Below are 121,671 nucleotides of genomic sequence, written 5' to 3' on the forward strand. Positions count from 1 at the left end.
GTTTTGTGTTATTTGTTTTAAGTACTGATTTAGATCTTAGCTCCAGCGTTCGTCAATACAAACCACATGTATAACTCCTAAGTTTATGTGTATTGTTTTTTTTTGTTGTGTTGCTTATTGCTCCGTCTTTTCCTTTTTTTGTATGACGGGTTTTCCAATAAATAATAATAATAATAATATATATATATATATATATATATATATATATATATATATATATATATATATATATATATATATATATATATATATATTATATTTTAATTTAACCGGGCAATAATTGTGTGTATATATGTCTTTATTTCTTTTCAAAAAAAAACTTCAATGTTTTTTTTTGAAAACCGGTACACTGACGTTCTCTTGTCTGAAAAATCAATCTAGATAGGTGCTGACTTTAGGAAAATTCTTTTAGAGCCTTAATTCTAGAAGAAACTTGTTTCATGTGAATGACATCACACTCGTATGCATTTAAAGAGCAACTTACATAATTGTACTCGAGGGTGATTGTATCATTTTTGGTATCTATGACGTATGTGAAATTTTACAATAAGACGGTTGAACTTGACTAGCTGAAGCAAAAGGCATGGAAAAAATTTCTGAGGTAGTGATGAACAAAAATGTAGCGTGTACTTATAAGATAAGTGACAACGAGCATTACAACTGATCACAAATGACATTGCAAACAAAAGGATGTCCAAAACAAATCTGCGATTAGAAGACAAATCAAAACTGCAATGGAATGACGGAACACATAACTCTAGCACCACTTGAAAAAACAAGTAAAATTAATGACGAGATTGTCAATTACTCCCAGGAGAATACAAATCCTACAAAAGTTACGATTATTTGAAGGAAAAACAGGAAGGAGAATCATCAGTTGACGCTTGTCAGAAATATGTCGAAATTTTTAGACCTATGCGTAATTTTTTTTTAGGATTTTGGACCTAAGAAATTATTTTATAATTGTTGCTAAAGGAAACACAGTGTGTGGGTATCAGGGTTGCCACCGTCAGTAGGATTTTACTAGATCTAGCAAAAAAAAATCTAGTAAATTTAGAGGATCTAGTATATTTCCCGAAATCTAGTAAAAACTAGTAAAAAGTCATGATTTATAGTAAAACAAAACTTTTTTTTTTATTTTCCATGAATTCAAGGAAAAAAATTATCGTAAACATAGGGTTATGACAATTTACAATTTTTGCTTGCCTGTTTTACAATCTACAATTTTGCTTGTCTGTCTCAGAGACAGACAAGCAATCATCTATTTTCATAAACAGACACTTCACTTCCGGCACCTAAAGATCGACAAAATCAGAGTTCTGTGTATCAAATCTTACCAACTAAAAATGAAGCTATAATGACACTTGGATTTCTGATGATTGGGAATCAATTGGAATCAAAGCAAAAGCCAACCACCCAAGGTGATTAGGTGAATCTCCACAGTTTGAAAATTTTTATTGAGGAAAAAGGAGCCTGCTTAGAGAAATTAAAAGCAAGTAGAAATGTACTATTATATATATATATGATATATATATATATATATATATATATATATATATATATTATATATATATATATATATATATATATATATAATAGTACATTTCTACTTGGTTTCCTGAATTTTCAATCATACTATGAAAAGGAAAGGAAAGAGAAAAAAAGGAAAAAAGCTTGTGAAAATCGTTTTGATTATCCTTTTATAGTAAAAATCGATGCTTCATCGATACAAAATATTTTTTTTAGTATTTAGTAAAATCACATGCGATCCAGTAAAATTTTCCTCTCTGATTTAGTAAATTCTTCCAGGTCAGCACGGCAACTCTGGTGGGTATAGAAGAGTTTTCGAACTTCAAAAACATGTGGCTTTATATTAGATGTTATTACTATGTAAGGAATCAAGGATTGACCCTCAAACATGCAAATATAACCTAAATTATGTTTCCAATGCATTTTCTGTTTATTGATTTTGTCAAAATTGATTCAATTTTTGTCTAGCCTATTATGTTGAAGCAAAAGAGTATGGTATGGCAAAATGCATGCACAATAGGCTGATATAGGCTATATAGTTATGCATCAGCAGGAGGTAGGAGGTATTAGGTCTATGGGTAAAGTGACATGCTTTTAGCCTATGAGTGATATTAATAAGTAGGCTAGGTCTATTTTAAGATTTTTAAAGTTGTTCTCACAGCCCCAAATGGGTAAATATATACCAAATCATATTATTGAGATAGGAATAAAGTGAATACACCATTTTATGCCTTTTTTTTATGCTGATTACAAATATAATAATCATTTCTATTGGAAATGAATTTTAGACCCCCCCCCTTTATATGCCAATTCAGGGTATATATTTCTACATTAGGGGGTGGGGATAAAGTTTAAACTTACTTCCCATTTACATCAGAAACAAAATTTGCCCCCCCTCCTTTAATGTATAAATATATACCCTGAATTGGCATATATAGGGGGGGGAAATTCATTTCTGATAGAAATGATTATTATGTTCATAATCAGCATAAAAAAGGCATCAAATGGTGTATTCACTTTATTCCTAACTCAATAATATGATTTGGTATATATTTACCCCCATATGGAAGCTAATACCCAAGTTGAGTAATGAAATGTTGTGTGCAACTAACGCAAAGGGTAATGTCAGAAGGCAACAGCTCTATCAGATTGGGGAAAACATTGTCCAGTATATTTTGGGCTTGTTCCTCAAAGGATTTGGTTTATTTTTTGGTTCACAGCACAGATCTAATCTAAGGAATGGAAAATTTGTTAAATTTTTCATTGTTCATATTATTGACTTATGAATAAAGTAAAAATGGATATCCACTCTTTGACTATTAGAAAAAATTAGTTTATAAGCTTATATAGAATGGTACTATCCAATCTCCTTATAATTAAAAACATTTTAGTCATCTACTTAGAAAATTTGGTCCATCTGTATACCTAGGAAAAATCTAAATTTGCAAACTAGTTGACTAATATCGTCTCCCCTGCAAAACTTTCATTTTCCAACTAGTTGACTTATGACTTATCCCCAGCAACACTCAAATTTGCCAACTAGTTGTCAATAAATGTTGCCTCAGTAAAACTTACCTTTTCCAACTAGTTGACTTATAACTTCTCCCCAGCAACACTTAATTTTGCCAACTAGCTGGAAACAAACATTGCCCAAGAAAAAAATTCATTTTCCAACTAGTAGACTAATAATAGTTAGAATTTATTTTGAATAGCATAAAACATGTTAATAAAATAGTTTTTTTTTCAAATTTAATTATCACTATTGTTTCTATTGTTTTACAACTTCTGTCTCTCTCCCTGCCTCCCTCTTAATGGGAGATATAATTTGAGTTATATATTGGGCTTTGAAGCCAGAGATTTTTTTATTAATTCCCAGGATAATTAGTCTTATAATACCTGGTTGCAAAAGTGAGATTGAATTTGTCAAAGCTTGGAGGGTTATTCCTCCTGTCTGTTAAAGAAAACAGATGCACATTTGAAGTTTTGTTCATTTCTATCTTGCATTTAATGGACATAAATTGTGTATGTTCTGGTAAAATTCTACTTTAGCTACTTTTGACTATCTTGGAAAGGGGTTATGTTAGGAAAATGAAACTTTCAGTGATGGGTCTATGGGCTAAAGTATGTCCCGGGAAGGTATTTTGAAGTATTTATCTCCACTCCTTCTCCCTCTGGAGGGCCCTCGCCTTTGATGACCTTTAAAAATCTATGTGTTATAAAAGTGAAACCTTGCAAAATAGATCATCTGCTTAAATGAAGTACAACTGGGACAATGTTTTTTCCAGCTAGTTTGCAAAATTAAGTTTTGCTGGGGAGAAGTTATTAGTCAACTAGTTGGAAAATGAAAGTTTTGCTGGGGAGAAGTTAGTAGTCAACTAGTTGGAAAAGGAAAGTTTTGCTGGGGCAACATTTATTTTCAACTAGTTGGCAAATTTAAGTGTTGCTGGGGAGAAGTTATTAGTCAACTAGTTGAAAAATGAAAGTTTTGCTGGGGAGAAGTTATTAGTCAACTAGTTGGCAAATTTATGTTTTTTTTTCAAAATTTAGGAAATGTATTTACATATCTTTAAAACCTTATAAATTAGGTTTGAGCATAGTTATGAAGATGAAAACATTTATATTGTACTTCATTCAGGCAGAAGATCTATTTTGCAAGGTTTCACTTTGTAACACACAGATTGTTAAAGGTCAGGACCCTCCAGAAGGAGGAGTGGAGGTAGGTATTTCAAAATACCTTCCCAGGACATACTTTAGCCATTGACCCATCCCTGAAAGTTTCATTTTCATAACATAACCCCTTTCAAAGATAGTCAAAAGCAGCTAAAGTAGAATTTTACCAAAACAATAATTAAAAATTCTAAAAATGAGACATAAATATTCCTCCAGTAAAGAAACAAAGACAGATCAATGAAAGAACATACACAATTTATGTCCATTAAATGCAAGATAAAAATGAACAAAACTTCAAATATGCATCCATTTTCTTTAACAGACAGGAGGAATAACCCTCTAAGCTTTGACAAATTCAATCTCACTTTTGGGACCAGGTATGATAAGACTAATTATCCTGGGAATTAATATTAAAAATCTCTGGCTTCAAAGCCCAATATATAACTCAAATTATATCTCCCATTAAGAGGGAGACAGGGAGAGAGACAGAAGTTGTAACACAATACTAACAATAGTGATAATTAAATTTGAAAAAAAAACTTTCAAATATTTTATATTTTTAATTATAAGGAGATTGGATAGTACCATTCTATATAAGCTTATAAACTAAACTTTTCTAATAGTCAAAGGGTGGAGTCCCAGTAAAAATACCACTCAATGCCTTTTTATGCTCTTTCCAAATATAATAATCATTTTTGTCAGAAATGAACTTTACCCCCACCCCTATATATATACCAATTCAGCATATATATTTGCACGTTAGGGGGGGGGGAGGATAGTTTAAACTTGCCTCTCATTTACATCATAAATAAAATTACGCCCCCCCCCCTAATGTGCAAATATATACCCTGAATTAGTATATATAGGGTTGAGGATAAAATTCATTTCCAAAAAAATTATTATTATATTTGGAAAGAGCATAAAAGAAGGCATCAAGTGGTATGTTTACTTTATTCATAAGTCAATAATATGAACCACAAAAAATTTACCAAAAATTATATGGAAAGAAATAAATCAAAGTGGAGCAGTGATTAAGACCTTCCTCTGCTGGCTGTATTCCTGCATGAAGAAGACCAGAGGAAAAATAAAAAAATTAGAATGCAATAAGTTAGTCTATAGCATAGAGGATTCATTAAAGGCATTTTCATGGTGAAAAAATTGTTCATCAACTGTTGCATGAACATATTACGGTCAGTATATATGCTATTCTATAATTCAAATAGGAACAATATAAAGACACTTCTAAATTTTTTTTTATGTTCCTATTAATAAAGGAAAATACACTTGTAAAGAAAAATGTTTAAGGGTTTTTCCTTAACTAAACTATGCTGAAACTTCAGAATTCTTTTCTGTTTAGCCAGATATAGATCAGGAATACTTAACTTCACACTTAACATAGAATGATAAGTGTAAAGTAAAGTATAACTAGTACAATTTCTGCATATGTCTTCCTAGGCATTGTGAAATTCTCTTCTGCTGCAGTAAAAGACCAGCTTAAATTAAACATATCATCTATAAAATTCAAAACCAACACATCAACTCCTAGATACATAAAATTTGGCTCTATTACTCTTTAGGCCACAATTACGCAATTTTCATATAAAGGAGGTGAAGAAGGGGCTCCCTGGTAAATCTCCCTTTCTACAGAAATAACAAGATCAGAGGTTTTCCTTCCATGTAAGACAGAGGTTTTACTTTCAATTTCTCATACAAATTACAGAAATGTACCACAACATACTTATTTAGGCCATGGTTATGGTACGTAACCATGGCTTATTTAGGCCATGGTTATAGAACTCAGATGATTCAATCCAATCTTCCTCAGAGGACCTAAGCAGCAATGGGTTGCCAGACTTATCAGGCTACTTATTGCATACAAGATTCCAAATTTCACTAGGATTGTTTTCTGAGCAAGCACTTTTTCTTCTATAATATGTGACCTATGCGTTTGTGGACTCTGCAAATTTTCACTGAGCAAACAGACATATTTAATTAATAGCACCAGACCTTGGCTTGCCATTATCATACCACAGTTTATTCTGAAAGATAGAGACACAACTGACCTCAACAAGCTCAGTATTCTGATTCCATCTTGGAGCCTTGGTACCCATTCATACCTTTTGCCTAGGCATGGCAGTAGCCTCAGCAAGTGCCAGGACATGCACAATTTTGGTGCAATATATATATATTTAGTGAAATTTGCTTTTCTTTCTCATCTTGGTCAAATCCAGCCTGGAGAAGGTAATTAGGGACTTCTATTTTAGATTGTATTCCTATTCTACTTCCCCAAACAGCTTTTACTATTCATTAGAACACTACTAGGGCATTGCAGGATTTCAAGATTATTTGAGACAGAAAAGTGGTCAGGAGCACTGATGGAATAATCTACATGTAAGCAAGAGGAAGCTACAATCAATTTAGGTTTAAGTATGAAGGCAAGGTTTAGTTTTAAGCCACTATTATGTATATATGTTAAATTCATATAATTAAAGGTGGATTCAAGATCCCTTCCTTCAGTCAACATGGGTTCATTAAGCAAAGCTTAAAATTGGGACAGTTGATTTCAAATAGCCTAGGTTACTGTTCATATCACCTGCAACAATAGGAGTAAGACCCTGCTGCTGCAACTGCATAAGAGAGCTTGCTAGTTTACTACATGCAATGCTGAATCTACATTTGGGTCTTGTGTCATGATATGCCTTAATCAAAAGTGTCAAAGATGAAATCTCTGAAATTAGACAAGAACTGGCAGAGAGGGTAACACATTCCCAAATGCAAGAGTATGTTGACTCAGCCTACCTAGAGTTAAACAAGCACCTGCAAACAGTTGAGGCCAGAACCCAACCAACAGCAACAACTTGAATCTGTCATAAGTAAGTACCTGTTCATTAATACTGCAAAAGAGAAAAGAAAATTTAACATTGTAGTTCAAAACTTGGAGGAACCTGCATCACAGTCTACTGAAGAAAAAATTGCACCTTACCACAAAAATGTAGAACATATTATTGTGAATGATCTTGGATTGCCTAAACTGAAGATTGTAAAGGCTGTTAGGCTAAAGACCACCAGGCAACACAACCACATGCTGAACCCCTCTTCTCATCCAGGTTGATAATTCCCAACTCTTACTAAAAAAGCAGATAGTTCAGAAATCATACAAAAAGCATAAGCAGATTGAAGTATACTTTAGAAATGACATTCCCCAAAAGTTAAGAAAACGAAGCAGCAGAGACACTGTTGAAACAACTAGAAACCATATAGGCTCTGACAGGGTAAAAAACAGCAACCAAGCAAAAAACAGACAATCCCTGGCAGCAAGCCCAAGCAGGAGCAAACAAGAAACTTGAATAAACCCTTCCCTAGAGGTATTGACGGGGTTGGAAAAATTCTGCTTTGGAAAAATTTAACAGACAAAGCCTCAAGGCCACATGTAAATAGTAGTAACTTCAAGCTGTATTATTGTAATGCTGACCAGTTGCTTCCCAAAACGACAGAGCTTAAGCTAACCATAGCAAGATTGTGTCCTGACATAATTTCTATTATTGAAGTAAACCCCAAAAACCAATTGAGCAATGTGAGATCCAGATAGACAGCTACAACCTGATAAGTAATCCCAAAGCAACCAGCAGGGGTTTTGCCATATACACAGTCAAATATCTCTTTGTGGAATCATGCTCAGTACACCATCAACCATATCCAGTGCTGAATTTGTTACTGTCAACATAGTGATAGTTTTTCAGTGTGTTGTGTCTACCACTCACCATCTGGAAGGGCTGACAGAAAGAAACTTGCCATTGAGGAAATAAGAGCAGAATTGACCAGGCAAGCAGAAATCCTGGAACAAGCAGTGTACATTGTGGGTGACTTTAATCTGCCAGAATTAACATGGACTGCTGCAGATGTAGACACCCATCTTTTTAAAGATGTGCTAAATGAGTGCCACCTGTCCCAATTACTCCAAGAGCCAACACATTCAAGAGATGGCAAAAAGAAAATATTCTTGGTTTGTTCCTAGCCAACCAGCCTGAGACAATTATTGAAATAGTAGTCTCAGCACCCCTGGGAACCACTGCAGCATATCAGCAGAGATTAGACTAAACTCCACAAAGCCAAACAAATATACAAAGAAGACCATAACCAGGTTAGATGCAGCTAAGTATAAGAGCATGATGCAAAGTGTGGACTGGGAATGCATGAAGCTTGATGATGATGTAAACAATCAGCTACAACTAGTCAGTGACATCATCAAAAAAGCATCTACTTGCTGCTCAGTCACTAGTGAGAAAACAGTCCCCAAAACTCTACCAAAATTAGACCCCAATATGAAGCAACTGATTAACATTAAACAAAGGAAGTTAAAGAAGTTAAGAAAATTCAGGAGCAAGGAGAACGAAAAAGCATACCAACAAGCTAGCAATAAAGTCTGCAGTGAATCCAGAAAAGTTGAAAAGGAGCAGGAACAGTATGTTCCCGGCAAGGCAAAAACTGATCCAAAATTTTTTTGGAAACACATCAACAAAAAGCTCACTAGTAGAACTGGAATCCCTGACCTGAAGCAAGAGAATGGCAATGAAGCCACCACCCCAGCTGAAAAAGAAGAAGTACTGAGCCAGTTCTTCAGCTCAATATACACTACCAAATCCCCAGAAGCCAGCACTACTACTCGCAACCCTGTAAGTCAAACGAATCGACCCTAGATGGTGGATACCTAAGCTAGGCAAGGTGATGTGCTCAAACTACTCAGGAAAAAGGATCCCAATAAATCACCCAGACCCAACGGTATAGCAGCCAGGTGGCTGAAGATTGCTGCTGAGGAACTTGCAGAGCCACTTACTCAACAGTTTGATACATCCCTACAGCGTGGTATAGTCTCAGCTAAATGGAAACAAGCTAATGTTGTGCCCATACATAGGAAGGGGGACAAATGCAGTGCCTCCAACTACTAGCCAATAAGCCTAACTTCCCAGCTCTCCAAGATTATGGAAAAATTAGTATGCAACAAGATTATGAATTTTGTATTAGAGAATCAACTGATTAGTGCAGAAGAGTTTAGCTTCATGCCAAGAAGCAACTGCACTAGTCAGCTCTTGGAAGTTTTGGACGAGAGTGGACAGCAGCCCTGGAAAGTGGCTTGAGTGTACTGATGGTTCTGTTTGACATAGAAAAGGCTTTTGACAAGTCCTCCATAGCCCCCTGCTCTCATGACTTCATACCTTTGGTATAAGTGAGTAGATGATTTTGTGGTTATCTTCCTTTCTACTTGACCATAGCCAGATTGTTAAATTGGAAGACACATTGTCATCAGAAGCTAGTGTAGCAAGTGGCATTGTCCAGGGGAGCATAATAGGGCCACTACTATTCATCCTCTGCATAAATAACATAGCTGAAGGTATCACCAGCTGCATCAAGCTCTTTGCAGATGACACAAAGCTTTTCATGCCAGTGGCAAAACAATAAGATATAACCATCCTGCAGAGCAAAAAATGTTGAATAGCAAGCTTGAGAGCCTAGGATTAAGCTTCAATGCTACAAAGTGCAAGACATTATGGATTTGACCCAAGCCAATAAACAGTGATGACACCCTCACATTAGCAAGAACAAACACTGTCTCAGTCATATCACACACTGATTGTGAAAGAGACATGGGGATCTTTATAGACTTGGGGCTAAAATTCCACCAACACACAGATCTCATTGCAAATAAGGCAAGCAGGCTTGTTAGTCTAATCAGGCGGTCTTTCAGGCATTTAGACACTAAAACCTTCACCAGACTCTACAAAGCCCTTGTGCAACCAACCATTGAGTATGGAAACATAGTCTGGGCCCCTCATACATTGGTGATGCTATCAAAATCGAAAACGTGCAGAGATGTGCCGCCAAAAAACTCCCTGGACTAAAAGAAATGTCATATGAAGAGCGCCTGAAACAAATGAACATATTAATAGCGTTTGCATTGAGCTTATTCCCAGATTCGTCATATACACTTACACTTTGCCTTACAGATGAGCCAGTGAGAAGCCGTATTCCTTTATAGTAACCGGCTGGGTTTGTGGTCATGAGCTTGTTCGTTTTTGAACTGTAGGACTTCTCTGCAAATCTACATTCATAGACCACTTGATTTCTCAGCTTGGAAGCTTCACCTATCTTCCCCCTTTTGTGGAGCCTGTTGTGTTTGCGTATCAGCCTTTTCAGGCGTAAGTTAACCCAGGGCTTGTCAGCTGAATTTACTGTGACTCTTCTCTGGAAAATATACATCATAAGCTATCCATATTTCAGTGGAAAATATTCTATACATGTCATTGACATTGCAGTTTTTATACAAATTTTTCCAGTTTTTTGAAATGGCCCATTTAGTGAATAGCTCTTTTCCAGACTCAGTCAGAGGCTGGCTTAAAAAATTCGTTTGGTTCCCATTCTCTTTTCCTCCCTGGGACACCAGTGCACACAGAAATGTGTACTTTTACCAAGACTCAGCAACGTCACTGGATCACTATTGGAAATATCTGTGAAGATGAGATCAATGACAGACTTTTGAGTTGTCTTTTCACAAACAACTTGCTTCAAGCTTAGTGATTGTTCAATCCAGCTGGGTATTAGGTCATCGAAGTCACCCCTAAGAACCACAGAACTGTTTGGGTGTCTCAATTTAATCTCATCTAGACATGCTTGTAGATGGGCTATGAGCTCCTGCCTGTAACTCGACCGTGGCGGAAAATAGAGTACTCAAACTACAATCAAGGAAAACTTACAGGGAAGAATTTTTAGTCTCAGTATTACCCACAACAGCTCGTAGTCGGTAGTCCGAGAGCCTTCATGTATCTGATGCGGTATATTGTTTCGAATGTACATACCTACTCCTCATCCATGTGTGACGACAGCACCTTCCTTGTTTCACCTACTCTTGACGAGAAAATAATAATTATTTGTCTGGGCGTTAAATTCATTGGCAGACCACGTCTCTGTTATGCAGCAAATATCAATTCTATTGTCATTTAGTCTTGTTGAAAGTTCTGTCACTTTATTGCTTAGAGACCAAGGAGAAAAGAGGGGAGTTCGTAGGAATTAGCTATTTCTTTCTTTTTATCTACCTGGTGTAGATTGCCGAAAAATGCTGGAAGTTTGCCAAATTGTTAGAAGTTGTTGGGACAACAGGTGAGGGGGCTGCAGGGACCCCAAGAGATGGCTAGTGGCTCGCCATACTCCAGTTGGGAGGGAGAACTGGGCTGAACAACTTGGCCCTTACCTGAGAAGAAAGAAGGAGTAGCATTTCGGCTAGGACACATTAAATACAAAGGGGAAATACCTCTCTCGTTAGAAACCGGTCTTTTATGTTTATTCAGCGGGAAACGCCTAGGATAGTTGGTATTTGGAGACCTCGCTGGTTGCTGCTTTGGAGACAGTTCCTGTTGCGGGGTGTGGACAAAATTGCATTTCAATTTGTTAGGGCACTGGTATAACGAACCATGCTTGCACAGGTTTGGGTGATCAAACTTGCAGTTCTGACTCTTGCACTTATTAGCTGCATAAAACTTGCAAGGATGAACATAAGTACAAGCTTTAGCTTTGTTGCATTTTCCGTGACCAAAATATTTGCAAATCGTCCTTTTCTCTTTCTGTTCTGTGTGTGGTTGACTAGTAAACTGTGAGAGACTTCGTTTAGAAACGCTTTGTTGTTTAAGCTGGTTGGCAACATCCTCTTTCAGCTCAGGTCCCACAAGGTTAAGCAATAAATCTATTTGCTTTTGTTGAAGCTGAATGATTTTGTCCTTTTCGACCATAGCAAGGCGGAGCTGCATCAACTCTTACTTTAGACCTTAGATCCGCCTGTGCCTCCAGAGTCACTCAGGGCATCAAGAAGGAGCCACCAATCTTACCACAGGTTTGCTGCTGCAAGTATGTCCTCCCACTGAGGTTTGATTGATGTGTGCAGGTTATGGAGATCTGTCTGGTACTTTTGACGCAGGGTGCTTCTAGGTCTGCCCCTGCGGCATGGACCCGATGGCTGCCAATGGAGCGCTGCATTTGGTAGTCGGAGATTGTCCATATGTAGTACATGGCCTAGGTATCTCCATCGGTGGACTCTTATGATATACCGTATGTCACAAGAGGCTGGCCAGTCTTGTCACAGATGGATTGGTTTGTTATTCTCTGCTGCCAACGGATGTTGAGAATTCTTCTGAGACATATGTTTTCGAAAGCAAGTATTCTTCTCTCTTGTTCCTGGCTCAGGTGCCAGGTTTCAGCTGCATAAAGCAGCACTGGCATAACATTGCTATTGAAGAGTCGTAGCTTTAGCCATATAGAGAAGCTTTGGGACTGCCATACCTTCCGTAATCTATTGAAGGCCTCATTGGCTTGGTCGATTCTTGTGAAAACTTCTTTTGTGGTCGATCTGGTGCTTTCTATTTTGCTTCTCAAGTATTTGAAATGGACGACTTGCTCAATGTGTTGGTCTCCGCAAGTGATGCTCAGGGGTGAATCTGTGGTAGCCATGCATTTTGCTTTCTCATTATTTATTTTCAGGCCGACCTGGCCACCTCTCTCCCTCACTTTGTCAAGGAGTTCTTGGAGTCTTTGCTTGCATGATTCTAGGACGGCAATGTCGTCAGCGAGTCTACGTCACCGAGGCGTGTTTCTGGATTCAGCTGGATTCCCTGTTTGCTTGTACTTCGCAGTATGTAATCGATGACTATTACGAAAAGTAGCGGTGACAAGACGCAACCTTGCTTAACTCCTGACAGAATGCGGAAGAAACTTTTTTAGCCATCTGTTGTCTTTACACAGCACTCGCTATCTTCATAATACGCAACGATCAGCGAAACTATCTTTTCAGGGATTCCGTAATGCAGTAGGATCTTCCACATACTTTGGCGGTCTACTAAGTCAAATTTCTTCTCAAAATCGATAAATATCATATAGATTTTGGAGCGCCATTCTCTGCTTTCTTCCGTCAGTAGCCGTAGAGTAAATATCAGGTCTGCACATGAACGGTTCGACCTGAACGACATCAACTCTACCAGAGAAAAATCTGGATCTGTAGAGCAGTCGCCTCCGCCGTCTAAAAGTATTGGTTCGAGACTTTTCTTAGCTGCAGGTTCTTTCCGGGTAGATTTAGGGGATAAAAATAATTGTTTATCCGTCAAATTTCTGGGAGGAGTTGCCTGCCCTCTCCCATCGTCACCATCTGTTCGTAGCTTGGCAGCCAATAATTTCACTCGTGCTTCAAGGTCTGTCTTTTTCCCGGACGTATCTAGTCCATGTTTTTCGAGGTGGCCGGCGTTTACCTCCCTGGCGAACACCCCTCGCAAAATAACCCCCGGAAAATACCCTCCCCCCACAGAAAATACCCCCCCCCCCGTGGAAAATACCCCCCCCCCCCGGAAAATACTCCCCCGCTGAAAATACCCCGCCAGAATATACCCCCCCCTCCCCGCTGAAAATACTCCCCTAAGCTCAGCCTCACATTCTGAGAAAATTTCAATTTTTCACAGATTTTTGGGTCACTTGCCGGAGACTCTCGGCGGGTGGGCGCCCCCAAATTCCCAAATTCCATTCTCAATTTAGCACTTGTTCACGGATGCCCACTGTCTCCAATCCGCTGTCCCAATAGTATCTATTCATTGCCTCAGCTCGGTTCAGCAATTAAATAAAAAAAAAGTTTTTTTAACTGAAAGTAAGGAACGATGTTAAAACTTAAAACGAACAGAAATTATTCCGTTTATGAAAGGGGCTGCCCCCTCCGCAACGCCTCTCTATTTACTATAATGTTTTTTATTGTTTAAAAAAATAGAGTTGTGAGAAATTAAACCTTTAGCATAAAGAGCGAGGCGTTGAGGAGGGGATAACCCCTTTCACATACGGAATAATTTCTGTTCGTTTTAAGTTTTAATGTCGCTCCTTACTTTCAGTTAAAAAAGCTTTTTTTTATGTGAGTTTTGAACTTTTTTGAATTACGGCAGGTTTTGATATTGGCTCACTGTAAATGAATCGTTAGAATAAAATCTACATATAAATTTTACTTTTATTTGGCTAAATGGCTTTCTCGAAAGTTGTTTAATTTTATTTACGAACGTTTTTATTAGAAATAAATATACGTAACTTGTGAATTAACTTACACAACGAACTTCTATATTCATAGATTTTTAATACGTATATTAAAATACCTTGCTCTTTAAGCTAAGGTTCGAATTTTGTTCTAAGTCTTTAAAAATGACCTCTTAATCACAAAGGCCGTTAATTAGAATAAATAGCTCTTATGAAAGTACTAAAAAATCTTTGGCTTAAAGAGCGAGGTATTGACTAGGGGGTGAACCCAATCATATACGTAATATTTTCTGTTCGTTTTAAGTTTTGATGTTGCTCCTTACTTTCAGTTAAAGAACTTTTTTTATTTAATTGTAGGGAATCAGGTACCAGTCCGATCAGTACATAATTTATTCATGGATTATTGATCCACTAACGGGTCAATGACACCTCTTTCAAGGTCAATCACGGGATGTTTCTAAGTGTATTGATCCACGAAGGGGAACTAGATTTCTGAGAAATTGATTTGCATAAACGGCGGGGAATTCTATCATGAGGGGATTTCATTTTTAAATATGGCTTCTCAGGTCCTTAGGTCGGAGGGATAAATTGATATTTATTTTTAAATATGGCTTCTCTAGTCTTTAGGTCTGAGAGATAAATATTAATATTCTATCGAAGCCATAATAATGTAACTAGGAACAGCTTAGATTTTTCCAGAAATTCGTGCAAGATCAGGAAAGATTGAAACATTTTACGTTGGAAATCATTTTCAGTGAATTTAAAATCTTACAGCGCAAGGATGGTAAAATAAAGGAATATGCATAAATAAATTTTAGTGAATTTTGTGGGCGAAAAATATTAATTGACATTATGAGGGATTTTTGGGCAAAACAGTTTGAGACGTTTTAAAGGATGATTTGGGGTGAAAGCCTGTGGTCATTATAATACACAAGTTCCATTTGAACAGTGTTGTAAGGTCCACTACCCAAACCCCAAAGGCCCCCCTCCCCCCGAGCCCCCAAAGGGCCCACTCCCCCCGAGCCCCCAAAGGGCCCCCTCCCCCCATTTTTTCAATATTTTTTTAGCACTTGAGACACAGAAGGGCCCCCACATCTAAAAGGGCTTTATTATATCTTCTCAGAACAAGTTCTTTTCTTAATGTCCCTCCTAATTCAATTTTACACCCTGAAGTTCTCATTATTTTCATACACAGCGTTGCTTTACTGCTTTTTGAACACCCAACACCAAGCAATAATATTCAAAAGACTTTATTATATCTCTTCAGAACAATATCATTTCGTAATGCCCCTCCTATACCCATTTTACAACTTGATGTACTCGTCCTTTTTCACACAAAACTTTACCTTACGGCTTTTTGCATACCCCAACACCATGAAATACTTTTCAAAGGCTTTATTATATTTTTCAGAACAATTTCTTTTCTTAATATCCCTCTTAAACCCATTTTACAAGTTGAAGTGCTCCTCCTTTTCACACACAACTTTACCTTACGGCTTTTTGCATACCCGAACACCAAGCAATACTTTTCAACATTCTCTACATTCTCTTGATTTTTCAAAGTTCATCTTGGATGTTATTCATTGAAATGTAAGAGTTGGAATATTTCAGTAGTATTTTGTCGTGGTTTATCTTGTCACTGTTACATTCTCTTGATGTTTCAAAGTTCATTTTGGATTTTTTTTTCATTGAAAGAGTTCGAATATTTCAGTAGTGTTTTGTCGTGCTTTACATTGTCACTGTTACATTCTCTTGATGTTTCAAAGTTCATTTTGGATTTTTTTTCATTGAAATTTAAAAGTTGGAATATTTCAGTAGTGTTTCGTCGTGGTTAAAATTGTAAATGTTACATTTTCTTTATGTTTCAAAGTTCATTTTGGATTTTTTTATTGAAATGTAAAAGTTGGAATATTTCAGTAGGGTATTTTTGTGGTTTGCCTTGTCATTGTTACATTCTCTTGATGTTTCAAAGTTTATTTTGGATTTTTTTGTTGAAATGTAAGAGTTGGAATATTTCACTAGTGTTTTTTTGTGGTTCACCTTGTCACTGTTACATTCTGAAGAAGTTTCAAAGTTCATTTTGGATTTTTTTTTCGTTGAAGTGGAAGAGTTGGAATATTTCAGCAGTGTTTTGTCGTGGTTTACCAAGTCACTGTTACATTCTGAAGATATTTCAAACTTCATTTTGAAATGTAAGAGTTGGAATATTCCAATAGTGTTTTGTTGTGGTTTACCATGTCACTGTTACATTCTGAAGATTTTTCAAAGTTCATTTTGGATTTTTTTTTCGTTGTAATGTTTGAGTGGCGCGCCACTCTAAGTGAACCTAAATTAACCCAACTTTTGCATATCTCTCTCGCTATGACTTTGTGTCTGAGCAGGTGTCTTACATTTCAACGAAAAAAATCCAATATGAACTTTGAAATATCAAGAGAAGGTAACAGTGGCATGGTAAATCACTGCAAAATACTACTGAAATATTCCAACTCTTACATTTTAACAAAAAAAAAATCCAAAATGAACTTTGAAATATCATGAGAATGTAACAGTGACAAGGTAAACCACAATAAAACACTACTGAAATATTCCAACTCTTACATTTCAACGAAAAAAATCTGAAATGAACTTTGAAACATCAAGAGTATGTAACAGCGGCGTGGTAAGCCATTAAAAACACTGCTGAAATATTCCAACTTTTACATTTCAACGAAAAAAAAATCCAAAATGAACTTTGAAACATCAAGAGAATGTAACTGTGAGAATGTAAACCATGACAAAACACTACTGAAATATACCAACTCTTTTATTGCAATAAAGGAAATCCAGAATGAACTTTGAAACAACAAGAGAATGGAATAGTCAGAGACTAAACCATGACAAAACACTACTAAAATATTCCAACTCTTGCATTTTCAAAGAAAGAAATGCAAAATTAATTTTGAAACATCTTCAGAATGTAACAGTGATACGGTAAACCATGACTAAACACTACTGAAATATTCCAACTCATATATTTCAAAGAATGAAATCCAAAATGAACTTTGAAACATCAAGAGAATGTAATAGTAAGAAGGTAAACCACTACAAAACACTACTGAAATATTCCAGCTCTTATATTTCAACGAAAAAAAGTCCAGAATGAATTTTGAAACATTAAGAGAATGTAACAGTGACAAGGTAATCCACGACAAAACACTACTGAAATACTCCAACTCTTACATTTCAACGAAAAAAAGTCCAAAATGAACTTTGAAACATTAAGAGAATGTAAGAGTGACAAGGTAAACCACGACAAAACACTACTGAAATATTCCAACTCATACATTTCAACAAAAAATCCAAAATGAACTTTGAAACATCTTCAGATGTAACAGTGACAAGGTAAACCATGACGAAACACTACTGAAATATTCCAACTCTTACATTTCAATAAAAAAAAATCCAAAATGAACATTGAAACATCAAGAGAATGTAACAGTGATAATGTAAACCACGACAAAACACTACTGAAATATTCCAACTCTTACATTTCAATGAAAAAAAATCCAAAATGAACTTTGAAACATAAATATAATGTAACAGTGACAATGTAAACCAATACAAAAAACTACTGAAATATAACAACTCTTAAATTTCAAAGAAAAAAAAATCCAAAATGAACTTTGAAACATCAAGAAAATGTAAAAGTGACAAGGTAAACCACGACAAAACACATTTCAACAAGAACAAAGTCCAGAATGAACTTTGAAACATTAAGAGAATGTAAGAGTGACAAGTTAAACCGCGACAAAACACTACTGAAATATTCCAACTCTTACATTTCAACGAAGGATATCCAAAATTAACTTTGAAACATCTTCAGAATGTAACAGCGACAAGGTAAACCATGACAAAACACTACTGAGATATTCCAACTCTTACATTTCAACAAATGAAATCCAAAATGAACTTTGAAACATCAAGAGAATGTAATAGTGAGAAGGTAAACCATGACAAAACACTACTGAAATATTCCAACTCTTACATTTCAACGAATGAAATCCAAAATGAACTTTGAAACATCTTCAGAATGTAACAGTGACAAGGTAAACCATGAAAAAGCACTACTGAAATATTCCAACTCTTACATTTCAACGAATGAAATCCAAAATGAACTTTGAAACATCCAGAGAATGTAATAGTGAGAAGGTAAACCATGACAAAGCACTACTGAAATATTCCAAATCTTACATTTCAACGAAAGAAATCAAAATGAACTTTGAAACATCAAAAGAATGTAAAGGTGACAAGCTAAACCACTTCAAAACACTACTGAAATATTCCAACTCTTACATTTCAACGAAAAAAAGTCCAGAATGAATTTTGAAGCATTAAGAGAATGTAAGATTGACAAGGTAAACCACGACAAAACACTACTGAAATATTCCAACTCTTACATTTCAACAAAGGAAATCCAAAATGACCTTTGAAACATCAAGAGAATGTAATAGTAAGAAGGTAAACCATGACAAAACACTACTGAAATATTCCAACTCTTATATTTCAACGAATGAAATCCAAAATGAACTTTGAATCATCAAGAGAATGTAATAGTGTGAAGGTAAACCGTGACAAAATACTACTTAAATATTCCAAATCTTACATTTCAAGAAAAAATTTCCAAAATGAACTTTGAAACATCAAAAGAACGTAACAGGGACAAGGTAAACCATGACAAAACACTACTGAAATATTCCAATTCTTACATTTCAACAAAAGAAATCCAAAATGAGGTATGAAACATCTTCAGAGTGTAACAGTGACAAGTTAAACCATGACAAAACGCTACTGCAATATGCTAACTCTTACATTTTAACGAATGAAATCCAAAACGAACATTTAAATAACAAGAGAATGTAACAGTGACAGGGCAAACCACGAAAATACAATACTGAAATATTAAAAATTTTACTTTAAACGAAAAAAAAAAATCCAAAATGAACTTTGAAACATCAAGAGAATGTAACAGTGGCATGGTTATCCACGACAAAGCACTACTGAAATATTCTAACTCTTACATTTCAATGAAATAAAGTCCAAAATGAACTTTGAAACATTAAGAGAATGTAAGAGTGACAAGGTAAACCATGACAAAACACTACTGAAATATTCCAACTCTTACATCTCAACGAAGAAATCCAAAATGAACTTTGAAACATCTTCAGAATGTAACATTGACAAGGTAAACCATGACAAAACACTATTGAAATATTCCAACTCTTATATTTCAACGAAGGAAATCCAAAATGAACTTTGAAACATCAAGAGAATGTAATAGTGAGAAGGTAAACCACTACAAAACACTACTGAAATATTCCAACTCTTACATTTCAAAGAAAAAAAAAATCCAGAATGAACTTTGAAACATCAAGAAAATGTAACAGTGACAAGGTAAACCACGACAAAACACTACTGAAATATTCCAACTCTTACATTTCAACGAAAAAAAGTCCAGAATTAATTTTGAAACATTAAGAGAATGTAAGAGTGACAAGGTAAACCACGACAAAACACTACTGAAATATTCCAACTTACATTTCAACGAAGGAAATCCAAAATGAACTCTGAAACATCTTCAGAATGTAACAGTGGCACGGTGAACCATGACAAAACACTACTGAAATATTCCAACTCTTACGTTTCAACGAATGAAACCCAAAATGAACTTTGAAACATCAAGAGAATGGAATAGTGAGAAGGTAAACCATGACAAAACACTATTGAAATATTCCAATTCTTACATTCATGAATGAAATCCAGAATGAGCTTTGAAACATCAAGAGAATGTAAGAGTTACAAGGTAAACCATGACAAAACACTACTGAAATATTCCAACTCTTACATTTCAACAAAAAAAATCCAAAATAAAGTTTGAAACATCTTCAGAGTGTAACAGTGACAAGGTAAACCATGACAAAGCACTACTGAAATATTCCAACTCTTACATTTCAACGAATGAAATCCAAAATGAACTTTGAAGCATCAAGAAAATGTAACAGTGAGAAGGTAGACCATGACAAAACACTACTGAAATATTCCAACTCTTACATTTCAACGAAAAAAATCTAAAATGAACTTTGAAATATCATGAGAATGTAACAGTGACAATGTAAACCACGACGAAACACTACTGAAATATTCCAACTCTTACATTTCAAGTAAAAAAATCTAAAATGAACTTTGAAACATCAAGATAATGTAACAGCGACATGGTAAAACATTAAAAACACCACTGAAATATTCCAACTCTTACATTTCAACGAAAAAAAAATCCAAAATGAACTTTTAAACATCAAGAGAATGTACCAGTGACAAGGTGAACCATGAGAAAACACTACTGAAATATTCCAACTCCTACATTTCAACAAAAAATAAATCCAAAATTAACTTTGAAACATCAAGAGAATGTAACAGTGACAATGTAAACCACGACAAAACACTACTGAAATATTCCAACTCTTACATTTCAACGAAAAAAAAAAATCCAAAATGAACTTTGAAACATCAATAGAATGTAACAGTGACAAGGTAAACCACTACAAAACACTACTGAAATATTCCAACTCTTACATTAAAAGAAAAAAAAAATCCAAAATGAATTTTGAAACATCAAGAAAATGTAACAGTGACAAGGTAAACCACGACAAAACTCTACTGAAATATTCTAACTCTTACATTTCAACGAAAAAAAAAGTCCAGAATGAACTTTGAAACATTAAAAGAATGTAAGAGTGACTAGGTAAACCACGACAAAACACTACTGAAATATTCCAATTCATACATTTCAACTAATGAAATCCAAAATGAACTTTGGAACATCAAGAGAATGTAATAGTGAGAAGGTAAACCATGACAAAACACTACTGAAATATTCCAACTCTTACATTTCAACGAAGGAAATCCAAAATGAACTTTTGAAAAATCAAGAGAATGTAACAGTGACAATGTAAACCATGACGAAACACTACAGAAATATTCTCACTCTTACATTTCAACGAAAGAAATCCAAAATGAACTTTGAAACATCTTCAGAATGTAACAGTGACAAGGTAAACCACGACAAAACACTACTGAAATATTACAACTCTTACATTTCAACAAAGGAAATCCAAAATGAACTTTGAAACATCAAGAGAATGTAACAGTGACAAAGTAAACCATGACAAAAAACTACTGAAATATTCCAACTATTACATTTCAACTAAAGAAATCCAAAATTAACTTTGAAACATCTTCAGAATGTAATAGTAAGAAGGTAAACCACGAAAAAACACTACTGTAATATTCCAACTCTTACATTTCAACAAAGGAAATCCAAAATGAACTTTGAAACATCAAAAGAATGTAATAGTAAGAGTGACAAGGTAAACCATGACAAAATAATACTGAAATATTCCAACTCTTACACTTCAATGAAAAAACAACCCAAAATGAAATTCGAAACATCAAGAGAATGTAACAGTGACAATGTAAACCATGACAAAACACTACTGAAATATTCCAACTCTTACATTTCAATAAAAAAAAGTCCAGAATGAACTTTCAAACATTAAGAAAATGTAAGAGTGACTAGGTAAACCACAACAAAACACTACTGAAATATCCCAACTCTTACATTTCAACGAAAGAAATCCAATTTGAACTTTGAAACATCTTCAGAATGTAACAGTGACAAGGTAAACCATGACAAAACACTACTGAAATATTTCAACTCTTACATTTCAACGAATGAAATGCAAAATGAACTTTGAAACATCAAGAGAATGTAACAGTGACAAGGTAAACCATGACAAAACACTACTGAAATATTCCATCTCTTACATTTCAACGAAAGAAATCCAAAATGAACTTTGAAGCATCATGAGAATGTAACAGTGACAAGGTAAATCACGGCAAAACACTACTGAAATAATCCAACTCTTACATTTCAACGAAAAAAAATTCAAAATGAACTTTGAAGCATCAAGAGAATGTAACAGTGACAAGGTAAACCACTACAAAACACTACTGAAATATTCCAACTGAAAAATTACATTTCAACGACTGAAATCCAAAATGAACTTTGAAACATCAAGAGAATGTAACAGTGACAAGGTAAACCATGACAAAACACTAGTGAAATATTCCAACTCTTACATTTCAACGAAAGAAATCCAAAATGAACTTTGAAGCATCATTGGAATGTCACAGTGACAAGGTAAATCACGGCAAAACACTACTGAAATATTCCAACTCTGACATTTCAACGAAAAAAATCCAAAATGAACTTTGAAACATCAATAGAATGTAACAGTGACAAGGTAAACCACTACAAAACACTACTGAAATATTCCAACTGAAATATTACATCTCAATTTACATTGTAATGAAAAAGTTGGAATGTTTCAGTAGTGTTTTGTCGTGGTTTACATTGTCACTGTTACATTCTTTTGATGTTTCAAAGTTCATTTTTGATTTTTTTTTATTGAAATGTAAGAGTTGGAATATTTCAGTAGTGTTTTGTCGTGGTTTACATTGTCACTTTTACATTCTCTTGATGTTTCAAAGTTCATTTTGGATTTTTTTCGTTGAAATGTAAGAGTTGGAATATTTCAGTTGTGTTTTGTCGTGGTTTATCCTATCACTATTACATTCTGAAGATAAAAAAAAATCCAATATGAACTTTGAAATATCAAGAGAATGTAACAGTGACATGGTAAATCACTGCAAAATACTTGTGAAATATTCCAAATCTTACATTGTAACAAAAAAAGGTAAACCACTACAAAGCACTACTGAAATATTCCAACTCTTACATTTCAACAAAAGAAATCCAAAATGAACTTTGAAACTTTTTCAGAATGTAACAGTGACAAGGTAAACCATGACAAAACACTATTGAAATATTTCAACTCTTACATTTCAACTAATGAAATCCAAAATGAACTTTGAAACATCAAGAGAATGTAATAGTGAGAAGGTAAACCACTAAAAAACACTACTGAAATATTCAAACTCTTACATTTCAAAAAAAAATCCAAAATGAACTTTGAAACATCAAGAAAATGTAACAGTGACAAGGTAAACCACGACAAAACACTACTGAAATATTCCAACTCTTACATTTCAACGAAAAATAGTCCAGAATGAACTTTCAAACGTTAAGAGAATGTAAGAGTGACAAGGTAAACCATGACAAAACACTACTGAAATATTCCAAATCTTACATTTCAACGAAGAAATCCAAAATGAACTTTGAAACATCAAGAGAATGTAACTGTGACAAGGTAAACCATGACAAAACAGTACTGAAATATTCCAACTCTTACATTTCAACGAATGAAATCCAAAATGAACTTTGAAGTATCAAGAGAGTGTAACAGTGACTAGGTAAACCATGACAAAACACTACTGAAATATTCCAACTCTTACATTTCAACGAAAAATCTAAAATGAACTTTGAAACATCTTCAGAATGTAATAGTGATATGGTAAACCATGACTAAACACTACTGAAATATTCCAACTCATATATTTCAAAGAATGAAATCCAAAATGAACTTTGAAACATCAAGAGAATGTAATAGTAAGAAGGTAAACCACTACAAAACACTACTGAAATATTCCAGCTCTTATATTTCAACGAAAAAAAGTCCAGAATGAACTTTGAAACATCAAGAGAATGTAAAAGTGACAAGGTAAACCACGACAAAACACTACTGAAATATTCCAACTCTTAAATTTTAACAAAAAAAATCCGAAATGAACTTAGAAACATCAAGAGAATGTAAGAGTGACATGGTAAACCACGACTAAACACTACTGAAATATTCCAACTCTTACATTTCAAGAAAGGAAATCCAAAATGAACTTTGAAACATCTTCAGATGTAACAGTGACAAGGTAAACCATGACGAAACACTACTGAAATATTACAACTCTTACATTTCAATAAAAAAAAATCCAAAATGAACATTGAAACATCAAGAGAATGTAACAGTGATAATGTAAACCACGACTAAACACTACTGAAATATTCCAACTCTTACATTTCAATGAAAAAAAATTCCAATTGAACTTTTAAACATCAAAAGAATGTAACAATGACAAGTCAAACCACGAAAAAACACAACATAAAATATTCCAAGTTTTACTTTCAAAAAAAAAAAATCCCAAATGAACATTGAAACATCAAGAAAATGTAAAAGTGACAAGGTAAACCACGACAAAACACATTTCAACAAGAACAAAGTCCAGAATGAACTTTGAAACATTAAGAGAATGTAAGAGTGACAAGTTAAACCGCGACAAAACACTACTGAAATATTCCAACTCTTACATTTCAACGAAGGATATCCAAAATGAACTTTGAAACATCTTCAGAATGTAACAGTGACAAGGTAAACCATGAAAAAACGCTGCTGAAATATTCCAACCCTTGCATTTTGAAAAGTGAAATCTAAAATAACCCCTGAAGCACGCAGAGAACGGAATAGTGAGAAAGTAGACCACGACAAAGCACTACTGAAGTATTCCAAATGTTATACTTCTACGAAAGATATCCAAAATGAACTTTGAAACATCTTCAGAATTTAAAAGTGACAAGGTAAACCAAGACAAAACACTACTGAAATATTTCCAACCCTTGCATTTTAACGAATGAAATCCGAAATGAACTTTGAGATATCAATAGAACGTAATAGTGAGAAGGTAGACCACGACAAAACCCTACTGAAATATTCCAAATCTTATATTTCAACAAATGAAATTCAAAATGAACTTTGAAACATCAAGAAAATGTAAAGGTGACAAGCTAAACCACTTCAAAACACTACTGAAATATTCCAACTCTTACATTTCAACGAAAAAAAGTCCAGAATGAATTTTGAAGCATTAAGAGAATGTAAGAGTGACAAGGTAAACCACGACAAAACACTACTGAAATATTCCAACTCTTACATTTCAACAAAGGAAATCCAAAATGACCTTTGAAACATCAAGAGAATGTAATAGTAAGAAGGTAAACCATGACAAAACACTACTGAAATATTCCAACTCTTATATTTCAACGAATGAAATCCAAAATGAACTTTGAATCATCAAGAGAATGTAATAGTGTGAAGGTAAACAGTGACAAAATACTACTAAAATATTCCAACTCTTACATTTCAAGAAATGAAATCCAAAATGAACTTTTAAACATCAAGATAATGTAACAGTGACAAGGTAAACCATGACAAAACACTACTGAAATATTCCAACTCTTACATTTCAACGAATAAAATCCAAAATGAAGTTTGGAAAGTCTTCAGAGTGTAACAGTGACAAGGTAAACCATGACAAAACGCTACTGATATATTTCAACTCTTACATTTCAACGACTAAAATCCAAAATGACCTCTGAAACATCAAGAGAATGTAATAGTGAGAAGGCAAACCACGAAAATACACTACTTAAACATTCCAACTTTTGCTTACAACGAAAAAAAAAAATCCAAAATGAACTTTGAAACATCAAGAAATTATAACAGCGGCATGGTTAACCACGACAAAACACTACTTAAATATTCTAGCTCTTGCATTTCAATGAAATAAAGTCCAGAATGAACTTTCAAAAATTAAGAGAATGTAAGAGTGACAAGGTAAACCATGACAAAACACTACTGAAATATTCCAACTCTTACATCTCAACGAAGAAATCCAAAATGAACTTTGAAACATCTTCAGAATGTAACATTGACAAGGTAAACCATGACAAAACACTATTGAAATATTCCAACTCTTATATTTCAACGAAGGAAATCCAAAATGAACTTTGAAACATCAAGAGAATGTAATAGTGAGAAGGTAAACCACTACAAAACACTACTGAAATATTCCAACTCTTACATTTCAAAGAAAAAAAAAATCCAGAATGAACTTTGAAACATCAAGCAAATGTAACAGTGACAAGGTAAACCGCGACAAAACACTTCTGAAATATTCCAACTCTTACATTTCAACGAAAAAAAGTCCAGAATTAATTTTGAAACATTAAGAGAATGTAAGAGTGACAAGGTAAACCACGACAAAACACTACTGAAATATTCCAACTTACATTTCAACGAAGGAAATCCAAAATGAACTCTGAAACATCTTCAGAATGTAACAGTGGCAATGTGAACCATGACAAAACACTACTGAAATATTACAACTCTTACGTTTCAACGAATGAAACCCAAAATGAACTTTGAAACATCAAGAGAATGGAATAGTGAGAAGGTAAACCATGACAAAACTCTACTGAAATATTCCAACTCTTACATTCATGAATGAAATCCAGAATGAGCTTTGAAACATCAAGAGAATGTAAGAGTTACAAGGTAAACCATGACAAAACACTACTGAAATATTCCAACTCTTACATTTCAACAAAAGAAATCCAAAATGACGTTTGAAACATCTTCAGAGTGTAACAGTGACAAGGTAAACCATGACAAAACACTACTGCAATATTCCAACTCTTACATTTTAACGAATGAAATCCAAAAGGAACTTTGAAGCATCAAGAAAATGTAACAGTGAGAAGGTAGACCATGACAAAACACTACTGAAATATTCCAACTCTTACATTTGAAAGAAAAAATCGAAAATGAACTTTGAAATATCATGAGAATGTAACAGTGACAATGTAAACCACGACGAAACACTACTGAAATATTCCAACTCTTACATTTCAAGTAAAAAAATCTAAAATGAACTTTGAAAAATCAAGAGAATGTAACAGCGACTTGGTAAACCATGACAAAACACTACTGACATATTCCAACTCTTACATTTCAATGAAAAAAAAAATCCAAAATGAACTTTGAAACATCAAGATAATGTAACAGTGACAAGGTAAACCATGACAAACCCTACTGAAATATTCCAACTCTTACATTAAAAAAAAAAAATCCAAAATGAACTTTAAAACATAAAGAGAATGTAACAGTGACAATGTAAACCACGACAAAACACTACTGAAATATTCCAACTCTTACATTTCAACGAAAAAAAAAAATCCAAAATGAACTTTGAAACATCAATATAATGTAACAGTGACAAGGTAAACCACTACAAAACACTACTGAAATATTCCAACTCTTACATTCAAAGAAAAAAAAAATCCAAAATGAATTTTGAAACATCAAGAAAATGTAACAGTGACAAGGTAAACCACGACAAAACTCTACTGAAATATTCTAACTCTTACATTTCAACGAAAAAAAAGTCCAGAATGAACTTTGAAACATTAAAAGAATGTAAGAGTGACTAGGTAAACCACTACAAAACACTACTGAAATATGCCAACTCTTACATTTCAACAAATGAAATCCAAAATGAACTTTGAAACATCAAGAGAATGTAATAGTGAGAAGGGAAACCATGACAAAACACAACTGAAATATTCCAACTCTTACACTTCAACGAAGGAAATCCAAAATGAACTTTTGAAACATCAAGAGAATGTAACAGTGACAATGTAAACCATGACGAAACACTACAGAAATATTCTCACTCTTACATTTCAACGAAAGAAATCCAAAATGAACTTTGAAACATCTTCAGAATGTAACAGTGACAAGGTAAACCATGACAAAACACTACTGAAATATTCCAGCTCTTACATTTCAACAAAGGAAATCCAAAATGAACTTTGAAACATCAAGAGAATGTAACAGTGACAAGGTAAACCATGACGAAACACTACTGAAATATTCCAACTCTTACATTTCAACGAAAGAAATCCAAAATTAACTTTGAAACATCTTCAGAATGTAATAGTAAGAAGGTAAACCATGAAAAAACACTACTGTAATATTCCAACTCTTACATTTCAACAAAGGAAATCCAAAATGAACTTTGAAACATCAAAAGAATGTAATAGTAAGAGTGACAAGGTAAACCATGACAAAACAATACTGAAATATTCCAACTCTTACATTTCAAAGAAAAAAAAATCCAAAATGGACTTCGAAACATCAAGATAATGTAACAGTGACAATGTAAACCATGACAAAACACTACTGAAATATTCCAACTCTTACATTTCAACGAAAAAAAAGTCCAGAATGAACTTTCAAACATTAAGAAAATGTAAGAGTGACTAGGTAAACCACAACAAAACACTACTGAAATATCCCAACTCTTACATTTCAACGAAAGAAATCCAATTTGAACTTTGAAACATCTTCAGAATGTAACAGTGACAAGGTAAACCATGACAAAACACTACTGAAATATTCCAACTCTTAAATTTCAACGAATGAAATGCAAAATAAATTTGAAACAACAAAAGAATGTAACAGTGACAGGCTAAAACACGACAAAACACTACTGAAATATTCCCACTCTTACCTATTAACGCATAAAATGCAAAATGAACTTTTGAGCATCATGAGAATGTAAAAGTGACAAGGTAAACCACGACAAAACACTACTGAAATAATCCAACTCTTACATTTCAACGAAAAAAATTCGAAAATGAACTTTGAAACATCAATAGAATATAACAGTGACAAGGTAAACCACTACAAAACACTACTGAAATATTCCAACTGAAAAATTACATTTCAACGAATGAAATCCAAAATGAACTTTGAAACATCAAGAGAATTTAACAGTGACAAGGTAAACCATGACAAAACACTAGTGAAATATTCAAACTTTTACATTTCAACGAAAAAAATCCAAAATGAACTTTTAAACATCATTGGAATGTCACAGTGACAAGGTAAATCACGGCAAAACACTACTGAAATATTCCAACTCTGACATTTCAACGAAAAAAATCCAAAATGAACTTTGAAACATCAATAGAATGTAACAGTGACAAGGTAAACCACTACAAAACACTACTGAAATATTCCAACTGAAATATTACATCTCAATTTACATTGTAATGAAAAAGTTGGAATGTTTCAGTAGTGTTTTGTCGTGGTTTACATTGTCACTGTTACATTCTTTTGATGTTTCAAAGTTCATTTTTGATTTTTTTTATTGAAATGTAAAAGTTGGAATATTTCAGTAGTGTTTTGTCATGGTTTACATTGTCACTTTTACATTCTCTTGATGTTTCAAAGTTCATTTTGGATATTTTTCGTTGTAATTTAAGAGTTGGTATATTTCAGTTGTGTTTTGTGGTGGTTTATCCTATCACTATTACATTCTGAAGATAAAAAAAAATCCAATATGAACTTTTAAATATCAAGAGAATGTAACAGTGACATGGTAAATCACTGCAAAATACTTGTGAAATATTCCAAATCTTACATTGTAACAAAAAAAGTTAAACCACTACAAAGCACTACTGAAATATTCCAACTCTTACATTTCAACAAAAGAAATCCAAAATGAACTTTGAAACTTTTTCAGAATGTAACAGTGACAAGGTAAACCATGACAAAACACTATTGAAATATTCCAACTCTTACATTTCAACTAATGAAATCCAAAATGAACTTTGAAACATCAAGAGAATGTAATAGTGAGAAGGTAAACCACTAAAAAACACTACTGAAATATTCCAACTCTTACATTTCAAAAAAAAAATCCAAAATGAACTTTGAAACATCAAGAAAATGTAACAGTGACAAGGTAAACCACGACAAAACACTACTGAAATATTCCAACTCTTACATTTCAACGAAAAATAGTCCAGAATGAACTTTCAAACGTTAAGAGAATGTAAGAGTGACAAGGTAAACCATGACAAAACACTACTGAAATATTCCAAATCTTACATTTCAACGAAGAAATCCAAAATGAACTTTGAAACATCTTCAGAATGTAACATTGACAAGGTAAACCATGACAAAACACTATTGAAATATTCCAACTCTTACATTTCAACGAATGAAATCCTAAATGAACTTTGAAACATCAAGAGAATGTAATAGTGAGAAGGTAAACCATGACAAAACACTACTGAAATATTCCAACTCTTATATTTCAACGAACGAAACACTACTGAAATATTCCAGCTCTTACATTTCAAAGAAAAAATAATCCAAAATGAACTTTGAAACATCAAGAAAATGTAACAGTGACAAGGTAAACCACGACAAAACACTACTGAAATATTCCACCGCTTACATTTCAAGGAAAAAAAAGTCCAGAATGAATTTTGAAACATTAAGAGAATGTAAGAGTGACAAGGTAAACCACGACAAAACACTACTGAAATATTCCAATATTTTGAATGTAACCGTGACAATGTAAACTACGACAAAACAGTACTGAAATATTCCAACTCTTACATTTCAGCGAAAAAAATCTTAAAATAAATTTTGAAACATCAAGAGAATGTAACAGCGACATGGTAAACCATTAAAAACACTACTGAAATATTCAAACTCTTACATTTCAACTAAAAAAAAAATCCAAAATAAACTTTGAAACATCAAGAGAATGTAACAGTGAAAAGGTAAACCATGACAAAACACTACTGAAATATTCCAACTCTTACATTTGAACGAAAAAATCCAAAATGAACTTTGAAATATTATGAGAATGTAACAGTGACAATGTAAACCACGACGAAACACTACTGAAATATTCCAACTCTTACATTTCAACGAAAAAATCTAAAATGAACTTTTAAACATCAATATAATGTAACATCGACATGGTAAAACATTAAAAACACTACTTAAATATTAAAACTATTACATTTCACCGAAAAAAAAAATCTAAAATGAATTTTGAAACGTCAAGAGAATTTAACAGTGCCAAGGTAAATCATGACAAACACTACTGAAATATTCCAACTCTTACATTAAAAAAAATAATCCAAAATGAACTTTAAAACATCAAGAGAATATAACTGTGATAATGTAAACCAAGACTAAACACTACTTAAATATTCAAACTCTTACATTTAAACTAAAAAAATCCAAAATGAACTCTGAAACATCAATATAATGTAACAGTGACAAGATAAACCACTACAAAACACTACTGAAATATTCCAACTCTTACATTCAAAGAAAAAAAAATCCCAAAATGAATTTTGAAACATCAAGAAAATGTAACAGTGACAAGGTAAACCACAACAAAACTCTACTGAAATATTCCAACTCTTACATTTCAACGATAAAAAAGTCCAGAATGAACTTTAAAACATTAAGAGAATGTAAGAGTGACTAGGTAAACCACGACAAAACACTACTGAAATATTCCAATTCATACATTTCAACAAATGAAATCCAAAATGAACTTTGAAACATCAAGAGAATGGGATAGTGAGAAAGTAAACCATGACCAAGCACTACTGAAATATGCCAACTCTTACATTTCAACCAAAGAAATCCAAAATTAACTTCAAAACACCAAACGAATTTAATAATGGCAATGTGGGCCACGACGAAAAAATATTGAAATAATCCAACTCTTACATTGGAACAAAAAATTCCAGAATTAGCTTTGAACCATTAATAGAATCTAACAGTGAGATGGTAAACCATGACAAAACACTACTGAAATATTCCAACTCTTACATTTCAACAAAGGAAATCCAAAATGAACTTTGAAACATCAAGAGAATGTAATAGTAAGAAGGTAAACCATGAAAAAATACTACTGAAATATTCCAACTCTTATATTTCAACGAAAGAAATCCAAAATGAACTTTGAAACATCTTCAGAATGTAACAGTGACAAGGTAAACCATGACGAAACACTACTGAAATATTCCAACTCTTACATTTCAACGAATGAAACCCAAAATGAACTTTGAAACATCAAGAGAATGTAATAGTGAGAAGGTAAACCATGACAAAACACTACTGAAATATTCCAACTCTTACATTCATCGAATGAAATCCAGAATGAGCTTTGAAACATCAAGAGAATGTAACAGTGACAAAGTAAACCATCACAAAACACTACTGAAATATTCCAACTCTTACATTTCAACGAAAGAAATCCAAAATGACCTTTGAAACATCTTCAGAATGTAACAGTGACAAGGTAAACCACGACAAAACACTACTGAAATATTCCAACTCTTACATTTCAACGAGTGAAATCCAAAATGAACTTTGAAGCACCAAGAGAATATAACAGTGAGAAGGTAAACCATGACAAAACACTACTGAAATATTCCAACTCTTACATTTCAACGAAAAAAATCCAAAATGAACTTTGAAACATCATGAAAATGTAACAGTGACAAGGTAAATCACAATAAAACACTACTGAAATATTCCAACTCTTACATTTGAACGAAAAAATCCAAAATGAACTTTGAAATATCATGAGAATGTAACAGTGACAATGTAAACCACGACAAAACACTGCTGAAATATTCCAACTCTTACATTTAAGCGAAAAAAATCTGAAAATGAATTTTGAAACATCAAGAGATTGTAACAGTGACAAGGTAAACCATGACAAAACACTACTGAAATAATCCAACTCTTACATTTCAAAAAATAATCCAAAATGAACTTTAAAACATCAAGAGAATATAACAGTGATAATGTAAACCACGACTAAACACTACTGAAATATTCCAACTCTTACATTTCAACGAAAAAAATCCAAAATGAACTTTGAAACATCAATAGAATGTAATAGCGACAAGGTAAACCACGACAAATCACTACTTAAATATTCCAGCTCTTACTTTTCAATGAAAGAAATCCAAAATGAACTTTGAAACATCTTCAAAATGTAACAGTGACAAGTTAAACCATGACAAAACACTATTGAAACATCAACAGAATGTAATAGTGAGAAGGTAAACCACTACAAAACACTACTGAAATATTCCAACTCTTACATTTCAACGAAAGAAATCCAAAATGAACTTTGAAACATCAAGAGAATGTAACAGTGACAAGGTAAACCATGACGAAACACTACTGAAATATTCCAACTCTTACATTTCAAATCTGAAAAAGAAATCCATAAAACCTTGAACATCTTCATTGGAAATCAATGAACTTGAAACATAGAAATGTAATAGTAAGAAGGTAAACCATGAAAAAACACTACTGTAATATTCCAACTCTTACATTTCAACGAAAGAAATCCAAAATTACGTTTGAAACATCTTCAGAGTGTAACAGTGACAAGGTAAACCACGACGAAACACTACTGCAATATTCCAACTCTTACATTTTAACGAATGAAATCAAAAACGAACTTTGAAGCATCAAAAGAATGTAATAGTAAGAAGGTAAACCATGAAAAAATACTACTGTAATATTCCAACTCTTATATTTCAACGAAAGAAATCCAAAATAAACTTTTAAACATCAAGAGAATGTAACAGTGACAAGGTAAACCATGACGAAACACTACTGAAATATTCCAACTCTTACATTTCAACGAATGAAATCCAAAATGAACATTGAAACATCAAGAGAATATAACAGTGACAAGGTGAACCATGACAAAACACTACTGAAATATTCCAACTCTTACATTTCAACGAAAAAAAAATCCAAAATGAACTTTGAAAAATCAATATAATTTAACAGTTAAATGGTAAACCACTACAAAACACTACTGAAATATTCCAACTGAAAAATTACATTTCAATTTTCATTGAAATGTAAAAGTTGGAATGTTTCAGTAGTGTTTTGTCGTGGTTTACATTGTCACTGTTACATTCTTTTGATGTTTCAAAGTTCATTTTTGATTTTTTTTATTGAAATGTAATAGTTGGAATATTTCAGTAGTGTTTTAAAGTGGTTTAAATTGTCACTGTCACATTATCTTTATGTTTAAAATTTAATTTTGGATTTTTTTAGTTGACATGTAAGAGTTGGAATATTTCAGTAGTTTTTTATCGTGGTCTACAGTATCACTGTTACATTCTGAAGATGAAAAAAATCCAATATGAACTTTGAAATATCAAGAGAATGTAACAGTGACTTGGTAAATCACTTCAAAATACTACTGAAATATTCCAACTCTTACATTAAAAAAAAGAAAATCCAAAATGAACTTTGAAATATCATGAGAATGTAACAGTGACAAGGTAAATCACAATAAAACACTACTGAAATATTCCAACTCTTACATTTGAACTAAAAAATCCAAAATGAACTTTGAAATATCATGAGAATGTAACAGTGACAATGTAAACCACGACAAAACACTGCTGAAATATTCCAACTCTTACATTTAAGCGAAAAAAATCTTAAAATGAATTTTGAAACATCAAGTGAATGTAACAGTGACAAGGTAAACCATGACAAAACACTACTAAAATATTCCAACTCTTACATTTCAAAAAATAATCCAAAATGAACTTTAAAACATCAAGAGAATATAACAGTGATAATGTAAACCACGACTAAACACTACAGAAATATTCCAACTCTTACATTTCAACGAAAAAAATCCAAAATGAACTTTGAAACATCAATTGAATGTAACAGTGACAAAGTAAACCACTACAAAGCACTACTGAAATATTCCAACTCTTACGTTTCAACGAAAGAAATCCAAAATGAACTTTGAAACATCTTCAGAATGTAACAGTGACAAGGTAAACCACGACAAAACTCTACTGAAATATTCCAACTCTTACATTTCAACGAAAAAAAAAGTCCAGAATGAACTTTAAAACATTAAGAGAATGTAAGAGTGACTAGGTAAACCACGACAAAACACTACTGAAATATTCCAATTCATACATTTCAACAAATGAAATCCAAAATGAACTTTGAAACATCAAGAGAATGTAATAGTGAGAAGGTAAACCATGACAAAACACTACTGAAATATTTCAACTCTTACATTTCAACGAATGAAATCCAAAATGAACTTTTGAAACATCAAGAGAATGTAACAGTGACAATGTAAACCATGACGAAACACTACAGAAATATTCTCACTCTTACATTTCAACGAAAGAAATCCAAAATGAACTTTGAAACATCTTCAGAATGTAATAGTGAGAAGGTAAACCATGACATAACACTACTGAAATATTCCAACTCTTACATTTTAACGAAGGAAATCCAAAATGAACTTTGAAAAATCAAGAGAATATAAAAGTGGAAAGGTAAACCACGACAAGACACTATTGAAATATTCCGACTTTTACATTTCAAAGAAAAAAAAAATCCAAAATGAACTTTTAAAAACCGTCATAATTTAACAGTGACATGGTAAATCACGACAAAACACTACTGAAATATTCCAACTCTTACATTTCAACAAAGGAAATCCAAAATGAACTTTGAAACATCAAAAGAATGTAATAGTAAGAGTGACAAGGTAAACCATGACAAAACACTACTGAAATATTCCAACTCTTACATTTCAAATAAAAAAAAATCCAAAATGAACTTCGAAACATCAAGAAAATGTAACAGTGACAAGGTAAACCATGACAAAACACTACTGAAATATTACAACTCTTACATTTCAACGAAAAAAAAGTCCAGAATGAACTTTCAAACATTAAGAAAATGTAAGAGTGACTAGGTAAACCACAACAAAACACTACTGAAATATCCCAACTCTTACATTTCAACGAAAGAAATCCAATTTGAACTTTGAAACATCTTCAGAATGTAACAGTGACAAGGTAAACCATGACAAAACACTACTGAAATATTTCAACTCTTACATTTCAACGAATGAAATGCAAAATGAACTTTGAAACATCAAGAGAATGTAACAGTGACAAGGTAAACCATGACAAAACACTACTGAAATATTCCATCTCTTACATATCAACGAAAGAAATCCAAAATGAACTTTGAATCATCATGAGAATGTAACAGTGACAAGGTAAATCAAGGCAAAACACTATTGAAATAATCCAACTCTTACATTTCAACGAAAAAAAATCCAAAATGAACTTTGAAGCATCAAGATAATGTAACAGTGACAAGGTAAACCACTACAAAACACTACTGAAATATTCCAACTGAAAAATTACATTTCAACGAATGAAATCCAAAATGAACTTTGAAACATCAAGAGAATTTAACAGTGACAAGGTAAACCATGACAAAACACTAGTGAAATATTCCAACTCTTACAGTTCAACGAAAAAAATCCAAAATGAACTTTGAAGCATCATTGGAATGTCACAGTGACAAGGTAAATCACGGCAAAACACTACTGAAATATTCCAACTCTGACATTTCAACGAAAAAAATCCAAAATGAACTTTGAAACATCAATAGAATGTAACAGTGACAAGGTAAACCACTACAAAACACTACTGAAATATTCCAACTGAAATATTACATCTCAATTTACATTGTAATGAAAAAGTTGGAATGTTTCAGTAGTGTTTTGTCGTGGTTTACATTGCCATTGTTACATTCTCTTGATGTTTCAAAGTTCATTTTGGATTTTTTTTTATTGAAATGTAAAAGTTTGAATATTTCAGTAGTGTTTTTTCATGGTTTACATTGTCACTTTTACATTCTCTTGATGTTTCAAAGTTCATTTTGGATTTTTTTCGTTGAAATGTAAGAGTTGGAATATTTCAGTTGTGTTTTGTCGTGGTTTATCCTATCACTATTACATTCTGAAGATAAAAAAAAATCCAATATGAACTTTGAAATATCAAGAGAATGTAACAGTGACATGGTAAATCACTGCAAAATACTTGTGAAATATTCCAAATCTTACATTTTAACAAAAAAAGGTAAACCACTACAAAGCACTACTGAAATATTCCAACTCTTACATTTCAACGAAAGAAATCCAAAATGAACTTTGAAACTTTTTCAGAATGTAACAGTGACAAGGTAAACCATGACAAAACACTATTGAAATATTCCAACTCTTACATTTCAACTAATGAAATCCAAAATGAACTTTGAAACATCAAAAGAATGTAACAATGACAAGGCAAGCCACGAAAATACACTACTTAAATATTACAACTTTTACTTTCAAAAAAAAAATCCAAAATGAACTTTTAAACATCAAGAAAATGTAACAATGACAAGCTTAACCATCACAAAACACTACTGAAATATTCTAACTCTTAAATTTCAATGAAAAATAGTCCAGAATGAACTTTCAAACGTTAAGAGAATGTAAGAGTGACAAGGTAAACCATGACAAAACACTACTGAAATATTCCATATCTTACATTTCAACGAAGAAATCCAAAATGAACTTTGAAACATCTTCAGAATGTAACATTGACAAGGTAAACCATGACAAAACACTATTGAAATATTCCAACTCTTACATTTCAACGAATGAAATCCTAAATGAACTTTGAAACATCAAGAGAATGTAATAGTGAGAAGGTAAACCATGACAAAACACTACTGAAATATTCCAACTCTTATATTTCAACGAACGAAACACTACTGAAATATTCAAAATTTTACTTTAAACGAAAAAAAAAATCCAAAATGAACTTTGAAACATCAAGAAAATGTAACAATGACAAGTTTAACCACGACAAAACACTACTGAAATATTCTACCGCTTACATTTCAAGGAAAAAAAAGTCCAGAATGAATTTTGAAACATTAAGAGAATGTAAGAGTGACAAGGTAAACCACGACAAAACACTACTGAAATAGTCCAATATTTTGAATGTAACCGTGACAATGTAAACTACGACAAAACAGTACTGAAATATTCCAACTCTTACATTTCAGCGAAAAAAATCTTAAAATAAATTTTGAAACATCAAGAGAATGTAACAGCGACATGGTAAACCATTAAAAACACTACTGAAATATTCAAACTCTTACATTTCAACTAAAAAAAAAATCCAAAATAAACTTTGAAACATCAAGAGAATGTAACAGTGAAAAGGTAAACCACTAAAAAACACTACTGAAATATTCCAACTCTTACATTTGAACGAAAAAATCCAAAATGAACTTTGAAATATTATGAGAATGTAACAGTGACAATGTAAACCACGACGAAACACTACTGAAATATTCCAACTCTTACATTTCAACTAAAAAATCTAAAATGAACTTTGAAACATCAATATAATGTAACATCGACATGGTAAAACATTAAAAACACTACTGAAATATTCCAACTCTTACATTTCAATGAAAAAAAAAATCCAAAATGAACTTTGAAACATCAAGAGAATGTAACAGTGACAAGGTAAACCATGACAAAACACTACTGAAATATTCCAACTCTTACATTAAAAAAAATAATCCAAAATGAACTTTAAAACATCAAGAGAATATAACTGTGATAATGTAAACCACGACTAAACACTACTTAAATATTCCAATTCTTGCATTTAAACTAAAAAAATCAAAAATGAACTTTGAAACAGCAATATAATTTAACAGTGACAAGATAAACCACTACAAAACACTACTGAAATATTCCAACTCTTACATTCAAAGAAAAAAAAAATTCCAAAATGAATTTTGAAACATCAAGAAAATGTAACAGTGACAAGGTAAACCACGACAAAACTCTACTGAAATATTCCAACTCTTACATTTCAACGATAAAAAAGTCCAGAATGAACTTTAAAACATTAAGAGAATGTAACAGTGGCAAGGTGAACCACGACGAAACACTACTGAAATATTCCAACTCTTACATTTCAATGAATGAAATCCAAAATCAACTTTGAAGCATCCAGAGAATGGAATAGTGAGAAGGTAAACCATGACAAAGCTCTACTGAAATATTCCAATTCTTACATTTTAACGAAAGAAATCCAAAATGAACTTTGAAACATCAAGAGAATGTAACAGTGACAAGGTAAACCATGACGAAACACTACTGAAATATTCCAACTCTTACATTGTCACTGTTACATTCTTTTGATGTTTCAAAGTTCATTTTTGATTTTTTTTATTGAAATGTAAGAGTTGGAATATTTCAGTAGTTTTTTGTAGTGGTTTAAATTGTCACTGTTACATTCTCTTGATGTTTAAAAGTTCATTTTGGATTTTTTTCGTTGACATGTAAGAGTTGTAATATTTCAGTAGTGTTTTGTCGTGGTTTATAATATCACTGTTAAATTCTGAAGATGAAAAAAATCCAATATGAACTTTGAAATATCAAGAGAATGTAACAGTGACTTGGTAAATCACTTCAAAATACTACTGAAATATTCCAACTCTTACATTAAAAAAAAGAAAATCCAAAATGAACTTTGAAATATCATGAGAATGTAACAGTGACAAGGTAAATCACAATAAAACACTACTGAAATATTCCAACTCTTACATTTGAACGAAAAAATCCAAAATGAACTTTGAAATATCATGAGAATGTAACAGTGACAATGTAAACCACGACAAAACACTGCTGAAATATTCCAACTTTTACATTTCAGCGAAAAAAATCTTAAAATGAATTTTGAAACATCAAGTGAATGTAACAGTGACAAGGTAAACCATGACAAAACACTACTAAAATATTCCAACTCTTACATTTCAAAAAATAATCCAAAATGAACTTTAAAACATCAAGAGAATATAACAGTGATAATGTAAACCACGACTAAACACTACAGAAATATTCCAACTCTTACATTTCAACGAAAAAAAAATCCAAAATGAACTTTGAAACATCAATAGAATGTAACAGTGACAAGGTAAACCATGACAAAACACTATTGAAACATCAAGAGAATGTAATAGTGAGAAGGTAAACCACTAAAAAACACTACTGAAATATTCCAACTCTTACATTTCAAAGAAAAAAAAATCCAAACTGAACTTTGAAACACCAAGAAAATGTAACAGTGATAAGGTAAACCACGAAAAAACACTACTGAAATATTCCAACTCTTACATTTAAACGAAAAAAAAGTCCAGAATGAACTTTCAAACATTAAGAGAATGTAAGAGTGACAAGGTAAACCATGACAGAACACTACTGAAATATTCCAACTCATACATTTCAACGAAGAAATCCAAAATGAACTTTGAAACATCTTCAGAATGTAACATTGACAAGGTAAACCATGACAAAACACTATTGAAATATTCCAAATATTCTTACATTTCAACGAATGAAATCGAAAATGAACTTTGAAACTCCAAGAGAATGTAATAGTGAGAAGGTAAACCATGACAAAACATTACTGAAATATTCCAACTCTTATATTTCAGCGAATGAAATCCAAAATGAACTTTGAAACATCAAGAAAATGTAACAGTGACAAGGTAAACCACGACCAAACACTACTGAAATATTCCAACTCTTACATTTCAACGAAAAAAAGTCCAGAATGAATTTTGAAACACTAAGAGAATGTAAGAGTGACAAGGTAAACCACAACAAAACACTACTGAAATATTCCAACTCTTACATTTCAACGAAGGAAATCCAAAGTGAACTTTGAAACATCTTCAGAATGTAACAGTGACAAGGTAAACCATGACGAAACACTACTGAAATATTCCAACTCTTATATTTCAACGAATGAAATCCAAAATGAACTTAGAAATATCAAGAGATTGTAATAGTGAGAAGGTAAATCATGACAAAACACTACTGAAATATTCCAACTCTTATATTTCAACGAATGAAGTTCAAAATGAACTTTTAAACATCAAGAGAATGTAACAGTGACAAGGTAAACCATGACAAAACACTACTGAAATATTCCAACTCTTACATTTCAACAAAAGAAATCCAAAATGAAGTTTGAAACATCTTCAGAGTGTAACAGTGACAAGTTAAACCATGACAAAACACTACTGCAATATTCCAACTCTTACATTTTAACAAAAGAAATCCAAAATGAACTTTGAAACATCAAGAGAATGTAATAGTGAGAAGGTAAACCATGACAAAACACTACTGAAATATTCAAATTCTTAAACTTCAACGAAAGAAATCTAAAATGAACTTTGAAACATCAAGAGAATGTAACAGTGACATGGTAAACCATGACAAAACATTACTGAAATATTCCAACTCTTACATTTCAACGAATGAAATCCAAAATAAACTTTGAAACATCAAGAGAATGGAACAGGGACAAGGTAAACCACGTCAAAACACTAGTGAAATATTCCAACTCTTACAGTTCAACGAAATAAATCCAAATGAACTTTGAAGCATCATGAGAATGTAACAGTGACAATGTAAATCATGACAAAACACTACTGAAATATTCCAACTCTTACAGTTCAACGAAAAAAAAACAAAAATGAACTTTGAAACATCAAGAGAATGTAATAGTTCTGAAAAGATATAATAAAGCCCTTGAAAAGTATTGCTTGGTGCTGGGGTGTTCAAAAAGCTGTAAATTGAAGTTGTGGGTGAAAAGGATGAGTACTTCAACTTGTAAAATGGGTTTAAGAGGGATATTAAGAAAAGAACTTGTTCTGAAAAGATATAATAGGGGGCTCTTTGGGGGCCCGGGGTCCCTTTGGGGTTTGGGTAGGGGACCTTACAACACTATTCAAATGGAACTTTGTGTATTATAACGACCACAGAGTTTTGCCCCAAATCATCTTCTAAAATGTCTCAAACTGTTTCGCCCAAAAAGTCCCTAAAACGCCGATTAATTTGTTTTGCCCAAATAATCCCCTTAAATTAATTTCTGTGTGTTCCTTTGTTTTGGCATCCCTGCGCTGTCACATTTGAAATTCCCAGGAAACCATTTCCCGCGTAAAATATATTCAATCTGTCTTGATCACGTATGAATTTCTGAAAAAATCTAAGGTGTTCCTAGTTACATTATTATGGCTTCGATAGAATATTAATATTTATCTCTCAGGCCTTAGGACCTGAGAACTCATATTAAAAAATAGAATATTAATTTATCTCTTACATCTAAAGATCGGAGAAGCCATATTTAAAAAATGAAATCCCCTCATGATGGAATTCACCGCCGTTTATGCAAATCAATTTCCCAGGAAACTACTTCCCCTTCGTGGATCAATCCCCTTTCTTTCATTATAGCCCTAGAGAGCGGTATTGAACCACATTTTTGGTATAGCCTATTGTTTGAACACGGTCAGTCAGCCGTGTACCCAGGACAATCCTTAAGCAATTTCTCTGGAAAACATTTAACAAATCTTCATCCGCTTTTCGGAGCGTCCATGCTACAGAGCCATATTTGACCACTGTCATCACTGTAGCTTCTAATATTCTAATCTTGGTTTGCAGACTTATCTTCCTATTCTTCCAGACTTTTTTTAACTGTGAAAAAACACCCTGAGCCTTGGCTCTTCTATTTTTAACATATTCACTGCTCCCACCATCTTTACTAATAATACTACCAAGGTAAGTGAAGCTATCCACCTGATCAATCTTTTCATTACCCAACATCACCTTTTCATCTTCACTTATTCCTAGCCTTAGTGACTTAGTCTTCCTAACATTAATTTTCAAACTAATTCTAGCACCCTGAACTCGCAAACCCTCTGAAACTTCATTCATTTTGCTCACACTTTCATCTAGGATGCTTAAATCATCAGCATAATCCAAGTCCAGAAGACTTTTTCCTCCCCATTTGATTCCGTGGTCTCCTATTGCCTTTTCTGTGGTCCTTAAGACAAAGTCCATCAAAATAATCCATATAAAGGGGGATAGAACACAACCCTGCTTAACTCCTGATTTAACACAAAACCAGCTGCTAACCTTATTTCCTACCTTAACCGCAGCGGTGTCATTCTCGTACATAGAACTATCACTTTAATGTATTTGTCTGGTATACCATACAAGGATAAAACCTTTACTAAAGCTCTTCTATCAACAGAATTGAACGCTTGCTCATAATCTATAAAACTGAGGACCAAAGTCCACATTCCACATTATTGTAGATAGGTGCTTGAAACCTCTACAGTAGGGTTCTCTTATACGCTAAATATGATGGTGTGATTTTCATTAAGGTTCTATAACTTTTAGGGGTCTTTCCCCCTTTTTTCGAAAATCAGCCACATTTTCTCAGGCGCGTAACTTTTGATTAGTTATACTAAACTTGATGAAACTTATAAATTTGAAATCAGCATTAAAATATTATTCTTTTGATGTATCTATTGGTATCAAAATTCCGGTTTTTAGAGTTTCGGTTACCATTGAGCCGGGTCACTTACTTACAGTTCGTTACCACGAACTGTTTGATCTGAGCAAATTTCCACTTTTTCAAGTTTTGGGTCACTTGCCTGAGACTCTGGGCAGGCGGGCGCCTTCAAAAATTGCCCTAAATTCCTCTCTCGCCTTAGAACTTATTCACGGCTATAGAAACATATTTTTTTAAACCCCAATTTTGGGGCAGATATATGGATGATATTTTAGTTATTTAGAATTACGGGGAATCACAAATTGAAAGTTTTTTGGAACATTTAAATTATTTGGGGCAATAATTAATTTTAATAATTGAAGAGGAACAGAGAATAAGTTACCGTTTCTATATATTTTGAATCGTAGAAATATTAACGAACTAGCGTTTTCAATTTACCGTAAACCGACTAATAACAACCGTTACTTGTCTTTCGCATCAAATCATCCGATCCAGGTAAAAAGGGGTGTGGTTATCTCTTTAGTTGATTGGGTATTAAAATTAGTATCACCAGAATACATGAGTAATGAACTAATTTTTATTATAGATATTCTTGTAGATAATGGCTATCTGGAAAATATGATTTCTCAAATAATTGAACAAAGAAAAAAATGTTAATCGAACCTGGAATATTAGAAGAAAATGGGTCAAATCAAGAAACAAATTACGTAACTTTGCCTTTTATCCCAATATTGTCACAAAAATTAAGAAGAGATTTAAAAAAAACATAATATAAAAACAACATTTAAATCAGGACAAACTATAAGCTCTTTGTTAAATAAGGGGATAGACAAGGTACCGAGAAATATGCAAAAGTGAGTATACAAAATTCCATGCTCCTGTGGTAAATTTTATGTGGGAAGAACGCAACAGATTTTTTGAAAATAAGCTACAGCAACACAAGAATGCCATAGATTGCTCTCTAAAACAAAATAAAACACCGGAAACGTTTGAGTCAGCTGTAGCTGAACATGTTTATAATTTTCCTCATCACAGTATTTTATTTGATCAGACAAAAATAGTAGATATGTCTTTAAGACTTTTACGAAGCTTCGAAGTAATTATACAAATAAAAAAGATAATCTATGAGGATATTAGTATCAATAGAGACGAAGGGGAACTTAGGATCAATTCAGTTTATTATACTTTAATAAAAAAACTGATAAGATATTCAACTAGTACTGATTTTAATAATAGTTCTGAAACGAAAGATGACCTTGCGAACAAAGGTCAGAATGGGTTGAATGCTGGGAAAAGTAAACGAACTGCAGCTAAGCTTGAAATCCAACGAATCCGTTCAAGTTATAATTCAAAAATTAGTTAATGAACTTGTGAGATTTAATTAGGGGTTATGGGTTAGCTGACCTTTATTGTTTTGGTTTAAGTATAAATATATTCTTCATTTTTGATAGATTTCCATTTATATACTGATTTATATACTGTGAGGAGGCGAGTTGAATCATTATAGACTTTCTATTGTGTTCATACGCCAGTGCATGGAAGTGTTTATTTAATATGTGAGTTTTTTTTCCTATTTATTTATATTTTTTGTTTTGTTTTTTTTTCTTTCTCTTTATGTGTTTAGTATGTTCTATTTTGATATAAGTTAAGTTTTTTTAAAAGAACATTTTTTGTTTAATTTTCTCTTTTTTTCCGCTGAGAAAGGCTCTCGGACGTGGGGCCGAAGTATTCGGAGTATGTTTGTTTAATTAAATGTTTATTTTATTGTATTCACTGCTTTATAAAAATTAAAACCGGTTTTTCTTGCTTAATTTTTTGTAAATGGAAAAACAGTGTGGTCTAAGAAATTATTTATGAAAGTGATTGGAGAGGGTGGGCATCCGTGAACAAGTGCTAAATTTAGAGAGGAATTTGGGACAATATTGGGGGGCGCCCACCCGCCCAGAGTCTTCGGCAAGTGACCCAAAAATCTGTGAAAAATTGAAATTTTCTCAGAATGTGAGGCTGGGCTTAGGGGAGTATTTACCGCGGGGGGGGGGGGTATATTCTGGTGGGGTATTTTCCGCGGGGGAATATTTTCCGGGGGGGGGTGTATTCGTCTAGAACCGTTTTTCGAGAAGAACGCGCAAGAAAAGAATTTAGTAAAGAAGTCCTTTTTTGAGATATGTTTTAAGTGGATGTCCTTAGATTAAGATTGAGAATTATCTGTACAATGAAGAAGTTTTAAAAACTAGACTTAATGTCCTAGATTAATAGCTTTATAGAAGGCTATATGTTGATAAAATGGAAGCAGTACCATCATATCCTTTATTTTATGGTGTTTCAAATGTTGTATTTGTGTTTATGGCAATGCCTCTCTCCTCCCCCTTGATTGTCCAATTTATTTTGGTCCCCCTAAATAATATAATTTGGTATCAGTTTTTGGCTGACTATTTCTAAAGCATATTAATGATGCAAAAATAGTCTCATTATATTTTTTATTCCCAGATATCATTTTTTTTTTTTTGCAAATATACCCCCCTTTTTTGCAAATATACCAGATTTAGCCACAGGAATATATATATATATATATATATATATATATATATATATATATATATATATATATATATATATATATATATATATATATATATATAAGTAGAAGGGTCTTATTGAGTCGTGTCCCTCACCCCTGCTGCCACCTATAACTTTTTTGCACTCCATATATGGGCATAGAGTTCCTAGGGAGAACACGTGGTTTATGGTTTTCTCACTGATAATGAAAAAACAGGAATTTTCTCACTTGAAAAACAGGAACTTTGTCACATTTATGTCTGTTTTCATGGATGTTTTATGGATTTTGTCAGTGAGAATTTGAAAAACAGGAATTTTGTCACTTTCATGGATTATAGAGTCATTAATCGAATTGTTTCCGGGCAAAGTTAATGATACTTCCTTCCTGTTGTTGTTCAAGCCAAATGTTATGAGTTTCCGGGAAACACCTGTGCTGTCAATCATTAATCAAATTGTTTCCAGGAAACAGTTAATTAATGTCTGACAGATGACGCAAAGTTAATTAATGTCTTTGGATTTCGAACAGAAATGTTTCCGAGGCAAAGTTTAGATGACACATGACAGATGATGTCATGATTGATTGAATTGTCTCCGGCGCGAAGTTTATTAATGTCTGGAGTTCTTCCAGAAGAATCGTTTCCGAGGCAAATTTTAGATCTTAGCGATGAATTGTTTTAGCGCGGGAATCAGGTTTCCAAATAATTGAAATGCGCCAGCACAGAGATGCCAAACAAAAGGAACATGCTGAAATTCCGTTTAGGGATAATTTTGGCGAAACCGTTTTAGCTATTTTATGGAATTATTTCGGCGAAACAGTTAGAGACATTATAAAATATGATTTTTGAAGAGATTTTAGAAGAGAATTTAATCGTGAAACTCTGTGGTCGTTATAATACACAAGTTCCATTTGAACAGTGTTGTGAGGTCCTCTACCCCAACACCAAAGGGCTCCAACCCCCTACCCCAACCCCAAAGGGTTCCGATCCCCCTACCCCAACCACAAAGGGTTCCAATCCCCCTACCTCAACCCCGAAGGAAGCCCCCGGTCCTCAAGCGTCCCCCCAAGCTCCCAAAGGGCCCCCAGACCCCCAAAGGCTCTCCCCGGGCCTCCAAAGGCCCTCCCCGGTCCCCAAGGGTCCACCGGGCTCCCAAAGGACCATTCGACCCTCAAGGGCCCCCCAGACCCCCAAAGGCCCTCCCCCAGTCCCCAAAGGCCCCCCGGACCCCCAAAGGCCCTCCCCGATCCTCAAAGGCCCCCCAGGCTCCCAAAGGGCCCCCGAACCCCCAAAGACCCTCCCCCAGTCCCCAAAGGTCCACCGGGCTCCCAAAGGGCCCCCGGCGCCCCCAAAGACTCCTGAGCCCCACATTATAATACTTTTTAAGGCTTTATTATATCTTTTCAGAACAAATTATTATTTTAGGGAATTATTTCGGCGAAACAGTTAGACATTTTAAAATATGATTTTTGAAGAGATTTTAGAAGAGGATTTGAGAGTCAAACTCCGTGGTCGTTATAATACACAAGTTCCATTTGAACAGTGTTGTGAGGTCCTCTACCCCAACCCCAAAGGGTTCCGATCCCCCACCCCAACCCCGAAGGAAGCCCCGGTACTTAAAGGTCTCCCCAAGCTCCCAAAGAGCCCCAGCCCCCCAAACGCCCTACTCAGACCCTCAAAGGCCCTCCTCTGGTCCTCAAAGGGCCCCGGACCCCCAAAGGGAACCCCGGACCCCAGAGGCCCTCCCCCGGTCCTCAAAGGTCCCCCGGGCCCAAGACGTACCGCAGGCCAGGAATGCGACGCAGGGGGATGCGCCACAGGGGGATGTGTCACGGGTCGGGGGAAGCGCCGCAGGGATGCGCCGCAGGGATGCGCCGCTGTTTGTTAGAGTGCTAGTTTACTTTAATTTTATTTAAGAGTTTGATGTTTTACCATTGAGTTTCAGTTAGAGTTCTTGTTTAGTTTTAGTTAAGAGTTTAGAGTTTTTAGATTAGAGTTTTTGTAGAAGTTATAGTTTAGTTTAGTTTCAGTTAATAGTTTAGAGTTTTAGCTTAGAGTCTTAGCTTAGAGTTTTTGTTAGAGTTCTAGTTTAGTTTAATTTTAGTTAAGAGTTTGATGTTTTACTTTTGAGTTTCAGTTAGAGTTCTAGTTTAGTTTAGTTTTAGTTAAGAATTTAGAGTTTTTAGCTTAGAGTCTTATCTTAGAGTTTTTGTTGAAGTTCTAGTTTAGTTTAGTTTTAGTTAATAGTTTAGAGATTTAGCTTAGAGTCGTAGCTTAGAGTTTTTTTTAGAGTTCTAGTTTATTTTAATTTTATTTTAGAGTTTAGAGTTTTAGCTTAGTCTTAGCTTAGAGTTTTTTTGTTAGAGTTCTAGTTTAGTTTAATTTTAGTTAAGAGTTTGATTTTTTTACCTTTGAGTTTAAGTTAGATTTTTAGTTTATTTTTAGTTAATAGTTTGGTGTCTTACCTTAGAGTCTTAGCTTAGAGTTTTAATTTGAGTTCTAGTTTAGTTTAGTTTTAGTTAAGATTTTAGAATTTTAGCTTAGAGTTTTTTTGTTAGAGTTCTAGTTTAGTTTAATTTTAGCTAAGAGTTTGATTTTTTTACCTATGAGCTTCAGTTAGAGTTCTAGTTTAGTTTTAGTTAAGATTTTAGAGTTTTTAGCTTAGAGTTTTATTGAAGTTCTAGTTTAGTTTAGTTTTAGTTAATAGTTTAGAGTTTTAGCTTAGAGTCTTAGCTTAGAGTTTTTGTTAGAGTTCTAGTTTAGTTTAATTTTAGTTAAGAGTTTGATTTTTTACCTTTGAGTTTCAGTTAGAGTTATAGTTTAGTTTAGTTTTAGTTAAGAGTTTTGAGTTTTTAGCTTAGAGTCTTAGCTTAGAGTTTTTGTTTGTGTGTATTTTTTTGTGTGTGTGTAAGTTTTTGTGTGTGTGTAAGTTTTTGTGTGTGTGTAAGTTTTTGTGTGTGTGTAATTTTTTTTTTTTGTGTAAGAGTTTGTGTGTGTGTATGTTTTTTTTTGTGTGTGTATTCTTTTGTGTGTGTGTATTTGTTTGTGTGTGTGTGTATGTTTTTGTGTGTGTGTTTAATTGCTTGTGTGTGTGTATTTTTTTTTTTTCTTTTTTTTTTTTATGTGTGTGTAAGTTTTTGTGTGTATGTAAGTTTTTTTGTGTGTGTAAGTTTTTGTGTGTCTCTAAGTTTTTGTGTGTGTGTGTGCGTAAGTTTATGTTTGTGTTTAAGATTTTGTGTGTGTGTGTAATTTTTTTCGTGTGTGTGTATGTTTTTGTGTGTGATTGTAAGTTTATGTGTGTGTGTGTGTGTAAGTAATTGTGTGTGTGTTTTTTTATGTGTGTGTTATTTTTTGTGTGTGTGTAAGTTTTTGTGTGTGTGTAAGTTTTTTTGTGTGTGTGTAAGTTTTTGTGTGTGTAAGTTTTGTGTGTGTGTGTAAGTTTTTGTGTGTGTGTAAGTTTTTGTGTGTGTGTAAGTTTTTTTGGGTGTTTAAGTTTTTGTGTGTGTGTAAGTTTTTTTTTGTGTGTGTAATTTTTTGTGTGTGTATGTGTTTTTTTGTGTGTGTGTAATTTTTTTTTTGTGTGTAAGTTTTTTTTTGTGTTTATGTTTTTGTGTGTGTAAGTTTTGTGTGTGCGTTTCAGTTTTTGTGTGTGTGTATGTTTTTGTTTTAGTGTTATTTTTTTTGTGTGTGTAAGATTTTGTGTGTGTGTAAGTTTTTGTGTGTGTGTAAGTTTTTCTGTGTGTGCAATATTTTATTTGTGCGTAAGTTTTTTTGTGTGTGTAAGTTTTTTTGTGTGTGTAATTTTTTGTGTGTTTGTTTTTTTTTTTTTGTGTGTTTTATTTTTGGTTTGTGTGTAAGTTTTTGTGTGTTTGTAAGTTTTTTTGCGTGTGTTAGTTTTTTTGTGTGTGTGTAATCTTTTGTATGTGTTTAAGTTTTTGTGTGTGTGTAAGTTTTTGTGTGTGTGTAATATTTTGTGTGTGTTTGTATTTTTGTTTTGTTGTAAATGTTTGTGTGTGTGTGCAAGTTTTTTTGTGTGTGTATGTTTTTGTGTGTGTGTGTGTGTAAGTTTTTGTGTGTGTGTAAGTTTTTTTGTGTGTACCCATATCAATTCTATTTTCCTAAAATAATATAAAAATTTCCACTTCAATTCAGATTTTTCTCAAACAGATGAAAGAATTTAAAATACTGTTCTAAATTTTTCATAGAAGATAGAAAAGTTGAAGTTCTCTTCTGAATTTTACCAAAGAACATAATTCAATTCTAATTTCTCCAGAGAAAATAAAAAGCTTCCACTTCAGTTTTAAGTTCACCAAGACATGAAAAATTTCAAGTTCACTTCTAAATTTTTCCGTAGAAGATAGGAAAAGTTATACTATGATTCTGATTATTTTCCATGAAGATAAAAAGTTTCACTTTAATTCTAAATTTTCTTAAATTCAATTCCGACCTTTCTCAAAGAGATGAAAAAATTTAAACTTCTGTTCCAAATATTTTACCGGAAGAAGAAAAGTTCAACTTCGATTCTGAATTTTCTCATTGAAAATGAAATAAGTTATGGATCAATTTTATTTTCCCAAAATAATATAAAAAGTTTCCACTTCAGTTCAGATTTTCTCAAAGAGATGAAAAAATTTAAAATGCTCTTCAAAATTTTTCATAGAAGATAGAAAAGTTCAAGTTCTCTTCAGAATTTTACCAAAGAACACAATTCAATTCTAATTTCTCCAGAGAAAATAAAAAGCTTCCACTGATTATTTTCCATGAAGATAAAAAGTTTCACTTTAATTCTAAATTTTCTTAAATTCAATTCCGACCTTTCTTAAAGAGAGGAAAAAATTTAAAGTTCTATTACAAATATTTCCCCGGAAGAAGAAAAGTTCAACTTCGATTCTTAATTTTCTCAATTAAAATGAAATAAGTTATTGATCAATTCTATTTTCCTAAAATAAAATAAAATTTTACACTTCAATTCAGATTTTTCTCAAAGAGATGAAAAAATTTAAAATACTGTTCCAAATTTTTCTTACAAGATAGAAAAGTTCAAGTTCTCATCTGAATTTTACCAAAGAACATAATTCAATTCTAATTTCAAAATTTTACTTTAATTTTTTTTTTTAATTTCAAAATTCGAACTTTAAAAAATTTAAAGTTCAGTTCTAAATTTTTCCGTAGAAAAATTTAGAACTGAACTTTAAATTTTTTATGTCATGGTCAACTTAAAACTGAATTGGAAGCTTTTTATTTTCTCTGGAGAAATTAGAATTGAATTATGTTCTTTGGTAAAATTCAGAAGAGAACTTGAACTTTTCTATCTTGTAAGAAAAATTTGGAACAGTATTTTAAATTTTTTCATCTCTTTCAGAAAAATCTGAATTGAAGTGTAAAATTTTATATTATTTTAGGAAAATAGAATTGATCAATAACTTATTTCATTTTCATTGAGAAAATTCAGAATCGAAGTTGAACTTTTCTTCTTCTGGGAAAATATTTGGAACAGAACTTTAAATTTTTTCATCTCTTTGAGAAAGGTCGGAATTGAATTTAAGAAAATTTAGAATTAAAGTGAAACTTTTTATCTTCATGGAAAATAATCTGTGTAAGCTTTTTATTTTCTCTGGAGAAATTAGAATTGAATTGTGTTCTTTGGTAAAATTCAGAAGAGAAATTGAACTTTTCTGTCTTCTATGAAAAATTTGGAATAGTATTTTAAATTTTTTCATCTGTTTGAGAGAAATCTGAACTGAAGTGGAAACTTTTTATATTATTTTGGGAAAATAGAATTGATCAATAAATTATTTCATTTTCATTGAGAAAATTCAGAATCAAAGTTGAACTTTTCTTCTTCCGGGAAAATATTTGGAACAGAACTTTAAATTTTTTCATCTCTTTGAGAAAGGTCGGAATTGAATTTAAGAAAATTTAGGATTAAAGTGAAACTTTTTATCTTCATGGAAAATAATCACAATCAAAGTATAACTTTTCCTATCTTCTACAGAAAAATTTAGAAGTGAACTTTAAATTTTTTATGTCTTGGTGAACTTAAAACTGAAGTGGAAGCTTTTTATTTTCTCTGGAGAAATTAGAATTGAATTGTTCTTTGGTAAAATTCAGAAGAGAACTTGAACTTTTCTATCTTCTATGAAGAATTTAGAACAGTATTTTATATTCTTTCATCTGTTTGAGAAAAATCTGAATTGAAGTGGAAATTTTTATATTATTTTATTAAAATAGAATTGATATGGGTACACACACAAAAACTCATACACACACAAAACCTTACACACACACACAAAAACTAACAAACAAACTAAAACTTACACACACACAAAAACTAAAACACACACAAAAACTAACACGCAGGCACAAAATAACAAAAACACAAAAACTTACACACACACAAAAACTTACACACACACACAAAAAATTACACACACACAAAAACTTACACAAAAAAAAAATATTAAACAACCACATAAAAATACAAACACAAAAAAAACTAAAAAAAAAACATAAGCATAACCCAAATAACAAACATAAACACAAACAAAAACTTACACACACACAAAAAAACTTACACACACACAAAAACTTACACACACAAAAAAAAACTTTAACAAAAACTCTAGATTACACACACACAAAAACTTACACACACACAAAAAAATACACACACACACAAAATATTACACACACACACACAAAAACTTCCACACACACAAAAACTTACACACACACAAACTTACACACACACACAAAAACTTACACACACAAAAAAACTTACACACACACAAAAACTTACACACACAAAAAAACTTACACACAAAAAAAAACTTATACACAAAAAAACTTACACACACAAATAAAATTACACACACACAAAAACTTACATAAACACAAAAAACTTACACACACAAAAACTTACAAACACAAAAACTAACAAACAAAAAAAAACTTACACACACAAAAAAACTTACACACACACAAAAACTTACACACACACAAAAACTTAAAAACACACAAAAACTTACACACACACAAAAACTTACACACATACACAAAACTTACACACACAAAAACTTACACACACACAAAAAAACTTACACACACACAAAAACTTACACACACACAAAAACTTACACACACATAAACTAACACACACACACAATGACTTACACACACACACACACACACACATACTTACAAACACACACATAAACTTACACACACACAAAAACTTACGCACACACAAAAACTTACACACACATAAAAACTTACACACACACACAAAAACTTACACACACACAAAAACTTACACACACATAAAAACTTACACACACACTAAAACTAACACACACATAAAAAATTACACTCACACAAAAACTTACACAAACACAAAAACTTACACACACACACAAAAACTTAAACACACGCAAAAAAAATTACACACAAACAAAAACTTACAAAAACAAACAAAAAAAAAACTTACACAAAAAAAAAAACAAAAACACAAACAAAAACTTAAAAACACACAAAAAAACTTAAACACACACAAAAACTTACACACACACAAAAAAACTTACACAAAAGAAAAAACTTACACACACACAAAAACTTAAACACAAAAAAAACTTACACACAAACAAAAACTCTAAGCTAAGACTCTAAGCTAAAAACTCTAAATTCTTAACTAAAACTAAACTAAACTAGAACTCTAACTGAAACTCAAAGGTAAAACATCAAACTCTTAACTAAAATTAAACTAAACTAGAACTCTAACAAAAACTCTAAGCTAATACTCTAAGCTAAAACTATAAAATATTAACAAAAACTAAACTAAACTAGAACTTCAATAAAAACTCTAAACTCTTAAATAAAACTAAACTAGAACTCTAACTGAAACTCATAGGTAAAAAAATCAAACTCTTAGATAAAATTAAACTAAACTAGAAATCTAACAAAAAAACTAAGCTAAAATTATAAAATCTTAAATAAAACTAAACTAAACTATAACTAAAATTAAAACTCTAAGCTAAGACTCTAAGGTAAAACAACAAACTATTAACTAAAACTAAACTAAAACTCTAACTGAAACTCAAAGGTAAAAAAATCAAACTCTTAACTAAAATTAAACTAAACTAGAACTCTAACAAAAAAACTTTAAGCTAAGACTAAGCTAAAACTCTAAACTCTAAAATAAAATTAAAATAAACTAGAACTATAAAAAAAACTCTAATCTAAGACTCTAAGATAAAACTCTAAACTATTAAATAAAACTAAACTAAACTAGAACTTAAAAAAAAACTATACTCTAATAATCTAAGCTAAAAACTCTAAATTCTTAACTAAAACTAAAATAAACTAGAACTCTAACTGAAACTCAAATGTAAAACATCAAACTCTTAACTAAAATTAAAATAAACTAGAACTCTAACAAAAACTCTAAGCTAAGACTCTAAGCTAAAACTCTAAACTATTAACTGAAACTAAACTAAACTAGAACTTCAACAAAAACTATACGCTAAAAACTCTAAACTCTTAACTAAAACTAAACAAGAACTCTAACTGAAACTCAACGGTAAAACATCAAACTCTTAAATAAAATTAAAGTAAACTAGAACTATAACAAACAGCGGCGCATCCCTGCGGCGCATCCCTGCGGCGCAGCCATGCGGCGCATCCCTGCGGTGCATCCCTGTGGCGCTTCCCCCGACCCGCGGCGCATCCCCCTGCGGCGCATTCCTGCCCCGCGGTGCTTCTCGGGCCCGGGGGACCTTTGAGGACCGGGGGGAGGGCCTTTGGGGTCCGGGGTGCCCTTTGGGTGTCCGGGGGCCCTTTGAGGACCAGAGGAGGGCCTTTGAGGGTCTGAGTAGGGCGTTTGGGGGGCTGGGGCTCTTTGGGAGCTTGGGGGGGCCTTTGAGTACCGGGGCTTCCTTCGGGGTTGGGGTGGGGGATCGGAACCCTTTGGGGTTGGGGTAGAGGACCTCACAACACTGTTCAAATTGAACTTGTGTATTATAACGACCACGGAGTTCGACTCTCAAATCCTCTTCTAAAATCTCTTCAAAAATCATATTTTAAAATGTCTCTAACTGTTTTGCCGAAATAATTCCCTAAAATAATAATTTGTTCTGAAAAGATATAATAAAGCCTTAAAAAAGTATTATAATGTGGGGCTCTGGAGTCTTTGGGGGCGCCGGGGGCCCTGTGGGAGCCGGGTGGACCTTTGGGGCCGGGGGGAGGGTCTTTGGGGGTGCGGGGGCCCTTTGGGAGCCTGGGGGGGGCCTTTGAGGATCGGGGAGGGCCTTTGTGGGTCCAGGGGGGCCTTTGGGGACTGGGGTAGGGCCTTTGGGGGTCTGGGGGGCCCTTGAGGGTCGAATGGTCCTTTGGGAGCCCGGTGGACCTTTGGGGACCGGGGGAGGGCCTTTGGGGGCCCGGGGAGAGCCTTTGGGGGTCTGGGGGCCCTTTGGGAGCTTGGGGGGACGCTTGAGGACCGGGGGCTTCCTTCGGGGTTGAGGTAGGGGGATTGGAACCCTTTGTGGTTGGGGTAGGGGGATCGGAACCCTTTGGGGTTGGGGTAGGGGGTTGGAGCCCTTTGGGGTTGGGGTAGAGGACCTCACGACACTGTTCAAATGGAACTTGTGTATTATAACGACCACAGAGTTTCACCATTAAATTCTCTTTTAAAATCTCTTCAAAAATCATATTTTATAATGTCTCTAACTGTTTCGTCGAAATAATTCCATAAAATAGCTAAAACGGTTTCGCCAAAATTATCCCTAAACGAAATTTCAGCATGTTCCTTTTGTTTGGCATCTCTGCGCTGGCGCATTTCAATGATTTGGAAACATGATTCCCGCGCTAAAACAATTCATCGCTAAGATCTAAACTGTGCCTCGGAAACAATTCTTCAGGAAGACCTCCAGACATTAATAGACTTCGTGCCTGAGACAATTTAATCAATCGTGACCTCATCTGTTATGTGTGATATAAACTTTGCCTCGATAAAATCTCTGTTCGAAATCCAAAGACATTAATCAATTTTACGTTGTCTGTCAGACATTAGTTAACTGTTTCCCGGAAACAATTTGATTAATGACTGACAGCACAGGTGTTCTCCGGAAACTCATAACATTTGGCTTGAACAAGAACAGGAAGGAAGTGTCATTAACTTTGCCCGGAAACGATTTGGTTAATGACTCAATAATCCATGAAAGTGACAAAATTCCTGTTTTTCAAATTCTCACTGAGAAAATCCATAAAACATCCATGAAAACAGACATAAATGTGACAAAGTTCCTGTTTTCCAAGTGAGAAAATTCCTGTTTTTTCATTCTCAGTGAGAAAACCATAAACCACGTGTTCTCCCTAGGGACTCTATGCCCATATATGGGGTGCAAAAAAGTTATAGGTGGCAGCAGGGGTGAGGGACACGACTCAATAAGGCCCTTCTACTACTTATATATATATATATATATATATATATATATATATATATATATATATATATATATATATATATATATATATATATATATATATATATATATATATATATATATATATATGATATATATATATATATATATATATATATATATATATATATATATATATATATATATATATATATATATATATATAAAATACAAGAAAATATTGAATCAATAAGCTTCTTACATTATAATGTGCAGTAGGATTCTATGTTATTAATTAGGTCCCCCTAAATAATATAATTTGGTATCAGTTCAGTGGCTGACTATTTATAAAGCATATTAATGATGCAAAAATAGTCTCATTATATTTTTTATTCCCAGATATCATTTTTTTTTTTTGCAAATATACCCCCCCTTTTTTGCAAATGTACCAGATTTAGCCACAGGAATATATATATATATATATATATATATATATATATATATATATATATATATATATATATATATATATATATATATATATATATATATATATATATATATATATTATGTTTAAGAGGTAATTACTTGGAAACAAAAAAAAAAAAAAAAAAAAAAAAAAAAACTGTCGTCCTAATCCAGCAATTGAGACAAATGTGCACTTGAACGAGGCCCGTACCTTACCCATCTATCCAACTACCTAGGACCAAACAGTATACCCGAACCGTCAACCAAATAGAAATGTCCAAGTCCATGCAAAGTCGTCATCAATAAATGTAAGTCGTTGTAAATTTACAAGCAAAAGCACCTTAAATCTAGCAAAAATATTTCCAAGTAGAACCTTTCATTTAGGGCTCATCAGAAGAAATACCACCTGCCTTAACGGGTTTCGAGGCTTTACTTTCTTTACCCGGCACAGTGGAGCCTCTACCATAAGATCTATATGGTAACCCTATGTCCATATATATATATATATATATATATATATATATATATATATATATATATATATATATATATATATTATATATATATATATATATATATATATATATATATATATATATATATATATATATATATATATATATATATATATATATATATATATATATATATATATATATATATATATATATATATATATATATATATATATATAAAATACAAGAAAATATTGAATCAATAAACTTCTTACATTATAATGTGCAGTAGGATTCTAGGTTATTAATTAGGTTATCATTTTTCCTTCCATTGTTATCTGCTTTTTGAAATCATATCAAACAATATTTTTATCCAATATTGCAATCAATCATAGGTGAAACAAGATATCATCAGGTTTTTGAATGCAGAAACCGGTTTTAAGAAAGAGCCCATGATATACCACAAGGTTAAATAACTGAGAAATATATCAGTAAGGCTGTATATGAGACCATCAGGGGATGGAGTATCCATTGTCAGAAAAGCAACCATGATATTCAGAAAGAGCATTAAATAAGGAACCTGATGGTACCCCTTTTATTTTATTAGCATTTTTCCTTTAGAAGAAACCAACCTCCTAAATTGATATCTATATTTCTTTGTTGTTTATGATCTCATGGTGCACTATGTCTTTTTTGTTGTTCTTTTGGGTACCGTACTCACACAGTAACATCCTGGAAGTTAGCTACTCTTCCTATATTTCAGCTTTAAATTAACTCTAGACAATGCTAGATTGTGATCTTTAGTTTGGACATCAACATTGCTTGTTCAAGGCAATCTTTAGCATGTCAAGATTTAGAAGTAAACGTGACATTTGTATTTCATTGCAAAGCATAAGGAAGCTAAATTAAAAACATTGGGGATAAGGTATGAAAAGTTGGAGTATTTCGAATAAGTTGAAAGTCAAAATAGACACTGTTTTAGTTAAAAAAATCAAAGATGTCCAGGATAATAACAAATAACCTCTTTCATTTGCCTGCTTTTTGGAAAAAAAGAAACAGGAGAAGACTGTCATGCTGAGAACTGGCAACATGTTTATATAAAAGAAAAAAGTTTTCATGCTTTTTGCAGCTATTGAAATTGAGCATGCAGGATGTATACCTCTACCCCCCTCTTTATGGTCTCACATAGTTCTAAATAACATGTCTTGGTATCAGTTGAGGGGTGAACCACTTCTAAAACATACTAAAAATTTAAAAGTAATCCCATTAGATTTCTTATTTTAAGCTCTTTCCAGATATCATGGTTGCTTTTCTAACAATACCTCTTTTATTTTAGTTTTTCTTTTCGTTTAGAGAAACAAATGCAGCCAAAACTAGTAACTTGTCGCCAATGTTTATGCATTTTGCATTTTGCAGTAAAAACTATCTGTATAAACAAAGGAGTGAGACTTGAAAAAGAGGGAGTCAGTCATTATTTTAGGTGCTATGGTTGAAAGCCCTTCTAAATGTACTTAACCTAGGGTACATTTTCATTCCTATTTGCACTATACAGCCCTAATATATAAACATCATTTTTAGATTTACTATGGATGAAGTTGCAGGACAGATTTGTTCTAGTGTTCCTGGCGAGCGTTTGGTAGAAGCAGCCCAAGTAAATGAGATGACCAAACCGAGGTTTACAATCAACACTTTTTTTGTAATTGGCTAGTTGTAATTACATAGCTTCATAGGATAATGCATATTCAAGGCAATTTTAGTATGTCATGATGTAGAAGTCAATATACATTTTTCTTTCTTTGCAAAGCGGAGGCCAAGGAAACCTAAATCAAAAGGCTAATAACAAGGTGTGAAGAGTTGGAATAATTCAAATAATTTGAAAGTTGGCATTTACCCTGTTTTGGTACAAAAACAACATCAAGTATAAGACAAATATTTTTTTTGGTTGCCTGCTTTTTGAAAAAAATAAATAGGAAAAGACAGCCATGCTGAGAACCGGCAACACGTTTCTATAAAAGAAAAAAAAGTTTTCATGGTTTTTACAGATTTTGAAATTAAGCAAACAGGATATATAGTCCTAAAGTCCTATATTATATAGTCCTAAATAATATGCTTTGTTATTAGTTTAATGGTTGACCACTTCTAAAGCATACTAATAATGTAAAAGTGGCACCATTAGATTTCTTATTTTGAGCTCTTTCTAGATATCATGTTACTTTTCAGACAATACCTCTTTTACTTTACTTTTCCTTTTTTTTCACTTCTGCTTCATTTACTTTACAGGGTTAAAAACTTTTCTCCGGTATTTGGGACAACGTGCTTTTCTCTGTCGTTCTGCTAAGTTTTGAATAAGTTTGTAAAGTTTCAAACATAAATTTGATTTCAAATATAAAAGAGCAATGGCGTAATTTTGTCAAAATCCTGGAGGGGGGGGGCAAATTTGGAGCCAATTTTTCCAAATCAAGTGAAAATGACAGTGAAAACTGAACAATGATCCACATGTTACAACAAAGGCAAAGATTTTCTAATGAAAACTGACCTGTTTCTCTGGATACTTGAATTGTGCAGGCTTATCTTAGTTTTCACAAGATTTTTTGCAGAAACTAAATTTCAGCTGGAGGGGAGGGGGGCAAAATTGGGTATAGAGGGGGCATTTGAGCCACCCACACCCCTGGTCCATAGTAATTTACGCCCCTGTACAAGAGATTTAGTCTATAATGGTACTTCAAATGCAGAACAAGCTAATTTTAAGGAAAATATAAAAAAGTACGGAAAAATACAAAAAACATTGCTTAAGAATATATAATTAAGAAAAAGCATAACAATATATACCAAGTCAGGTTTGTGATGACCTATGCTCACGAGGTGTATACAACCAAATTAGTTCTAAGAACAAGCTTACTTATAATAGAATAAGTTAGAATTCTAGAATAAACTTCTAGAATTTTAGAATAAACTAGAATAAGCTTCCAAACCTTCTTTAGCTGAAAGGAGTGGTCTACGTTAGGGTTATAAGCCCTGTATCTTTTCCTTGGGCAAGTCCTGAGGGGATAGATAGTACAAAATCAATCAGTCAATTTATTAATATAAACTTTCAGAATGAATAGCACATGTCCTTGTTGTCTGTTGAGTAATCAGAATAAAATAGCTTGGGTAAGTAAGTCTATGTAACCTTTTTCAGTTTTGGAAAAAAAAAACCAAAAGAAGAATATAACCAAGATCAATGAGGTTGTTTCTTTTTTTCCCTCTTTTCATAGGCAGCGCAATAGCGCTGCCTAAGTAAAAAACGATGTCGGCACAATGTATTATTATTTTGTTTTTCTTCTTCCATACCAGGGCACTTCGTATCGAAGGATTTGTCGTAGAAACTTCGAAAAGGGCTCATTTGATTGGAAATTGAAATGGTTAGTGCCCTTTTTAATAGTCAAAAGTGATTGGAAGGCAACTAACACCCCTTCCACGCCCACCATTTATCCAAACACTTCCAATCAACATTTCAAGATAGCCATTTTGTTCAGCATAGTTGATTTCCAGATAGAGATTATGTTTTTGAGGAGGACACTCCCCCACAATCCTCAGGGCAACGGTTTTAACTTATGCCCCGGGGGCATATAATAATGATGTTGGCACAATTTATTATTTATTATATTTTTCCTTTAGACCAGGGCACTTCGTATCGAAGAAGTTGTCGTAGAAATTTCGAAAAGGGCTCACTCAATCGGAAATTGGAGTGACTTTTGCCCTTTTTAATAGTCAAAAGTAATCGGAAGGCAATTAACACCCCTTCCACGCCCACCATTTCCCGAAACGCATCTGATGAAAATTTTGAGATAGCCATCTTGTTCAGTGTAGTTCATTTCCACATTTAAATTATGTTTTCGAGAAGGAGACTCCCCCACAGCCTTCAGGGAAAGGGTTGCAAATTGTGTCCGGGGGGCATATAAGGTTTTTATAGAAACTTTTGTCATAGAAATTTCAAAAAAGGCTCATTCGATTGAAATAGGCTAGTGCCCTTTTTAATAGTCGAAAGGGATTGGAAGGCAACTAACACCCCTTCCACGTCCACCATTTCCCCTGAACTCACACCTAGTTTTACATGCATAATTAGGTTCAATTTCAGAATGAACTTGATCTTGAACACTTGCGCCTGAGAGGGGATTAAAACCAAGACAGTTTAATCCTTTAAACACACAAACTTGTCTTTTTATCTTAGTTGAACCGGAAATCACTGGATTCGTATCTATAATTTTGTCGTTGACCTTGTCTTCTGTTAAATTTTGATTTTTGATGATGTTATCAGGAGCAACATTAGCATCAAGAAGTCTTGTTTTAATATTGGTTTTAACAGAAATTGGGGATTTCTCCTTTTCCTAGATTGGAAAAGACTGGGGGTTACCAACTCTAACACTTTTTGAAGTGGTTAGGGTGGACATTTCTATAATAACATTTTCAAGTTCACTCATCAATGATAATAACCGCTGCATTGGAGGGAGAGTTTCATGTTTTAGGTGCAGTAGGGACGTTGTTTAACAAGTTGGACTGGCAGGAAGCACAGGTCTTGAATACTGTAGCCTGGTCAGGGGTTTGGCAACTGAAATCAGTTGAATTTGAAACGAAATTGGTTTGGCAGGACACTTTTGACGTGGTTGAGGGGGACTGTCCTGGGGCATGGAAATGGTTTGGCAGGGAATTGATTTGAGAGACGAAAAGGGTGATGACCTCATTTCCTTCAAAATGTTGACTAGGTCACTTCCCGATGGGTGACGTGGAGGTGTCATAAGGGTAGACAGGGTCTGGGTGGAACAACGCAGAGTCATCAAAGGGTACTACCTTGTCATTAGTATCTTCTTTTGTAGTACAATCTAGGCAAAGCCAATGTTTTGACCACTTACAACTTTTTATACCGGAGCAATGTTCATGGATGTAAAACTCACAGCTACTGCACTGAATAGAGTTAATAGCAACTCTTAATCTGCATTCCTGGCATACTCTATTTGCCATTTTTTGAACCGGAATGGGTTTTGATATATTATCACTGATTAAAGATGAGTTAGCTTGGGTCACTGAATTAATTCACGTTTAAAGCTCTTAATTAATTCTGTCTAAAGTGAGTGAATCCAAAAAGGTGTTTCCACTCTAAAGACTAAATGAATTTGATTTATTAAAGTCATAAAAGTAAAAAACATTCATATTTTTCAGTAAAGTACAACAACGAATTATTTGAAACACGAATAAAACTCAGCACAAAGCTTCGTGATTAGCGCTGTTACCTGAAGGAAACCGGTGTCAAAGTTGAAACTCTCACAGCTGCTTCTCTGGGGAGTAAGGATCTAAGAGGTGGAAGGAAGTTCTTTTAGTTCGGATATAGAAGGAAAAGAGCTAAGTTTCTTGCACAGTTTCTCACTACGGATATAAAGAGGATCAAGTTTAAATGCTTCTAGATAAAAAGAGTAAGGCAATGGTAAACTTCCATAGATAATGTGTGGTAATCTCTTCAGAACCCGTTCAGTATCTTCACTTTCTTCTTTTGTTAGAGCAGTGGTTCCCAACCTTTTTTATATCACATACCCTGTAGGAAAGTTTATCATCATTGAGTACCTCCTTCCACGCAGTACTATTAACTGTCTATAATACTTAAAAGAAATTAGTTTTATTTTCTCTATCATCTTAATAAGGGCTGAGCTTTAAAGGCAAAAAAATAAACAAACAACATAAGAAAACTGAGAATATTCATAATAATTTATAAAATAACAAAATAACTGACTATATGACAAGCGTAACCTACGTTTCAACCCTGCCAAGATTTTGTTTACACCATTACTGATATTTCAAGCGTAGTCCCTCACAGGCTTACATATACCCCTGGGGGCACGCATATTACAAGTTGGGATCTACTGTGTTTGAGTGAAATGGTGAAACCGGACAGCATTTTCTGAAAATGGATGGGTAAACATGGAGAAAATTATTTTAGTTTATCCTTTTGAACTTGAAATTTCTTTAGGGTTTTCAACATTTGGATAGCACCGTTTGCCTGATTTATAGTCAATATAGTATATTCATACCCTGCAAGGTCAGGAGAGATCACTACCCCTAATAAGGCAGTACTGTTCACTAGGAGGTTTGGGTCTATAGGTGGTTAAAATTCAAGGTGGCTTTTTGTAAGAAATGAAACGGTCATTACTGAACATTTATGTTCAGTAATGAAATAAAATGGAGAAGGAAGCATAAAGGACCCTTTACTGTTCCATGTGGGACTCCGCAGAAAACCGTTAAAAAAGAGGAAAAACTATTTTTATATTTTACAATGTTTTACTCTGTTTGCTAGTAAACATTTTACAATATTCATAAGATATTCAGGAATGTTTTCTCATCTTTCCAGTAAAATATTCTGATAAACAAGAGCGAGTTTTTTTTTATTATTGTAATTAAGTTGTTCTGTAGTGGAAGTTGAAGATGTTACCCAATTGCTTCTTACCAATTACTTCTTACAAATTACTACCAATTACTATCGCAAGGGAACAAAATTTTCATAAACTTGGCTGAAGATCGATGTAAGAGTGGTCGACCTCCTGCTCCTTCTTTCGAAATAGAAGTGATAAATCGGGTTTTCCACTTTTGTGAAAAATGTCCTGTTTTAGTGATACCATTGTAAATAATATGAGGGGGAATCATAATTTTTTTTGCAAACGGTTACTGGAATATCAAAGAGTGACACTAATGTTCTCTTTAACAAAGAACGATTCTTTATAATTTCTGAAATTTACATTTTGAGTATTAGATTAGACTTAACATTTGAATCTTCTTGCGAATTTTCAGGACGTTGCTTCAGTTGAAAATGAAGGGGGTAGGGGGAAAATGAAGGTTCAGGAGGTAGCGATGGATATGGGTGTATTGCAGAAGCAAAATGAAAGTTTAGGTTGTTCCCTGTTTTCTCTGGTTGTTCCTCCTTCACGAAATCAACTGGCCGCAGACCTCTTTCAGTGAGGTATTTAATTTTACTGAAGAATTGTGAAGGTTTGGTTTCGAGGAGGCTTTTTCTATTTTGTTTTTTAACTTCTTTGCCTTTTCTTCATTTCCGTTTCCAAGTCAGTGTAGTTTATGTCTGATAATTTGTTTAATGTCCAAATTTACATATGATTTGTCAGTTTTACCGACCTTGGCCTTTTTTCGGAAATAATTCACAACAATTTTCATTTAGTTTACTGTTAAAATTCTCCATCTGTGAATCCGAATCCTCAGCAGTCGAGACTCTGGCTCAGTTTTCTTTCTTTATCTAATCCCCAAACTTCAGTAATTGGTACTTCAGTAACTTAAGTTCACGATCAGTTGGCCTTGAAGTTATTTGAGTTACTGAGTAATTGACTTCTGTAGTTGTCCTTGAAGTTATTTGAGTTACTGAGTAATTGAGTTACTGAGTTAGTTACTGACTTTATCTTTCCCAAAGGGCTTCCACTGCAACATAAAATGATAGCTGCCACAAAATGGTGCAATTTTACTTGAGTTTTGATAGTAATTGCGAAGACTCGTCCTAATTATATCCAGAGAATATTAAATCCACCTTTGGCTGTTGGGAAATCAACGAAATTCTTGAGGCTGAATGACCTGCCCAGAGATTTACTGCTTAGTTCATTGGCATCTCCTTCCATAGCTGTGCCAAAAAAGGATTTGTTCCCTGGATATAATCTGTCGTTTCCTGAAGCTCTTCCCCTAAAGCCTGTCTTGCAGCAGCGGTTTGACCGGGCAAATAATAGAAAACATACATTGCCGCTAAAAAAGGTCTAGGGGTTTAGTTTGGCTGTAATTCAACCCATAAATTTTACTTTAATCATTAATAGAGGGCAAATTCGTAAGTTGATGCTCTAGGCTCTCGCGAACAAGGGTCATAACCTCTCCTTTACTTCTTCTTAAAGTTCTTGCTCCGCAACGCTGCCACCGTAGAGGGAATGAGAAAGCAGTACTGTTAGTTGTCTCCAGAGTGTTCCGTCTGGATGAGGGTTGGAGCTTTTTTAAGGTCGATATTCCTAGTAGTAAGTCCAACGTGTATTATGTCTGCTCATCTTGTGTGTGGCCTACCTCTGGGGTGTTTCTAGCTGTTTGCAGTTGGATTGAAGTCGGAGGTGAGTTGGGCGGGTGTTTGAGTGGGCAGGTGAAGTAGGTGACCGCACCAACACAGCGGGCGAGACTCAAGCTGCTCAGATAGGGGCGATAATTTAAAGGACCAGAGGATCTCCAACAAACTATCTAACGCATTCAATTTTGTGGAGTTATTCTGTCTGGACAGCATCTGCCTTCATCTTCTGAGTCATGTGCCAAGTTACTGACGAGTAAAGCATAATGCGAGCTACTGAGACAGAGTAAGCTCGAGACTGCTGATCTAGGGAATGAAATATTGTTCTCAGAAGACTGCCGAAGACGGTAGTTGCCTTTGCTACCCTTATGTCTATCTCTGTATCTAGATTTCCATTTGAGCAGACAGTTGAACCCAGGTAGGAACTGCTTGACATTCTTAACATTATGACCACACACTTCTATAGATGTCATAGGGCTGGAGGATCCATTGCCCACAGGTATTAGTTAGTACACAGTAAATTGGTCTCTGACCTGTTAACTTTGAAGCCAAGTTTTCCTGCAGCAGACGCTGTATAGTTCAGTTGCACAAATAGAACGAAGCCTTTGGGCTGTATTTTCAAGCTCTTTCAATTTAGCCAAATTTAGACTTTCTGCGTTACAGTAAAGACAGAAATACATAACGTTTTTCATTAAATTTGCGTAGAACAGCTTTCTCTTTGAGGCTTTAAACCTTAAATAAGAGTTGCAAGGGGGTTTGGACTGGGAGGCAGGGAAAGGGGTGTGGCCGTTGCTAGTTCAGCTCGAGTTGATCAAGCTCATTAGCTGGTCTAAAATCTATATTAAGACTGCAGAAAAGCTCATTAATAGGTGAGGAAACCGAGAAGGTAGTAACATAGGAGGGCCATTTTGTTGAAAAAAAGGAACCCTAAAAGTAAGAGAGTCGTTTAAGGCAGTAAACCAATTTTGGTGATTCGTATGCCTGGTAAAAATCGTCGAGCCTCAGTGGATAAATTGCTGTGTTGGTGAATGAAGTCCAACTTCATTTGGCTGGCGATTATTTCGACTAGAACAACTGATATGAAACAAGATTTTATTCTGCCACTAGGAGGAAAAATAGTTTTATTGATATTACAATCAAGTTAGATTTAAAAGCCAGAATAAAACAGCCAACGGTTTAACTACCATATTCTCTGCGATATATATATATATATATATATATATATATATATATATATATATATATATATATATATATATATATATATATATATATATATATATATATATATATATATATATATATATATATATATATATATATATATATATATATATATATATATATATATATATATATATATATATATATATATATATATATATATATATATATATCGCAGAGAATATGGTAGTTAATTAATTCTGTCCAAAGTGAGTGAATCCAAAAAGGTGTTTCCACTCTGAAGACTAAATGAAAACTAAATGAATTTGATTTATTAAAGTCATAAAAGTAAAAAACCTTCATATTTTTTCAGTAAAGTACAACAACGAATTATTTGAAACACGAATAAAACTCAGCACAAAGCTTCGTGAATAGCGCTGTTACCTGAAGGAAACTGGTGTCAAAGTTGAAACTCTCACAGCTGCTTCTCTGGGGAGTCAGAATCTAAGAGGTGGAAGGAAGTTCTTTTAGTTCGGATATAGAAGGAAAAAAGCTAAATTTCTTGCACAGTTTCTCACTACGGATATAAAGAGGATCAAGTTTAAATGATTCTAGATAAAAAGAGTAAGGCAATGGTAAACTTCGATAGATAATGTGTGGTAATCTCTTCAGAACCCGTTCAGTATCTTCACTTTCTTCTTTTGTTAGAGCAGTGGTTCCCAACCTTTTTCAAATCACATACCCTGTAGGAAAGTTTATCATCATTGAGTACCTCCTTCCACGCAGTACTATTAACTGTCTATAATACTTAAAAGAAATTAGTTTTATTTTCTCTATCATCTTAATAAAGGCTGAGCTTTAAAGGCAAAAAAATAAACACACAACATAAGAAAACTGAGAATATTCATAATAATTTATAAAATAACAAAATAACTGACTATATGACGAGCGTAACCTACGTTTCAACCCTGTCAAGATTTTGATTACGCCATTACTGATATTTCAAGCGTAGTCCCTCACAGGCTTACGTATACCCCTGGGGGCACGCATATTACAAGTTGGGATGTACTGTGTTTGAGTGAAATGGTGAAACCGGACAGCATTTTCTAAAAAATGGATGGGTAAACATGGAGAAAATTATTTTAGTTTATCCATTGGAACTTGAAATTTCTTTAGGGTTTTCAACATTTGGATAGCACCGTTTTCCTGATTTACAGTCAATATAGTATATTTATACCCTGCAAGGTCAGGAGAGATCACTACCCCTAATAAGGTAGTACTGTTCACTAGGAGGTTTGGGTCTATAGGTGGTTAAAATTCAAGGTGGCTTTTTGTAAGAAATGAAACGGTCATTACTGAACATTTATGTTCAGTAATGAAATAAAATGGAGGAGGAAGCATAAAGGACCCTTTACTGTTCCATGTGGGACTCCGCAGAAAACCGTTAAAAAAGAGGAAAAACTATTTTTATATTTTACAATGTTTTACTCTGTTTGCTAGTAAACATTTTACAATATTCATAAGATATTCAGGAATGTTTTCTCATCTTTCCAGTAAAATATTCTGATAAACAAGAGCGAGTTTTTTTTATTATTGTAATTAAGTTGTTCTGTAGTGGAAGTTGAAGATGTTACCCAATTGCTTCTTACCAATTACTTCTTACAAATTACTACCAATTACTATCGCAAGGGAACAAAATTTTCATAAACTTGGCTGAAGATCGATGTAAGAGTGGTCGACCTCCTGCTCCTTCTTTCGAAATAGAAGTGATAAATCGGGTTTTCCACTTTTGTGAAAAATGTCCTGTTTTAGTGATACCATTGTAAATAATATGAGGGGGAATCATAATTTTTTTCGCAAACGGTTACTGGAATATCAAAGAGTGACACTAATGTTCTCTTTAACAAAGAACGATTCTTTATAATTTCTGAAATTTACATTTTGAGTATTAGATTAGACTTAACATTTGAATCTTCTTGCGAATTTTCAGGACGTTGCTTCAGTTGAAAATGAAGAGGGTAGGGGAAAATGAAGGTTCAGGAGGTAGCGATGGATATGGGTGTATTGCAGAAGCAAAATGAAAGTTTAGGTTGTTCCCTGTTTTCTCTGGTTGTTCCTCCTTCACGAAATCAACTGGCCGCAGACCTCTTTCAGTGAGGTATTTAATTTTACTGAAGAATTGTGAAGGTTTGGTTTCGAGGAGGCTTTTTTCTATTTTGTTTTTTAACTTCTTTGCCTTTTCTTCATTTCCGTTTCCAAGTCAGTGTAGTTTATGTCTGATAATTTGTTTAATGTCCAAATTTACATATGATTTGTCAGTTTTACCGACCTTGGCCTTTTTTCGGAAATAATTCACAACAATTTTCATTTAGTTTACTGTTAAAATTCTCCATCTCTGAATCCGAATCCTCAGCAGTCGAGACTCTGGCTCAGTTTTCTTTCTTTATCTAATCCCCAAACTTCAGTAATTGGTACTTCAGTAACTTAAGTTCACGATCAGTTGGCCTTGAAGTTATTTGAGTTACTGAGTAATTGACTTCTGTAGTTGTCCTTGAAGTTATTTGAGTTACTGAGTAATTGAGTTACTGAGTTAGTTACTGACTTTATCTTTCCCATAGGGCTTCCACTGCAACATAAAATGATAGCTGCCACAAAATGGTGCAATTTTACTTGAGTTTTGATAGTAATTGCGAAGACTCGTCCTAATTATATCCAGAGAATATTAAATCCACCTTTGGCTGTTGGGAAATCAACGAAATTCTTGAGGCTGAATGACCTGCCCAGAGATTTACTGCTTAGTTCATTGTAATCTCCTTCCATAGCTGTGCCAAAAAAGAATTTGTTCCCTGGATATAATCTGTCGTTTCCTGAAGCTCTTCCCCTAAAGCCTGTCTTGCAGCAGCGGTTTGACCGGGCAAATAATAGAAAACATACATTGCCGCTAAAAAAAGGTCTAGGGGTTTAGTTTGGCTGTAATTCAACCCATAAATTTTACTGTAATCATTAATAGAGGGCAAATTCGTAAGTTGATGCTCTAGGCTCTCGCGAACAAGGGTCATAACCTCTCCTTTACTTCTTCTTAAAGTTCTTGCTCCGCAACGCTGCCAGCGTAGAGGGAATGAGAAAGCAGTACTGTTAGTTGTCTCCAGAGTGTTCCGTCTGGGTGAGGGTTGGAGCTTTTTTAAGGTCGATATTCCTAGTAGTTAGTCCAACGTGGATTATGTCTGCTCATCTTGTGTGTGGCCTACCTCTGGGGTGTTTCTAGCTGTTTGCAGTTGGATTGAAGTCGGAGGTGAGTTGGGCGGGTGTTTGAGTGGACAGGTGAAGTAGGTGACCGCACCAACACAGCGGGCGAGACTCAAGCTGCTCAGATAGGGGCGATAATTTAAAGGACCAGAGGATCTCCAACAAACTATCTAACGCATTCAATTTTGTGGAGTTATTCTGTCTGGACAGCATCTGCCTTCATCTTCTGAGTCATGTGCCAAGTTACTGACGAGTAAAGCATAATGCGAGCTACTGAGACAGAGTAAGCTCGAGACTGCTGATCTAGGGAATGAAATATTGTTCTCAGAAGACTGCCGAAGACGGTAGTTGCCTTTGCTACCCTTATGTCTATCTCTGTATCTAGATTTCCATTTGAGCAGACAGTTAAACCCAGGTAGGAACTGCTTGACATTCTTAACATTATGACCACACACTTCTATAGATGTCATAGGGCTCGATGATCCATTGCCCACAGGTATTAGTTAGTACACAGTAAATTGGTCTCTGACCTGTTAACTTTGAAGCCAAGTTTTCCTGCAGCAGACGCTGTATAGTTCAGTTGCACAAATAGAACGAAGCCTTTGGGCTGTATTTTCAAGCTCTTTCAATTTTGCCAAATTTAGACTTTCTGCGTTACAGTAAAGACAGAAATACATAACGTTTTTCATTAAATTTGCGTAGAACAGCTTTCTCTTTGAGGCTTTAAACCTTAAATAAGAGTTGCAAGGGGGTTTGGACTGGGAGGCAGGGAAAGGGGTGTGGCCGTTGCTAGTTCAGCTCGAGTTGATCAAGCTCATTAGCTGGTCTAAAATCTATATTAAGACTGCAGAAAAGCTCATTAATAGGTGAGGAAACCGAGAAGGTAGTAACATAGGAGGGCCATTTTGTTGAAAAAAAGGAACCCTAAAAGTAAGAGAGTCGTTTAAGGCAGTAAACCAATTTTGGTGATTCGTATGCCTGGTAAAAATCGTCGAGCCTCAGTGGATAAATTGCTGTGTTGGTGAATGAAGTCCAACTTCATTTGGCTGGCGATTATTTCGACTAGAACAACTGATATGAAACAAGATTTTATTCTGCCACTAGGAGGAAAAATAGTTTTATTGATATTACAATCAAGTTAGATTTAAAAGCCAGAATAAAACAGCCAACGGTTTAACTACCATATTCTCTGCGATATATATATATATATATATATATATATATATATATATATATATATATATATATATATATATATATATATATACATATATATATATATATATATATATATATATATATATATATATATATATATATATATATATATATATATATATATATATATATATATATATATTATATATATATATATATATATATGTTGGAGGGGGAGAATTTTTTATCGTTGAGATGTACTGCTTACGGTATCTCATTGACCTTTGACATAATGGTGGGATGGCTTAATGTAAATTGTTTTTTGACAGGTTCAAAGTGATGAGAGAAAGAGCTGGAGGGCATGATGACCTTGAATTTAAATTTTTTTCGGCACTTTTTAATGGCTTTTTAAAATATTTATATCAATATTTCAAGTGGATTTGACTGCATTCACCGGAGCAAAGCCCACTTCTAAAACTGACACAACCCCTGGAATGCACGAGTTTGCACCCAGGGACACTACATTCATTCTTAAAATAATAATTCTTGCACAAATGATGTTATTTACACGACTCTTCCTTCTTGAAAATCCCTCTCCAGGTATATTTGCATATACCTTTATTAGCATTAACTTGTTTCCTGGATAGTTCATCACTAGCATTGAACTCACACATAGTTTTACATGCATAATTAGGTTCGATTTCAGAATGAACTTGACCTTGAACATTTGTGCCTAAGAGGCGATTAAAAGCAAGACAGTTTAATCCTTTAAACACAATAACTTGTCTTTTTATCTTATTTGAACCGGAAATCACTGGATTCGTTTCTATAATTTTGTTGTTGACCTTGTCTTCTGTAAAATTTTGATTTTTGATGATGTTATCAGGAGCGACATTAGCATCAAGAAGTCTTGTTTTAATATTGGTTTTAACAGAACTTGGGATTTCTCCTTTTCCTAGATTGGAAAAGACTGGAGGTTACCAAATCTAACACTTTTTGAAGTGGTTAGGGTGGACATTTCTATAATAACATTTTCAAGTTCACTCACCAATAATAACCGCTGCATTGGAGGGAGAGGTTTCTTGTTTTATGTGCAGTAGGAACGTTTTTTAACAAGGTGGACTAGCTGCAATGCGCACATCTTGAATGCTATAGCTTGGTCAGGGGTTGGGCAATTTAAATTAGTTGTTTTTTACACGAAATTGGTTTGGCAAGACACATCGGACGTGGGTGAGGGGGGACTGTCCTGGGGCATGGAACTGGCTTGACAAGGAATTGATTTGAGGGACGAAAATGGTGATGACCTCACTTCCTTCAAAATGTTGACTAGGTCACTTCCCGATGGGTGACGTGGAGGTGTCATAAGGGTAGACGGGGTCTGGGTGGAACAACGCAGAGTCATCAAAGGGTACTACCTTGTCATTAGTATCTTCTTTTGTAGTACAATCTAGGCAAAGCCAATGTTTTGACCACTTACAACTTTTTATACCGGAGCAATGTTCATGGAAGTAAAACTCACAGCTACTGCACTAAATAGAGTTAACAGTAACTCTTAATCTGCATTCCCGGCAAACTCTCTTTTCTATTTTTTAAACTGTAATATGCTTCGATATATTATAACTGATGAAAGATGAGTTAGTTTGGGCAACAGACTTAATTTGTGCTCGATGCTCTTAATTACTTCTGTCCAAAGTGAGTGAATGTAAATACGTGTTTCCACTCTAAAGACTAAATGAAAACTGAATGAATTTGATTTATTAAAGTCATAAAAGTAAAAAACATTCATATTTTTTCAGTAAAGTACAACAACGAATTATTTGAAACACGAATAAAACTCAGCACAAAGCTTCGTGAATAGCGCTGTTACCTGAAGGAAACCGGTGTCAAAGTTGAAACTCTCACAGCTGCTTCTCTGGGGAGTCAGAATCTAAGAGGTGGAAGGAAGTTCTTTTAGTTCGGATATAGAAGGAAAAAAGCTAAATTTCTTGCACAGTTTCTCACTACGGATATAAAGAGGATCAAGTTTAAATGATTCTAGATAAAAAGAGTAAGGCAATGGTAAACTTCGATAGATAATGTGTGGTAATCTCTTCAGAACCCGTTCAGTATCTTCACTTTCTTCTTTTGTTAGAGCAGTGGTTCCCAACCTTTTTCAAATCACATACCCTGTAGGAAAGTTTATCATCATTGAGTACCTCCTTCCACGCAGTACTATTAACTGTCTATAATACTTAAAAGAAATTAGTTTTATTTTCTCTATCATCTTAATAAAGGCTGAGCTTTAAAGGCAAAAAAATAAACACACAACATAAGAAAACTGAGAATATTCATAATAATTTATAAAATAACAAAATAACTGACTATATGACGAGCGTAACCTACGTTTCAACCCTGCCAAGATTTTGATTACGCCATTACTGATATTTCAAGCGTAGTCCCTCACAGGCTTACGTATACCCCTGGGGGCACGCATATTACAAGTTGGGATGTACTGTGTTTGAGTGAAATGGTGAAACCGGACAGCATTTTCTAAAAAATGGATGGGTAAACATGGAGAAAATTATTTTAGTTTATCCATTGGAACTTGAAATTTCTTTAGGGTTTTCAACATTTGGATAGCACCGTTTTCCTGATTTACAGTCAATATAGTATATTTATACCCTGCAAGGTCAGGAGAGATCACTACCCCTAATAAGGTAGTACTGTTCACTAGGAGGTTTGGGTCTATAGGTGGTTAAAATTCAAGGTGGCTTTTTGTAAGAAATGAAACGGTCATTACTGAACATTTATGTTCAGTAATGAAATAAAATGGAGGAGGAAGCATAAAGGACCCTTTACTGTTCCATGTGGGACTCCGCAGAAAACCGTTAAAAAAGAGGAAAAACTATTTTTATATTTTACAATGTTTTACTCTGTTTGCTAGTAAACTTTTTACAATATTCATAAGATATTCAGGAATGTTTTTCTCCCTCATCTTTCCAGTAAAATATTCTGATAAACAAGAGCGAGGTTATTTTTTATTATTGTAATTAAGTTGTTCTGTAGTGAACAGTTGAAGATGTTACCCAATTGCTTCTTACCAATTACTTCTTACAAATTACTACCAATTACTATCGCAAGGGAACAAAATTTTCATAAACTTGGCTGGAGATCGATGTAAGAGTGGTCGACCTCTTGCTCCTTCTTTCGAAATAGAAGTGATAAATCGGGTTTTCCACTTTTGTGAAAAATGTCCTGTTTTAGTGATACCATTGTAAATAATATGAGGGGGAATCATAATTTTTTTTTCGCAAACGGTTACTGGAATATCAAAGAGTGACACTAATGTTCTCTTTAACAAAGAAAGATTCTTTATAATTTCTGAAATTTACATTTTGAGTATTAGATTAGACTTAACATTTGAATCTTCTTGCGAATTTTCAGGACATTGCTTCAGTTGAAAATGAAGAGGGTAGGGGGAAAATGAAGGTTCAGGAGGTAGCGATGGATATGGGTGTATTGCAGAAGCAAAATGAAAGTTTAGGTTGTTCCCTGTTTTCTCTGGTTGTTCCTCCTTCACGAAATCAACTGGCCGCAGACCTCTTTCAGTGAGGTATTTAATTTTACTGAAGAATTTTGAAGGTTTGGTTTCGAAGAGGCTTTTTTCTATTTTGTTTTTTAACTTCTTTGCCTTTTCTTCATTTCCATTTCCAATTCAGTGTAGTTTATGTCTGATAATTTGTTTAATCTCCAAATTTACATATGATTTGTCAGTTTACCGACCTTGGCCTTTTTTCGGAAATAATTCACAAAAATTTTCATTTAGTTTACTGTTAAAATTCTCCATCTGTGAATCCGAATCCTCAGCAGTCGAGACTCTGGCTCAGTTTTCTTTCTTTATCTAATCCCCAAACTTCAGTAATTGGTACTTCAGTAACTTAAGTCCACGATCAGTTGGCCTTGAAGTTATTTGAGTTACTGAGTAATTGACTTCTGTAGTTGGCCTTGAAGTTATTTGAGTTACTGAGTAATTGAGTTACTGAGTTAGTTACTGACTTTATCTTTCCCAAAGGGCTTCCACTGCAACATAAAATGATAGCTGCCACAAAATGGTGCAATTTTACTTGAGTTTTGATAGTAATTGCGAAGACTCGTCCTAATTCTATCCAGAGAATATTAAATCCACCTTTGGCTGTTGGGAAATCAACGAAATTCTTGAGGCTGAATGACCTGCTCAGAGATTTACTGCTTAGTTCATTGGCATCTCCTTGCATAGCTGTGCCAGAAAAGGATTTGTTACCTGGATATAATCTGTCGTTTCCTGAAGCTCTTCCCCTAAAGCCTGTCTTGCAGCAGCGGTTTGACCGGGCAAATAATAGAAAACATACATTGCCGCTAAAAAAAGGTCTAAGGGTTTAGTTTGGCTGTATTTCAACCAATAAATTTTACTGTAATCATTAATAGAGGGCAAATTCGTAAGTTGATGCTCTAGGCTCTCGCGAACAAGGGTCATAACCCCTCCTTTACTTCTTCTTAAAGTTCTTGCTCCGCAACGCTGCCAGCGTAGAGGGAATGAGAAAGTAGTACTGTTAGTTGTCTCCAGAGTGTTCCGTCTGGGTGAGGGTTGGAGCTTTTTTAATGTCGATATTCCTAGTAGTGAGTCCAACGTGGATTATGTCTGCTCATCTTGTGTGTGGCCTACCTCTGGGGTGTTTCTAGCTGTTTGCAGTTGGATTGAAGTCGGAGGTGAGTTGGGCGGGTGTTTGAGTGGGCAGGTGAAGTAGGTGACCGCACCAACACAGCGGGCGAGACTCAAGCTGCTCAGATAGGGGTGACAATTTAAAGGACCAGAGGATCTCCAACAAACCATCTAACGCATTCAATTTTGTGGAGGTATTCTGTCTGGACAGCATCTGCCTTCATCTTCTCTGTCATGTGCCAAGTTACTGACGAGTAAAGCATAATGCGAGCTACTGAGACAGAGTAAGCTCGAGACTGCTGATCTAGGGCATGAAATATTGTTCTCAGAAGACTGCCGAAGACGGTAGTTGCCTTTGCTACCCTTATGTCTATCTCTGTATCTAGATTTCCATTTGAGCAGACAGTTGAACCCAGGTAGGAACTGCTTGACATTCTTAACATTATGACCACACACTTCTATAGATGTCATAGGGCTGGATGATCCATTGCCCACAGGTATTAGTTAGTACACAGTAAATTGGTCTCTGACCTGTTTACTTTGAAGCCAAGTTTTCCTGCAGCAGACGCTGTATAGTTCAGTTGCACAAATAGAACGAAGCCTTTGGGCTGTATTTTCAAGCTCTTTCAATTTTGCCAAATTTAGACTTTCTGCGTTACAGTAAAGACAGAAATACATAACGTTTTTCATTAAATTTGCGTAGAACAGCTTTCTCTTTGAGGCTTTAAACCTTAAATAAGAGTTGCAAGGGGGTTTGGACTGGGAGGCAGGGAAAGGGGTGTGGCCGTTGCTAGTTCAGCTCGAGTTGATCAAGCTCATTAGCTGGTCTAGAATCTATATTAAGACTGCAGAAAAGCTCATTAATAGGTGAGGAAACCGAAAAGGTAGTAACATAGGAGGGCCATTTTGTTGAAAAAAAGGAACCCTAAAAGTAAGAGAGTCGTTTAAGGCAGTAAACCAATTTTGGTGATTCGTATGCCTGGTAAAAATTGTCGAGCCTCAGTGTATAAATTGCTGTGTTGGTGAATGAAGTCCAACTTCATTTGGCTGGCGATTATTTCGACTAGAACAACTGATATGAAACAAGATTTTATTCTGCCACCAGGAGGAAAAATAGTTTTATTGATATTACAATCAAGTTAGATTTAAAAGCCAGAATAAAACAGCCAACGGTTTAACTACCATATTCTCTGCGATATATATATATATATATATATATATATATATATATATATATATATATATATATATATATATATATATATATATATATATATATAATGCCTACATCTGTTTTATATCCTTCTTCTGTTTCATATATATAAAACAGAAGGAGGTTTATTAAGCCAGAAGAAAAACACCCATGATTATGTGATTCTTGCAGGTGGCCTTATACTTATAATAATATCAGGGCTGAAGCCCGATTTCATGCTCACACATGGCGGAGAAATAAATTTATTAATTATATTGAACGATAAGATTCACCAACAATAATCAAAAAACATAATGTCTTTCTGTTTTTTTTTGTTTTTTTTTTATCTATAAAATAGAAGCAGATTTTGTAAGCTAAAAAAAAACTTTAAATCTTACTATATTCCTGCAGTTGCCCTTACGCTTATAATGTAACGACTGAAACCTGATTTCCTGCTGGTATGTAGAGGACAAGAACAATTTGTTTGATAAAATAAACAAATATAGGTTAACTGCCAGGATTAACAAAGGCAATGTCTTTTTTTTTTTTTTTTTTTTTTTTTTTTTTTTTTTTTTTTTTTTAGCAGAACCAGGCCTATTGAACCAGAAAAAAAAACAACTTTGATGCTTATTTGCAGAAGGCCAACGTTCACTTTTTTTCATTAGTGGGATTTGGAACTCTATATTCGTCTTTTCTTACACCCAACAATTTTTGGCGGAAATGTTTATAACGCTAGATTAGTATCGAATATTAAAATCCTTTGGTTTCCGTTTTTTGGTTTTCTGTTTGTATTTTATTTGTTTTAGTTTGACATTCTTTTTTTTTAAACGAAACGAAGAAAAAACCGTAGATGCTTACTTGATTATTACAGGTGCCGTTACACAGATGATAATATCAGGGCTTAGCAGGGGTGTGCGTAGATTTCGTTTAGTTGGTGCACTTGAAGTGGGTGGTCTAGCTATTTTGCGTATTTTAATGAGGGTCTTTGTAGATCCTCTGCCCCCCTCTTAATGTGCTAAATATTTGTTTAGTTGTGAATTCTTCTTTTATTTTCATGCTACTAGTACCTTTTTTGCAACTGGAATGCATAAGTTTATTTTTTAGATATACTGTAGTTGACGTTGGAATTGAAGCTCAGGTTAGCCTCTCTGAAGACTGTTTGTTCGATGCACCCGCAACAGATGAGCTGGTTGAACAAAGGTTGGAAATCAATATTTTTCTGATGATATAAATATCTTAGCTCCCCTAAAATGTAAAATAATAAGCTCTACAGCAATTTCTTGGATGTTCCGATGTTCTTATCCTGTTGCTTTTTTGCCCTTTCTACCCTTTTTAAAGCTATAGAAATAGATGTATAATTGATGTTGTTGAACGCAGTTCAGGGCAATTTGGCTGTGATTGGTTAAAAGGTTTTGTGTGATATTTTTGTTTACCTGAGATTTATATTCTATCCCTCTATGCTAAACATGTCCTATTGATTGAATGAGGCCATTTGGCTCAATCTTATCATTTTTTCCAGATCCTTAGAAGGTTCTTTTTCCGAAGTAGGATACATACTGATTTTTCACTTGCAGGAATAGTTGGAAATTATAATTATTGTGACAAAACTATTGTCACTGCATCTTGGGCGAATAAGAAATCTTAATTGTACAATGCCCATTCAGGAGAAAAAAGAGTTTTAGCAATTAGAAAGACTAGTCAAATGGGCTTTTTTTTGTACCAGACCAAAGTTTTCAACATGTTAATAGCTCCATAAAGTATTCTGACTAAAATTCAGAGGGAATCCAATGTTAAACATATGGTCGAAGTTTGAAGGATTTATATTTTAATTCCTGCTTTGTGACTTCTTCTGGAACCCGTTCAGAAACAGTTGTAATGTGTGATAAAAGGTTTCTAAACTAGTTTACCTCTCCACCTCACTTAACTGTTAAAGACTCTTACTCATTTTTTTATTAGATGCCAGCTTTGCTCTTCAAATGTGCAGTCATAAAATAAATACCCAGATGTGGAGTACTTTACACCTAATGGGTATTGTTGCCTCCAGTTAAGGGCCAATACACTAGACTCTGTCTTCCAAAAAATCGTTTGATCTTCTTCGAAAAGTGTCTTCCCCGAATGGACTGCGAGAAGGTCGTAAGGAAGCATTCAAGGGAAATTGAAATTCTTGGAAGGGTGTAAAGAGGGAAGCTTTGAGTATATTGGGATGACGGAGGAGGTTGCGTAGCCTTGTTGGGTTCAGGCTGCTTGGTGCTGTAGTGGGTTGTTCGTAGTAGTAGTATTCTGGTTTTTTAGATTTTCCCAAAATATAGCAAACAAAAATTAATGTATTCAGTACCTAGTGCTAAGTGAATAGTTTATTGTTGAACCAAGAGTTATCCATATTCTTGCCAGAATGATCTTGTTTAATGGGTTTATCTATTGTTGGGTAATGGTAATGGGTAATGTTATGCCTGAGTACCTGTGCATCATTGTCAGAAAAACAAAAATATGAACCCATTAACAGTCTACGCAATCAGCTTGCCAAAAAGGCATATTCTTTGCCATATACCATACCACCCTTCATCATTAAAGCATTTTCAATTTCCTCAGACTGCTTGTCATTCTGCCTGGAATATTTTAATTCTGTCGGTGTGTTTTTGTGACTTTTTTTTATCTGTCGATCATAGTATTCCTTAGGCGCATGTAAGAAAATGAAGCCATATTAACCCGGTTTTTTAACCCACCGTTGTGTGGGTTAAAATTCTTAACGCTAACCTGTTTAAACATTCACACTTCGCTCGCTATCATAGAAAAAATCTTTAGTCATTACGTCAAATTTAATTACATCAAATTGGATCAAATTTAATACATCATCTGCTTGACCCCAATCTCTTTAATGATTCACTCTTCACTCGTTCGAATAAAGAATCTTTTGAGTATCACTTCCTACCCTATCTGGAGGTAACATGCTTTCCGTTTGGTCCCAGTGGATAGCCATAAAGCACTGGCAGATCCCTCCCCCCTGAGATTGTTTTTTCTGGCATTCCTTGTTTATTTTTCTGTTCTTCACTCTTTTTTTATAATGAATTTTTCAATTTATTGACGCCCCTGTCACATCGGCCCCCTTCCAATATTTTGCTTATTGGTGCCCTAGCCACATTGCCCCCCCCCCCAATATTTTGCTCGAGATCCGCCCCTGACATAAAACAGTATTCTTTGCCATATACCATCCTTCATCGATTAAAGCATTTTCTACTTCCCCTGACTGCTTGTCATTCTGCCTAGAAAACTTTATCTGAATTGGCTAGAAACGGTCTTGCGTTTCGTACCTTTAAAGGAATCGTAAAAGCATTTTTGATCTCTGGATAATTTTTTTTGTTAATTTCTTTTTTTGTATATATTTGTTTTTCTTTTATATCTCTACGACCACGTATGGTTGATTTCTCTGGCCTATCTTGTCATTTTGTGTTCTTTTGCTTTTTGGGTAAAGCCTCGTCTCCATTGACATCATTAACCCTGCCAGCAGCATTTTTGGAGGTGGATCATTTTTGGGCAGCCGGCTAAGAATTGATAGCCTTAAAATATTTTGAAATTATGATTGGCTGTCCAATCAAAGCCGGCCCTTCTGCTGGCAGGGTGAATGATGTGAATCAAGACGAGACTTAAGGCACTTTGATCCGGCTTGGTTTTCGGCGAACAGTCAGTTGGCACGTGATTGGTATTTTCCTTTTTAGTTTGTGTTTTGTTTCTGTCCTTTTTTTGCATTTGTCTTCTGTTTGTTTTCTTTCTCCCTGCATTCCCATCTATAGAGTCTTTCGGGGGGGGGGGGGTCAGTGGCTTGGTTTTTGGCGAATAGTCAGTTGGCGCGTGATTGGTATTTTCCTTTTTAGTGTATTTTGTTTTTGTCTTTATTCTTGCATTTGTCTTCTGTTTGTTTTCTTTCTCCCTTAATTCCCGTCTATAGAGCCTTCCGAGGGGAGGGGCCTGAGGTTGGATCTTTAACTTTTTTTGTTGGATTGATAAATCTTGTCTTATTTTTAGTGTTTGAGCGTCCTTAAACTCGAATCCCATTTCTGTTCGTTTTAAGTTTTAATGTTGCTCCTTACTTTCAGTTAAAAAAAACTTTTTTTTTTCATTTAGTTAAAATAAAGAAATTGTAAGGTTTTGCACATTATGTTAAATTTTGTAATACGATGGTTAGAAAGTGCAAAACGAGATTATGTTTTTTTAAAGAAAAGAAATATGAACCAGTAACTTGCAGTTCACTTTCATCAAAATTTCGTGACTAAATCAATTATCCTAGGTCTTATAAGGTAAGGCCAGGGGGGGGGGGGGTGGAGAAAGCGTGGCTTGTCAACTGTTTCTCCTGTTGATACCCCGAGGGACCGGCAAACGCTCCACACCCCTCCTAACTTGCTGCAGCTACATGTGCGTATCTTATGTTTTTTCTCTAGTTATATGCCCTTTTCTACTACTCTAATGTATAATTTCTTTTTTAGATGTACCATGGATGATGTTGGATTTGCAACTATTGTTAGTGCTCCAGAAAACCGTTTATTGGAAGTAACAACAACAGATGAGCTACTTGAGCAAAGGTTAATAATGACTAATTTTCTGATTTTTTGATTGGGGAAGAAGTACATGAATGCATCATAGAAAAAGTTAAAAATTAAACTTTGAGCCTTGAATGGTAAATTGTGACGTAAAAATAATTATAAATAAAACATTTTGTTGAAGAAGCATATATTGAATATGCTTTGAGTTTGTATTGAATATGCTTTGAGTATTGAATATGCATTTTATGCTCTGAGTTTGACTGCTTGCGAAATGGTCCAACACCCAGTCGGGAATATCCAAGTTAATAATGTCTTTTACATCTCTGGTCAATATCATAATGAAGTGCCGTTAATTGTTGATAATAAGAAAACAAATTTTTATATCTATTTTGCAATTTTGGAAGATTTGGAAACTGAGAACATTCTCCTCTTACCAAGTTTTGTTTTTAGCAAAGGCAAATGTTTTGCAACAAAGGCAGATATTACACCTTTTGTTTTGATTAAATTTAATCACTTTGTCATTTCAAATTAAGCTCGTTAAATCAGGAAACTAAATCAGTCATAAAAGCGGTGTTATATTATTTAGATAATTAAATCGTGCTGCAAAGCGGCTTTATTCTCCAGGAATTCCGACATAGAATCAAAAAGCAAATAGAAGCAATTCAAACAGGCACTTTTAGATAACCAACACAGTTCTGTGTTACGTGTTACGTGTAAAGAGGACACCCCTCCTCCCCCATTTTAGAGAAGATTTCCATTTAAAGGCGGCAGTTACCCAATTGGTGCTGCTGGCTCTGTCCATACTTTTGTATCTTGTCTTTTTTTTTCTCGAGATACTTGAAAGTTTTTCTTCATTAATATGCCCTTTTCATTCATTGAAATAACCGGAAATTGTAGCTGTGTAAATCAAAAGTGATTCTGACTGCGTTTTTAATAAATAAGAAACGTTCCTTGGAAAATGCGGCTAAGAAGAAAAATACTGTTTGTTTTTGTTTCTCTGCTCTATGTAAAATTGTTACCTTGTAACATTTGGCAACTATGTAATATTTTATGTCAAGCCAAAGAGTTTGAATAACTTACAAGAGTGGGAGCTGGTGCTAATCTCGATAAAAAAAAACCTCAGCGCCATCTGGTGTTTGGCGACACTTGTCATTTCTTCCCGATAATAATAAGAATATTTCATTTAATTTTTTTAATTAGTAAAATTAGTGTAGTAATAAGTGTCTGATCTCAGTTCCTGACAAAAAAATGAGCTTGAACAACGCCAAATATCGCCAAACGCTACATGGCGTTGATGTTTTTTCCCGACACTACCACCAGTTTCCACTCTTATAAGTTATCCAATCTTTTTGTGTCAATCATTGTGCTTAACGTTGCCTTTGCTATTAAATTATTGTAATATATTGGCCATATAATGGTGCTGTCGTAGAACCTTTCACACCAGCGTAATTTTTACGTTTGGCTATGTAATCTTAGGGAGTAAATTTTGTCCGTAACCCAGGCAGTACCAAGTTGATTTAAGTTTAAAGCTGTACAGAGAATGTTACATTACGTAAGTTTATGTTACGTTAATTTAAAGTCAACATAGCAGCAACAAAAAGGAATTTCTGGATGAGTAGTTAATAAATTTTGAAAAAGATTTTTAAACTTGGATAGAAATCTTTCACGCTTCATCAGAGCTTGAATCCTCATCTCTATTTCACATTCTTAGTTTTTGGATGTTTTGGTTATGAGGATTGCGATGATTTTAGGTAATGATTATGATGGTTTTATGGATTTTTACGCTAGCCTATTGGAAAAGGCTTTTTTCAGGTGTGGAAGAAGTACAACGCAATTTAACCACTTTGCTTAGAATAATAGGCGTTATGTTAGGCCTATTAAACTATCTACATAGTTTAATAGGCGCCTAACATTTGTATGCAGTTTTGCCAGGGTCTGAAAGTTTTGCCAGAGTGGGTTTAAATTATAAATAGGGTAACTTTGTTAAATTTTTGTGATGGAAAATAAATGCTATGAATTTTTGCAGGATATTAATTCCCTGAAATTATTCCAACCGTATGATATTAAAAGGTAAAATGTAATTTATAAGTATAGAAACTAAAATAATAGGCTGTGATTTGTTTTCGAAATCGCCTGTATTTAATGTATTTGGAGTTAGAATAAATAAAAAAGGGAATATTCAATGCCAAAAAGGGTCTATAACCATAAAACTATGTGAAATGCAGGGAATGTGTGTTTATTCTGGACTGTTGAATTTTTCAAGAATGTTGTTTGTTTCAAAATTGGCTTTATTCGTCTTAAATTTCAGTTGATTTCAATTTACTTCAACGTTTATTCCAGTCTGTTTTGAATCAGTATCAACATGAATTTTCAATGTTGTGCTTTTATTTCGGTCTATTTCAACAGTTTTGGTTGTCTCTATATCCACCTGTTACTGTTCTCTGCTTTTTTTTTAGGGGGGGGGGGTTACTTAAATAGTAATCTGTATTTTAATTCCCTGTCCTGTGATAGGACGGCGAACAAATATTCTGATCGGCAATAAGGTGGCCATGGGATCGAATGCCACTACAACAAGGTCGGACGACAAACAACTTTTCCCTCTAAAAAAGGCCCAGCGACTGAAATGTCAATTTGACGCGCTATGTACCAGCAATGACTCTGAGGGTCTTTCTCTTTTGCATCCTTAATACCCTTCTGTAACCGTATGGGGAGAAATACATGCAAAGCAGATAGACTGTATGATTGATTATTTCCTTGATTATATTGCCTTTCGATTTAAAACACATTGAACATAAGAGCTAAATATAAGAAACAGTATGACTTCATAAATGAGATATAAAAGAAAACATACTCACATCCAAATAATTAACTCCTAGAATCAGAATTGCAGCAAAAAAGAAAAGGGCAGTAAGAGAAGGAGTATCCTTTAAGCAGTATCCGCGACTGTATGTATCAATAATTGTAAAATGGTAGGGAAAATTTCCTTTCCTTAAAATTTTCTTATTAATATATCTTAAGGCCTTATATCCCCTCCCCCTGGAAGATTTTTGAGGCATAAGAATTTATTCATACACACTTTTCTAGATATACCACAGATGAAATCACAGTTCAACCCCTTGTCGGTGTTTCTGACAACCATTTGTTAGAGGAAGTTTCAGAGCTAGTTGAAGAAAGGCTGCCAGGTTTGAGCAATGAAGATGAAATATGGAATTCCTTTCTATCAAATAGCTGGACATCAGTGGGAGTGACTAAGCAATGGAAAACGATACCGAAAGGATGTAGATTTGCACCTGATGGATCCTGTGTAATATCTGCAGGAGAAGATAATGTTTTAAGATGTTTCAATACTCCTCAGGTGCTGTGGACCCGTCCTCAGAGAAAAACCGGAGATATTGATCTAAATGAAGTGGTTACCTTGAAAGAAGGAGGTACTGTATATGACTACCAATGGTACCCTTTACTAAATTCCTGGGAACCTGAAACCTGTTGTCTCTTAACGACTATCAAACAAGGTCCAGTACATATGTGGAACGTTGATTCAAACGAGCTTGTGGCTTCTTATAGAATATTCAACCATCTTGATGAGCTGGATTCAGCATATAGTGTCGCCTTCAATCCTCAAGGTGATAAATTATATTGTGGAACTGATGGTATTATCTATGTGTTTGATACCTCACGGCCGGGCAGAGACTGTGAAAAAAGAGATTTACGAAAAACGGGGTTTAAAGGAATATTTTCAACAATAGCAGTAAATCCTGCAATGCCATCTGTATATGCAGTAGGTTCGTATTTGCAAACTGTCTCTGTGAATAGTGAGCCAGACGGCATGCCCCTGTGTATTCTTGAAGGTCACGTGGGAGGAGTCACTCAAGTCGCTTTTCACCAGGATGGTCATCTCCTCGCCAGCGGTGGCAGAAAGGATGACATTATTAATATCTGGGATTTAAGATATCCAGGCAAAACTTACCTTGTTTTAAACAGGGAAGTTAGGACTCATCAAAAAATCCAGTTTAATTTTTGTAACAAATATTTAATTTCCGGAAATACGAACGGAAATGTTACGTGCTTTGATTTAGTAACTGGTGCTGCACAAGAAAGAAATTTCAGTGTTGATTGTGTTAATGGTGTAAGCATCAATCCTAAGTTGCCATTAATTGCTATATCTTGTGGTCAGCGGCACTTTTATGTTGAAGATATCGAAGCAGAAAAAGAGTATAAATTGAAAAACGAAGATTTGTCATTGCAGTTAGTTTGGAGTGGCCAATGGGAATAGTGGCTTCGTTCATTTTTTCCTTTCCAGTCATTTGGGTCCACTGTGCAGGACATTTAGTCTTTTAATTCCCTTAATAAGACCATTATTCCTATCTGTAATCAAGAGGATCGCACTTAAAAATCAAGAGGAGGATGAGGGCTGCCATCTCTCTTGATTATTTTGAATAAAAAAGTTTGTATTCAAAAAGATTTTTTTTTTTCACCAGCCCACTTTGCATGGAAAGAGTTGCCGCTGAGAATTCGGAGAGGGCTTATTCGATTGGAAATTGAAGGCTCTAGTGCCCATTTTAAAAATCAAAATTGATAGGAAGGCATCCAACCCCCCTCCCACGCTCCAAGTTTGCTGCCCTCCCTCCGAAGACGTACGATCAAAATATTGAGATAGCTATTTTGTTCAGCACCGTTGGAAGGTCCAGTAGCTATGTCTCTGGTGATGACATGATCCTCACATATCTTGGAGCAATGGCTTTGAGCTATGCGATTAGCCCATTGTGATCATATAGGATTTGTTGTTGGGAAATGGGGATATGTTTGATCCTGGGTCTCCAAAAAGGCTAAGCATATTAAAATAAAGCTTTTTAGGAAATGTTGAACTCAACCATAAGACTATTTGCATACAGGTTGTCGAAAGGGCGTTAATCTCACCTCTATCTCAGGAAAGGCTTAGGGTGTCAAGTTGAAAGTTTTAAGGCATGTTGAGGGGGCTGTTGAACTAACCGAAAGGCAGTATGTGCACACTACACTACACACTTGTTTCCAGACAATTCTTCGACCTTATTTTTGTAGTAGGTTCTAGCAGATCTTCGAATTTTTATTTTATATTGCTTTATATTGTACAAAAAGAGAGGTTCAATTCTGTTTCTAGGGCTATAATGAGAAAAAGATAGAGATGGCTAGGGCACGTTCTTCGGATGAAGGTTGATAGATAACCAAAGACCGTCCTTTTCGGCCGACCGTTTAGGGCTAAACCGAAAACAGGTCGTCACCGGTTGGGATGGGTGGACGTCGTAAAGAAAAATTTACGGGAAATAGGAGCTTCCTGGGAGGGTGTAAAGAGGGAGGCGTTGGATAGCTTGGGATAGAGGAGGAGCGTGCGTAGCTGTGTTGGCCTCATGCGGCTTGGTGCTGCGGTGCGTTTTTAGTAGTAGTAGTATAGTGTTTTTTAGGTTATTAGCTTTATCTGATTTACTATTTCTAAAAAGAGTTAGTTTATTTCTAGTTAGTGTCTTTACGGGTTTATTGCTGCAGGGCTTATAGAAGGAGCATAAAAAAGTGCTTGGAAAGAAATTAGATTTTTATTAGACACAATTAGATAATTAGACATTTAGCTGCTCATAGAAAGTAGCAATCTGTTCATTAAGATTTCGTAATTTATAAATATTTGACCAATCTTTGGTATTCAGCCCTGTACCAAAAGAAAGAAGGCCAGAGCTGTGAAGAGGGCGGTAAGAGCCATTGGCTATTGAGAAAGAATGCTTAAAGTTGGAAGAGGGTGACAAAAGAAGGGAAAGGTGATAACCCCCGCCCAACGGGAATAAAGCTAAGGGGAAATTTAAAAATTATTGATATTAGTTAGAAGAACATCAGGAGAGGTATTTCTCGTAGTTGTACGTATTTTAACTGTTTGCTTTATCATTAGGAGAAGCGCAAATTGCATTCATCTTAATATCATTGGTGTCAGCAACTAAAGAACAGTCTAGTATTGAGATACTTGGAAATAACAAAATAGTAGCTCTCTGCAACTGCTCGATCAATCTAGGTTTTTCGTCAACATTTTCGTTTAGCAAGTAATTGAAGTTGGTTATTGCTATAATATTAAAGGGACAGGGAAGTACCCTCGGCCTGATACTTTGCCAAAGAACTTCAACCGCGCTCAGATAAACTGGGGAATAAAATTATTTTTATTTGTTTTAATTCAAGTTCTGTAAGCTTGTCAATATTTACACTTATGGCGCTAGTGTCTAATAATTTAATACTACTACTAACAACTTTCCGCAGCACCAAGCCACCTGAGGCCAACACAGCTACGCACGCATCTCCTCCATCCCAATTTGTTCAAAGCCTCTCTCTTTACACCCTTCCAGGAGGTTCCCATTTCCTTTTAATCTTTCTTTATGACATCCTCCCACCCAGTCGAGGACGACCTGCTTTCCGTTTACTTTTTTTTAACTGTGAAAAAACACCCTGAGCCTTGGCCTTTTTACACCCTCCCAGGATGTTCCCATTTCCTTTAAATCTTTCTTTATGACGTCCTCCCATCCCAGACGAGGACGACCTGCTTTCCGTTTAGCCCTAGACGGTTGGCCGAAAAGGACAATCTTCAGCAATATGTCATCCGAACAACGTGCTCTAGCCATCTCAACCTTTCTGTCATTGTAGCCCGAGAAAGCAGAATTGAACCACATTTTTCGTACATCCTACTGTTTGAAATACGATCAGTCAGCCGGGTACCCAGAACAATCCGTAGGCAATTTCTCCGGAAAACATCTAGCAAATCTTCATCCATTATTCGGAGCCCCCATGCTTCAGAGCCATATTTAGATACTGTCATCACTGAAGCTTCTAATATTCTAATATTGGTTTGCAGACTTATCTTCCTATTCTTCCAAACTTTTTTTTTTAACAGTGAAAAAAAAACCCTGAGCCTTGGCCATTCTACTTTTAACATCTTCACTTCTCTCAATGTCTTTACTAATAATACTACCAAGGTAAGTGAAGCTGCCCACCTGATCAATCTTTTCGTTACCCAACCCCACCTTTTTATCTTCACTTATTCAGAGCCTTAGTAACTTAGTCTTCTTAACAATAATTTTCAAGCCTATTCTAGCACCCTGAACTCGCCAAACCTATAAAAGTTCATTCATTTTGCTCACAATTTCATCTAGGATGCTTAAATCATCAGCATAATCTAAGTCCAGGAAAGTTCTCCCATTTCCATTCCTGTGCTCCTTAAGACAAAGTCCATCAAAATGACCCACATAAAGGGGAATAGAACACAACCCTGCTTAACTCATGATTTAATACAAAACCAGCTGCTAACGTCATTTCCTACCTTAACCGTAGCAGTGTTATTCTAGTACATAGCACTAATCACTTTAATGTATTTGGCTGGTATGCCATACAAGGATGAAACCTTTGCTAAAGCTGTTCTGTCAACAGAATCGAACGCTTGCTAATAATTTAGGAAATTAAAAAGACTTGGAAAAATGGCAGTTGATGGGTTTGCGTATTTCCTTGGAGGGATTTCAATCTTGTGCGTTAAATCCTCTGACAGGTATGGCTGAGTCATCTAGGTTGTTGAAAAGTGGGGGAAAGTACAAGGAACAATCAGGAATGTAATTTTGGTTTCCAGTTGACAATAAGGGAGAACAAGTAGTGTTTGCTATAGGATGATATGTACATGAAAGATCTCTCAAACCGAAGTCACATTGATAGGGTAACCAGGAAGGATACAATGACAACCCCTTGCACGGAAAATATGTTTCCTAAAATACACTCCCCCTCCAGATTCCAATCGCAATGTTTGGGGAGCATCTTGGATTCAACCACGATCTTGATGATGCCGATGAAAGTATGTCTATGCACAATTTCTAGCTTCGTTACTAACAGATTAAGGACGCTGTCGAATATACCAATCGATGCGAAGATATAACCATTGATCTGCCACAAATTACTCTAATTTTTTGAAAAAGTGAACACGTTTATGGATAAGAGCATGGATTTAGTAAATAAGAACTAACCTGGTTCACATGTGTTTAATAGCCATCAAGTATCGGGTCACGGGCGTGACCCGTGGTTTGTAGCCACATTGCCTATTCATTTCGGATATTGTTATACTGTCTGGATATTATTCATATTAACATGTTAATATGTTAGCTTTTAATACATGAAGGAACAAAATTTATTTCCCACTAAAAAACATATCTTCAGTTGTGGAGTAATATATAAAAACAAAACGAACAAAATATAACCAGACACTAATATTGCAAAGTATCCTGCAATTCATTTCCCGCTAAACTCTTGTGTGTGTGTTTCTGAGTTTTAATGCCCTTTGATAACCTTTTATCTCTATTGAATCTCCCCCACATCCTGAACATAAGCTGCCCCCCAGACAAGATCTCAGCTAAATTCGTGGAATATGTACGTCAGACTTCAATACCGCTGTGCTGAATGAGGAAACTATATGGGTAAGATCTTGAATTTAGAAACGTTGATCTAAATCTCTGCACTCATCCCTAGTAACTTATAAGCCATTTCGGGATATATCCTACTCTATTCACATGTAATTTTAGGCCAATACTGAAGAAAGTTACCTTGATGGACAGTATTTATTACTTCCAGTACAATTTTGGAACTCAAGAAATAAAAGCATCCACTCAATTATATTTTTTCCTAAAAAAGAGAGGGAGACGTTGTCTCCAAATAAATCATCATAATTCTTATATACATTCTCCCATCCGAGTTTGATCTGCTATGGCCAGCCTTTATCTTTCCCCTTTACGGCCTGATTAGCAAAACTATTTTAAGTATAAAGTGTGTTAATTTTAGCGATTTGTCCAAGCTACTGAAGCTATTCTCATAATACACATAGTAGCTGGAATTGAACCATTCTGTTGAGTGGAAGTAGAACCGGCTCTCACACTACGTACGTAATTTTCCATGCTAAGTAGTCAAGTGTTAAGCACGACTTTTCTCACTTTATTATTTCTTTTCACACTAGGGTAACGTTAATACTCATGAAACGGTCATAATCAGCCTAAGCAAACTATCGAAAATTAGAAATGGGGACCGGATAAAATGCCGCGACCTCATATTCAGACTGCTTTCGATTTAGGGATCTAATAAGTGATTCAGATACTTTGGTGTTTATTGACTTCCTCAAGACCTTCGACTCTATTCGCCGTAGAACCATGTGGAAGATTCGCCTGCACTAGCTGTAAAATCAGGTGTGGTGCACGGTTGCATTCTGTTGCTGCTACTAATTACCATGATTATAGACTGTAGTCTCCTTGGATGCAAACACAATGGGGGGTGGGGTGGGGGGGGGTCAGCTAAACCCAATGAGAGAACTAACTGACGGTGACTTTGCCGATAGCATTGCTCTTCTCACCCATTATCAAGAACACATGCAATAGAGTATAAACGAAATTGAACGTGTTACCAATGCTCTGTGACGTCAAATCAACGCCAACAAGACAAGTCTATATTAAACTCGGTCATTCCCGATATTGGAAAAGGACTTCTGGTTAATGGTGAAAAAATCGAATTGGCGACAGAGCTTAAATTTCTCGGTAGTATCCTTTTCAAGATGTGAATTGGGAACGAGAAACTTCATGTCGAATACCCCTGGCCGTTCCTACCTTTAGTCACCTGGCCGGTCCTACCATTAGTCCTCAGAAATGTTGGCATGTCAAGCTGGTGATCTAATGTTGCTCCTCCCGGCACAGGAGAACCCAAGTCTAAGGAGTAAGATGGGGCCCTGATTAAAAAAGAAAGGCTTTCTAAAACAGTTTATTAATTTTTTTTTGCAAAATTTATTAATTGCTCGTCCAGAAATTGCATTGTGTTTCTGCTATACCATATAGAGTTTTTTTTTATAAAATAACATAAAACTTACGTAATGCATAATGCTTAGTAGAGCTCGAGTTTACTTAGCACTGACTATGCTACGGATAAATTTTGGTCCGTAAGATTACATAACATAAAGTGCCAAGTTATGCTATCGTGAAATGTTCTACGGCATAGTGTGAATGAGCCATAAGTGCCCGTTCTTCTGTTGAGATTCCGTCTTAGACAGTTTTTTTTCTGAAGATCGTTTAGCATAACTTTTGCTTCTTTCTTAAATGGCTTTCAAATTACTTACGTAATTTTCTATTTTAAGCGGTTAAGTTATGATAAATTAATCCTAACCACTTTAAAGACTCCTTTAACACTTTAACAACTTTAAAAATTCCTTTCACACCAGATCAACACTATTATCCATGAAACCTTTATAACCGTTGTCTAAAATCACGGCTCATCATAAGCCAAATATTCAGAAATGAAAATAAAGGGTTAAAGTGAAGATGCCGGCTCTGATGAGGTGGGAAATGCTTTATAGGAAAAGTTTTTAAGTGTCCGTGCTTCAGTTTAGATTCTGTTTTACACGGTTTTATTTTGAAGATTGTACATCCTAACTTGCCCTTATTCCCTAGAGTACACACATTTGAGTCGTACTCGTCTTTTTACTTCTCATGGAAAATGAAAAGAGTAAGAACCTCAAAGGACCTTACAAATAGATATAGTGAAAAACTAAAAAGCTATTGATCCGTAAATATTTAGTATAGAATGAGATCAAAAAATGTAAAAATTTGGCACTCATTACGTGGTGCTTTCACAACAAATACTGTGCTTTCATAAATGGATCCAGTGACTTCTATCTACAGCTTTCCATTGTTAAAGCCATCTTTTTCAGAACTGTTCAATGTCTAGTTTTCTCCATTCAGCCAGTATGTTGTAACCTTTCCTTTGCCCTGTAAAACAAAAAATACATTTGGAAAAATTTAGTTCAGGAGCGTTTTAATCAACGCTCTAATCCAATTCTCACTAGCGCAACTATTGAGATGTGCAAAAAGTGGATGATGGACCACGATATAATTAAAAACTGAGCACAATAAATGTGCTAGTGCCTATGCATCAAGGAAGAAAATAGCTTTCAGAGATCCGGTGGCAGTTTCTAGAACTTTGCTAAATGTTACCACATAAATTATTTTTATATAACATATATTTTACATTATATACATATATATAAATATAGTACCGGAAACCCAGTGGCTTCGCCGTCGGGCGCCTGCACTCGGCACGAGGCAGGCTTCTATATATGGATTATCATCGTCGCTTGTCTTCTAACCGCAGACAATTTGAGACAATTTGCTGTCTTTTCATACTGAAGTCTTTTCAAAGATATTTGATTATTACAGCAACTCCAATTTCTAAAAACAATTTCTACTAAGCTTCAAACTTTTGGTGCCCTCCAATTTTTTGGGTTCCTTAAAAAGGGCACTAGAACTTTTAATTTTATTCACGAACGTTTTCATTAGTAATAAATATACGTTACTTACGAATTTTCTCCCAATTCTTTAATAACGACTTCTGAAACACTATCTTCGTCTAATTGGAACAATGAGAAGCTTTTTTCATTATAATGCTGAATCAGCATTATAAGCCCATTTTTTTTATTTATGTTTATTGACATCAAAATTCCGGTTTTTAAAGTTTCGATTACTAGTGAGCCGTATCGCTTGTCTTTTTTATTGTTTTTTTTTACTATGTATATGTTATTACGTATATGAGGGGATTCGCCCCCTAGTCAATACCTCGCTCTTTACGAAAACGTTCGAATTTTGTTTGAATCATACACCCCTGAATCACAAAGTCCATTTAAATAGAATAGATAGCTCTTTTGAAAGTACTAAGAAAACTTCAGCGTAAAGAGCGAGGTATTGACTAGGGGGCGAACTCCCCTCACATACGTAATAATGTTTGTCGTTTTAAGTTTTAATGTTGCTCCTTACTTTCATTTGAAAAAACTTGTTTTTTATTTAATTTCTTATCGTTTTTTAAATAATCCTGGGAAATCCGGCGCCCCCTCCATAAAAATGTTCCTTTCCCCAAGAAAAGAATTCTCAATGGAAAGATCGTCCCACTTAACTCCCTCCTCTGACCCCCTCCTCACCAGAAAAAATCCCACTTGAAAACGTCTGTATACTTCCCAATAACCAATACTATATGTAAACAATGGGCAAAGTTTATAACTTGCAGCCCTTACCCCGGGAACAGTGGGGGAGTAAGTCATCTTCAAAGACATATTTATTAGAATTTCGACTATGCTGAACAAAATGCAGGGTGGAAAATCCCAGGATGCCAATTTTCCGAAAAAAAATATGGAGTCGTTTTCGAGAAAAAATAAATAAATACATTAATACACAATTATTGCTCGTTTAAACAGAGTAGATACATATACTGCCCCAAATTAGGGTATATCAGTATCAAAACAGAACTAGATCATCTCTCTATCACTGTCTCATTAAAATCAAATTAGCTAGGAAGTTTCCACGTGGCTATTTAGGCACGTTTTCGGTTGTCTTTCGTCTTATTAAGTTGGTCCACCTTTTTGTAAATCTTGCTTTGAAAGGACCAAAAAGCATTCTCTTCTGGGAGTGTTTAAGTCAGGAGCAGAATTCCTCTCTTTCAACAAAATATGCATACAGCCCTTCAGAAGCTTATGAATAAACATTGTGAAATACAAAAAAAAGAGACACGTGTAAGAAAGACTTGGCCCTTCTCGAATGAGTAATTTCCTTTTCAACAAATCTTACTTGTGGAAGAATTAAGAATAGTTTGAGATAACGTAATGACCCTTCATGGGCATATAAACAGATATTTCTTTGTGATGGGGGGCTTCGAGAAAAAACAAAAATTAAAAAAAAAATACAGAAACTACCATAATAATATCACGAATTTGATGCGGAGAATAAGGTAGCATGGGCGAGAAGTCCCCACTTCACGCATAACTAGCCCTTCGTTTATGAAGTAATGCTAAAAAAGTGAAAATCAAATGTGTTATTTTCATTTAACCAAGATTAAAAAAAAACATATCTTAAAATACTGTGCATCAAACTAACAAAAAATTCTAGGCCTGATTTCAGTTCTATTTTTTTTTCGTTCCTTTTCAGTTTTACTTTTGGATTTTGGTTACATCCAAGTGTTAATTTAGTTCAAAAATTAGTTTTAGCTTGTTTAGAATTTTGATCAGTCTGCTGGGAAGGACTCCACAATTGGGGCTGGTCAGTATTTCTACTTTTAATTCTAAAAAAAAACTCCAGAGACTACCTTGGAATACTATAGTTGACCTGAAATCTGAGATAATATAGAACCAAAGTTTTAATACTTTATTTACAAACAAAAATCCACACATATACTAATGTTATAAATATTAGATATTTAGGGATAGGAGATCACATGGCTCATGACGATGATCGAAGATAGATGATACTTTCAATGTTTTTACTTTTGACAGGAGCTAGATGATGAACAGCCCTGCATGGCGCTTAAGGACCTCGGTTTCAAAACTACGACCATTTTGGCTGTGGCTTCATCGGCTGCGTTCTCACCAGCGTCTTTTAGCAAGTCAATGCCCCTTCCTCGACCATGTCTATAAAAGCTGACTCCGTGGCTCCGAATCTTCCTTGAATTCTGGCTAGAGGTTTTTCTGTTGTTCTTCTGGTTTCCCGTTTCCATGAGGAAGTCGGCTCTCGAACAAGGACGCCTTGACATGTCGTGATAGGCGATAGGAGATTTTAGCGTCAACTAAAAACTTCTATATCGACAACAAAAGTTTTAGAATTGAAAATATTGCGGGCGCAGGTAGTTTAAATTATCGGAGATTCTCCTCTGTTCGGTTTCTATTTTTTTTTATCTTCTCTACCCCCTCCCCCTGAAAACCCTTGGACTGACTTCCTTCTTTTCCAAATATCCTTCTATATTTACCTATTTTTCGTTACTACGTTAAGTGACTAGGTTCAAAGGGAGCAAACTCGGATGTTCTTCTGCATCACAGAGTATACGCTGGATTCATTACTTCTTTTCCAGCCCCTTTTTTTTATTTCTGCTAATTATGAAATTTAATTTGGACTTTACTCCTTTCTTTTTAAAATAATTCTTCAATTTTTCTTGTGGCATGAAGAAAAACAGTGGTGAAAGAGTTTCCTCACTATTTTATAGAACTTTCTCATTACTATTTGTGCCTGCATACGTATGGGGCGATATGAGTTTTTATACCGCAAATGGAATACCATACTGTGGGACCTGGTAAAGTTGAGTTTCAGAGGGTAGGGGAAAGGCAATATGAAGCCCTAAAAAAATAGCTGAAATTCAAACTGATAAACAGATAAACATTCATGAGCACTATATAATTGAGATCAAACAACCTGTTTCAACAATGATTTTCTGAAAGTAACTTTTGCTGGGGCAATTTTTCAATTTTAGTATTATGTAAGGGATAAGGTGCTCCCCTCCTCTCCTCTGTTAGAATTCTTGAAAAAAGTATTTCAAACCATTTTCACCAAGTAATATTTCAACATATCTAAATCATTTTGTTGAAATAGTCTGCAATCAAGTAAAGACATGTGCTATCACCGTCTATGAGCTAGATTACAAATTATAAAGACATCTCTTTACATTTTTAGAATAAGCATATTTAAATTCCCCATTTATAGCCCGAAAGTAATTTGAAATAAAAAAATATATTTCATGTCACTGTAAATAGAGCTTAAATACTGCATTTAATGTCAATTCCTGATGCAAGAAAAACCGTTGGGACAGATGCATTATCTATTTTCCAGTGCCAAGTAGGTGTTGTAGTCTGAGAAAACTCAAAGACATTTGAGCTGCTGTGACCCCTGCCATTTCTCATTCCGTTTGACCTATATCTCGTCTTCTTTTACTTTGTATTTCAAAGTCATGAAAATCACTCTGTTCTCATAAAGAGAGATCAGGGGGATTTATTTTTTTTTTATGCCGCAAATCCTTGCAAAGGTGACTGCTGTCGTTTGTCTCATATAAGCACTTGATCTGTGTTTTCAGGCATCGAGTTTGAAGCGGGTTTTGAACGGGTCCGATAAAAACAGTTTCCAGGTTCCTCGAGTTCAACCCTGAAAAATTTAAAACGCTTCCATCTTGCGGGTTCCAAGAGTGTTGGACACGACTCCCTCAAAATTATAACGCGCCAGAATAGCATGATTCAACACGGGTTCTGAGTAGACATTTGCCGTGTTGAACACGGCACTCAAAACGATAATTTGCACAACCCGTGTTGAGCTTCGTGTTGGACATGGATGGCCTGAAAACAAGGCTTTGGTTTATATCTATGAAAACCGAAAGATTAAAGACAGAAATTACTGTCACTTCATGATCCACGAAAAATTGATGAAAACATATTGACTGTTTAATAAGCAATTATATTCATTCTTAGATGTCCAAGCAAATTCGGATTTATTAACGATATAAAAGAGAAACTGAAAATTTAAGTATATTTTGTTTTCAATCAAGCGCTATTGACGCTCTGAGCTTTAGAAATATTAGGGGGTCTTGGCCCTAGACCTTTCTGTTGTAATGTTTGTTCATTTAGGTCTCATTTGTTCATTGATAATGATTTCTGTTAATTTAATTCTGAAATATTGTCTGACTTCATTTCTGCTTGTCTTCGGATTAGTATCGTGCTTTACTTTTCTTTGAAATTCTCTTTTTTTCAAAAAAAAATTCTTTGAATTAGTTTCTTATTATTTGTATTTACCATTAGTTCAATCTTACAGTGCTGCCTATGATGAAAATTAATATTGTTTTAATTAATTTTCTTGACGTTTTATTTGAAACCAAAAGTTGGTTATTGGCATTTGTATGTAAATCAAACAGTTCTTGGTAACGAACTGTAAGTAAGGAGCGATGCGACTCAATAGTAACCGAAACTGTAAGAAACAGAGTATTGATAATAATAGATACATCAAAAGAATCGAATTTTGATGCTTAATCAAAATATATGAAATTCATGAAGTTTAATGTTACCCATCAAAAGTTACGAGCCTGAGAAAACTTGTGTGGCAAAGCTTTCTAATTTAGTTAATTATTAATTGAGTAAAAATATATTAAGACGCAAAAACAAAGTTTCAAAATACCACTTTTTAAGATAAAGATACAGATCGTGGAATATGTAGGATTGGAGGGAACTTGCTCAATCACCAATGTCGTGGCTAAATGTGTCAATGTACCAGAAGGACTCGGTTAGTTTTTTAAATATATACCCCAATTTTTGAGATTGAAGGCAGAGTATTTGACTTGACGGGTAAACATCTGCCAGTTTATTTTCTCGTTAGAAATACCTTGGGATTTTGTCAGATCATTGTAAGGGTCTGTATCTTATTATATATTATTTTATTTTCTCAGACTTGTGATCTACTCGGGGCAGCCAGTCCCAGTAGCATATCTATATCTGTAATTATTATGTGTAATTTGAATAAAAGTATTGTGTTTTAGACAACCTCTCTACAATCTACCTTTAGCCCATCGAACATACCCAGTCGGTACGCCTCATTAGTTCGGTCATAGCCTAAGGCACGCTACCAAAGTTTAATTACCTTAGGGCCAGAGTTTATCTCCCCTATAAAGGGAGAATAAAGGCATCTACGATTACACCCCCCAAATACCATAGAAAAACACATCACAACACTTGCCTAATTTTTGAAAAAGGAGGGAAACACACCTAAAAGATCAAGTAAACTTAATGAAAATCACACCATGAGATTCAGAATATGACAAAACACTACTGTAGAGGTTTCAAGCTCCAATTTACGAAAATGTGGAATTTTGAATTTTTTGGCAGAAGCACAATCACGGATACGTTTTTATTTAATTTATTTTATTTTTAGAGCCCCCTCCCACCCCAATTTTGTACCCAAAATTGTCCGATAAAAATTTGAGATTGCCATTTTCTTCAGCATGGTCGAAAGATCTAATAACTATGTCTTTGAGGATGACTTGACCCCTCACAGCCCCGGGGGGAAGGGCTGCAAGTTATGAACTTGGCCCATCGCTTACATATAGTGTATTGGCTATGGGGAAGTATAAAGATTTTTTTTGGGGGGTGTGGGGTTGTGGCGGTGCTTGCGTGGGAGGATCATGCCATGGAGGAGTTTTGCGGGGGAAGGAAATTTTCCATGGGAGGGGGAGCTGAATTTCCCAGCATTAATTAAAAAACAATCAGAAATTAAATACAAAAAAAAACAAGTTTTTTTAACTGAAAGTAAGAAGCAACATTAAAACTTAAAACAAACAGAAATTATTACGTATATGAGGGGGTTGTCCCCTACTGAGTACCTCACTCTTTACGCTAAAGTGTTTTTTGAATTTGTAAAGAGCTTGTTATTCTAATCAAACGGTCCTTGTGTATCAGGAGTAATTCTTAAATAATTGGAACAAAAAGTCAAATTTTAGCATAAAGAGCGAGGTACTGAGGAGGGCGCAACCCCCTAGATATAATAATTTCTGTTCGTTTTAAGTTTTAATGCTGCTCCTTAGTTTCAGTTGAAAAAACTTGTTTTTTTATTTAATACATATTAAAGACACCTTATTTTCAGTATATATTTACTAAAAACCTTTTCGCATGCTGACCAATGGTCGGCATGGTAACCAGCTGGTAGCCATGGTAACCAGGTAACATAGTGACCAATGGTAACCAGCGACACAAGGATTCGAACCCCTCAAGGGTTCTCAAGATTTCACTATATGCAGCCATATTAAATTGGTGTTTTCTATCTTTTTTCCCTCTCTCTCTCTCTTTCTTTTCCCCCATTCTCGTCTCTTTCTGTCTTCTAATTTATGTTCTAATATCTATTCCGAATCGTTTCTGAAAGCATTAAAGAAAGTATTACTAGCTACTTGTTCTTGCGAGAATAATCTTCTCCCCAAGATCAGTTTACCGAATTAGGAAAGAATAGATAAACAGGAATATTGCTCTTGAACAATTCTTTTTATTCTGGGACTATCTTATTCTTTTATGCCTTACATTTTGTTTCCATGTACTTCGGCTATACTGGTTCAAAAGGTGTTATGTTACAAGACAAAGGAAATTGCAAAAAGTTGAAAAACTAAAAATAATTTTCAGACATTCTCACTGTTTATTAGTGCATTTTCTGCTTTATCTAGAATATTTTTTTAAGACTTTTGAGACATGGTTTTAGCAAAATGATTAAAAAAGCTTGATTTTTCAGCTGTTTTTATAAATGAGGAGGAAAATGTGTTTTTGTAAGTCTGAAAATTTTAGATATCTCAGTAGAATACCAAAATATTAGAAAAGAGCTCAAAACAATTGATTTCATACAATTATCTTGGGAATTTACAAAAAATTCAGGATTTACAAAACGTTTCACCAAATACGTTTTGAATTAGTAGAAACAACCTGCCTTCACCTACGTCAAAGATTATATCTCTCTAGTGTCGTGGAATTCTAAAGTCTTAACACTTCTTCAGCTTATATCATACCTTCGACTACGCTTTTTATTGAAGTCCGTAATGGCAGTTACATTCTTGAAGTCTTTTATTTAATCGTTTAGACTGAACGTTCTTTCTATTTAAAAATTATGTTTACAGCTATTTTTTACATATACTACTTTTTGATCTCAGTAGAATACCAAAATATTAGAAAAGAGCTCAAAACAATTGATTTCATACAATTATCTTGGGAATTTACAAAAAATTCAGGATTTACAAAACGTTTCACCAAATACGTTTTGAATTAGTAGAAACAACCTGCCTTCACCTACGTCAAAGATTATATCTCTCTAGTGTCGTGGAATTCTAAAGTCTTAACACTTCTTCAGCTTATATCATACCTTCGACTACGCTTTTTATTGAAGTCCGTAATGGCAGTTACATTCTTGAAGTCTTTTATTTAATCGTTTAGACTGAACGTTCTTTCTATTTAAAAATTATGTTTACAGCTATTTTTTACATATACTACTTTCTGCAAATATATTAATTCCATTCCAAGTCCCTGAAACTTAGGTAACGTTTTGGCTATCATCTTCAACAAATATGCACATTCTAAAGCAAGCAACGATTTATTAAAGTTATTAAATAAAAAAACAAATTTTTTTTAACTGAAAGTAAGGAACGACGTTGAAACTTAAAACGAACGGAAATTATTCCGTATATGAAGGGGGCTGTCCCCTCCTCAACGCCTCGCTCTTTACGCAAAAGTTTTTCATTGTTTAAAAAAAAATAGAGTTGTGAGAAAGTCAAACTTTAGCGTAAAGAGCGAGGCGTTGAAAAGGGGACAGCCCCTTTTATATACGGAATGATTACTGTTCGTTTTAAGTTTTAACGTCGTTCCTTACTTTCAGTTAAAAAAACAAAACTTGTTTTTTTATTTAATTTTTGAACGTTTTTGAATTAATGCAGGTTTTGATTTTGACTCACCGTACATGAATAATTAAAACAAAATTTGAATATTATTTTTACTTTTATTTGGTTAAGTGGTTTTCTCGAAACCTGTTTAATTTTATTTACGAACGTTTTTATTAGTAATAAATATACGTAACTTACGAATTAACCTACGTAACTAAACTCTATATTCATGTATTTTTAATTCGTATATTAGAGGGTTCACCACCCTGTCAATACCTTGCTTTTTAAACTAAAGTTCGAATTTAGTACTAATTCTTTAAACATGACCCCTTAATCACAAATGCCGTTAATTATAATAAATAGCTCTTATGAAAGTACTAAAAAATCTTGGGCTTAAAGAGCGAGGCATTGACTAGGGGGTGAGCCCAATCATATACGTAATGTTTTCTGTCGTTTTAAGTTTTGATGTTGCTCCTTACTCTCAGTTGAAAAACTTGTTTTTTTTATGTATAATTTCTGATTTTTTTTAAATAATGCTGGGAAATCCGGCGCCCCCTTCATAGCAATGTTCCTTCCCCATGAAAACCCTTCATGGAAAGATTATCCCACACAACCCCGACACACTCCCACCCCCACCCCCCACTACCATAAAAAATTCCCCCCGAAAACGTCTGTATACTTCCCAATAACCAATACTATATGTTAACATTGGGTAAAGTTCATAACTTTCAGCCCTCCCCCCCGGTGACTTCGGGAGATTAAGTCATCCTACAAGACATAGTTATCATATTTTCAATCATGCTGAACAAAATGGCTATATCAAAATTTTGATCGGGTGACTTAGGGAAAAAAATGGGCGTGGGAGGGAGCCTAGTTGCCCTCCAATTTTTTTGTAACTTAAAAAGGGCACTAGAAATTTTAATTTTCGTTTGAATGAGCCCTTTTATGACATCTAGGACTACAGGGTCGATACGATCACCTCTGGGAAGAAAAAAACAAACAAACAAACAAATAAACACGCATCCCTGATCTTTCTTCTTGCAAAAAATTCAAAATTCTACATTTTTGTAGATAGGAGCTTGAAACCTCTGTAGTAGGGTTCTCTGATACGATGAATATAATGATTTGATTTTCATTAAGGTTCTATAACTTTTAGGGGGTCTTTCCCCCTTTTTTCCCAAATCAGCCAACTTTTCTCAGGCGCGTAACTTTCGATAGGTAGGACTAAACTTGATCTAACTTACATATTTGAAATCAGCATTAAAATCTGATTCTTTTGATGTATCTATTGGTATACCGCTTTCTACAGTGTCGGTTACCATTGAGCCGGGATGCTCCTTACTTACAGTTCGTTACGACGAACTGTTTGATTTTATACTTTCAAAATGGTTTTCCAGAAAATGTCTATCAACTTTTCGAAGCAAACTTATTTTTCTCCAAATAAATTTTCTAAAGAGCTGCGTGAACCATTTTTAAATATAACCAATTCGGCTTGGGAGGAGGAGGGGGTAAATAGAGTGACGTTTTTTTAAAAGAGGGGGTAAATAGAGCCATTTTTAAATATAACCAATTCGGCTTGGGAGGAGGAGGGGGTAAATAGAGTGATTTTTTTAAAAAGAAGGGGGTAAATTTAGCCATTTTTAAATATAACCAGTTCGGCTTAGGAGGAGGAGGGGGTAAATAGAGTGACGTACAGCATTTTAAAAATCATAATAAGAGCGAATTTGATTTCAATGAGATTGGTTTTATTCGCAAGAAGGTGAACTTGGAATCAACTGCTCGAAGCTACAGTAGTACATTACACTCATTGTAAAATTAAATTTTAAGGGTTATAATGTATTAAACAGCCGTAAGAAAAGGACTGCTTATAAGGAGGGCTTTAATATAGAAGTGCAACTTTCTGAAAATTTAAGAGACTAAATTGAACCCCATACATTAAGTTAAAATTAAGTAAGGTCATTATATAAACGCAAGACCAGTTCTCCATGAAAAGCATTATAACTTTCTGGGAAACGCTGACAGCAATAAACAAAAACAAAGCCAGGGGATTCGTTGTATTGTTGCTAAGAAAAGGATTAATTTTTTTTTAAAGCGCTTCAACAATTCCTGAGAAATCTCTAAAATTATATTAGCTAGAAACTAATTTTAGGTCTTGCTGAAAAATATCCAGCTTTCGGACAAACCATTCTTGAATTCAAAATCTCAAAGCATTGCCTGAATCCAATGTAATATTGATCCTTATTTAGCGCCTTTTAAACATGTTCTTAATATATACAGTAGGGTGCTAGAAAGTGTCGATTCCAAAAATATTTATTTGATTAACGCACATGGTTATTCAATCATGAAAAAATCTAAATGTTTTATTTTTGATTACAAATTATGAAGTTGAAGCCACATATAAAAAAAAAAAAAAAAAAACCTTCTTGCATATACTTCCGTGTTAATAATGTCCCTTAACTTAATTGGTTTATTTTTATGACGTATTTTCGCAACCCAATCTCATCATTGCTTATTTTCGGAAAGAAGAAAGGCTCTCTAAACTTCTTTGAGCTAACTATGGAAGAAAGAAAAATATAGAGATACCGAAAATGCAACAAGATCTGGAGAGAAATACATCTCACCTCCTTCAAACCTGATTAATTCTTTTATGAGATTAAATTAAAAAAAACAAGTTTTTCAACTTAAAGTAACGAGCAACATTGAAACTTAAACGAACAGAAATAATTATGTTTATGAGGGGGTTTCTACTACTACTACTAGAAACTCACCACAGCACCAAGCCGCCTGAAGCCAACACAGTTACGCACGCTCCTTCTCCATCCCAATCTATTCACGGCCTCCTCTTTACACTCTCCCAGGAAGTTCGCATTTCCCTTAAATCTTTCCTTACGACATCCTCCCACCCCAGACGAGGACGACCTGCTTTCCGTTTAGCCCTAGACGGTTGGCCGAAAAACAATCTTCGGCAATCTGTCATCCTTCATCCGCACAACGTGCCCTAGCCATCTCAACCTTTCTTTCATTTTAGCCCTAGAGAACAGTACTAAACCACATTTTTCATACAGCATATTGTTTGAAATACGGTCAGTCAGCCGGGTACCCAGAACAATCCTTAAGCAATTTCATAGGCAGCGCGCTAGCGCTGCCTAAGTAAATAACGATGTGGGCACAATGTGTTTATGGTTTTTTCTCCATACCCGGGCACTTCGTATCGAAGGAGTTGTCGTAGAAACATCGAAAAGGGCGCATTCGATTGGAAATTGGAGTGGCTAGTGCCCTTTTTAATAGTCGAAAGTCAACTAGCCCCCCCCCCCACGCCCATCCTTCCCCCCAACACATCCAAACAAAATTTTAAGATAACCATTTTGTTCAGCGTGGTTTATTTCCAGATAGAAAATATGTTTTTGAGGAGAACCTTCCCCCACAACCCTCACGGCAAGGGTATTAAGTTATGCCCTGGGGGCATATAAGGTTTTTATAGAAGGCGTTGTCGTAGAAACTTCAAAACAGGCTCATTCGGTTTGAAATTCAAAGGGCTTGTGCCCTTTTTAAAATTCGAAAGGGATTGGAGGGCAACTAAGCCCCCCACGCCCATCATTCCCCCAAATATATCCAATCAAAATTTTGAGATAACCATTTTGTTCAGCGTAGTTGATTTCCATATCGGAAATATGTTTTTGACGAGGAAACTCCCCCACGACCCTCAGGGCAAGGATTTTAAGTTATGCCCTGGGGGCATATAAGGTTTTTATAGAAGTCGTTGTCATAGAAACTTCAAAACAGGCTCATTCCATTGAAAATTCAAAGGGCTAACGCCCTTTTTAATAGTCGAAAGTGATTGGAGGGCAAATAGCCCCTCCCCCAAGCCCATCAGTCCCCCAAACAAATCCAATCAAAATTTTGAGATAACCATTTTGTACAGAGTAGTTGATTTCCAGATAGAAAATATGTTTTTGAAGAGGATACTCCCTCACAACCCTCAAGGCAAGGGTTTTAAGTTATGCCCTGGGAGCATATAAGGTTTTTATAGAAGGCGTTGTCGTAGAAACTTCAAAAGGGGCTCATTCCATTGGAAATTGAGAGTTCTAGTGCTCTTTTTATAGTCGAAAGTGATTGGAGGGCAACTAGTCCCCCCACGCCCATCATTTCCCCAATCTCAACCAATCAAAATTTTGAGATATCCATTTTGTTCAGCGTAGTTAATTTCCAGATAGAAAATATGTTTTTGAGAAGGACATTCGCCCACAATCCTCAGGGCAAGGGTTTTAAGTTATGCCCTGGGGGCATAAAAGGCTTTTAAAGAAGGTGTTGTCGTAAAAACTTCAAAACAGGCTCATTTGATTGGAAATTCGAAGGGCTAGTACCCTTTTTAATAGTCAAAAGTGATTGGAGGGCAACTGCCCCCCCCCCACACCCATTATTCTCCCAAACACATCCAATTAAAAATTTTAGATAGCCATTTTGTTCAGCGTAGTTGATTTCCAGATAGAAAATATGTTTTTGAGGAGGACACTCCCCCACAACCATCAGGGCAGGGGTTTTAAGTTATGCCCTGGGGGAATATAAGGTTTTTATAGAAGGCGCTGTCGTAGAAACTTCAAAATAGGCTCATTCGATTGGAAATTCAAACGGCTAGTGCCCTTTTTAATAGTCGAAAGTGATTGGGGGGCAACTAACCCCCCTTCCATGGCCACCATTTCCCCAAACATATCCAATCAAAATTTTGAGATAGCTATTTCGTCCAGTGTAGTTGATTTCCAGATAGAAAATATGTTTTTGAGGAGGACACTCTCCCACAGCCCTCAGGGCAAGGGTTTTAAGTTATGCCCTGGGGGTATATACGGTTTTTAACGAAGGCTACTGAAAGAAATACAAATGAATGTGCATTGTCAATTTAATATACATATACTGATAGTTAGTAATCAAAATGTTAGTATTATTTGATTTATTAAACTTATAAAAGTAAGAACATTTATATTTTTTTCAACAAAGTGCAAATTTTGTTCTGGCCTTGGGAAGGCATAGGGGTTTTGCGCACAACTTATGTTAATTTCTGCTCGTTTTGAGTTTGACTCGGTTAATTATTGTAATTTCTTTTCGTTTTTTGTTTCATTAATCTATTGAGGCTGATTTATGACGGTTTTACGCTTGGTAGATAATTTGATTTTATTTTTTCTCATTTTTTTTTTGATGGAGTCCTTTACCTTTCTTTGAAAAACTTATTTTTTGGAAAAAGTTTTTTAAATTAATTTCTGGAAAACATCTAGCAAATCTTCATCCGCTTTTTGAAGCGCCCATGCTTCAGAGCCATGTTTAACTACTGGCGTCACTGTAGCTTCTAATATTCTAATCTTGGTTTGCTTATCTTCCCATTCTTCCAAACTTTTTTTAATTGTGAAAAAAACACCCTGAGCCATGGATATTTTACTTTTAACATCTTCACTGCTCCCACCATCTTTTCTAATAATACTACCAAGGTAAGTGAAGCTACCCTCTGAATCAATCTTTTTGTTACCAAACGTCACCTTTTCATGTTTACTTTTACCTGGCCTTAGTGACTAAGTCTTCTTCACATTAATTTTCAAACCTATTCTAGCACCCTGAACTCGCAAAACCTCTAAAAGTTCATTTTGCTCACACTTTCGTCTAGGATGCTTAAATCATCAGCATAATCTAAGTCCAGGAGACGTTTTCCTCCTCATTTGTTTCCATGGTCTTCCATTGCCTTCCCTGTGCTCCTTGATACAAAGTCCATCAAAACAATCCATATAAAAGGGGTGTTGGAGGGGGATAGCTGCCCGCCAATATTTTTGGTCACTTAAAAAGAGCACTAGAACTTTTTATTTCCGGTCAAATATGCCCTCTCCCGATCTTTTAGGATCATTGGTTCGATTATTTTGATGTATATATTGTTATCAAGGCTCTCTTCCTTAGAGTTTCTTCTTACTTACAGTTCGTTATTACGAACTGTTTGAAATATCAATCGAGTAAAAATTATCGACTATTTTTGAAGTTATGACATTAATAAAATGACCATGGAACACACGCACTTTGGCGAAGAGGTTAATGCATTCCGGACTTATCTCGGAATTGCCATTCACGTCAGAAAGTAGATACTCAAAGCCGTCCTAGCCGAGTGGATTGGTGCGCTAGATTTAGGATTCTTTGACTGAGAGGGGGAGGGTTCGAATCGTAGTTTATTCAATTATTTGCCTGGGACGGGGGTCAGTGGTGTTCGGGTGCTTGGGGTGGGTACCTGGGGAAAACCTGGGGAAGGTAAACAGGAAGGGTGTGCGAAAGCACAGGATGGTTGACCCCCAAACGCCAATTGCACTCCCTGTCTGAAGGGCCAAGAAACGGAGATCAGCACCACCGGTAGGGACTGTAAAACTCCAATGCCGTATTCCTTGAACTTTTTTTTTTACCATTGAACTTTGGAAATAAAAAAGCAATATTTTTGAGACGTAATTTTATTTCTAAAGTACCAAGGACAATGAAAATGAAACATGGTTGTTTGAAATGGCCAAGAGGAAAATTACACAACCACATGTATTTTGCTGAATTTTTTTCACAGACCACACTGCCTTTCTTTGACGAAACGAATAAGAGTTTCAACAGGGATAAGTCCTTTACTAGACAGTAAAAACGAACACAAATGTTTTGAATATTTCAGACATAGTCAGTCTTCATCATCAGCAGAAATACACAGATGATGAAGACTACGTTTTCGAAATATTCAGAACTTTTGTATTTGTTTTTCTCTGTCTCATAAAAGACTTATCCCTATTGAAACTCATATTCGTTTTATATATTTTGCGGAAATTAGGAAATATCGTGGAGTCAATTTTTAATGAAAAAGACCTCAGTATGCAATTAGAAAGTTTTAGTAGTAGCAGGGTACAAATTAAAAATACGTCGGTGAAAATCAGTGAAAAACCAGCATAAAAAGCTAAAACATATGACCCCTAACAGCGCAAGGAGATATGACTTTCCTTTAATAGTGAGGATGTCTTTGAGCATCATAATTACTGTTAATGTTTGAAGTTTTACATACAAACGGACAGAAAGCATTGTCAAATTTAAGTAATTAGTTTTACTTATTTATTCTCGCTGTTAACGTAGCAACATTGATGAACACGTGATATTTTCCTAAAAAATCTTAAGTTTTGAAAATAAAAATAACATTGATGAAAACGTGATATTTCCCTCAAAAATCTTAAATTTTGAAAAATAAAAATACAAATCTCCGAAAAGCGAGAGCCTTTTGGCTCGAGTTTTTGGAAGTCCTCTATCATGCTGCTGACGGGTATGGCGTAGTTTACTTCCTTCGTATTCCCCAGGAAATTGTTCACCACCTGCGCAACCGATTTCCATGCAGCGGACTTTACCGTTTTCGAACTATGTACCCTTTGTGAGCCTCCGTATCTATGGGCCATCGAAAATGCCAGCCTTCAGCTTCTCAATGGTCAATTGAGAAAAGGCTTGGCACAGGTAGTTGAAGCACCTCCCTTTCTTTTTGTTGAGCGCGCGTCAACTGCTTCATTAATTTAAGCTTCATGTGTAGCGTTGGGATCAAAATCCTCTCCCGGTCAATAAGAGGTTCGTTGTTGATGATTCTCGCCCCAGGTACTAACTGCTCTGGTGCCAGCCACTCTTTGTTTACACAGTGCTGGGACGTGTCTCGACTGTCCCATATATATATATATATATATATATATATATATATATATATATATATATATATATATATAAAGCACGGGTACTTCGTGAAGACTGGTGACCAAGTAGAAAGTTCACCGTCTTTAAGACGATGCAGATGAGCCATTGGTGCTGTTCATATTGGATTTTGTCAAGCCCGTACTTCACTGCTTCATATTTTTCTTTGAGAGTTGTAAAGTACACAAGAGGGATTGAGGCGAACTGGTTCCCGTTGTGGAGGAGCGCAAACTTCAAAGAGTGCTTGTTGCTGTCAATGCAGTGTCGCCAATTTTTTGGATCGTATTGAGCATCGCCGAATTTACCATGAAGACCAGTGACATTTCGGCAGTACACGAGGTCTTCTTTCTGGCAGAAGTAGCCCATATAGTTCTCGTGCTTTCTACGAAAAAAAGTCTTATTTGCGTGTCCTCACCAAGTGAATTTTTCTCTTTGAGTCTGGAGGCCAACAGCTCGGAGGAAGTCTACGACAAGCTGAGATCTTGAACCAGATCATTAAGCTCACATTGTGAAAACGGCTGCAGACCATCTTGTGCTTTATACTCCTCAGTATATCTTCCCTTATCTCCTCTGGTGGCCTTGTTGTTACTGTCGGGAAGCTATGTGATCACCAGTACACGAATTTCTTCGCAGTGAACAGCTGGACAGTGGGCAGATGGAAGGGCGGGGTACTGGAGGCCGTGTCGACTCTTCTGATTGACGCCAGTAGTATTGATGGCACAGAAATAGCAACATGAAGCATGGTCTAATGGATAACTGCAAACCATCAGAAGCCCAACCTCCATTGAAATTTTTGTGCCCTTCGTCAACCGTTGGAGGTATTCCATGTACATCACCCAGTTTGACTTCGAAGTAAGCCTCCTAGGTAGGCACGCTGTACAAACCCTGTGATGTTCCTCCTGTCCACTGACAGCGTGTAATCTCCGCGGATATAGCAGAAAACGTCAGGATCATTCCTGCTTGACCGTCGGGCGGAAGCCATATCAATCAAATGAAAGAAAAAGAAAAATGCAGGTTAATGTCCGGCTATGAAATTTAGAATCAAATTGATTGGCAAGGTTGATTAAATAACCTTGCAATCATGCACACGCGTATGCACCTACTTTAGCAAACAAAATAATGTTGTAATTCGATATATTCTTCAAGAAAAGTATGATTGAACTCAAAACTCCTGATATTAGCATATGTATAGCTCGTTAGGTAGGCCTATGGCTGTATCTCAAAAAGTTGACCTGATAGAGCAAAATGAATTTGATATTCAGACTCAGAACACCAAAAGTCTAAATCCGTTGAGAAACCCCCGGCAATTTTTTGGCTGTTACCCAGTGTAATCAAACTTAATACAAACGCAAATTATCCTATGCTTGAGGACGAGAATGTCCCCTAAACTAGCCATTCTTTACGGTAGTGCTTTAACATATCAATAAACGAGTTAGTTTAATATAAATTCAGCTTTATCGTAAAAAGCTGGTGGTTTGGGAGGATAGCCACCTATTCGTAATAAATAAGACGGTTTTGTTCGTTCTAAGTTTTACCCTAACTCTTCTTTTTTATTCGAAGAAATTTTTTTTAACATAATTGGTATGATGCAGTGAAAATGACAAATTTTGGTATACCAAATTGACATTACCAGCAGACAGATTTAGATTTGAAAGATTTATAAATGACATTTATCTTCTATAGCCCCTGGCTCGCAAATGAGGTTTAAAGAAGTAAGTGCAGATTTAAAAGGATCTCAGTGTTTGAGCCTAAACTGTGTTTTTTAAGCATAAGGCATTTTTCATTTTAGGATTTATCCAATTCTTTCCTAAAAGTTCGGGCAATGTCATCGTAGAACTGAAGAAGATCAAATGCAAATGAACCCCATTTAGCTCAATCCGATTTAACTCAACCTCATTCAACTCAAACCTTGTGCATCTCGATTCCCTTGTGATTCAACCCCTGTTTAACTCCACTCGCATACAACTGTACCGGTGGGAGGCAGTCCCCAGCCCAATTAAAAGAGTTTTCTTAAATTCTCAAGCAACTGTAAAAAGGTAGACACTTGACTGTTTTAAAACTCCATAGCAAGCTCGTGATACAGTTCTGGAAACTTTTTACGACATTTCTCTCCTTATTTAGAACAAATATAAAGACTTTTACCTTCATTTCAACTTCCCCACGAAGCTCAAGCTGAAACGTTCCAAAAGTGTCCAGGATACCTTTTGTTGCCATACTGACATGAATTTTTAATGCTGAAAGAGAAATATTGAAGTATTTCGGTTGCCGTGGTAAAAGTTGCTCCGAGAAAAGCACAAAATGGACTATGTAAAATTTAATGGTTTTCGAGACTGCGGCTTTCACACTACATACGTAGTTTTCTATGCTAAGTGGTTAATTTAAGTTATGTTAAGTATTTTATTTCATGTTTAAGCAAGTTCTTTCGCGTTTGGATCAAAGAATTCGTGGTAACGAACTGTAAGTAAGGAGCGAATCGGCTCAATAGTAACCAAAACTCTAAAAAACGGAATTTTAATATCAATAGATACATCAAAACAATCAGATTATTATGCTGATTCCAAATATATAAGATTTCTCAAGTGCTACCCATCAGAAGTTACGAGCCTGAGTAAGTTTGCCTGATTTTTAAAATAGGAGGGAAACACCCCCTAAGGTAAATGAATCTTAATGAAAATCACACCGTCAGATTCAGCGTACCAGAGAAACTTACTGTAGAAGTTTCAAGCTCCTGTCTGCAAAAATGTAGAATTTTGCTATTTTTGCCAGAAGACAGCTCACGGATGCGTGTTTATTTATTATCATTTTTTTTCCAGAGGTGATTGTATCGAAATAATGATACTAGAAGATCGAGAGAGGGTGCATTTGATCGGAAATTAGAAGTTCTAGCGCCTTTTTCGAGTGACCAAAAAGATTGGAGGGAAGCTGGGCCCCTACCCCGCCCATTTTCCCCCGAAATTATCCAATGAAAATTTCGCAATATCCATTTTGTTCAATATAGTTGAAAGATCAAATCATTATGTCTTTGAGGTATAAAATGACCCCCCACAGTCCGTGGGGAGAGGTCTGTAAGTTATGAAATTCACCCATTGCTTACGTATAGTATTTGTTATTGGAAACTATACAGACTTTTCTGTTGTTGTTTTTTTTTGGGGGGGGTGGTCTTGGGGTGAATTTCTATAGGAAGAATCTTCCTTGGGGAGGGAAAATTCTGGGGGGTGAATACTTCAGGGCAAACAGTACGCGAGGGGGATTTGACAGAATTACTATACGAAATTCTTTAATTGTCTTACATTCTCTTTGCCAAATTTAACATGTGAAGATGTTCCGGGGGAATTATCCAGGGGCTTTTTTCCGCGTATTTGATTTCCGAGAAATATTTCCCACGGAAGGGGACATTTCTGGAGTGATCGAGAACCCGATTAGAGCTTAAAGTCCTATTCAAATAATCGAATGCTAAGGAGAATTTTTCAGGCTGAATCGTCCGCAAGCAATTTTACAGAGAGGGAGATTCCCAGCGAGGATGGAACTCTCTGGAGGGAATTTTACAGAGGGAGGGGGGTGCACTTGACGTTGGATGAAATTTCCATGGAGGAGTCTTCCGTGAGAGGGATGGGTATATTTCACACGGGGTGAGATCTACCGGCATTATTTGAAAAACGAACAGAAATTATTTCATATATTAAGGGCTGCTCCCTCCTCAATACCTTGCTCTTTGCGGTAAAGTTTGACTGTTTGTTCCAAATTTTTAAGAGCGTCTACTGAAAAACGGAAGCCGTGTAATTAGAATAGGAAGCTTTTTTTAAAAGTACTAACGGCTTTAGCGTAAAGAGAAAGGTATTGAGGAGGGGGCAACTCTTCATATATGGAATAAATCTGCTAAAATTAATATGTATTTTTTTTAATTTTTAAGTACGGTGAGCCAAATTCGAACCTGAATTAGTTGTAAAACGTTCGGAAATTAAATAAAAAACAAGTTTTTTTAACTGAAAGTAAGGAGCCACATTAAAACTTGAAACGAATAGAATTATTCCGTATGTAAAAGGGGCTGTCCCCTCCTCAACGCCTCGCTCTTTACGCTAAGGTTTTTATTGTTTTTAAAAAGTAGAGTTGTGACAAAGAGTCAAACCTTAGCGTAAAGAGTGAGGCGTTGAGGAGGCGATAGCCTCTTTCATATGCGGAATAATTTCTGTTCGTTTTAAGTTTTAATGATAGTCCTTACTTCCAGTTAAAGAAAATAAAATTGTTTTTATATTTAATAACTCAAAGATCCTTGGATAAATCATGGTCCATCGTTAGAGATCCCCGCAATAAACAAACTGTTAAAAGATTGTATTTTTAAAATTAAAAGTTTGTAATATAGATTGAGATTCAAGCTCTGATCAGGAGTAAAAGGTCTTTTAGAAAAGTTTATCAACATTTTCTCAAAATTTATTAACTAGCCCTCCAGAAATTACGCTTCATTGCCGCTATCTCCACTTTTCAACAAACGTTAGTATAGTAAAATTCTAAGCAGAACTCGAACCTACTAAACACTGTTTTTCTTATGGACAAAAGCTGCTTCGTAATATTACAAAAGGTAAAGTTCATTTTTAAGTTATGTGAGTGTATATGGTTCTATGACGCAGTGCGAAAGAACTATAAGAAGCCGAACATTATATATAACCTTAGGACCTACCTACCCTTAAGGATGAAATTGTTGTAGACAAAATGTTGCTATAAAAACAAACGGAAGGATGCTATAAATTGTAAAAAATGATTTCATTGTTGTCACTAATACCGGGTCTTCTTCTAGCGGCTTTTTTAAAGCTGGTCTAAACTTTAGAAGGATTGACATCCTCAAGCCCTGTGTAGGGAACATATGTTTCCGCCGGTCTCTGTCTCCTTCTTTTTGACTATCTGCCTCCCTCTTTATTTCTCTATCTTCCCCACCTATCTTAATCACTCGCTATATCGGTGATAGTCTCTCTATTTCTTCTTTGTGAATTCACTTGCTCTCAGGTTTCCCTGAAAGGACAAAAGCGAAATCTTATCTGTTCAGACTTGATGTTTTAGTGGTGAGTAGCACAAAATCTTTATTGTCAAAAGTTTCTTGGAGGACTTTTACGTTGTAAATTAGAACATAGCTACAACTGTAAATTTTATTCAACAATAAAATTAAATTAAGGTTTCCTTAAATCCTTTTTTCCAGCTCTCTCTCTCTCTCTCTTCCCCTCTATCTATTTCTCCTACCCCCCCCCTCTCTCTATCCCTCTCTTTGAAGGTTTGTATTCTTAAAGCACTATAGACAGTGAAAAGAAAACTGATTGTTTGAATTAGTTAGGTGAAACTTTACACAACCGCGCATTTCTTAAAAAGTCAGGAGGATTATGAAGTTAAGTGTTTAATGAAGAAGACCTCCATAAACCGTATGGGTAATTTTTAGGTAGTCATAGGCGCCACATTTAAAAAAAGAAACGCGAGTGAAAAAACAGTACCTAAATATACCTAAGAACAAATGGTACCAGCTTTCTTTTGCATGAAAGAAGAAATTTTGCTAGAATGAAGAAATTCAAGGTTTCTTTTGCAGATGTTGCTATTTTTGCGGATCAACGTATTGTTGATATTTGATTTTTTTTTTTTTTTTTTACCGATGAGAAGCGGTTTAAAATTTAATCAATTAGTGCTATACACTTAATTTCCATCTTCAATGTGACAACACTGACGAAAGTGTGGTCCTGTCCGAAGAATTGTATACTTTTGAAATAATCAAGGAGGCACACTTGTGCCTCTATAAAGAGGCGACCCACCACAATGTTAAGCGATTTCCGGTCCTAGCGGTCGCAGAGAGACAGCGGTAATCGCATTTTGTAGCCCAAGCTCAAACTAAGAAACGTGCAAAATTTCCCCCCCCCCCTCCGACTTTATCTTCATGGGTAAAAGTGGGCCGGAAGTTTCGACCCTCCGACCACAGCCCCCCTTTAACGTTGTCCGATTGGGTTGAAATTTAGAGGTTAAGCTTTCAGATCACTCCTTCTCTGTTTTCCAAAAGACAAATATAGCCACTTAACGTTCAAAATTTTTTTTTTCTTCTTAGCCACACCTACAGGCCACAGCTGGCAAATGATCCGGGTGAATGAGAACTCATTTAAAGTAGAATTTAACCTGTTAGGGCAGTTTTATATTTTCAGACCGAAAAATTATCCCCCGAATTTATATTTACGAAAAACCTCGTTTTCCTATAAGAGCCCGCTATAAGAAGGCTCTTATCGTTTTCCTATAAGAGCCCGCGAAAACGCGGGCTCGTTTTCCTATAAGAGCCCGCAAGCCCGCAAGCTGTCAAATCAGCTAACAGTTAGTCAAGCAATAATAATTAATAAATTGTACAAAAACGTGCAGAAATTATTTTAAAAAAAACTACGTTTTCTAAAGAATTAAAGAGGCTGAGTTACAAGGTCGAACCTTAAAACGTACAGGGATTAGGAGGCACAGTTGGGGGGCTGCCACCCCCAAACCCCCGCTTTCGCTGCCTTTAAATAAAAAAAAAGTTTTTTAAACTGAAAGTAAGGAGCGACATTAAAACTTAAAACGAACAGAAATTATTCCGTATATGAAAGGGGCTGTGCCCTCCTCAACGCCTCGCTCTTTACGCTTAAGTTTGACTTTCTCACAACTCTTTTTTTAAACGATAAAAACTTTAGCGTAAAGAGCGAGGTGTTGAAGAGGGGACAGCCCCTTTCATATACGGAATAATTTCTGTTCGTTTTAAGTTTTAATGTCGCTCCTTACTTTCAGTTTAAAAGTATTTTTTTTTATTTAAAGGCTGCAAAAGTGGGGGGTTTGGGGGGCGGCAGCCCCCCAACTGTGCCTCCTAATCCCTGTACGTTTTAAGGTTCGACCTTGTAACTCAGCCTCTTTAACTCTTTAGAAAACGTAGTTTTTTTTCAAACAATTAAAAGAAAAATCTTGAAAAATCTTGATCCTTTAAGCCTAAAGACGCTGATAATACTGCAGTATAAGTTTGCGACGATAAAGCTGTATCATTGTTGGCCTTTTTATGGCCTAGTAGGTTCTGTGACATTAAAATTAGTAGCTGCTCAAAATAGGCAACGGTGCTGGCCCAACCCAATCAAGACATCCACTGATTGGTCCTCAGTTCTGACATCCTTTGGTTAACTTCGCATGAACAATCTCAAAAAGACGCAACGTAAGAACGCGTCTACATTTGGCACTTCCTGAGAAACTGGCCCAGGTATCTGGAGAACTAAGCAAGTCAATGTTCTCCCATAATAGGTAATTTTCATCAGGTCCTATCAAGATTTGTATCAATCGATTGAGCTTCTTGAATCATTCTGCCCCAGTTTCCAGAAAAATCCAAATATAAACACGCTCCAAGTTTACTTCTTAATGGAAAAGAATGTGAGTAATTCGGATATTGGCTTTAATATAGTTAAACTACAGTCAACACCAAAAAAAGCGGAATATTTACCTGGTTCACCTTTTTAGAAATTAGTTTGGATATTGCGTTTATTATTCCCTACTTTGATTCATTGCTAAAAGCCATTGAGCCAAAAATCTGTAAATATCTATGAAAGGCCATTGAGCCATTGAGCCGACATTCCAGGAGTTGCACATTAAAAGAAACCGCAAGAATTAAGGGTTACACAACAGGTATAAAATAATATGGGATAGATCTAATACAATTTGAGAATCAGGGAGGGAAGTAGCATTGGTCCAAAGCTTTCTGTCAGTGTCATTGTCTGAATCGAGATGTGAAGTAAAACACGTCCAATAATTAATACAACTATAACACAAAAAGTTTTGCTTGCAGAGCAATAATGAGAATAAGAAATTAACTTACGCAGTCCATTAGATTCCATCCTTGATGCGGTGTTGACAGTGTCACCAAATAAACAGTACCTGGGCATTTTCAGACCAACAACTCCCGCAACACAAGGACCTTAAAAAAATGAAACATTGAGTCAGGTTTGATTTGAATGATACTAAATAACTGGAATGTTGAAAGACATTTAACCTTGTAAGATCAGTAAAACTGCAGCCAGTCTCTGCATGAGTTTGACATTCATCCTTGAAACAGATTTAAATGACCTCTTCAAATAACAAGAATTTTATCAACTTTTTTTAATTTCCTTAAAGTAATAACTAAAAAATCATATCTAGAAAAAAGTTAAAGGATTTTTTTACTGCTGCTAAGTTTTGTGAGAGAAAAAGGGCCCAATACACTTGCAGATAAAATTGAAAGCATAAAATAAAATAAAAATCAAACTAATTCACTTAAACCGAAAATTGAAGTAGAAACTCTATAGAGGGAGTACAGTAGTTACTGGGATCAGTGGAAGGATGTATTTTAAAGTAGGCTACCAATATCATTGAGGTTAAAACTCATTTTCCCACTCAACCCATCTTAGGTCTATTCATACTGGTAAACCGTGATTCTCTACGTTTCCCTTTTGGTCTTTTCAAAACTATGAAGTTTCTTGGGTGGTATAACATTGTCATCACTGTTGCCAAGATGGACAGTCAAGACAAATTAGCAAAACAGGCTAGATAAAAGTGACAACACTTTTCTTCCTAAAAATTTAAACATCAAGAATCTGTTTGTGTTTAAGAACAGCTACACCTTCAAAGGAAAACTATACCTTCTTAAGCTATTTGGTGCGATATGTTTTAGCTAATTTTTTGCTGACCTTTCACCCACGTTTCTTGTCTTCAAATTTGCCACCCTTTACTAACAAAAACTGCATAACCGCATATGTAGGTCTATTTCATTGAAAATTGAAATCTTGACTTTCCAAAATTTCTAAGGTTTTGTAAAAGATTTTCAACGTAACCGGTTCTAATAAGTAGATTTTATTTTCAATGTCTTTCGTACTGTTTAAATATTCAACGTAGGAAAAACATGGCGTAAAAAAACACAATATAAAAAAAACTCAAAATCTCTTTGCGGTGGCTATTCAAGATTTTTTTTACACAGGAAAAATAGCCTTGGCGATAAATTACAATCATCAGCCTTAGGTGAACGATTTAATGTCAGTAGATCTACGTCGAGATCTCGTATTGGTTTGGCTACAAATGATGAATAGCTTATTCATTTCATTGAAATTCATCTCATTTCATTGAAAAAATCTATGGCAAGTCTCCGTGGAAAAGCCATACTTAACTTAGAAGTAATCCAAGATTACTCTAAAAATAAAACCTATCTTAAATAGATAATGTTATTTATCAAACCATGATTTAAGGCTGACGTTCTTATTACCTGTGAATCAATTGTAAATCTGCGATTTTTTCTTCTTTTTAGTACAGAAACGAAAACTTAAAGATATAGAAAACAATTAAGTCAAGAAACGACCATGAACAGATTCTGTTTGTTGATTTCTAGTTCTAGTTCCTTATATGTCAAATAAAATAACTGATTTACAATAGAATTCAAAAGAAAAAAGATTGGAAATATTGTAAGAATCACTAAGTTTTTCTAATTTTATGTTGCATGCCAATAAAAGGTTTACTTCGTGTTACAAACTGGAGTAGAAAGCCAACACAAGCTAAACCTAGTTGACGAAATATTAAACTGCTAAGAATGGTTCGCTCGAAAAGGGAATTTCTTTATTGGATACTTATATCTACGAGATAAAAGTCTAATTTCCTTACGAAAAAGTATATATGTTCTTTGAGACCTAGCAACTACATCCAGAAACTTCTAGTTCCTTATATATTAAAAAAATAACGTATTTACAAGAAAATCAACATGGTGAGAAGTTAAAAAAGTTGTAAGAATCATGCTCTTTCTTTTTACACTTGACAAAAACAAACGAGTTTCATTTAAAGGAAAAGAGCGAGTATTTAAAGACGACGGAAAAAAATCTTATCTAGAGAAGAAAAACTGCGTTTATATAAAAAGTAAAAACAAAAAGATTAAAAGTCAAGTTTCTTATTAACAATTAAAGAGCAGCATTAACACCAAAAACGAGCAAAAATTAGTTTACGCTGGAGAACAAAACGAACTGAAATCACCCTGGGCAGGAGGGGCTGCTACAAATCTCAGCCTTCAACTGCCAAGACTTTAATTTTCTTTTAATAACAGCTTAGTAGGATACAAAGAATCCAGTAAATAGGCAAGAGCAAATAGTTTTATAGCTTACTAATTTATAATGTGTCTAAATACTTTTTATTTTTGCAGTAGAGCACACTTGACGTTTAAGCCTTATGAGAATGGGGAGCTCAAGGGAGACAGTTCCTTCCGAGCCCTGACATTTTCTTACTATTCTATTAAGTGAACTAATATCTTTTGTGTTTGAAGCCACAAATCAGTCTGAAAAAAATACGTTTTTTAAGTCTATTTGATTCTATTTGTGAAAGAGCTCTAATTTTTGTGGATGAAATGCTGGCAGTACCTTCAATTCGTAAATTGTTTAGCGCTAATTCGTTATTTAACCTTAAAAAATAGGTCGTATTAAAAATATTTTTTATTTATTTCAGTGTCTAGAAAATACTAACGGAAGCATCCGTTACATGGTAAGGTGAAATATGTATCGCTATATATAAAAGAGATATCGCATTGAAAATTTATACCAACTTAGAAGGGGACAGTTATTCTTAGCAGTCTTCTTAATACTTAAATTAGATGAATTCTTACAAAGTGGTAAGATGAAAGGCCTAATCCCCCCTTCCTGATTTTTCTAATGGGCCTGCCTAAATACTAAAACTACTATTAGCAATAACTCTTTGCAGCACAGAACTGTCTGAGGCCAACGCAGATCAGTACGTTCTTCTTTTACCTGAGTCTATTCGAAGCTTAGCTGAATACCCCCTTCCACGGAGTTCTAATTTCCATTGATTTTCCCCCTTTTTCAAAAATTGGGCAAATGTTCTCAGGCTCGTAACTTTTGACGGATACCATTAAATTTGATAAATCTTGCATATTTTGAATAAGCATCGAAATTCGATTCTTTTGATGTATCTATTGTTATCAATACTCTCTTGTTTAGTATTCCGATTACTATTGAGCCGCATCGCTACTTACTTACATTTCGTTACCACGAACTGTTTGATCGCAGAAAAAAGGGGAATCGAACCACATTTGTTAACCCTAGAAAGATAAGCTTCCCAAAAAGTTACATAGATAGTAAGCTTTCGTAAAATTACTACTTGAAGAAATATTGACTTCTAAAACTCATTTAAGTATATTCTGAATGTAAGTGGGAATGATCAAAAACACATTTCCAAATAATTTCTTAAACAGCACCAGAGATTGGTGTCATTTCTTGGAGTCACATGGTAAGCATGACTTCACAAGGTGTTCACCGCAGAACGGCTTTTGTAGTGGTTGCAAAAATTGGTAGTCTCGGCGAATGCACGCTTAGCAAAGGCTACAGGTTGTTTTTTCCCTTCCAAAGACGCCATTAGTAGTAACCTAGGTTATATTTTGGGGACTTTATGTTCCTTCCTGTATTATTTGCGACCTTTACGTTCCCTGACACCTTTCCATGGCAGATTACCAGACTGATTATTGCTATTGTTGTCAATTGAATATGGAATTATACAAAACCTACCAAACAGGTTTCCGGGCCAGCCAGACATGTTTCTGGGCCAAGCAGACAAGTTTCTGGGTCAACTATAAGTTTCTGGACCTTTACATTCCATGGCACCTTTCCAGAGCATGCACCTATGGATTTGGGGCCTTTACATTCCTTCCTGTGCTATAGAAAACCGGTGCGTCTTGTTTAGCTGCCAATATATATCAATTATTTTTGTGTATATATTCAACTTTCAGATCAGAATTTTCTACAGTTTGAATAGTTCATTCATTATACCAGTACCGATATTTTTACAATCATTTACATAGATATGGAATATTCTAAGCAACTTCTGGTCAGTAAAATTTTCTCATTGTTACAATAAAAAAAAAACTTAAGCGTATAGGGTGAGATATAGGCTAGAGGATGAACCCTGTATATACTCAATAATTTTTAGTTTAGGCTATGTCCAGGAGTCTTTTTATTCCTTTTTCTGTGATTTTAAGTATTTCGTAATATAAATATATAAGTTTTAAAAGCTTTGCATATAAAAAAAAATATATATATAATTGTCAACTTTTCGTGTTTGATACTATGGAATTGAGGGTCCAATGCCCTCCGTTAATATTTTGAATAAGTAAGAATTGAGCTAGCTAATTAAATTTTGTTATTTTTTTTATTTCAAATTTTGGGGGCTTAGTACCGTGATATTCGTAATTTAGGTATATAAGTTTTAAAAACTTTATATATATAAAAAAAATATATAATTGTCAAATTTTCGTGTTTGATACTATAAAATTGAAGGTCTAATGCCCTCCGTTAATATTCTGTCTCTTTTGAAAATGCTAAAAAAAAAACTTAAGCGTATAGAGTGAGATATAGGCTAGAGGACGAACCCTTTATATACTCAATAATTTTTAGTTTAGGCTATGTCCAGGAGTCTTTTTCTTCTTTTTTTTCTGTGATTTTAAGTATTTCGTAATTTAGGTATATAAGTTTTAAAAGCTTTGCATATAAAAAAAAAAAATCTATAATTGTCAACTTTTTGTGTTTGATACTATGGAATTGAAGGTCCAATGTCCTCCATTAATATTGTGTGTCATTTTTTTTTTAATTTTGGAGGTTTAGTACCGTGATATTTGCAATTTTAGTATATAAGTTTTAAAAGCTTTACATATAAAAAAAACAATCGTTTTACTAGTAAATTCAAATTTCAGGGGGACTTAGCCTCCCCTTCCTTCCAAACTCAAAATTTTACAAAATTTTACTTTAAAAGCTTTTCTTTTTAAATATTTCTAAAATGCTAAGACATAGAGCGCTACAAACACCGGAATAAGCTTTAGAGGGCAATTTATCTGTAAAAGAGGTTTTATTATTTCATTACTAAATTTTTTCTTCTTTTTTAAGAATGTTGAGGTGGATTCATGCAATTACCCTCCCTCCGAAAAGAGACCAAGATGGGATGATATCACATCAATGCAAGCTGCAAGACCATCAGTCATCAGATATGCTAGTTCCAATACAAGTTCGATGGACCAGCCAGGAGCCTCTCTAGCCAATGTCAGCTCTGCGCAAACCTTTATGCAACCTGGCAGAAAATTCAAGAGAGAATGGATAGATTCTCATAATGCATCAATCTCATCCAATCAAGATCGGGGGGACACTCCTCTTTATGCTTTGCCAGGGACTTCAGATGTACAAGCGCAGTCAGAATTTGTAAATGTATATATTTTTTTTTCTTTTCCGTATTTTTCAAAAATAAGGCAAATTTTCTCAAGCGCATAACTTTTGATTAGTAAAACTTAAATTTGTTTCTAAACTATTCTATAATAATCCTATTTCATTTTTCTTTCATTAGCATTAATCAAATTAGCAGTATATAAAAGAGTGGTTATAACACAGAAGTAGCAAATAGCTTATCATACTTTTCTATAAATTTTATAAAAAGCTTACCTGTAATTTCTCTTTTAAGCAAGATGTTTTTCTAATGCAAAAATCCGATTATTTTTTTAAACAAACTCTATATAAACAAATCACTATTTCACAGTTGACGATTGAACAAACGTTCTTAAACTGAGATGTGTTTTGCACTTAGCTTTTGTGC

General features: G+C 34.7%; 2 protein-coding genes across 5 annotated transcripts; one reads left to right on the forward strand and one right to left on the reverse strand.

Annotated features, from left to right (window-relative positions):
* The first annotated feature begins 1,851 nt into the window (after nucleotides 1-1,851).
* On the forward strand, nucleotides 1,852-85,595 carry WDR79 (Telomerase Cajal body protein 1 homolog). 4 transcript variants are annotated; one of them, XM_089093813.1, is made up of 5 exons: nucleotides 1,852-1,890; nucleotides 58,673-58,768; nucleotides 77,702-77,797; nucleotides 81,076-81,171; nucleotides 84,217-85,593. In XM_089093813.1, exons 2-5 carry the CDS (start codon nucleotides 58,680-58,682, stop codon nucleotides 85,403-85,405), a joined length of 1,470 nt encoding a protein of 489 aa, XP_088949939.1. In that variant the 5' UTR covers nucleotides 1,852-1,890; nucleotides 58,673-58,679; the 3' UTR covers nucleotides 85,406-85,593. The 4 variants fall into 4 exon arrangements, with proteins under 4 accessions (XP_088949939.1, XP_088949940.1, XP_088949941.1 ...); XM_089093815.1 differs by lacking the exon at nucleotides 1,852-1,890 and adding an exon at nucleotides 62,291-62,541 and having other exon boundaries at nucleotides 58,696-58,768; nucleotides 84,217-85,594; XM_089093814.1 differs by lacking the exon at nucleotides 77,702-77,797 and having other exon boundaries at nucleotides 84,217-85,595.
* A 6,106-nt stretch (nucleotides 85,596-91,701) lies between these two features.
* LOC148948198 (atrial natriuretic peptide receptor 2-like) lies at nucleotides 91,702-115,993 on the reverse strand. The gene is made up of 3 exons (XM_089094198.1): nucleotides 115,895-115,993; nucleotides 110,200-110,291; nucleotides 91,702-91,916 (listed from the first exon to the last, which is right to left on the reverse strand). Exons 1-3 carry the CDS (start codon nucleotides 115,959-115,961, stop codon nucleotides 91,872-91,874), a joined length of 204 nt encoding a protein of 67 aa, XP_088950324.1. The 5' UTR covers nucleotides 115,962-115,993; the 3' UTR covers nucleotides 91,702-91,871.
* Between the last annotated feature and the right edge of the window lie 5,678 nt (nucleotides 115,994-121,671).

The sequence above is a fragment of the Artemia sp. Qi Xiang Cuo genome, chromosome 9 (genome assembly GCF_049724085.1).
Source record: "Artemia sp. Qi Xiang Cuo chromosome 9, ASM4972408v1, whole genome shotgun sequence".
NCBI lineage: Eukaryota > Metazoa > Arthropoda > Branchiopoda > Anostraca > Artemiidae > Artemia > Artemia sp. Qi Xiang Cuo.

Excerpts from the sequence above, each read along its gene's own strand:
- WDR79 (XM_089093813.1), top strand. The coding sequence starts at position 58,680 with ATGGATGAAGTTGCAGGACAGATTTGTTCTAGTGTTCCTGGCGAGCGT. Across the intron at positions 58,769-77,701 it reads AATGAGATGACCAAACCGAG|ATATACTGTAGTTGACGTTG; the intron begins GTTTACAATCAA and ends TTTATTTTTTAG. Across the intron at positions 81,172-84,216 it reads GATGAGCTACTTGAGCAAAG|ATATACCACAGATGAAATCA; the intron begins GTTAATAATGAC and ends ACACTTTTCTAG.
- LOC148948198 (XM_089094198.1), bottom strand. The coding sequence starts at position 115,961 with ATGCCCAGGTACTGTTTATTTGGTGACACTGTCAACACCGCATCAAGG. Across the intron at positions 110,292-115,894 it reads GATGGAATCTAATGGACTGC|CATTAAAAATTCATGTCAGT; the intron begins GTAAGTTAATTT and ends TTTCTCTTTCAG. Across the intron at positions 91,917-110,199 it reads GTGGGGAAGTTGAAATGAAG|GGCAAAGGAAAGGTTACAAC; the intron begins GTAAAAGTCTTT and ends TTTGTTTTACAG.